Below are 140738 nucleotides of genomic sequence, written 5' to 3'. Positions count from 1 at the left end.
TCCTCGTGTCTCAGATGAGCCAACAGTTTCTCATGCAAAAGGATGTGTTAATTTTTTTGAAAAGGTAGACCAAGGGCTCTGTTGCAAGTAGATGTATCTGTGTGTTTTGTTGCTGTGTCTGAGTAATGACAGTTTAGAGCCAACAGGTAACATTTTCTCAGGCAAGCAATAGCAGCAACAAAAATAGGTTCTTATTCCATATTACCTGTAGTTATTTAAGGAGGAGGAACTGAACATGTTACCAGAGCTCTGGATCCTGTAGGACAACATCCTACCCAAAGCTGGGAGCTGTTATGCTGCCCAAGGAAGTAATTGCTGGCAAGCTCTGCTGCCAGTGCCATAACTTGAGAAGGTTGCTGCAAGGTCTCCCCAAAGACTTCTCCTCTCCAGGCTGAGCAACCCCAACTCTCTCAGCCTGTCTTCACAGGAGAGGTGTTCCAGCATCTGATCACCTTTGTGGCCTTTTTCTGGAGTCACTCTAGGAGTTAATTCTGTGCCCCTGTGCCGTGGGCAAGGCACTGATCTGGGGTTTGCATGTCCAGGAGCTTGTTAACCCTCTCCTTATGCTGTTGTGTTTGTTGGGGTAGTGGGGTGTTTTTAACATCAGGAACATGCTGCTCTGGGGGAGGATGTAGGGTTAAGCTTTAGCTGTATCTGTGGCTTCATGGTGTGACTGCTTTGAAAAATAAATACTCTTCAATAATAACCCCTCTCAGTGGTTTTCTAATAGTACGTGAATAAACAGTGTCAAGCTTACAATATAAGTTGAAAGTAAAAAGACAGCAGGAAGAGGAAATCAAAACACTCATGTGTCTCTTGACAACATAATTGCAGCCATTGATGATAAACAAGGAAAGTTTTTTTCTCTTGAAATACCATACTTTCAAATACCATTGCTCTGTCATTATGTGAGACTGATAAACATTTTCGTTTGCTATTTTCACTTCATGTGGAAAAATGTGTTTTGCTCTGTTAGTGTTTAACAAATATTACTCTAGTAAACTGAAGGGATGACAAGAGCTTATGTGTAAAATTCCACCTTCCTTACTGTTTCCTTGCTGAATTCTAGAAATCCTGGAGGACTTCAATGATCCTAGAAGCCTTTGCCAACCTTGAGGACTCTGATTGAAAGAAATGAAAACTGATTAGGATGTAAACTGTGAGGGAGCTGATGTGCATAACCCAAGCCCCAATCAAGGCTTCCCACTGGCAGCCTGGTGCCAGCCCTGTGCTTGTGAGCTCCAGCACACAGGCTCCCTGGAATGCCAAGGTGAATGCTATTCAAAGGAAGTTGCTGGCCCTATCCTAGGGTGCTTCATAAAATCTGGCTAATAGAGGGGCCCAGTAACCACAGTGAGGACAGTGGTGGGGTTCATTAATTTTAGGATTGCTGTGTCTGTAGCTATGGCTTGGCTTGGGTCATTCTTCTGATTTATGTCATTCCCTACCCCACTTTGAGATTTTGCATGGGAATGCCGTGGTTTCATAACTGTAAACATTATTTGTACACGGTGTCTTCCAGTAATTAGCTCCTCTGCCCTTCAGTGCACAGGTAGTGCTTATTAATTGCATTTAATGAGCATCTCTCTCCTGCAGCAAATTGCCCTGGTTTGTTACACACGTTAGCATGTAGCATAGCTTAGTGTGATTTATTCATATAACACGCTTGAAGGCACTTAGCATCTGTAAGAACATGCAGGAATGCTGCCCTTGGCCTTGGGTGTTTATTGGTTTTGGAGACAGCATGCAGTTTCTGGGGGAGGAATTTAAATTGATTACACATAGCCTTAATGTTATCACACCAGAAAAAGAATTCATATCAATGGGTGCAGCTCTGCTGTGTCTGAAGTGTGGCAGCAAACAGACAGATGGCAGTTTTTCCTGAGGAATGTGCACAGCCAAGTTGTGGAGTCAGGTAGGAAAGGAGTACCTCAGGACTGGGAGTCTCCAAATTAGAGCAGCCTGCTGACTTCTACCTCATGAAGTACCCCAAAAACATGTGGGATGTGAACTGTAGAAGACAATCACACTGCTCCAGTACCCTGCCCTTGTCTCAGTGCATCTTCCTGGCATCTCTCCCCTCATTTCACAGAAGTGTGTGCATGGTAAGTGGGAATGTGGCGCAGGAGTGGACATCAAGAAATTTCCAGCAGCATCAATGTCCATAATAATGTCCTAGATCTCCCTCATTCCATTAAGGTATTACATATGGGGTCCCACCTTTATGCATGGTTGATACAGCTTAGGACCGTTTTGGTCAGAATACCAAAGACCTGAGCTGTGATCTTGCTTTTTCATCCAACTGGCACCCTCTGCCCATGAATTGAAAAGCCCTGCTTGGGAATAATTCCATTTGGGGCTTAAATTAGTATTCACTTTCATGGCAGTAACTTCAGACACTACAACAGAGCCCAGAAGAGAAAGTCAGCTGAGCAAATGAGTGCAGTTTTTAGTGTGAATACAGAAAATTATTTGAATTATTTGCTGTAATGTAATGAGTATATGCTGAAGATTGGGTCCTCTGTGCTGTGGTGCTTCCTGCTGCTTCTCAAATTCATGTGTGTAAAGTCTGGCATAAGATGTACACATTGAAGTCAAGTTATGCACAAATACAGATTTGGGGTTTTGGAAGAGGCAGGATTGCAAGGTGGGGTTGTTAGCAAAAAATTGACTTAAACCAATTCATATCAATCAAGCTGTGCTGTATAATTTGCTTCACATTTCCCTGGGTGACACAGTCTTCCAGTCAGCTAAATCAAGCTTCCATTTCTCTGTTTTCATCTCCTTCCTCACTTCCTTTCTAAGTAGTAGAAAACCTTGAAAAATGTGGTTTTTTTCAGGCACTCAAAACCTTGAAGAAGGTCCCTTGGCAGGTTGATTCCCTATTGAAAAGCAGAATGACTCATAATTCATAGGCAAGAGTCATTTTATAAAAGTTTCTTTTTTTATTTCTAAAAGATCGAGAGGAAAGATCAAGATTTCTGAAACAGAGTATTTTCTGCATATGGCCTCTCTTGAAGTGATGTTCCACAAATTCCCAGTATATCCCACCTGAGCCCTTTTGTTGCTCCATGCAACAGTGAGCTTCCAGCACAAATTACAGTTTTTGTGCCTCAGTCTTGCTTAATATACATCTGCCCAGCACCACACAAGATATGCATGAAAATTTGGCAGTGGGCAATGAGAGATTTACTACATGGCATGTATTTCAAAATCACACTTCCTTTCTCTCTAGCAAGCAAGAAAGGCACTTTTGTCCACTGGTTTGTTCTCAAATTGTGCCACCTCTTTCCAAAGGGAGATTTTTCTCTAGAGTTACCATGTTCTTCCTTAGGCTGGCTTGAAATTTTCCTTTATTGGAATATTTCCTTTATATTAGAGCTGCATATGAGAAATAGCTTGATAGAAAACAAACATTTTATTTTGTTTCCCTCATCTTTCATTTCCCTTGATCACAAGTTGAGAGAGAAATGCTTTCCCTGTGTAGCATTTAAAGAGAAAATCAATTGTTTTCTGTGAAATTGCCAGTTGGTTTCTGACCTGCTACTTCACCCCCTCAGAACAAGGTGCCATGAAATGTCCTTTGGCACTTTGTCACACAGTCGTGGATCCATACAGCCGTGGCTGTGAGCCCAAAGGCTATCATCCTGCAGGCACAGCAGGCACCAGAGACTTGAGAATGTTTCAAGCCTTGTTATTTGAAGCTGTTGGACCCTTTAATGGTGTGGCTGCTCAGTCCTGCCTGTTTATGGGCTGCACTGAGGGCGCTGACCCACCCCCATCATACACACACTGTGGAAGGAGTTTCAGGGAGGCTTTGTCTTCTGATGCTGCTGAAAAGCCAATGAGTGCTTTGGAAGCCCAGTTTGCTGAATGGCTGTTAAAGCCATGAACTCACTCTGAGTTAGGAGCTGAATAACCCAAGCACCACAGTGCATAAACTGTGTGTGTACGTGCCTGTCCTCCAGCCCTTGCTGTATGTTATTTCTGATCAGCAGTCTCACTGACAGCATTTCAGACCTCACCTGTTTACAGCTCAGTGCAACTGCTCCAGCTGGTGAAACAGTCTGTTCTCTGCACTCTGAAAAAAACTCAAATGGAGTCCTGAAACTTCAGTGTAGACACAAAACAAAAGTGTTGGTCTGCTCCCCTATTGTTCATTTCCCCCTTCAGTCAGATCTACCATATTTACTGATGTCCAAAATACATGCTTTGATGTGAACACAAAGCTTGCTCTCATCTGAAATGCAGAATGTATCAGAAATACCAGGTGGTGTCATCTGAAGCCAGTGCTTGAACTGGTCATCTTCTATTAATCACTTAATAAGCTTTATTGTGGATGATTAAAAGTAACTGCATGTTTTCAAATACAGAGAGATTTTGACAAAACAATTTCATAATTATTAATCATCAGGTAAAAATAATTGCAAGTAAAGAACTGGGCACTAGTAATGCATTAGGTTTCTTACATGTGAATATACAAATGAGATATATCCACATTTTTAAAATGGCAATTATTTGTAAATTCACATGTAAGAAGCCTAATGCATTACTAGTGCCCAGTTCTTTACTTACAAAGTATTTTTCAAACCAGACTCTTACCTTTTCAAATGCTTTATGCGCATTTATATTTATACTAGTAGGTAGTGGCTTCAAGAAAGCACAAGTCTGAGATATCAGTTTACCACAAGATTCATCCCACAGAATGTGGACTTTAAATGAAACTTGACTCAGGACAAGTGTGTGTGAGGTCCTGGAGAAGCAGGGACTGCTCTGAAAGGGCTTTGAAGGAGAGGACAAACACCTTGCAGCTGAGGACTGGGCACGTTGTTAGAGCTGTGCTGCACCGAGGGCAGCACCTGAGAGCTGATGGAGAGAGAGGAAGGACGAGGGAGTGAGGAGGAAGGTGTGTGTAAGGAGTGAGAGCAGTCCAGCAGGCACTGGGGCATGGTGTGGAGATGAGCAGCTGAGGATGGAGGCACTGAGAAATTTGCAGAGAAGCAATTCTGACAGTTCTGACAGGAGAGACATGGCTTCGTGCTGCAGGTTGGTGGGAGCAAGGGAACAGGCTGCAAAACCAGGATGGATGTGGGTAGCAAACCTAGGAAATGTTTGTAGCTAAGGACTGCATTGAAAGGATCCAGCTTGGGCATCATCTGGGAGAGCAACCTGACAAAATCAAATAGATGAACTCTCAGGAGAGCAAGGCTGGAGGGAGATGGGGGAGATAAAGATGCCTCACACACTCGGTGAGCCTGCTTTAACCCTGCTGAAAAGATAAGCAACCCTTCTGAAATGAGAAATTCAGGCACATAATCTTCAGAAGAGGAATCCAGGCACTGAATTATTTCCTGAGGAAAGGGCCTGCCGGTTGCCTGCAGGAAGGCTTTCATTCCCTGATTAAGGGCAGGATTTAAACTTAAGCCACATCCTTAGCTGGCTTAAGTAATTCCCTGCTTGCTGTGCCTGCTGCTGTGCACTTTGGGTACCAAGATTATTTTGTAAGGGGCCAGCAGGATGTACAGACCTCACATTTTGAAATGCAAGGATGATCCACGCCGAGGAGTCCCCCAACCTCTGCCTCTCTGTTCTCCCTTCATCTGTCTCTGTTGCCTCCCTGTGGCCCTGGCTGCCAGTCATTTAATAACAAACTGAATTCCTGCCAGTCACTTGTTGGGTGTGTGGTGGCTGGTGAACTCAGTGCAACAGCTGGCAAGAAGCAGAGAAATGGGGTGCAGCTCATTAGAATGGTGGAGGAGGAGAAAGTTTTGTGGAAGGAGAAAATACTTCATTCTGCATCTGGTACGTACCCAAAAGCAGCTACAGTGCAATATTGGAGGTCCACTTGGAATTGAACGTGTGCCTGACAGGCTCTGTGACTGATCACATCTGTGCCTTCCTGGCAGTTCTTATCCAGCACAGGTTGTGTTAACATCTCCAGAAAGCTGTTGACAGACAAAATCCTAAAAGGTGATAATATCTTGAAAACATCTCAGCTTTCTTCTCTCTTCTTTTTTTCTGATCTTTTTTCTCTGCCTTGTTTTAGTAATTCTCGTGGGTTTTTTTTCATTCTGTTCCCTTTATTTTCTTTTCTTTTTTCCTTCAGTACCTCACTCTAGCTGCCAACCAGGTCAGTAATCCCTGATCAGCTGTTGTCAGGCACTGCAGATTTAGTGTGACAGCAGTGGTGCTTGGGCTGTGCTCTGCACATGGAATTCTAGCATTTTTTCTCCTGTGAGAAGCAGAAGATTCTTGGCTTCTTCATTGCAGAGCTGGAAAATAGATTTTATTTCACGTTAATGAAACCTGCTTGTCCTCAGCTGCCTTTTTCCCATTCTACTTTGTCCAGTTTTACTTTGTGTTTAAAACAGGAAACAGCAGGGCAGGATCTGACCATTTTTGCACCTTGAGGTATTCAAAAGCCAAATTTAAACTGATGAATCTTGGAGGGTTTTACAAACTAGAGATTGGATCTCATAAAACCTAGCTTCAGGTTCACAGACTAAGTAACCATAGTCAAAGCTGACTAAAATTTATCATTGAGATATAATTTCTAATTTCTTAGAGCATCAGTGCAAAGATACATCTTTTAAAAAATCCCGGAATATAGAAATATACATTTTTGCATGTTCTTCTGCACAGTCAGACCAATCAAACCTGCATGAAAGGATTGAATATGGATGTGCCATCCCCACATCAACAGTAATGCAAAGGAAAGTGGAGGGCAGGATTTTCCAAGGCAGCTCCTCACTGGGATAGGTGGGGGTGACTGGGAAAGCAGTGGCTGTAAGACACAGCTTGTACTGGAGGACGGCAGGACCACGTGTGTTCCAGCTCCAGGGAATGTGTGCTCCTCTCCAGCCAAACACTTTCCTGTCACCAGGAGGTGACAGCAGGGCTGTGCTTTCAACCTCAAAACTGATCCCAGTGCAACCTGGGGCGAGCCCTCCAGACAGAAATGTCTCACACCCGGGAAGGGCCTCCCTGCTGTGGCACAGGAAAGCCTTTGGGCCCAAACAGCATCAGACTGGCACCTGTCACTGGCAGGGTTCCACAGGGCTCCATGTAGGCCCTGTGCTTTTCAACATCATCAAAAATCACTTGGATGCAGGACTGGAAGAGATAGTAAGTTTGGAGATGAGACAAAATTTGGATGAGGTGACAATTGCCTTGAGGCCCTGCAGAGAAACCTCGACAAGTCAGAGATGGGCAATCACCAACTGTGTCAAGTTTAACGAGGGAAATACCAAATTCTGCACCTGCTTGGGGCAACCCTGCAAGTACAGACAGACCAGGGAATGAGAGGCTGGAGAGCAGTGCTATGGAAAGGGACCTGGGGTCCTGGTTGATGGCAAGCTGAATGGGAGTCAGCAGTGCCCGGGCAGCCAGGAGGGCCAAGCGTGTCCTGGGGGGCATCAGGGACAGCATCTCCAGCTGGCCAAGGGATGGGACTGTCCTGCTCTGCTCTGCGGGAACCTCACCTCCGAAAAGAAAAGAAAAGAAAAGAAAAGAAAAGAAAAGAAAAGAAAAGAAAAGAAAAGAAAAGAAAAGAAAAGAAAAGAAAAGAAAAGAAAAGAAAAGAAAAGAAAAGAAAAGAAAAGGAGTTTGTTTTGCTGATAATATATTGCTAAAAAAAGCATGATACCTCATGTATGTACTTTGCATGGACAGATGCAGTTCAGCTCTCCTTTGTGCACTAAGGCAATGTAGTTTTCAAATGAGTTGCAGCAGCACAGACTGCAAAGCAACAAAGCCAAGCCAGTCCTAAGGGACTTAGAATTACTATTCAGAAAGTCAGAGCAAGCTATTCTTCAGTGCCAAAAAATTTCAGGTCATCTAATTATGGGGTGTGCACCACGAGCAGTGACAGTAGGAAAACAAATGCTTATTGGAAAATTTTCCTCACCTCTGTTTTAACCTTCAAGATGAGTTGTATCTTACCCAGTGCTTCAGCATGTGATGATTCAGGTGGGATGTGCAGGAGCTGGTGTCAGCTCTGCTGCCCCAGCAGTGAAGCTGCTGCTGCCAGTTATTGACTTCATGGGGAGTGCTGACAGCCCTTTGCTGAGCTCAGAGCTGTTTCCCATTCCTCACAGCCCACAAAGGGCCCCCACTGCCCCGTGAGCTGTCTCAAGGTTTGCTGGCACCATCTCATTCCCCAGCTCCATTAAAAGGCAGGTGAGTGGCAACCAAACCAGTTAGGCTGCTCCAAGACATTTCTGTGCTGCAGGTCCAGGCCAGAATGGAGACTGGTGCTCCCTGTGAGCAGAACAGCTCATCCTGCTCTGCCTGTGTTTAGGAGGGCTGGTGCTGTCTGTATTCATGCCCTGGATCCAAATTCCTTCAGCAGCACAGGGAGTGATGCAGTCTCTTGGTAGAAGGAAAATATAATTGAATTTTGCTGATGCCATAACAGAACCATGTGACTGGGGCTACAATAGACTTAGATGAGGAGATATACTTGGGTCTTTGAAAGAGCCAGAAAGCAAAAGTTGGTTTTCTTAAAGTGAATTGTTAGCAGCTTCTCACCATCTTTCCCTTTAATTATCTCATGTTTGCACAAACACTGTGAAATCCAAACAGAATATGAAGTATCTTGTTAAATGCAACTGGTATCCAATCCTAGTGCCACAGTCTCATAAGTGTCCCAGGCAAGAGAATGAGAGTGGAGACCAGCTCTACTTGCAAGCTTCATTACCACAACAAATCTAAATAACCAATCCTTTCCTTTTCCTTGTTGTTAGAATACAGTTTTTCTTTCTTATCATCTCTGTCTAATTGAGATGCAAAACAATGTGCAGAGGCTGGACCTGGACTTACAAGTTTTCACTTTTCATACATCTCTGTTATTTAGGTTGAATGGGCTTCCCTCACTAAGGGATACCTCTGCCTTGTGAGCTTTTCAGCTAATCTCACCTGTCTGCTCATTGTTTGCTGAGGGTCTTCTCTGGAAATTCTTATTCTGAGCCTAATATTACTATTTACTCTGATCAATAATTGCTGCTGCAGCATCAATAATGACTGCAAAGTGGCCCTTTCCTTCACTGTACATCTGGGGTGTACTTTGCCTGGAATTTGGTGTAGTTCTGGGTTTATATTTGCCTGGAAATGCTACAGAAGTCTGTGAGAGAGGAGCCACAGGAGCTGTGCCTCTTTGCTGCTCAGCCCCTCTCTGTGGGGGGAACTGAGCTGAACCCCTGGTCAGTGAAGGAGGATCCCAAGGGCTGGTGGCTCCCATGGAAGAGCTGCATTCTCCAGGTCCTGATGTTAAACCCATGTGAATTTTGGGATCGATGAAGAAAACCAACAAAATTGAACTACTGAATAATGTGAAACAGAGATAATTAGGACCCTGACTGTACTTCATATTCTACTTGTAGTGAATTTGCAGAAAGCACCTAAATTTTAGTCTCCTATATTCAGTTTTGCTTATTTTCCAATAAGCTTCTCATTAGGTGTTTAAATTATTTGACTACTTACTTAGGAACATCAAATTTAGATGTAAGAAATTTGAGACAGTCTTGAAAAAATGTTCTGACCTGCTGTGTTAGATCTTTGCATTCTGCTCCTCACACTCTTGTCTGAGCTGGGATAATGTCCACAAACTGTGCCATGAGAGGTTCAGATTAGACATTGGGAAGAAATTTCTCCACACTGGAAGAGGTTACTGAGAAGTTGTAGATTAAGTGTCCAGTTGAGATCAGTGTCTGAGGGAGTCAGAGATGTGGAACTGCTGCACATTGGCACCAGTGGTGCTCAGCCAGCATTTCTGGGACTCTGAAAACTCCCCTAGACTGTCTGTATTTCAAATATAGGCAGAAAGTTGATCTTCATTGCTGTGAAATGGCCAGAAACAAACAACACAAATACTTGTTCTTCTGTGTATTCAGAAAAGAATGGAATTTATTTTGGTTTTTAATGCAATGTGCTATCAAACTCTTGCTGTGCATTGTCCATCCCCAACAAGCCAATCTTGCTGCTCCTGACTATAGCTGCAGCTTAATCACTCATTATGTTTCTTACTGGAGCAAGCCATGTAGTACCTCATGTTTTAGAAAATCAGGTTTTCAAACATAAACTCAGTCTGAAAGTTAGACTGAGTATTGTTTTTTCCAATAATCTTTAACTTTGTTTTTTCCAATAATCTTCAGCCACACTTGATGGATCTGCCTGTTTCACAGGTTCTCATAGGTCTTTCACAGGTTTTCACTGTTCTTTCCCCAGCCAGGCTTTCATTGGATGTGTGAGTGAAGGGGAGCAGTGGTGCTGCTGTGAGTTCCTGCTCTGAGCAGGAGGGATGTGTGTACAGGTTGGGGCAGCCCCTGAGGGTTTTACACCTGTAGAATTCCCAATGTGTAGGATTCTTTGCTAGATGCCATGAGATATGGCCCTGGAAAAGCTACTGATAACTTTTCATTTCCTGTGGCAGTCCCTGATAAGCTGTCACCTCTGAGCTGCCAGGTCTTGAGATGCGTTCAGACTCCAAAATTTTTGTTCCAAGACACTGCACCAGCTTCTTCCACCAGGGAAAGCAGCTGTTTGTCCCCATGTGAATAGGGCCTGACAGCCCTCACAAGCAGCCCTGCTGCATTGCACAGAGTGAGGCTGGATGGCAAAGCCTGAGCCTCTGGGAATTGTTGGGATACCCCTGTAGCCTACCAGTGCTGTCCCTGCTCCAGTAACATCTCCAAGTGTGTGTCCTGTGACAGGGCTCCCATCCCCAGACATTCACCTGTGCCTCTCACTGTGGTGTCAGCACACTGGTCCATCTTCTTTCTGTCCCTCCTCACTCCATATGTTTACTTACATATGTTTGCTCTCCTCATAAACCACTTCAGTTTAACATACAGAGGCTGGAGATTCCTTCTCTCTGATTTTCTCCCATAACTGGCTGTGAACTATTTATAGCATCAGTTGAGGTCCATTTTTCCCACCCTTTTATACTCATGACTTAAGCAGAGTTCAAATGCCTGTCTGCATGAGAGGTGTGGGAGGCTTTAAAGAGATGAAAATAACAGGAAGGCAGCTGCTGCTTGTTGGCTCCCTCGGCGCAGCTCAGCACTCCCCTGTCTGTTGGCAGACGGATCGACTCACATTAATCAAAATACAGTTAATATTAAAAAAAAAAGCAGAGAAACTCTTCTGCCTGGGTGCTAAATTTCTATTCATTCTGCAGTTTAGCTTCCTCCACAGGATCATCAGAAAACAGAAATCACCATTGTGCTGGTGATTGCTGGAATTCTTCTTAGAGGAGCAGAAGAGGGAGAATGTGATATAATTTAGGCTTTACAATGTGGAGGTGCAGAGAGAGAAGTCTCAATTGTTGCTGTGCCTATTATTGCCAAATGCATTTCCAAAGTCTCTGCAAAAGCCTTCCTTGCCATGTGGGGGCTGGGGAGGGAGCCCTGGGGGTGCTGAGATGCCCATCCCCACAGCTGGTCTGCAGAGTCCGAAGAAACTGTTCAAGGTGTGGAGCCAGATTTTGGGCTTGCAGAGCAGATTTGGGCAGCCCTGGAGGATGCTGTGGGAAAGATCCTGCAGGCTGAGTACCAAAGTGCACTCATTGCCCTGAAGCATAGCAAATTGTCATGCTCTGGTGAGAGGACACTGGTTTCCCCTTAGAAAATCTCAGCCATCTTCAGCAGACAGTTTGTGTGCTCCCACTAAAGCCATGAACACTTTGGGTGGGTGTGTTTTCATCCTTGGTTGTTTGTAAAAACCCTCTGCAGTTTGGCTGCTCTGTAAATAGTAATTACTTTTAGTTCCTGATGAGAAATGTCCATGGTACAAAGTCCTACAGGAAAATGCACTTCCTGCCAAGTGCAGATGGAGGGTTTGGAAGGGAATTGCAGCTCCCATGTGTTACACGAGGCCTAAACGAAGCTCTGAGGGAACACAAAGGATTTGTGCCAAGTGGGATTGATGCTTCAGATGAAGGTGTCAGGCAAACACCTGGTGTGGCTCTGGGGAGTGAGGCCTCTGCCTGGCTCTGCTCTGCTGACCCCTCCATCCACCATCACTCCCCAGCAGTCTGATGGGACTGGGAGGTCAGCTTGGAGGCAGCCGCCCTCCCTGGATCTTCCTGATGGCTGCGTTTGCCCCAGGGAGGAACATCCTGTGAGGCCACCCAGGGCTGGTGCTCTGATGTGTCCCTGTGCCAGGGCTGGGGTGTGCCCTGGGGACCATTTTACCCCTCACACTCCTTGGGTGAGATCATGGAGATGATGGTCCCTGCTCCTCTTCTTCCCTCCCTCAAATACTCTTGATTTGCTGTGTCCATACTGCTGTCTTTTAAGCACTGGATGAGAGGGGGACATATGACTAAATGGTCTAATTTTGCACAGCACAGAAATATTGATGAGCAAGAGGCTTAACAACACATAATAAAAACACAGATGACCTGGCGTGGTAAAACAGTGACTTCTCTATGTATTATGCAACCTTAGATTCAGCAACAGGTAATAAATTGGTAGCAAACTATGGCTATATTCAAAGCCTGATCCTAAAACATTTTTGCTGCATGTATTAGTGGGAAATGGCACTGCAAAGAATTTTCTGAAGAGCCATCTTTAATTTTCTCTGTTGCTTTTGTCATTGTTAGTATGTGCCCTGAATAATTATGAATGTTTCATGTTCTCCCAAGAATTTCGTCCTTTCCTCTTCTCCCATCAGGAACCACCTTCTTCTGAGAATGTCTCAAGATGCCTTAAAGGAAGAAATGTTCTGTGGGATCTTCGCAAGGTTTTTGCCAGGCTCCTTTAGGTGAGAGTGGGGTTTCACCCACCTATCCCAAAACAGGAAACCACCATCCTTGTGCACTGCAAATGCCTAAAAACTATCCACTGTCAGTGGATGCAGATGCACCTGGGGAAGTCAGCTGTGGGGTGTCTGCTGCAGTGGATGATTTCTTCCCAGATTTAACTGGGACTTGCTTGGATTGATTTTACCCCATCCTTTAATGGCAGTTCTGTGATCAGAGCTGAAATTGGAGCCACGTTGTGACATTTGAAAAGGCTACAGTGAAAACCCTTTAAATGGTACTGGGTCACTGGGAAAGGACAGAGTTGGTGTTGGTGCAGATGCAGCATTTTAAGGAGCTCAAGTGTTTCTGTATAGGCTTCTGCCCTCTTTTTTCCCCTTTTACAAATGGCATTTGATCCTGCTCATGTGGAGACAGCTGGGAAAGCACAGTTGAAGGAGAGCTATAAAGATGTCTTTCCAAGAGCCCTCTTGTAGGAACACACCCATTCAGGACAGAAGTTCAGAGAAACTCACTCTGCTGAAGAGGCTCATCTAGATGGGCATGAAGACAAGTCTTGGTTTGGAAAGACAGGTGTCTGCTAAGGAAGGCAGGAGCCTCCCCTGAAATGGAAAAATGTAAACCCCCTCTCTCCAAATTGCTATAAATTTCAATTTGCTATAAATTTTAAATTAAGGGGCTCTCAGGCAAAAATATGAGAGCAGGATTAACAGTTCTTTATTAGGGAAGAAAATAAAAAGATAAAATAAGCAATGAAGTAAACTAAAACAACACTGACAGAGTCAGTACACAACCTGAGACCCTGTTGGTCAGGGTGCTGCTACCATCCAATTGGAATTGTGTTTGCAGTCCTCCTGGAGTGTCAGGTGTGGGTCTGCTGGAGCAGAGATCCTGTAGAAGGGTGTAGTTTTCCTCTGAAGATCCAGTGGAAGAGGCAGCGGTTCCTCTGGGAAATCCAGTGGAGAAAAATGTGCTGGTGTTCCAGAATCTCAAGAGTATATCCGGGTAGGAATGCTTGGCTCCTCCCTCTGGGTGGAGCATGTCATAATGGGATGTTATAGTTCTTATCAGTCATCCAGTGACATTCAGTAGCCTGTTATCAGCAGATGTCTCCCTAAAGGGAGGATTGGGTGTGGAGGAGATAAGGAAAACTGCCCACTTAACAGAAGACAACTGCCATACAGATGGCAAATAGAAAACAAATTGCTTGGCAATCCAGGACAACGGGCCAATCCCCGTGGGGCTGAAGAGTTTTGTTGTATAGGACTGTGGTTCAAGGACCATAATAATCCACACAACAGCTCTGAAGATAGTAAGGTTAGTGTTTCCATCTTGTTTTTTGCATTTCATAGAATTTTTTATTGTGAGAATGTAGATTTGGAGGCTTTTGTGTGTCGCCTCCCCCATCCACCCCCTACCCTCTGCAAAAAACAGACATGATTCTATTTTTTACTAAGAGTAACAATATTTTTTCTAGGGGATTTGAGATAACTGTTTATTTCTGCTATTTCTGAACTCTCTCTGGAGACTTTTTTTCATGCATAAGTTTTTAGGGTTGTATGCAAAAAAATTGAGAATTATGTCTGTTTCATTCTCTTGGTTTTTATTCATGTCACTAATAATGGCACAGGTTCTGATCACAGTGGCTCAGCATTTAGAGTCAGCCATGTTAGATAATGTGCACATTTTCTTTCTTTAAAAAATGCTATTCTTTGTCTAAATTAATTGGATCAAATAAAAAAAGAATATTTTCTTACAGCCCTCAGTGCCTCTGCCTTCCTCTCATTAGAGTCAATAAACATTTTCCTCTGATTCCTGGAGCCTTTGCATTAGATCATTATAGAGAACGGGGCTTCTTGAAACAAAAGATATTTTTCCATTCTCATAACTTACAGTCACCAACTTTTAGGGTTTGTTCACCAGTTGTTTTGAGCCAGTTCCAAGAAGAGCAGATCCCAGATTCACACAATTGTGTTTGGTTTTGTTGTTTTTCGTGGTTTTTTATTTCATGATGATGTATTCATCAAGGTTTGTTTTCAGTCTGGAGTACGGTCATGCTCCCAACTTGAAGGCTGCCAGGATCAGCAGTGATCCTTGTAGAAGTGACCTAACTGCACAGACAGCCCATGGGCCACCTTAGAGGAAAAGAGGCTTCAGGAATAAAGATGAGTCAGAGAAGGATGTATTCATCATCTGACTGGGGTCACCAATTGCAATGGCCCACAATATGTGAAAGGGTGATTTGCACCAGCTGTTGTTAACCATGGTGAAACAAAGCCCTCCTATTTGCCTTGTTCTCCCTGGCATCCTCACACTCCCCAGATCTGTGTGCCTTCATTTGACCAAGGTTATTCACAAAATGAGATGAGTCTGAGATTCATTATGCTCATTCAGGGATTTGTCATGTTCTGGCTTGATAAAGGCAGATTAATTCAGAAGCTGCAAGGATGTTTCCCAGCAGTGTCTTGAAGACCAGAACCAGAAACATGGGACAAATGAAGGCAGAGTGGGGCAGAAATCTGCTGAGATGCTCTGCTAGGGCTGTAGGCCAGAGCAGCTCCTTTGGCAGCTCTAAGCCACAGCCAGGCTTGGCTCACTCAGGACTAGGGGGATTCATACTGTCCCCTCCCCACTGCCCTTGGCCACCCCTTGTGCTCAGCAGTCACACACAAGCACCGAGCCTGCATGAAATGACGGAGGGTTGCACTGCTCACCAGCCTGGGACAGCGTGTTAATAAACCCAGGCACGGTAAAGGAAGGGCTCAACATATTCCTGGGGAGCACTGAAATTCAAGCAACTGCTTTTTAGGTAGTCCTTTTCAGAGAGCCCAGATGGGGAGACCACCTGCCTTCCCTGGGCCATTGTGAAAAGATGGCAAACTATCTTGGAGAGCCTCCCCGCCGCGGGTGGCTGCTCAGCTGGGTCCTCCACAAGGCTTTTGATGTGTTGGGGAATCAAAGGGAGAGACACAAAGAATAGGCAGAAGTCATACATATGAATGTGCACATACATAGACAGTAACCTTTCCTGCTCTGATTACCCTGGCAATAAATGCCTGTGACATCAATACTTTGTGATTACGAGCCCGCGCTGTTACCAAGCGCTGCTTTGGAATTGCAGGTGGGGGAAGAGGAATTAATCACCTCAGTGTAAGATAGCTTAAGTGACTGCTCAACTTCTATAAAGTTACAGAAGTTGGAATGAGAAAACATCATACAGATGAGCCATTAGTTCTGCAGGACGTTTCACATAATATGTGAATTTTTTATGTGGCTGCTCTTGGCTGGACATTCTGCTTCATACAAAATAGCACCACAAACCACTTATGTATGTTCATATGTGTGTGTGTGTGTGTGTGCATGCACATGTGTGTGCACACATTTGTATGTCATATACATGTTTCACATACATTTTACATGTGTGTACATAAATATTTATAAAATATGCACCATTATGCATACATTTATACATGCACACATACAGAATGCAGAAGTGCTAGGGTGGTTTAACACTCACAGCTATTTTTAGTTGAGTAAATAGGAGCAGGAAACATTTCTAGCATATGAGTTTCTGCCAGCTGTTAAGATCTAGCCAAGAGCAAGAGGTGTGCGTAAGTTTTGAAAATAGATTCATTAATGTCATATTTTTACTCCTGAATTATGCCTGATTTGGTTGGTTTTCCACTCTTCTGCATTTCATGCCTTACAGTAAGATTTGTCTTCCAAAGCCTGGTGTATTTTCTGCAGCTCTGATTGAGGTGTTGAAGATACAGTTCAGTGAATGCAGGTGCAGAGGGTGCCACAAGAACTAACAGAGGGATAGAGACATCACTGTCGATGAGAAGAAGGGCCCTCTTGGGGTAGATATGCTTGTTCTCCAGCACTTAATGCCAGAAGGTGAGGAAATAATTACCAGGAAAGAAACATGGGTTTAAGATGGCCAGGAATACATTTTAGCCTGAAAAAAGTGTAAAGGTGTAGGCTAAAGTATTTTTCAGCTTTAACACTCAACTTCTTTAGGTATGAAGCCCACCTGACCATGTGCAACACCTGCCAGGGCCATGCAGTCACTTCCCAAAGTGCATTCACAGCTAATCAATGCAGTACAAATGACAGGAATCTAGCATATCAAAACGTTAAAAAGCTGAGAGGGAGATGGCTTCGTATAGAGAACATGATGAAATCAAAGCACAGAGCTTGGGACTCTTAGGGCTCTCCTAGGAAAGGAAAATATCATCAATTCCTGAGACCATTTTAGTTTTGACTGGCTGCCCATATGTGGAATCATACAATAATTTGGGTTGAAAAGGACCTTAAAGATCATCCAGTCCCAACCCCTCCATCATGGACAGGAACATCCTCCACTGGACCAGGTTGCTCAGACCTCATCCAACACAGCCTTGAACACTTTCAGAGATGGAGCATCCGCATGTTCTCTGTGAAGAGTCTACTTTCTTTACACTGCCAAAGAAGATGTTGTCTTTTAAAATAGTGTGGTACATAAGTTCTCCAAAGCTGGAGAGTCTCTGCAAGGGAAGATCTTATGTTTTGAAGAAGGGTATTTGATCAGTTTGAAAAGAATCAAAACTGAATAACTGATGACCATTATAAAATCTCCTCAAAGTCCTTAGAAGGGTGAAGTGACTGAAGGCTTTCTCACTGAGGCTGAAACATCCCTGGCCTTCATCAAGGCAGATCCCAGGCCAATTATCCTCTGCTATTTCTTAGAACTAGAGGGGCTCTAAAAATCTTCCGCTCCACCAGCTGCTGGGAGACCACAGGGTCCTTCCCTCACAGCCATGGTTCTGCTGGTCCAGGCTCCTCAGTTTGGGGTGGGCAGCAGCCTCTAAAGCCGGTCCCAGTCCCACATGTGGCCAGCAGAGAAGTCCCTGAGGCGTGGGAAGCTCAGACAGGATCTGCCCGTGGTGCCATCACAGGCAGCAGCTGCAGAGCACAGGGCTGCCCTGGGCACCAGGCACGCTGAGGAGGGATTTACCGTGGACCAGATTGTCCAAAGACCTTCCACTGAGGGGAAAAGAGACCCTCTGGCACCTGGGCTGTCTGCCAAACAGTGCAATGCTCCATCTAGTGAAACTGAGTCCAGCCAAAGGGTTTGGGGGAGGCGAGAGCTCTCCAAACTTTGTTTGTTATTTGGGATTGTTTGGGATTGTTGCTAGATATTGCATAAATCTATAAATGCTACATTTAAATTAAACATCACCATTATCTGCAATAGGGAAGCAATTCAGAGAGTCACTGCCTTTACAAAAAAGCCCCACCTTTAAAAATACTCATTAATAACATGATTTGTTCCAATTTTTATATAAAGCTGTTAACAGAATATTTCTTGAGTAATGTGCTGTAAAGAAGCAGATACAGAGAAACATTTGGAGCAGCAAAGACACAAGACACATCCTATAGTGCAATATTACATTTTAAATTATATTAACCCTGGGAGAGGAAAGAGAGCAAGAACTCAAAGCAATAGCAATAAAATATTAAATATTTGAAAGAGAATGTTGTGGGCAGTAGCCATTGCTATCAAAAGATAGACAGTGAGCCCTGGAAAAATAAGAATCTGTTTGGCTGTGATGAAATGCCAGGTAATTGTCTGTCAATTTTAGCTGAGGAAATTAGCAAGTGACTCATGGGCTGCAAGTGGTGGGGAGCAGGGGGAGCCTCATCCATCATCTCCAGAGCAACCTTCACTTTCACACACTCTGTGCTGTTGTTTACCTGAAGGGCCACGTGAAGGGAAATGCAAAAGGTCATAAATAAAGTGTCTCGGGAAGGTAGAGGTTTAACCTAAGCAGTTGCAGCCAAGTGTGGTGCTAATGGTTTGAGGGATTGTTGTTATGGCTGATGTTCAGAAAGAATTTCCTGAATGTCTGGTCCCTGCCACAGGGCTAGAGAGGTTTGGCAGGGAGGGGGCTGCAGCCAGTCAAGCAGAAGGAGCCTGTGCAGACAAGCATCAAACAGGACTGAACTCCAGGGAGCTCAGGGATTGTCTCTGCTTCCAGAGCAATGAGAGCTAGGTACATAATTGATGGAGATGGCACTATAATCTCAGCTGGGGGTTTCCTTGCATTTTAGGTGAAAAATTAAGGCCTAAACAGCCCAGCCAAATGCTTCTTACTAAGAAATATGTGGCGTGGGATGTGGGATGGGTTGGCTGGATTTTGGAAGAAGTGTGACCCATTGCTTTTTTTAAGATGCAAACTCCACTCTTACCCAGGCTAGTATGGGGAATATCCTGGACTGGAGGAGACCAGGGAGGGATGAAGAATGACCCTAATGACAGAATTTTATTAGCTAGAGGGACTGGAAAAAAATATTAGTTAGTACTACACTATAACAAGCCTTTATAAAACCTTTATAAAGCCTATTCTGTTGCAGCTCTGTTGACAAAAGAGAGTGTAGGCGGACTGGTGAACCAAACCTTGTATTTATTTGTAAAAACAAAAAAAAAATGATAAAATATTTTCCCTGGCAAAGTAACCAATACAGATTCAATCTCTGAAACTGTGACCATCTCTGTTTATAGGAAATATAGCAGCTAGATGAAGCAAGGACCCTTTTGAACTCTCACACTCTGTAAATGCAGAATAGAAGCAGTCAAAATAACACTTATTCACTTTCTCATAAAATAAAAAATTGGTATGAAATTAATGGTATCATTTGCTGCCAAATAATTTTCTAGGTATAAATAGACAGGCAGGTAGGTAAATGCAGTCTCAGACAACATGACAGCAACTCCTATATGAATGGTATGGTAGCTTCACAATGTTGAAAGGTGCAGTTGAAAAGAATGGTTTTTCAACTAAATTTTCTCAAGAAAAACAACCCAAAATAGGCTTCAAATTATCACCTTTTCTTATAAACCAGCAGCAGTTTTTCTGTTTCACACCAAGGCTGATACACCTGTAGACGGGATAAAAAACCTCACCAAAGCTCAGTCCAAAAAAGTGCCAGAGACAACTCCTTTGACAGCAGGCTACTTTGCCTTTTTTTTTTTTTGCTGCAAAGGATGTAAATGTTATGTTGTCTTCTGAAGTGACTGCTAAATTAACAGGACAGCGTCTGGATGCCTGTGTGTACGCTTTCCAAATAACCTACATCCATCTTTTTTATATTTTGTCTCTTGTGTTTATTATTTGTGCTCTTAAACCATGCTCAGACCTCTGAGTAAGAAGTTTATAGATCTCTGGTAGGGAAAGAAAAGTGACAATGGGAAAACCAGTACTTTCCATCATCTGTGAGAACACAGATGATACCCTTCTTGTCCTTTTCACAGAAAACAGTTTTTACAGTAGATCACATAAAGCTACCAAATCAGAGGTAAAGATGAAAGCACATTAGTACGAGAGCTAATTTCAGAAGCTCAAATGTTGCATGAATCCTGTAGATCTAGAATATCTATAATGTGTTTTCTCAGTTCTCTGCCCAGAGCACAATTCACAGTTATTTCACAAAAAACTCATTGATTTTCCTCTCTTCTCAGCACTCTTCAAGGACAGGGGAGAAAGCCAAGCTCAGAGTGGATGGTGGGAGGCCAGGGTCAGCCTGCTGCAGAGGGAGTGGCTGTGAGTGCATTGTGTGCTGCTGCCCTAAAGATGTCCTCCCTTGTTGGAAGAAGGAGACTTTCAGACAGGCAGTGTTTAATCCCCAGGTGAGAAACTTGGGATCCATTTGACATGGAGAGCAGTAGGAGGTCAGTTCATGGTACAAGGCTGGTTAAGGCAGTCTTGGGAGGAGCAGGCTGCTCCTGGTGAGGCCAGGTCCACCACCCTTGCTGGATCTGTGGCACAGGCTGGCAAGGCTGGGTTGGGCTCCCCCATCTTCTGGGACAAACATGTTTGTCAGCTGCTGTCTCCTCTCACATATGGTGTGGTGGCTGAATCAGGCTAAAACAAGACAAATAGTAAGTGGTAGCAAGATACTGAGGTGGTCAGTGATGCCAGTGTGGACACCACCCAGCAGCATTCAGAGATCTCTTGTGTCCTGTATCCTCAGCCTGCAACCAAGCAGTGCCACAACACTGAGCTGTAGAATAATTTAATTTGGTGAAGACCTCTAAGATCATCAAGTCTAACCCTTAACCCAGCACTGCCAAGTCCTCCACTAAACTGTGTCCCTAAGCACCACATCCACAGGTCTGTTAAACAGTTCCAGGGTTGGTGACTCAGCATTGACATGACCTCCCTTCCCTGTACCCCAGGTTTGCATCGCTCCCTTCCAGCCCAAACACCAGCCTGGCTTGCCACAGCTCTCAGGGCTGTCATTGCCTCTGGCCACCTGCAATAACCTCATCTCATGCCCCTTGCAGTGGTTCCTCAGATGTTGCCTAGAGATAAACAATGGGGGGAAAAGCCACGGAAAAAGTGTAGGTCAAAAAGGTAGAAGGTGAGAGTACAGCTCTCTTCAGAGAGGCTGGAAACACATTCTTTGGTGGACATAATCCTGCCAGCCTGATTTAAGGAACCTTTTCCAAGGCCAGGCTGGCTCTCAGATAGCTGCAAGCCCCAAGACATACATTGCTTAGCCAAACTCAGCTCTCTTTCCTGACCAGACAACAGTTTTCTGGAGCTACCAATAGCTCACTGTACCAGGACAGAGCACATATGGATGTGTCCAGTGGGTTGCACTCTCCTGGGATGGGCATCCTTTCTTGCAACCTGCAGGTGGTCACCTGGTGATTTTTCAAATGCACAACATGGATGTTATTTGCTAAATGGAGGCAGAACACCGCCAGCTGGAAGGAGGTGCTTGGAAATTACTGTAAACACAAAGTGATGAAGAAGTATGAAAAATGCTCAGGAGACTCTGGGAGGAGTAAGAAATTCACACCATGGTGGGGGTGAATGAGTAATTCCAGAGCAGTGGGGCATGAGTCAGGTGGCAGGACATGCATTGGGCTCTTTCTTTCCGGACTCTTCTGACTCAGGATCAGCCTGCTGCTGCCCAGGGACCACTCTTTAAAAGGCATTGCCTTTGGGCAATCACTGAGTGAAACAAGTCACAGTGTTTCTCTAACACTGCCAGAAATTCAAAGCAGGTACTGTAAGTCAACAAAATGCTAATTCCCCAAAGGTTAATTAAACTGAGCGGGACTCGTAGATGAAACGCAGCGGCTGACTGCTGCAATTAACTCTGGCGTCGTGGTTAGCATTAGGTGGCATTCCAGTGAAGGGGAGCTCCTCAGATGAGTTATTTTGGCACTTACTCCCTTGAGGGGGTGGAGGAGGGCTCCTGTATATATCAGTCATTTTGTTCTTGCCTGCTTTCAGGAGATGGAAATTAGTGACACCCAATTCAGTCAACTGAGGAAAGAAAATGTGTTGCTTCTCTTCAACCTCTCAGAACCGTCACTCTTAAACACTGAGTTATAAAGTATGAGGCTCCATTTGAAGTCAGTTTTCTAACCTAAATGCAACAAGTAAATTCTGTATTTTACTGCCTGGTCTTGCAGGTGAAGCTGGAGAGAGCAGACTGTTTTGTGGGCTTGGGGAGGCTGAAGACAAAGGAGGGCTTTGCATGCAGCAACAGGGAACACAGAGGAGGGTGGGAGTTTTACCCTTAAGATATTAAATTTTGGTTCCAACGTGACCATTCCATGTTGTCTTCCACAGCAAAGAGCTGGAGGTTGTAACTTCCTGAGCTTTGAGGTGCCTTTTGGGGCCTGTTGAGACCAGATGAATAACTATTGTCCCCAGGAGGTACCTGCTGCACAATAACATCCAAAAAACTCTTACACTTATTGCTTTTTTAATACAAATTTGAAATATAGAAATAAAATATTTTCTAGAAATATGGGGAACAATTACATAACAGCTGCATGCAATTACTACATTGGATGATGTGACATTTCAAAACAAAGACATAATATGGTTTTACAGGTATATCGGAGAAAAAAATTCTCTTAAAATACAAAATTGAAACTCATGAGTTCATAACACACTCCCCTCCCCCATTTTCTTCTTCTTCTTCTTCTTCTTCTTCTTCTTCTTCTTCTTTCTTTTTTGGCAGGATTTCCTTTTAAAATACAGGCAGTGGTTGATCTTTCAATGCAGGTCACACCAGTTTTTGGCCATCTGGGGATAAGGGGATTAAACAAAACAAAACAAAACAAAACAAAACAAAACAAAACAAAACAAAACAAAACAAACCAAACAACCAGCCAGCCAACCAGCCAACCAAACAAACAAACAAACAAACCCCTAATGAGTGATTTCATGAGCAAAACTATGAAGCCTGTACAAAACCTTGTGCTTTGAGATAAAGACCTCTTTTCTCTAGGATGACCTGAGAGTTTATCTGGCAGCCAGGAACATCCAGAGGCAAAAGTTTTTCCCTTCCTATTTCATCACCAAGCAAGCTTTTTTATGGTCTGGAGGTTTCCTTTGTCATCAGAACTTGTTCCCGTGAAAAAGATTTCTCCATTATTCTGATGTATATTTTTGTGCTCTCTTTCTGGCTTCCATTCCTTCATTCCTGGTGTACAGCCAGACTGTCCTGAGGTGGTCTTATCATGAGGGAAAGGGATGATTAGCATGGGGAAGGGAGATGCCTGGCTGGAGTGAGAATGGAATCTTTATAACCACAAATACAATAGCATCACTCTGACTCCTCTGACTTTTAACTGGGGGAAAGGAGACCCATTTCTGTGCCTTTCACAGCCCATCAGCCCATGAAAAGCTCCCAGGTCCTCAATTCTGATGCTTTTTTATATAAGCTCTGAGCTGTGGTCACCATGAGCAGCTATCATTGAGGTGATTGAATGGTAACAGTGAGCAGTCTTCATAAAAGGCTGATTCCCACAAATGTCATTCCCATGTTCAGACCCTGCCTTGCCCCTGCACCAGGCCTGCCATAGGGATCAGTGTGGAGACAGACCAAACCTCCCCAGCACCCCCTGCAGCTCTTTCCTTGGATCTTAAAAACACACCAGGTCACAGACTCAATAACCATCACTCCAGCCTCTCCTGCTCATCTCTCTCCTTCAGCATAGGCTGCAAATAAAGATGCAACCTTCACGAGAAGGTGGCCTGAGAAATCTGATCCAGACTCTCCAGCTTGTAAATTAACTCTCTACTCTGGTGCATCCAGCAGTTTGTTTTGCTCAGCCAAAGGCCTAGGAGGTCATGAGATCCCAACAAACAGCCTTCAGTAGTTTGTTTTCCGCATTTAATTTGCTTTTCAATATCATATTTCCCTTGAATCACATTTTGCTTTGGGCAGATCTTGTTTTGAAAAAAATTTGGAATTACTCACATCTTCCTAGGGGAAGCAGGGCAAGGATAGGATGTCAAAGAGATGCCATCAAACTTATTCTATGTATTTTCCCTAGTAAAAGGTAACTCAGTGTCTGCATTCCTAAATGGCTTCCCAAAGATTTCCATTTCAGCCAATTAATGTCCATGTGTCTTCCTATGGATGTGGGTCTGATGTCTTTATTAGACAAACACATTCAGGTCCTGATTAAGAAAGCTTAGTAGGTTAATAAATAATGTACTCTTTATTTTTAGATCTATTTATTAACACTCTACATAGCTCAAATGGCATGAGGATGCCCAAGAGTACAAAACATTCATAAGCCCTACTCCTCTGCTTTTTGATAATCCCATTTCCTCCTGCTGAGACCATTTTCATCCTTGTGATTGCTTTTATGTGGCCCCATTCTCTTGCACAAAAGCAAGTACCACAAACAATATTTGAGGAGGCTGAAGGACCAGTGATGTGAAAATTGCTTCAGTGTTAATTCTGTTTTCTAAATAAAGGCACATTTTTTCCTGAACACAAGGACAAGACAGCAGAAGGTGAATGGTACTGATGCTTTTATTCTTTTGCAACAGCTTCTTCAGTACATACCTGCAACTGCTGTGGGGAGACAGATTTTTATGTCATGAAGCTTCATGGATAGGCATTTTACCTATAGGCCATTTCTCCTTTCTTGATGGTTTAGAAAGAAATAATGAGTGTTTACATATATAGGGATATGAAGAGAGAGAGTAAAAGATATGTGCATATATGCACTGCAAAAGGAGGTCTTTTTAAAAAGCTCATGGCTTTAGTGCTCCTGAATATATACCTCCTGTCTTTTCAGAAGAAAGGCTTGTTTTGGGCAAGAGGCTTGATGCTTATTATCATCCTTCTGTCATGTGCTAATCCTATTTGTATCCCCAGGTGTCTTTCTCAGTTTATTCTTACAAGTTAAGTGGCACTGACTTGCTGCTGCTGTATTTCAGTGTACAGAAATGATGTCATTGCTGTCACTCATTATTATTTTTATTCATTTATTTGATACAGTATCTGTTAATATGGAAACTCTGTGTTTCTGTGCACTTGAAAAATATCTCTACTGACACCAAGTTTTCCATGCCAGGATGCAGGATGCATTTTGATAACGCCTCCTTTGCGTGCCATGGTCCTGATGGATGGAACTGCCCTCTGCATTTTGATGTGGGCAAGAAATAAATCTGCCTGGGGGAAAAGGAAACACAAATGAGAGTTCATAATGTAACACTACTGCCAAAATTCTAAAGCTATTTCCCAGTATGCATGGAGATGAATTACAGTTAAAATCAAAGGGTTGTGTTGTCACTTCCGTAGACTTTTAGCAATAATTTTTGAAACTTGAACAATGGTTTACAAAACTCTACAATGCTTTGCCATTTTCCTTTAAGAGTCTCTGGAAGAACCAGTCTGGTCCATAACACACCCAACACAGGCCTACATCTTACTAAAGGCTGGGAGGGACCAGTGTGGTGGTCCTTCTAGGCGCCAGGTAAGCATTGCATGTAACCCACTCTTTTAGGTGGCTCTGCCTCCCCTTGCCTTCTAGTTTTCTCTCTTCTGTGCTCATGTCATGACTTGGAGACACCACAGCCCTTCAGGAGCAAGATTGCATGGATACAAGGTCCCACCACCCTCATGCAAGGTCATCGAGGAGCTTCTGAAACTCATGAGTTGGGTAGTACAAAGTCCTATCAAGAAAGGCAAGAATTCCTCTGGGATCCAAAAATGGGGAAGTATCCTGGCCCTGTGAAGAAATCTTCACTGTGTGGTACATCACATGGGCTAAAATCTAGGACAGGTTTAGACTTTGAGCTTTCTCCTTGAGTCATAATGTTCCTGAAAATATTGGTTTAAGACGAAGATAACAGTTGGAGTTCATGAGATGGGAGAAGATAGTCCCTGGGTCTTGGGGAAAGGAAATTGTGAGGAGGCGTTGAGAGAAAGGTGAACCATACTGAAAAAGTAGCTGTGTGATATCTAAATGAGTATCTCTTTGGCCACTGCCTCCTGATTTCCTGTGGCATATAACTGCTTTCCTATAACTTCCTAGTAACTTTCTCCTCTGGAGAGTCAAATGTTTAAAATAGTGCCAGTAGGCTTGGATGGAAGAAGGAAGGAAAGTAAGAAGGAAATTTTGCAGTGGTTGTGTGTTTTTTCCAACTGCATTAACTGATTTACTGACAAAAGGACCTTACTTTACCCATTTTCCTGACTGTTTTCTGTCTCTTTTCATGCAACCTGTAGAAAGTTAATGTTAGACTTTCTGAACAGCTATCAAATCTGTTGGACACACTCACCCCCCCATCAAAAGTTATCAAAAGGGGCAGTCTGAGCACAATTGTGCAAGACTTCATTTGGAAGACAAATAAGAACCATTTAAATCTGTACAGAAGATGTCGGGGTTTTCTGACCCGACAGATTTAATATTACAGAAGAAGAGGTGATTCTGGCTGAAACACTCCAAAAATGCTTATATAGTGTGTCAGTTCTTAGTGCGTGTCACCTTGGCTCCCTCAAGTGGCTGGTCCCTGAGAGTGGACACTTTCCTCCTGCTCCACAGCACGACTGCGTTTGTCACAGCACATGGATTTGAGATCTCTGCCACAGGAACCACAGCACCAGGCCCTGCTGAAGGCTGGTGTGTGCTTGTATGCAGCCATGGTGTGCAAGAAATTGGTACTCACCATGGTTTTCTGGTCTAATCATCCAAGAAAAGACTGAAGGGAGCAGGACAGTTTATATGTCTTTTCATGTCCTTTTTCTCATGATATCCTCTAGAGGAATGCCTTGGGTGTTAGTGCTTTTCTCTAAATTCAAAGACAGGTCCTAATGGTTTTGCTGCTGATTGTAGTAAGCCTTCATTGGCCATACTAGCTGAGGTCTGCTCTAAAAAAGGTTGGCTGGGGACCCATGAGACCACATCCTGGCAGTAGCATCCTGAAGCTGAGCAAAAACAGAAGCAAAATCTTCTCCTTGGGACAGTCCTGAGGCTGGGGCTGATTGCGAGCAGCAGCTCTGTAGTATGGGAGCAGATGAATGCGAGGCATTAAAAAAAAAAATCAAGGCACGGGCTGTATTGGATATATTTTGGAGAGAGGAAGAAAAAAATTCACCATGGGAGAGGTCAAGTGCTAAAACGTGGATTTTACAATAACTGTCTGGACAAGTCCCTAAGTGTTCCACTCTTTGACTGACTTTAGTTACCCCTGCTATGGATTGAAATGGGACTAGATGATTCCAAGCTTTCTGACCTCTGTTATTCTATAACCCATGAAACATGGATTTTTCTGATTTTTTCTGTTGTTCACTGCGGGATTGCTTCAAAAGTAGTTACACACCTTGGTGCAGACCCTAACACCCAGCCAGCCAACAGCCAGACTGTCAAGACTTATCCTAAGTTCTTCAGCCAGGTTTTGACCCAAAACACACCCAATCTCCAGTGGCTGAGGCCACAGAGTTTTATCTTATTATCTCATCTTAATATTGAACTGCTTTTAGTCCCAAGGATCTCAGACTGCACTGACCCCTCAGCAGTGGCCCCACTGCTCAGGCTGGCTGTGCTGTCCCCATTGCATGGGAATGCTGCCACAGACAAACCACACTGGACAAACAGACAGGACCTCCAGGGGTGTTTTGTCACATGAAGAGTGGGGACACAAGGTAAATTCACAAGGGCAGGAGCCCAGGATTTTTAGCAGGAAGATCCAGGGAAAGAAGATGGAGGTGGGTCACCTCTGCCCTGGTAAGCAGGAAGGCTCTTTGTGTTCCCTGGTACACACTCTTCAGGTGAGACAGACCTCTGAATTTGTCTCCTTTTGAAAGGAAAAGTTTTGTATGTCACCTTTAATTTATTAGGTCTTTCCTCAAAGAGAGGCCTCGTCCTACAGCCCCTTGTCAGCCACAATTTATCTTCTCTGTTTTAAGTCTTCCATGTCCTTACAGGCAGAGGTTTTCTGCATTTCTTCAAGGACATATAAAGATTTCTCATCAATGCAATGTATGTTTCTTTAGTCTCATGAAATAGGAATGCCACTTCACCTGTTCAGTTTCATGATCAGATGGATGGTAACAGGAACAGGTACATAAAGCAAGGAGAAACTGTAATACAAATACTGAACCTGAACTTAATTTGCCCTTTTTTTTATCATACAGTAAGACTTTCTGAGCATTTGCTAAATAGCCATATTTTTAAGCTAAAAATCCCCTAGCACAGCTTATCCCTGCTCATGTAATGTAATGTCACAACAAGCTCCATGTAAAGTCCACAACATGGACTTTAGCATGTGATTTCACATGTGCACAATCCCCCAAGAGCATGTTAAGAAGTGGCTTCCCACTTCATTTAGAAAATGCAGGAGATGCTGCAACAGATGCTGAACAGACTTGTAAGTTTTCTCTTTTGTCACCTTTTTTTGCTGAATGAGAACTATGTATAGACTGAAAACATGTGATGTGCTTCTTTAATCAGTGTGGGAGTTGTCCTGCTTTGGTTTATATCCTAGCTCAAATCAGCAGTGAAATTTGAAAGGAAATATCCTGATCCTCTTCACTTCCTATGCATTGCTTTGCATCATGGCATGACTACAGAGTGCACAAATTGGAATTTTTCCAGATGAAAGTAAACTGGAAGATGTGGGGATGTCCTTAATGAGATCCAACCTCCATTGACTGGACCAGACTGGAACTCTTCCAAAGTAAAGTAGTCTGATGGATGGTCCTTGGTACCAGTTCCATCACTCTGCACACCTATACCAAAGACCATGGGCTTAATCTCTTTCACCCAGCCTTGAGGGCTATTCTTGGGGGACATCCCCTACCCAAGGGAGGAATCTCCACACATTCTAAGGAGGAATATGTTGGAAGAAACAAACCACTTGAGAGTGGACTGGACTTTTATAATATAAAGTGATTGACTGCCAGTCCCTTATCTCTGGTTGCCTCACTATCAAGGATGTTGATTTGGGGTTGGTGAACAAGACAGGTTTCAGCATAATTCAACATCAAAAGCAGCACATTATTTTCCCTCTCAGCCCAGCACTGGTAGCTTCCAAACCAGGGCATTTTTTAGTTGCTTGACCACAATGCAAAATCCTGCTACAATATGCTAATGGACCAGTAGGATTGGAAATGAAATAAAGTAACTCAAGTCCTGCACTTTTTAAGAAATTAAGTGATAAAAGCAGGATGTTTTCAGACATAAATGTAGGCTCTTGTACATTTTGAGACCTCTCATAGAAGTGACATGGTATTATTTCAATCCATCAGCTGTGGGGAGTTGCAGCATATTTGCTGAGGACTTGCACTATAAGTCCTGAATTTGCAATGCTCAGCCATTTGGAATACATAAAGAAATAAAATCATTTTGCCCAAACACCTGGCTTTGGACTTCTAAAGTAAGAAAGTACTGCTCAGCACCCCCTTAGCAGTCTGCCCTTGGTCTCTGTGTGCAATGCACCAAAACAGAATAATGTGTGTAAAGGCTGGGACTGGGCTCTGCCACTGTAAGAAAGGTGAGGGACATTTTATTCCCAAGCCTTGGACAAGCCTGCTTGGGACAGTGAGACCCAACAGTTCCATGTTGCAGCCTGGGCTCAGGTGTGCAGCAGATTCCTGTGTACCTGCAGTGCAGTGTGATGGTCCCATCAACCAGAGTGTCCCATGAGCCTGTGAGTGCTGAAGGGAATTTTCTCCAGGCTCTGCAGTTGCAGAGGTTGACTGGCCACCTGCCCAATCCATTGCTAATTAATCAGTTAAAAAACACTTTTCTACTCTCTAAGATGTGATCAGATTTCTGTGGGCACACGCTCCTGACTCCCTGGAAAGACCAGAGACAGACTCTGATGTTGCCAGCAGCCTTGACTTGCCTGGATGGGGGTTTAAAGTCTTTCTTGAGAAGTCAGAAGATCATCATGGACATCCTCTGACAACACTTGCCCAGCCAAAGTCATTGCAAAAGGCAGCCCTGAGGAAGAGCCTGAGCATGCAGTGCTGAGTGCTGTCATGCAGGAGGATAAAGTCAGATTACAGGTATAAAGCAGCTCAATATTACTCTTGTATTTATCATGGGATTAAATTCCTGCTATTTCTCACACCATTTGCATCTTTGTGGTGAGAACAAAGCAAAGATCAGCCCCACTCTGCCCAGTAACTCTTACAGGGTTTTGTGTGGGAATAGGTGAGTGTGTATATCTTTGCTTTGTTTGAAATGCCATCTCAGTTATTTATTTCTGAATGTCTTCTTTTTTATTACATGCTCCCTATTCCAACATGAAAAGAGCTATTTTACCTCTTCAGCTCATGCCCTATTCCCATCCCTGTGGTGAAAGGACAGCTAGTTGTTCAATTCATTGCTAACACCACCAGGCAGCCCATGCTCTGCTCCATTTTGGTGGGTCAAAAGGAATTTATTGTTTTCAAAAGTGGTCAACACATGGGCTAGCAGAAGGTCCCTCCAGACATTATTCCAATGCATAAAAAAGTGAATGCTGGAGATCCCATCAAGTCCACCCAGACCTACTGTGCAGCAGCAGCTGTTGTCAGTGAGCAGAGCACAAACCAAGCAAGACCATACGTGAGAGAAATGCCTCCATTTTTGACCTTCTGACAACTCAGTCGTGGCTTATTCCTGAAACCATTTAACTGCCTTAGACCTGAGTGATCTCCTCAGTACACATCTGCAACATCTGGAACGTTTGCTGATATCAGGAAAAACAAGGACAGCCACAAACCTGCAAATGTGCGCCCCAGATCCCGGGGGAGAGAAAGGCTGGCAGCAGTGGAGGCTGGGGGATGAGGTGGGGGCAGGCAGGATCTGTTTTGGGGTGTAAGCATAAGAACCCTCCAGTGCACAGCTTGGCTGGCAGCAAGGGGTGCATGGCTCTGCTGGGCATGCCTGTCTTGTATAAAACACTGATGGTGGGATATTGGATATGAGAGCAGAGAACTGGACACCATGATGAACTGAGAGGCAAAATCAAGGAGAAAAAAAAAAAAAAAAACTTAGTAAAGCAGCCCAATTAAAGTGGAAAGCCACAGCACTGCCACTGCAGTTACATGGTACAGTTCTGTGAAGCCCTGTGAGAATCAGGGTGCCCTGAGGGCTGGGGAATTGTCCAGTATCCCCTGTGAGACAGACACAGGGGATATAAGGGCAAGGTTAGCTCCTCACAGGATGCCAGATAGCTTTGGGTTTTATCCCCTCCATGCAGGTGGGTCCCTCTTGTCCCCATCCTTGAGAGACTGAGTGAGGGGACTGAGCAAAGAAGTTAAAATTGCAACCAGTGTTCCTGGGAGCAGGGCTGGAGAGACCAGGCCCCAGGGCCAATCAATAACAAAAAATTACTGAGAAATATCCAGAGGCTGTATAAAACCTCCTGGAAGCTGAGTCAGTCCAAATTACAAATCCTTGCTCCCCATTATAAACAAGAATACCAATATTTCTGCTGCAAATGCAAATTCCTGAGTCCAAAGCAGAAGGAAAACATCTTTGCAATGCGCCAAAACACCTTTTTCTTACATCATAAAGGTATGACTTTCTTCAGTGGAGTGTCAGATGGAAGCAGAGGCTGGCCTAGGCCTGGCACAAGGAAAGAGCCAAGTCTCATTAAAGCACACACTGGGTGCAGTGAAACAATATTGATGTTAATGAATACATATGTGGTACCTGGGCTTTCAGGCAGACTCCCTCTCCATCTGAGGAGCTTGTTCTAAATGCACATCCCTCCAGTGGTTGTGGGAGCCTGGGAGAAAGGCACATTGCCCTCCTGCAAAACAGCCCTGGGTCTGTGCCTCATGCCTTACATGCTAAAACAAGAAGGCAGTGGGATCACAAACACCCTGCTACAACCAGTCCCAACCCTCATGAAAAGCTGAACTCTGAAAATGGAACAGTTTAGTGCAACAGCATGAGTAGAGCTCAGAGATGTTAGCATCAGGGAATGAAAAAGGAGGAGGAAATGCCCTTCATCAAAAGGCTGATAAGTGGATTTTTAGGAAAAGCAGATCAAGGTTGAGATGCACATAAAAGTTACATAAACGCAGAACTAGCCAAGCTTCCATGTGCATAAGAGGGGATAAATGCACTTTATTAAGTTGTTTCTAAAATTGGAGTAGATGAGATAAGCCTTGAAGGAGGCACTCATTCATGATTGATGTGGAGTAAGTGCAGAGAGATAGCTGTTGAAAGGACTGCCATAAACCAGTTCTCCAAGTTGTCACTCACTGACACTTCCCAGTGTTTTCTAATAAAAATAATCTGTTTAAATCAGACTCTGAAGACAGCTTGTCTTTGGCTGCCAGTGTAATTTCTCACAATTGTTTCACAATTGCTTTTGGAATAAGTCAGGGATTGTTTGAAGAGACAACTTTGAGGCAGACTTTTAAGTTACTGTTATTTATATTGGCAAAGCGCTTTATACTGCTTTAAAACAGAAAAAAAAAAACCACGTGGAAATTACAACCAGCTGGTTAGCACCATTAAAGTTACTGATAAATAGTCCTTCCACAGAGGTGTTCACAGTGCCATGCAGATGTGGAGAGACAGTGCCAGTGCTTGCATGGGGTTACATCAGTTCTGGAGGCAATGAAAGGGTTGTAAGGCCACAGGATAAACCAACAACCAGGAACTGCAAAGTCCTGTGCAGCCCTGATGGCAGCACCCTGCTGAAGTCCTTGCTGACACAATGACTGTGAAGTTTACTAACTAGAGCAGAGAAGGCTGCATCGAGCAGGAGAGGGCAGAGACCATGAGCAGCCTGGCTGACACAGAAGTCATCTTTAACCCTTCTGCATTAGTCATGATTTTGACATTTTCTAAGCCCTCTTCCTGCCTTTCTTAACCTCAAAATGATTGCCAGCAAGGTTCAACTGCAGGAATACTTTCAGCTGTAGAACTGTGCAACAACCATCTTTACTAAAAATAAAGAAATGTTAATATTTTGATACGGTTAATATACACACACCTCAGCTACCTGGAAACAATTCTACTGTTTTTCATCAAAGAAAAATGTTCATCGTCTACAAAAATACTGTAGTCAATTCTAATTGAGCCTTTTGGGTACTTCCACAGTATGTTGAAGTATGAAGTATGCAGTATGTTGCCTTGTTGCTGTAGCGCAGCACTTAAAGAAGGTTTTATGTGCATTTTGCTGGGGGACTTGTTCATGATGAGCCACCCTCAGCAGCAGCAGGATGTACTGGCCAATGCAGCTCCAGCTGCTGCTGCAGGACCCGGGGGCTGCGAGGCTGCTTCAGACCAGTGTGTATACCCTAAAAGCTAAAAGGTAAAGGATAGCCTGGATACCCTTTGCTTGGGGATTCTCTTTGGACAGAGGGAGGGCCTGTGTGAGCTGGCCAGCAGGAACTCACTTCCATAAATTTCCAAGTGGTCTGCAGGCTTATGTTCCAGTTATTAAGTGGCTCTCTATGGACAAACTATGGGTACCCAGGTGTGGATGATGCATCTCTAACAGGAGACATCCATACTTCCAACCCACAGCCTCTCCAGACCTGCTTTCTCAATAATTTCTTTGTCCCAGCTCATCATGGATGTATCTTTTGTATGGCCCACGTGATGTTTGCAATGTGCTTTGTGTGGACAAAAAGGAGCTATATAAATGCAAATTTAGTGCATTCATTTATTCTGCACTGAAGGTTGTACAGAAGGCCAGGTGAATTACACCCACGGCATCCTCCCCTCAGCTCTTAATGTCATCCACTTCAGCAACAACAACTTCCCATAGAATTTGTTAAACATGATTTGCTTTTGTTAGCCCTTGCAGACTATTTTTAATCAAATTACACATCTCCAGGTGTTTTCCATCTGGCTGGACCCATTGGCTGCTGAATTCAAGGACCCTGATTCATTACTACCTGCGTCATTTGCTGACCTTGCCACGAGCCCACAGTGGCGGCGTAACGAGGTCCGTCCGTCCAGCGCAGCCCCCACTCCTCACAGCTCATTGCTGAGATCCCCAGGAGCTGGATCCTCGCCCTGAAACTTTAATGATTTGCAACAAGAGCAAATCCTTCATCACTCACTCTGGTTTTACCCAGAGTCCCTTCATTATTTCTTTTGTCCCCCCTGAAAGTGTAAGGCTGTCCCCAGCATTGCTCTCATTATCCCTCTGTGAATGCTGGAAAAAGAACGTATTTACATTTCCTGACGTGCTTAGTATTCCTGTCATCACTGTCTCCCTGAGCCTGCCCTGACCTTTGCAATGACATTTTCAATAACTCTATTCCCAACACTTTTTCTTTGCTGCTATTTCCTGTGTAATTTTGGCTTCATTTTTCCTGCTCGATTTTTGTTATTTCCTTCTTTGTTCCTTTATGCTGTCCTCTATATATTCCTGGCCATAGTCATGGCCTGGTGGCCCTTCCAGACACCACTTGCTCCCTGCCACAAGCCTCACTGTGGTCTGGAGTGCTGCTGGATACTGAGTACAGCCAAATCAGGGTCTGCCATGAGTGAGCCTCAGCACACAGAAGGAAGCCTGATCTGTGTAACTTGGGAGAGCCCAGCTATTCCACTGCTGGGATGTGTGTGCCACTGGCCTCATGCAGGGATGGGATGTCAAGGGAAAGACTAAGCTTTCAACTGCTGGCATCACTAATGCTGTTGTTTTGGCCTCAGGCTAAACTCAGCTTCGAGATTTAAGCTGTGTGCACCTGTGTCCTCTAAGCTTGTCACACCTCTGTGCTTCTGTGTCCCAGGGCCCCCAGTGCTGCACACGCTTCAGTCCCCCAGGGAGCCTGTGAGAGGCAGGAATACAGTTTCCTTTAGGCTATTTGGGAAAAATCATTTGCACTGGTAGTGAACCTCTGGGTTGTTTTTTTTTTTTTTTTGAGGCTCAATCTCTCAAACCTTGTCAGGTCCTTGTATGGATTTGTCTGTTGGGTCAGTGTGTGGTGGGGTCAGACCTTCATGTGCCACAGAGAAGTAAAGTTTCAATGGATTTCAAGGCCAATGGATTTGCAGTGATTGACATTGGCATAGCTGACAGTGCCCAAGAAGAAAGTTTATTGTATTCCTGAGAATGAAAGATACATCCTCTGGAAAGCAGACGGAAAACCTACCAGTCACGTACTAGGACATCCTTGTCACAGTGTTTCAGTCATCCCTCCTCCTTTACCAGTGTAACACAACTGATGTGGTTCAGGATGGCACTTACCCATTATTTTCATTATCTATGTTGCCCTTCCTTTCTTTTTCCCTAGCAGGCATTGTTTAACAAGCAGTGCTGCTGGAGAAAAGAGGTATTCTGGATTTGTACTCTAAGCAAGCGAGTTCCTTGTGGCTCAGACAGAACAAATGCTACTCTTGCAAAAGTCTCTCCAAATCCCTGAAAGAGACACCCTTAATCTCTGGGAGCACCTTGAGGAAGCAGCCCAAGAAAGACAGATGCAGAACAATGCAGTTAAGAGCCCCACTACAGCAAGGGGGACCCAGATAAGCACCCTGGCTAAAGCAGCACAAGGGTTACAGTGGGGAAGAGTGAGGAGAGCAGGAACAGTATGATTTCACCAGCAAAGGCTGTTCCATTGCTAAAGCTGATATTATGGTGGCACAGCTAAAGGGACAAGCCATTTCTCCCCTGAAACCAAACAAATTGCTTTTGGCTTCTGATGATTGTTGTAGCCTCACAACTTATTCTGTTTCCAGGAACAGATGGAGTGTAACAATGTTAGCAGCAGTTCATACATCTGGCTGCTGCTATGGAGGGAAAGGGGTTGAAGGGTGCAGGGAATTTGATAAACACTTCCTTGGAAAAGAGATGTGGCAAACAGATCAAATAAATCCAAGAAAGATAATGCACCCACCTAAGAGTATGGTGCCATCCTGCCCAAGCATTTTGTCTTTAGTTTTGTGACTGCTTTTAACTTCAGTGGGAACACAAATCTCCCTCTGTATTAGTAAGGGAGGTTTGTGCTGGCCACATACCAATGTCCACACATGGCTGCCGCACACAGATCAGACGCTTCACACCAGCATGGCTTTATGAGATCCCGTCAGCTTTGCATGCCAGCTCCAGTCTGGCATCACCGTTCCCTCCAAAGATTGCCTTCTCCAGAACTCCCTGAGGAGAAAAGATTGAGAAGGTGCCTGTTGACATCTGCTCAAGCAGAGGGGGATGCCTGAGAATGACCAGCAAACAGCCTTGGGACATACTTTGCCCAGGGTGGACTGGCCAAACAGAGGGGTGCTGGCAAAGAGTCAAGTTGCACAGGTCAGTACAGGTCTTGTAACTCAACAGAGTGAATCTTAATTTTTGCATCTAGATTAGTGCAAGAAAGCAGAGGGAAGCCAACCTCTGTCCTAGAAATTTCCTCACCAAAAGAAAATATAGCAAAAGTTGTTTAAACTCTAGCTCTACCTTAAGAAATAGTTGCAATGGTTACTGCTTACCTATCTTGCTACAGATTTGTTGTTCCCTTTAACAAAATATTAATTAAGATACCTGTTTTTTCTTTGCAAGTGGAGAATAAACTCACCAAGTAGTAAATCTTTTCCTGGTTTCTGGCTCATTCTGTTCAGTTTGAGCACAGCCCTTGCTGTTGCCAGTTGAATTCTGGCAGATGGGTTACCCTTGGAAAGTGAGGCTTCCAGGACTGAGCAGCAGATGAAGTAGGAGTGTGAATACTGAGATCAGGAATCAGGCAGTAAATCTTTTGTGAGATGTTACCCTAAAGATTGTTTATTTTTTTATGGAGCAATGCCAGGAGCTGCAAGTGTGCTGCTGTTTCCTGGAGACCACACACACAGCACTTCCCCTGCCCAGCTGGCCAAATCCAAGCAGAAGGTGCTACAGGCTTGCTAAAGCTTGGTTAGATGAGCTACCAAGCTTTATGGAGCTGGTTTTACAGCTGCCCTTTACAGTTCCCTGTAACTGAGCTACAAGAGAGCCCAGCAGCTTAACTACAGAAAGCAGATCAGCAATGCACTGATCTACTGTAATAAGAACATGAGAACCAGAGCATGCATTGCCATCCCAAGAAAGACGGCTGAGAGAGCTCTGAGTCCTTGAGTAGATACAGTTTTGCAAATTCTGGGTAATCTGGACAATGGGTGAGTATCACACCTCTGTGGACAAGTGAAAGTATCAGCAGTGAACTATAGCAATTTGCAGAGTTGCTCCAATATACCTGTGGCAAAAAGCTGCTGCATGTACAGTGTATTTGTGTCAGTACCTCACCAAATCCTTCCCAGGGTCTGTGACCAGTGTGGCAGTCAAGCAGTGCCACTGCTGCAGTGCTCTCAGACTTCCTATCCTATCCTATCCTATCCTATCCTATCCTATCCTATCCTATCCTATCCTATCCTATCCTATCCTATCCTATCCATCATTATTTTATCCTATCCTATCCTATCCTATCCTATCCTATCCTATCCTATCCTATCCTATCCTATCCTATCCTATCCTAATGAAGCTGTAAACTTTCTTTCCAACCCTGGCTTATACTTCTCATGAAAACAAAGGAAAAGAACAAGCAGCAGGAATTAGCACTTCCCAATTCTGCAGTCTGAGACAAGAGGGGACAGTACATAACTTGGTGGGCCATGCCCTTTCTTTCTGGAGTAATTTTGCTTTTCTCAGAGGAAGTTATAAATGTGCTGCCTCAAATCCAGATATCAGTGTGGGGAGGATGTTTGTAGTATTTACAAAGGGGTTCTTTGCTTGGGCTGCCAGAAAATAGTGCCTGTTGCCTTTTCCTGGACAAGAATGCTGGAGCTGAGAAGGGGCTGAAGTGCCCATGGTTCAAAAAGGGCAGGTGACAGGCAAGGAGCCTGCTCTGGGCTGCCTCCAGCAGCCTGATGCACATATAGAGTACAGACAACAAAGGTTTGCAATGCTTAAGGTGTAATTTCCAGGCACTGTTCACTTCCCACTTATCCCTCTTTGATCTGGCAGTCTTTATCTCTGGCTTTAGGAGATGCTCAACCTGTGCTGGGAATTAGCAACAACTTCAGCTCCCAGAACCTGGTCAGGACCTTGTCTCAAGGAATATCCATGAATTGTGGATGGACTTAGAGCTTTTCAGCTTGCCTGTGAGCAGTGGGTGTATTCTGGCAAGCTATTGTACGTATTCTGATCTCCACAGTGGATGTCATCCACTGATGAGCCAGGGACAGTCACAGACAATATCTGGTCTGAATTACTGGAACTAAGACATCAGAAGTCTTAATCTGAATAGGCTTAGTCAATATAAATAAATTTAAGCAGATAATTAAAAGAAGTAATAAGAAAGTAATAGGAGCAGTAATTCTGAATCAGGTTTGTGGTTCTGAAATGCTTTTCAAAGTCTGAGTCCTGCTCACTGTGGACATGCTAGAGATATTGTAGTTAGCAAGGGAACTCTGTCTGACAGCTTGTCAGGGGGCAGCTACTGAGAAGCCTTTCTGCATTCACCCTGCCTCTCTACTCAGTTCTGCTCAAGCTCACACACATCTCCTGCCCCAGCTGGGAGCTGCTCTTCTCCAGGGTATCTGCATCTCCATGGAATCACGCTGTCGCGTGCTGTCACCTCTGCATGCCTCCCGTTCCTGACAGGAGCTGAGGCTTGAATGCTCCTCAGCATGTGGGGCTCCCAGGGGAGGGGACCTGCATGCAGGGAGGCTGAAGGGAAGGAGAAGGAGGAAACACTTCCTTGCACCACTGTCATTTCAACTTTGAAAACTTCTTCTGAGTCTTAGTCTCTGGGGAATGGAGCCAATTAAACAGCAATCTGGAAAGCCTAGCAAGCATCTCCTTTCAATGGAAGTTCTTCTCTGAGTGACATGAGGAGAGTGAGGAAAGACTAAACAGACAGGAGCAGCAGCAAGTTATTTCTAACTGAATAACTTCAGCACTTCATATTTTGGTGCACTGTCATTGAAATGCAATCAATTTTTCAGAAGCAAATACACTGAAACAAGAGAAGACTTTGATTTCTACTTCTGCAATCAAATTTGGCAACACCTCTGAACATATTTTTCCCTGATTACCTAAAGGACGCTGTAGCAGAATTTAGAAATATAGTCAGTCTGTATCTTTTTGCTTGGAAAAGATGGGCAGCCACTTGGCTGACACTGTCAGTGGGATATTCCTTAGGAGTACACCTCTTCAATCAACTGACATTCACCCAAGCGCTTTCAAACACAGAAAAGACCCTGCTGATGAAAATAACTGCTTCTTGCTTGTGTTGCTGCATAAAAAACATACCTGCAGAGCTGCCTGGGAAGGCAGAAAGGATACTGCTACTGTGATATACAGGTTACCCGGTACAGATCCTTTTATTTCACCTACCGAGCTCTGCGTCAAGTGACTGGAACTTTGTAGCTGCCTCAATTCATACTCATACCAGTGGAGGGCTGGAGCCTGTTTGCCAAGTTTTGCTTTTCAGAGCAGCAGAGGCTCAGAATCAATGTCTTCTCTGGTCCCTGTGGACAAAAACACCAACCTGAGTATGTCTGGAGACCTTGTCAGCTGTAGGTTTTGTTAGGGGCTTTGTCTCGTGTGTAATGTGCTTCATTACCACTTCATGTTCTTGCCTTCTCTCCCTACTGATGAGAGCAGTCACGTTGGTCTGATTGTCCAGCCAGCACTTTTGACTTTCTCAGTTGCCAGCACCCCATTTCTGACTCCCCAGCCATTCAAACTTGTGCACTAATTGCTGTCATGCAATAGCAGTTCAGTGCTTCTCTGGGAGATAAGTGATGCACGTGGGCTTGCCTGTGCTGACGTGTCCTGCTGGTTTGCCCTCTTGCCACATCACTTCTTGTTCGTTATGGACATTTTACCACCTGTCATAAATTGTTTTTCAACTCCACGCCCTTTGCAGACAGCTCTGCTGCCAAACAGGTACACTGTTGGTGATACAGCCTCTGGGTAAAGCAAGGCTTATTTAATGAGAATAACATCTCAGAGCTGTTTATCCATGGTGCCTTTTTCCTAATTTTCGTTAATGAAGGAGCTCATATTTCATTGACAACCATTTGCTGAAGAATTCATGTTGAAGCTTCACCCTCACACTGGCAAACCTAAAAACAAAAGAGTCATTCAAACAGCCTTACAATCAGCCTGCTACCAGATCAGGGGCTTTATTCTGAATTCAGTTCAAATTCCTCATGCTGCTAATATAATGGAAGGCACTTGGCTTATTAAAATGAAAAGAGTCATCCCTACTTCAGTGTGTCTTATTATCCTGGGAAGGGAGTTCAGGCAGTCTGCTCCATTATGTTTGATGGCTGATATTACACTCGTCAGACCCAGCATAAACTCAGACCCGTTTAGCAATACCCAGATATTAAAGAAAGGCTGACTCTGTGAAATCTCTTATTCACATTTAATTTGTTGAGTAGGATGAGGAAAATCACTTTCTCTCCGGTGTTTTCCTGTGCCTTGGTCTGGCTGAAACTAGACGAGTTAAGGTATGGGCCTAGTGCCAACAGCTGTCAGAAACAGGAGGTCAGTCATGTCAGCCCTCTCTGAATTTAGACAGGCTGTCAGGTTTATGGTATTATTGATAATACTCAAAAGACTTGATTGCAGTTTTATTTGAAAGAGAACTTAAAACACTGTTATACACCCACAGGGATAGCAGCACTCCCCTCTCTTTTCAGAAATGTGTCTCTCAGGAGTCCTTACCTGCTCAAGGGAGGTATCCTCATTTACCAGGTTGGGTTTGAGGTCTACAATTCTCTTCAAGCATTTTGCCTCTTCCCCTCTTTATTCTCTGCACATCTGGAACTTCTGCCTCTGTCTTCATGCATTCCACTCCAAGAAGCAGTTTCCTAATACATCCCTGGAAATACAACCATCTACTGAGCCATGGGGGGGGTCTGTGTGGTCCAAGAGGAATGAAGCATTCCTGTCCATGCAACCCACCACAGACACAGATAGAGCTGTGGCATGGCCAGCAGCTGTGACTGAGAAGTCACTGCTCTATCTGGACAGCCAGTACAAAGTCACAAATCCAAGAGTGAAAGCCCTTTCTGAGAATAAAACTCACCTCACCACCAAATGAGGTTTTGTCCTGTTTTCACAATGAATGTTGAGGACAGAGGGTTTAAGTGCGTGTTTTAAAGGCCACATTGGGTGGACAATGGCACATGGCATGCTGCTTTCAAGCCTCTGTACCTGCAGCCTACTCATTGCAAGGCCAGTTCCCACTGGGAGCACACACATCTACCCAGCAAGAGTGCTGTTCTGGCCCCTGAACAATGAGCCAGGAGAGAAGCCAGTCTGCTGACACACAGAACAAAATTGGAGACCCTCAGCCTGGCTGCTCACTCCTTAATCAAGACAGATTCACAACGTGCCTGGCTCCTTCTGCCTGTGCCTGGTCTGTAATTAGCAGCTCATGCCTAGGTAGCAGCCCCAGCAAATTGCTTCCCCTCTTTGGTGACAGTAACTGAGAGAGTATCTGAGAGAAGGATATGACAAAGGGAAAAGCAAAATGGAGAAATAGGCACAATAAGGCAGAAACCATTAGCACTAAGCAACAATAGCACTTCACATCTTAGTGCTAGCTCTGTCTTTGTTTGTATGAGTCTCTGGTGCCTTGTTGGAATTATGGACAGATGTTAGTGGTGGGAATGTAGGCTCCTTTTACACCATAGCACCAACTTTGAGGCTTTCCCCTTTGGAAAAACCTGAAAACTGCTGCGATAGCTCTGGACCAGGGGCTGGGCTGCACAGACCAGATCAGGGCTGTCAGGGAGCAGTCCATCCCCTCCTCACCATCTAAAACTGCATGCTTGACTGTCCTTGCTCTGTGATCCAGCAAAACCACACCACCTGCACCCTTGGCGACATATTTCTCTTGACCATCTCCTTTCACTGACCCTGCAGTGAGACGTCCTGGCAGAAACAGGATCATGCCCTGCCTTAGGGGCACTGCCAGTGTTGCATTGCCCATGTCAGGTCCAACCACAGCACCTGCAGTTCTTACAGCTGGAGGTGGGACTGAGACTCTGCTTTTGGCCTAAGATCCTGTTGTTACACATCCTGACCAGGTTCCATCATCTTGAACGTAAGATGTGGTCCACACAAGGAGCTTTGTGACTTTTCTGGTTAGTGACCGCCCAAGGAATAATATCTTCCTGCTCTTGGGGAATTTTAAATGAGTTGGTGCTGTACTGTGGGGAAATGGAAATGTTCACTGGTGTGAGAACCACTCATTATAATTCAGGGAATTGTCATTAAATCAACACATCCTCAGGTTCTGCAATTCCCTGAATCTGATGCTGCAAAAGAAAAAGTCAGATCTGTCTAGGCTTTTTGATTGCAAATCAGTACATTGAAAGCATGCTTCCTTCTCTGAGAAATCAAAGCCTGTTTGATTGAAGCTCATTTTCACACGATCAGCTGATGCAGCTCACACTTCAGACATTTTCAAATTCTTTTTACTTTCCTAGAAAAATGCATAAATCTCGAAGAAAAGTGTTTTTCTTCAAAGTCATCTGTCCAGGCTTTTAGTCTCTTACATTTTTTGCTGCCAAACTTAGATTAGTAGGATGAAAAAAAATGTGTATTTTCTCAGCTGACAATAATGGGATGACTTTTCTCCTGTTTCTTTTGAATATAAATGTAATAATAAAAAAGTGTTTTGATGTCAAATAATTAGATTCATGTCCTGATAGTACTAAAATACTGTAGATTTTTTTTTGTAGGAATAATGCCTAAATGATGCTTCTCATTTTTTCTTATTGCCTTCCAGATATTTCATTTCATAGCAAGAATTCTGAAAACCTGTCCTTTCTTTTGGTGGCTGAAAAATCTAGGTTTTTATGACCTGTCTCTCTGATGTTTGGCTTTGCAGTCTCTTTAATCAGAAGGGTGGTTTTGTCTTGCCATGAGGTATTGCTTGATGATCATCTATTATTCCTAGGTAGAATCTTGTTTATAATTATTTCAAAAGCTCAAAACTAATTTAAAATTGAGGGAACACTGGAAAGCATAAAGGAGAAATTCAGCCCTTACAAAAGGGAAGGAAAGCAAAAAGAAGGGATGTGACTGACAGAAATATAGTTCTGGTGTCTTTTAAGAGGAGGCTGCTACTAAATACATGGAAAGTGTAACAAATGATCCAAAGCATCAGAATAATTTTACCTATAGGTTTTATGCCTGTCAGGAATTTGAAGGGAGAATTTTCTAAGATGTTACAGGGATGTAGACACACAGTATGCACTTAGAAGGAAGCATCAGAGTCAAATGCAGAGAGGAAGGGAAGGGAGGAAGGGAAGGGGGAAGGGAAGGGAAGGAAGGAAGGAAAAGGAAAGGAAAGGAAAGGAAAGGAAAGGAAAGGAAAGGAAAGGAAAGGAAAGGAAAGGAAAGGAAAGGAAAGGAAAGGAAAGGAAAAAGGAAAGGAAAAGGAAAAAGGAAAGGAAAAAGGAAAAGGGAAAGGAAAGGAAAGGAAAGGAAAGGAAAGGAAAGGAAAGGAAAGGAAAGGAAAGGAAAGGAAAGGAAAAGAAAGGAAAGGAAAGGAAAGGAAAGGAAAGGAAAGGAAAGGAAAGGAAAGGAAAGGAAAGGAAAGGAAAGGAAAGGAAAGGAAAAGGAAAGGAAAGGAAAGGAAAGGAAAGGAAAGGAAAGGAAAGGAAAGGAAAGGAAAGGAAAGGAAAGGAAAGGAAAGGAAAGGAAAGGAAAGGAAAGGAAAGGAAAGGAAAGTTTTTGTTATGAAATAATGGAGTACAAAATGTTTCACTAGAGTTACCATAAACTCCAGCAGAGGCAGAAGCCAAACAAGAGGGACCTGTCACAATAGTGCCTGGTGACAAAATGTGTGGCATGGAAAGAGAAAGAGAGAAGCAAAATGGTAGAATTAGAGACATTAACATCTGGCCAGATTTTCTGTTGGTTCAGATAAAAATACCCCACACATGCACACCCTTCAGAGCTGAAAAAGTGAAATTACGCAAGTTTCTCCTCAAAACCACATTTTCTGCCATTTAGCTCTTGTTCTAGGAACCTATTTAATCCATGTGCATTTAAATTAAATTTATCTTTTGATTATATAAATCTATATTATTATATTTCAGCTGATTGGACCACAACCAGTGTCTCAGTGGTTGGAGATCTTCACAGATTTGTGAATGCATGTAGCTTCAAAGGTGAGCTTCCAGCTCTGAAGAGCTACCTCTTTTATGAGCAAAGAGTCCCTGTGCTGCGTTTTGCTCTGTACAACAACCAGTGCTCCCTGTTTCCCTGGCAATTGTGCAGCAGTGAGGCTGGCATTCACAGCTAAGCACATGTTTAAATGCTTGATGGATTTAGGGCTCATTGGTCTACTCTCAACTGGGCCTTTCTGCTGTCTACTGCTCAAAGTAATGCACATTCTCTCAATGCAGTAGAAAATAGTCTGAGCAGACATCAGAAAGGGCACAGTGCTAAAGAGCAACCTCTGAAAAGCCCATCTGCACTGACCTGGTGATGTGGACTGGATTTTCCATGCAGTGGAAATGAACAAATATTTATTGATTTAATAAAATCCATAAGTTTAATTACATTGCTGATACCAAATAATCTATTTTTTCTGCTAAATCTTGCTGAAACCAACTTCAATTTTTAACAGCTGTGAAAATCCAAAGAGGTGGCAGGCCCACAGCAGTGCTGGTTTCTCTCATCACAATACTCTTGTGGTCTTTTGCACAAAGGACTGGGTGTCTCTTAGGTATTACTTTTTAATCATCTACCCTCATTACATGTAGTGTTTGCTCCTTTTTCATTTTCCAGCACAAAGCCAGAAAGAAGGCAATTAAAAATCAATAATGGTGCAGTGCTTAGACACTCATTAAGTAGTCATTAGGTAGTCTGGAGACTCATTGTCTTTACAAGGGTTTGCTCTCCCTGAATCTCCACTCTGCAGTATTAGCTCAAAACAGCAGCAAGCACTGAACGTGGATCCAGAGGGTTCCCGACTCTCCTGGCCCACCTGGGATGCAGCAAACCCTGGGAGCTCTTCCAGCAGCACCGGGGAGATGCTTGGGCCTGGGGCTGCTCTGCCTCCACTCCCACTGTGCTACCTGGAAGTGATTCCTGTTGTCCTCAGGCAATAGAAGGATCATTTCAACGCCCTTGCTTACACTTGTGGGAATAGCACCCCCTCCCAGAAACAGTCCCCAGCTGCCAAGACAGTTTGTAGAAGGGCATGCATGAGTAACTGGCAAAATTAGGCCTCTAGGGAGTCAGGAGCATTCACTGTCAGCCTCAGGAGCCAAGCTCCTGCCAAAAGAGCATTCAAAACAAGCAGGCTTCACTTTGAGGTGGGGAAAAAAACCAACTCACTGGCAGAGACAGGATAGCAAAAGTATGCCACTTATTGTCAGATGCCTAAATGCATCAATAAAATAATGCTCACACTCAAAAACTGTCTTACGAAACAAGAGAAGCAGCCTGTTTGGATTTAAAGGATTGCCTCTGGACATTAAATAACAGCATCTATTCTATACACTCCAAGCACCTTGAGTTCACTTTACTTTCTGTTCTTGAGGATTTGGGGAGGAAAGAGGACAAGACAAGACAACTGAGAGTTCAAGCTAGGAAGATTCCATGACAGTTCTATGGAGCATTTCCCCAGAACTCACTGAGAGCAGAGGGACAAAAACCCAATGTATTATTTAAGACCACTCTGACACTACTGACCCTTTGTAGACACAGATCAATAGAGCAGCCTCAGCCAGAAAGAGACTTCCATATGAAAAACCTGAAATAGAACTCATATTAGAGATGCTGAGAGGAAATAATACAGCCCAAGGGAATATCTGCATGCCATGGTACAATAAGGCAGTTTTTGAGGGATCAGCAGATGGCAATGGAGAGAGGAGAGCAATTCACAGATTCCCAGCTTCTTCATAGCACTCAGTCACCTCTAGGGCATAAAGGTCTGCCACAGAATCACCTCACTGACAGTCCATCACACACACACACACACACACACACACACACACACACACTTCCATGCACAGTCACAGAGTCGTATTTCATTAAATACTGGTTTTCTGTATTAAAATCCATTTCACAACACTGCATCCTCCTTCATGCCTTGCCTTACCCTGGTACCCACAAGCCACCACTGACTGCCTGGCCTGGCATCAGGAGGAGTGCTCACCTTGGCTGGCTTCCTGGTGCACTTTGCTACACGAGCTCAGGTTACTGCTCTGAACCATCTTCCCCTCACATTCCTGCTGGAAATCCAGCTGGGAGGCCTGGGAGGTTGGGATTGCCTTGGTGCTGCTCTGTACAGTGCCTGGTGCAGTACCTGATCAAAACATTCAGGATTTTTCTGCTCAAGGTGCATTCAGCTGTGTATTTACCTGCTCATAAGAACTTTTTGGAGCAGCTGGCAGATATTTTGTTTGTCAAGAGAGAAAAAATATTTTTGAAGGTTTGGTGACATGCTGTGTATCAGGATCTATACAGGCCCATATGTATATAAATATGTTTGTGTGTGCATGCCTAGATGTAGAGGGAGAAGACTGATGGATACACAGTTCATGAGAGAGTCACAACTCATTTCTCTGTGTAGGTACAGGTACATAAATATAACATTCTCAGGCTGTCCAAGAGACTGCAGCTTCCGAATGTTAAAATATATCAGTACATAGGACAGTTAACTAGTACAAAGCAATAATAATAATCTTCTCTTTCATTTGCCATTTTCCTTCAAAGGTATTTTTTCTTATTGTTTGCACACCACTGCCTTTGTACTTTGATTACAGCTACACATGTAATAATAAAAATTACAACAAAGCCAAGCCTATTTCATCTACAGGATGATAATCACAGTGTGTGTATTTCTGGCACATTGCAAAACATTGGAAATCTCTGGCCAGGTGTCATCAAGTGGAATGGAAAATATTTACCCAAGAGGTGTACTTTTAAACCAGCTGACTAAATGTCTGATTTCCTCAACTGCTCTTTCTGCTGGAAGTTTTCCTAGGACCTGTTTTCTGCTTTCTGACCTGATGGGGAAGTGACCAAGTGCACAGTGTGAGAATGCTGGAAGTCAGGGGGCTGTAGTTAACCATTCATGAGCAATTGAGGACTGAAACCTGTCTGCAGAGCTAACAGGGAAAATTATCTGTGAATACTAACTTCCCAGCTATGATGGCCATATTCCAACCCAGATAAAAGAAAACTGGACCCATAGTTCTATGGAACCAGAAGCATTTGCATGGTCTTTTCTTGCTGTGACCACTGACATCAAGGTTTCCTGCTAGGTTTTCATTCTTAATCTCATTTTAGATAATTCAGTGGCCTTCAGAAAAGGCCATTCACTGTCCCTTTATTCCCCCAACCATAAAAAAGGTGACAAAAATAAGTAGGACTGGGTGTGGTAACTAAGTATATGAGGAGAAGGAGTAAGAGGAAGGAACTTACAAACCTCTTCATCCTATTTCATCCCTTGCCCACTCTCTGTGCCTGACCAGTCTGTACATAAATACATCTGCCTTTGCTGTTAACCAGCTCTTCTTATGTGCATATGTCCAGCACATCTGGATAGTCATTATCAAGGCAGTCATATTCCTGAACAGGAATAATCATCAACCAAATCAGCATCTGGAGACTGCATTTATCATCAGACTTCTGCTTACTACCAATAATCACATGCAGAAACCTTCTGCTGGACTTCTCCCTCCTGAAAAACAAGATTATTCAGTGGAGACAAACGAAGGAGTTTTCAGGTTAGGTTGTGTTGTGTACAAATATTACAAACAAAATATCAAAGATAAATGTGCTTCCGTTCATATTGATCCTGTTTCCAAACAAATCTCCTGTTTGAGCCTTTCTTCTTTTGCCCACTAAATCCCCTCTGATAACAGTGGTTGTACCTACAGGTCAGCCTGAGCTGACTTATACCACAAATGAAAGGTCAGCTTTTGCATTATCCATATGGACATTTTGCTGTCTCCTACCCTTTTTTTCACCTGTGTATCTGCTTGATGCTCCATTGTTCTGGTTATGTGTGGAGCTGGAGATCCAGCAGCAGTCAGGGGTGAGGTCCTGCTGTGCCAGGTGCAGGTTTGTGATTTTGCTGGGAGAGCCTGGTCATCACAGGGCAACAGTCTCAAAGCCAGGTCCACGAGGGAGGAAGGTTCTTTCCTGCAGGAAGGATTTTCAGGCACTGGGAACCTCAATTTCATCTTGCAGAGAGGGGATTCTGATGCTGTCCAGAAATTATCCAGCAGAGCAATCACCTCTAAGAAAGGGTTTCCTTTTTGTTTGCTGTGAAAAATAGAATTGGTCGGCCTCCTAATCCAGCTGTCGACAAGAAACTGACAGTTATACTTCTTATCAGAAAACTCAGATGTCGTTTTTCCCTTTATAGTTCAAGCAGCTATATACAGGTTTAAGACTTCAAAACATTAAAAAAATACTCACCCCTCTTCCTTTGTTTTCAATAACTCTTCATCAAGCAATTCATCTTGTAGCATTTTTAAGAGAATCAATAAAAAAGGCAGCAAAGTTGCCTCATGCTTGCAAAGCTTTTGGTACAAATATGTAGGTTAAATGGGACTTTTTATAAAGATTTATGCCTAGCAACTTAATGCCTTTACGTTTATTTCCTCACATTTACTTCCAGCAGTTCTGTTGCTTTTTTATTACTGAAGATCTATGATATCAACAATCCTCCTCCTTCCTTTTAGATTTCTACTAATGACCACCAGCAATGGGATTTTGCAAGTCAAACAGTAATGTAAAAATTTCTGTCAAATCCATGTGCTTTTACTACAGCTCAAAGGCAAAAATTTCCTGCTGTGTTTAATGTGTGTACTACATTGTGTATCACAATTGTACACTAATTGTGATATGATTCATGTAAAAAACCCACAAAATGAAACAAAGTATGGTTTAAAGCATACAAGCAGTAAACGTCCTGATCCTCACGTGCCTTGAAGGTCATTCCCTGCAGAGAGCAGAAAGCAACTAAGTAAGTGCAAAAGGCATTGTGAGTTCTTTTCCCTGTGCAACAAATGAAAGAAAATACTGCTCATCAGAGAGTAACCATTTCCCTGAAGTCAATCTGAGTGATTAAACCATGTTTTTCAGATTTTAAAGGTTTCCCTTTAATGATCATCTGAGTTCTTGACTGCCTTAAGGAGCCTGACCCATTCTTACCCAGGTATTTTTTCTTGTAAGCTGCATGGAAAAAAGCTTGAAGAAGTCTTTGTCACTAATAAGAAAGGCATTGACTGCTTACAGAGGCTGTTTTTGAAGTTTTTGTGATAAATCACCTTGAATTGCAGCAGAGGCAAAAGAAGGAGTGAAGATTATCTTCCTCTGACATTATTCTCACCGTGTCAGTTACTCATTGTTTGCTTTTGGACTTAAAAGTCCCTGCAACATCCAAGCACTCCTCCTGTATCCTGGACTTCAGCACTTCTGTTTTTAAATGGTCCTAATTTATGTGCAGAAAATATGGAATCAGGCACACCTACACAATATTGAGAAGGAAGGGGAGTGTAAGAAGTAACAGGAAAGAGACTGAAACATGACACACAATTATGTTTACCTACCTCAGTGAACATCACAGTGGGCTTTAGTCTCTGACATGTAACACTGTGTATTCTAAATAAAAGTTGAAGTTAGAAAAAGCTGAAACATACCAGAATCTCTTATTACTTGGAGCTGGAAGTACAGTGCCACATCATCTGTAGCTGGATGTGCCTTTTGCTTCCTCAGCTTATGCTGTTGCTAAAATAGATTTAGATGACTCTACTTGCCTTTTGCATTGTTCTTAACACAAGTCATAAAGATGGATCAGTAGCACTGCTTAATTGACCATCAATACTGGTATACTTCACTGTAAATAACTCAGGTCAAATAGAAATGTTTTTTTGATATTCTTATTATGAATATCTTCTATATCTTCTAATTTATTTAGTACGGTCCCAAAGCCCTTTAAGACTTGGGACTGTACTAAATAAAAGACCTTATGGTGAAAAAGCAGGAAGCATAAGGCTTATCATAATGGCTCAATGCCTAAAATTCATTTGGTCTACAATTCATTTTAGATTCCTTTACCAATCGTAGGACTTTGTTAACCTTTAGTCTTTTACACAGATGGAGGAAGGAGCTCAAAATGCAGAATAAGGAAGGAAGAGGTAGAAGGAAAACATCAATTATATAATCAGAGCCTGATAGACAGTTGAAATCAGCAGGAGTGGGATGCATATGAAGAAGGGAGCATAAACACTAAGAAAGAATATTAACAGTAACAATGTGCAAGGCAGAAAAAAAAATCAGTTTACTGTTCCATTTTTGAAGAATGAATTTAATCCAAAACTCTTTAGACAAGTACAGTGCATGACAGACATACTTCTGCCATTATAAATATACACATCTATCTCTGTGCTTGAGAGCATGCATATATGTATATAAATATGCACATACATAAGTATGTCCACAGTTCCTTTGAAGCTCAGATTAAATGCAGACTTTTTGAACAATCAATAATAACAAGACAATTAGGGGCTGAGTGGCCATACATATACATATATGTTTAAGAGTAAATCTGCCAAATTACAAAAATTATAGGCATAAGTATAACAAGGATGAGTTAGCACAAAAATCAACAGCAGCTGGAGTCTAATCCTGCATCATTCCATCAATGGCAGCTTTGCCAGTGATGCTCTGATTGCAGGACTGGCATCCAGCCACAGCCCAGAACACCCTTCCTTTTCTTTAAGTGGCAGAAGAAGGGGACACAGGTAACTGTGAATCCTCTCTCCACTGTCACAAACATTTGTTCTTCTTCCTGCCCCTTAAATTAGTGCCATATTTACCCACATCTCACTGCATTCTGGACTCTCAAATGGAGCTTACCCACATGCTTAGGTACTACATTGCCCTCAACCGTGTCCTACAAACACCTCCTGGTGGGAATCTTTAAAATCAGAGGGGTTTGGAAAAGCTGCAAAAGGCAGGCCTCAAAGACAGCAGAACTGCAATTACAGCTAAGCAGTAGCCATAATATTGGTCAGCAGCAAAATTATATTAGAAGTAGAAAAGTAAGGACAAATAGAACAATGGCCTGTGTATTAATGCTTGTCTAGAATAACTGCCTAAGCTACAGAAAAGTATATCTAGCCAGATGTTATAAAGTTCTAAGCTTAATAATAGAGCTCTGTGCATTGTGTTTAAAGGTTTACAAGCAAGTATTGTATTCTTAATAAGCAAGCATTGTTTTAACTGAAGGTACGTGTGCTTATAGTGGTTGGAGAGAACTACTGTCAATATGTTTTTGCTTTGTGTGATTGGTTAAAAAACTTATAAAGTAAGTTGTAACATTAAGTTCTTTGTCTGCTGCCTGAGATGTGAGCTGCAGGCATCTTCCCATAGTCATAACCATGTAATGAGACTGATGCTGGAAAACAAAACAGCTTGAGATGCGTTCCTTAGCAGTCCCATCCTGTTGGTGATTTGTCCCCCAGCTGGCAATATTCCTGTACCTGCCTGCTGGCCTGAAGGAGGCCCCTTCCCCCTGGTGCCATTCCCAGCTGTTGCAGACACACTGTTACAGCTGCAGATGTGGCTCCAAAGCTTGGAGCTGCTCCTCGAAGTACAGCAGCTGATCCACTTCGAAGCAATCACTTGCTCTGGAAACCAGTTTCTCCAGACAGCTCCTGAGCTCCTCCTCGCTGGCATTCTGCTGTCTCGCTTGCTTGAGGCAGCTGTACACTGCCTCAAATGCCTCCACTCCCAGCTTCCCAATGGCAGATCTGGGGAGAAATATTATACAAAAGGTCAAGTAAAAGGTAATTCATCTTATACAGCAACACAAACATTAACTAGTGAAGATTCCTTCTAAATGTTGTAGGTTTGATTAAGCACCTTGTTTGCCTGACAGGAAAAGGAACTAAAGTTTCCTGGTGAATTTCTCCATGGTTAGTTGCTATACAGAGCCCAAGAATAAAAGCCTGGCCATAGGAAAGTCATGGGAAGCATGGCCATCTTCATTGTTACAATCCAAAAATCCTCTTCCTGCTGACTCTGACAGACTCTTTTATCTACAACAAGTCTGGTAAATGCACATGTATTACTGCCTCCGGATTTCATCAAAATCCAAAGGAGCAACCCAGTCAGCTGAACACCAACGGCATTTTATGTGAGCACACTTTGTTATTCATTGCTTTATTTTAGCTTCTATCAAATACAAGAAAACCATTGTACAAGCTCAGTATGATCTAACTTGACACTTTTTGCTTTTCTACAGTGTTCTCCTTTTATCAGAACACAAATCTGTAACTCAGCGACAAAACACACACAGCATCTTAATAGTGATTTATAAAAAAGAACCATTTGAAAACTGCAAGACAATGAACAGCATTTCTTCCTCCTAAAGGAAAAACATCTTTCAGTTCATGTGTCACAGGTAACATAGAATTTTTCACTCAGTGACGGCTTCGTATTTTGATGAAAATACCAGGGTAATTTTCCTTCAGCATTTCAGAGACTATCTGCCTGCTCTTCATGCTTCTGACAAAGGATTTGGTTTTTTTCACTATACCTTTACATGTAAGAGCTGTTGAGAGGTTTTTGTCTTTTAGACAAAAAGGAGGTACTTGGAAGGCAACCATTTGATATGCAGGAGGCTCCCCAGCCAGTGCCTGAGGCAGCAGGAGCTGGGACAGCTTGTGGCTGTACCAAGGATGATCCATACAGGGACAGAGAAGGGGATCACAGATGTCTCCTGGTGCCAGCATTAAGGCTTAGGACTTCAGTAAATGTGCACGTAGGGAGCAGGAACACTTCCCATAGTATTTAAATAGTTAAACCTACCTCCCAACAACAACTTCACAAACTGCAGTTGTAGATTTTCCTGGTTTTGTACTGATTATTTTGTTACATGTTTAACACCAGGGCAAGGTCAACTCTTCTCACACAATAGCATAATCAGCCTAATTGCATAGTTGCTTTTTATCAGTGGTCACCCTGTTATTGCTGAGGAACAACATCATCATAATAAAACGTCAGCCAGTAAGAGTTCCATATAATGTGAGTTCCTCAATTCTTAGGAAAACATTGCAAAGAATTCTACTTTATTGCTTCTCAAACTTCTTCCATCTCACTTGCTCTTTGCTTTTCTAGCACATTGATAATGCCCAGGTGTGATCCCCCTTTGGCTTCAGGTCACCCCTCTGCTGGCTCCAGACACAGAGGTAGATCAGGAACCTGGGGCAGAGAAAGCCAAGACCCAGGATCAGAATGCACAGGGCAAAGCTGGAATCTCTACAGGTCTCGACCTGATTCAGTTCTGCTTGCTAGAACTAGAAATTAATGTTGTTCAGGAGAAAATAAAAACTGTTGGAAATAATTAATTCTCAGACACTGGAAACCTAGGGATTGGATTACCACTGAAAGGTAAATGGAGATTTGTTTGACAAACAATGTACATTTCTTCACAAAACATTATCAAAAACATCACTATTTCTCCCCAACAGTTAAAAATCAATACATGAAAAGCCACCCTGATATTACTGCTACTTCCTCACTGCCTTTAATGACTCCTCTCTCCCTCTCAATAATGTTCAATTTTTGAGTAGTTCTGTCTATTTAAAGATGAAAAATTAAGCAAATATATACCTTGGGAGTATTGCTTCTGCTAATAAATGTGACCTGCAGACTTGAGTCTTCTCTGTTCATCTTGGCAGAGCATGCAAATCAGCCAATGTGTGCAATAGCTGATACAATAGAATTAAGGGGAAAATGTTCACAGGCTGAAAATTACAGGGTAGGTAACAAAAATTATAACCTGCTTTTACAAAAGAAGACATCAGGCTCTGTTTGGACTTGAGAGCTGCATTTATTTGGCTCTACTACCACATCATGCATCACAGAGGCAGAAGCGTGAGATCTCAGAGAGTAAATGTCAGAGAGGTGTCACCGAGTGAATCTATGATCCTGATGGAGGGAGAGGGGAAAGCACTTCCTGGAAAGGGGGTTTGTCCATCATGGCCCTGACCCTGTGCTAGGGGATATTTGTCCATCCACATAAAATCCTAGAGAGGCACAGTTGCAGATTGCTATTTCACATGAAATATGGGATACCTGCACTAATGTTTTAAAAAGAATTAAAGCCTTTCCACCAAATGTGCTGTGAGAATAAGTGCAGAACTCCCATTTACAGCCACATTTGGCCATCCCTGTTTTCTGATTTACTGGCATTTACTCTCCTCATGCTATCCTATAGCTCACTCACCTACAAACTCACTATGAGTCATCATCTCTTTTTCAGCCAAGGCGACACAAGCAAAGGGGATACCTGACATCTGGGATTTCATTACTGTGAAAAATTATGGGCCAGGCCTCCTTCCCACACTGGCCTAAATTGTTTTTCACTGTGCTAAAATATAAGGAATTACATCGGGCTCCACCAATCAAGGGTCTGGCTTCGGATAATACTCAGTAATGTGCTTAAATATCTTCTCTCGGATGTCTTAGATGGAGGGATTCATTGAGCTCAACTTGCCTCACTCCTGGCTGCACAGAGTGGTCCCAATGCTCTAGGCAGAGGAGACACAGGGCTTAGACACATCCTGTGACCACCAAGCCACTGGCTGCACAGCAGATATTGCCAGTCTGGGGACATTGCCATCCACGTAAGCTGTGGCCTGAAAAAAAATGATTCTTGTTGCCAGCTCTTGTGCAGCAAAGAACACATGCCTGAGAAAATCACCTGCAACAAGACCCAAAGGCCATATTGATATTTGATTTGTGGATAATGATGGAGTGTGGACATAAAATAGAGACTTGGTTTTATCAAGGATAAGGCACTTCTGAGTATGTGAGATGTAGTAAAGAATATCAGAAAAATCACAGGCACTGCTGGAGTTAGAGGGGAGCTAAATAGGAGCCTTGAGAACTGCAATTTTTAGACACAGGGTGTTTAAAACCATTCCAAGTCATTTAGTGGATCTGAATTTATCAGGCTATCTGGTGATTTGCAGTTGATTTTCTATGCATCAGTGCAAAATTACTAAAATTTGACAATATAATAATGTTGTGTTTTCAGCTGGCTGAGGAAGTTGTAAATCTTCCCCTAGGTGAACAAAGAATTCTCTGTTATTTCACTGGTCTTCATTTTTACTATTCTGGTGCTAGCTACATATTAACATCTCCTTTCTGGCTTGGAGATCAATTACAATAGACCTACCTTTATGCCACACTGACAAAAGCCACAAAACAAGATTGATGCTGAAGCTGTGCTCCTCCTCGGGCATTAGCAGCCAGGTTAATATCTCTCAACAACTTGTCATGACCTGCCTTGAAGGATAACTATGACACAAATCAACAGCTAAGAGGTTTTTCAGCTTCTCACTTCCCAGTGTCATTTAGCATGATGGCAGCAATCATTTAAAGCCATCCTGGTCTCAGTGGTGCCTGCAGGGAGCTGCGTGTGTTCTGTGCAAGGAGAGGCTCTGCACAAGCCACTACTGAACACACCAGAGTAGTAACACCATGAAAGTCCCTCCAGATCAGGCATCAGCATCTCTGCCATAACAGGCAACAAACACACTGCTCCTAAGACAAACACAGAAAATTCAGTTATTTCAAAATACCAGTTACTCATGCCTACATCAAAGCAAACCTCAATAAAGGAACTTTCTGGACATGGAATACCCATTCCACTGAGCATTTATTTATCCTTTTGAATGCAGCCAGGCCACCTGCATCCACCACCAAAGAGCACATTGTAAAGTAGAGAACAAATGTGTGTTGATTTTGGCTCATGGGGCATAAAGGCAAGTGCAGGGATCTTTGAAAGAATAATTTCAGTAGATGCTTCTAAATTCTGTTCTTCCTAACTCAAGGAGCTAACCCCATGGGGTCCAGCAGTATTACTTAGGATTCTCATGAACACATCCAAAAATTATTTGTCCCTGAATTAATGCTATTTCCAAGCATCAATTTATTAACCCCATATTTCTCTTTAAAACAGTACAACCATGCCACTTAGCAGCTAACCACCAGTGATATGAATCTCAGCAAAAAAGATAGTGACATTTATCTCCTGAGATGACTGCAGAAGATTCAGGAAATTACATACCCTTAGTCTCCTACAAAATATTGTTTTCTAACTGTACCAGAAAATCTTAAGATACCTGCTACAGAATCTCATTGTTCAGTAAACAAACAGGTTTATCTCAGTTAGAACACAGAGCATCTCTGTCCTCTCGGGTTATCTTTCTGTCATTTGGTTTGCTGGCATTACTGACTATGAATGATTAAAACTTTGACACTTGAAAGAAATGGCTCTGGGTTCAAACCTTCATTTTCAGCATTACTTCTCTGTTGCTTTTTAAAGACCCCTTGAGATCTGCTAGAAGGGCATAATAAGCTCCATGATCCAGGTTTTAGGAACTTATTTATAAAGGTAGGGCAACTCTTTCCTAGTTCTGACAGCTGTTCAATCTTGGGAATGGGAAAAAAAATAGCTAAGTCTAAGAAAAGGTCTTATAAAAAATAAAAAAAGGCAATGGAAATTATTATTATTATATAAAATCTTGTAAGAAAAAAAATACATATTACTAATATTAGCCCCCACCTTCACCTTCAAGCCTCAATGGACTTCGACTATTCTCATATTACTGCTGAATGAAAATTTCTTCACTTGAAAACACAGTGATAATTTTCCTAATTCATCCTTAATTACTTTGTAATTCCTGAATTAAAGCACCTTAATTTGATTGCAAACAAAACTCTCTGATGCCCTACTTCAAAGACCTGCAAAACCTAAAGCATATTTAAGACATGTTTTCCCATGAGTTGAGAAGGATCTTATTATTAAAACATGTAGACATACAGGTGAAGAAATATCAAGCATAATATTCTCCATGCACCTCATATTCAGAGATAAATGAATTTATATAATAGGAATTGAAGCTGACATCTGCTCTTGGAAGAAGCGTTAATTAGAATTTAGAGCTGCTAGTTGAATTCTAGCTACTATGAATTTAGAAAATGCTTTATCACAAGAGAAAACGTGTTTCTATTCATTTTTCCCACAGAAGGGAAAAAATTACAACAAAACAGTAATTTAAATCAAACCTGAACACTGCAATTGTAAAGTCTTCCTCTATTAAGAAATTTACTACCAATATTAAAAACAAGAGCAGAAATATATTTGCTTCTATGGAGCTTTTCTTCATGAGGTAGGGTGATTACACTGCTTCACTGTGGCCGTGAAGAATTATCTGAAACACACTTCCCTGAGCTTTATGCACAGTCTGAGATTTCCTAGTCTTTCTATAATTATTTTAAACAACATTCTGATTTTTAACAGTGCCATGTCATTCAAAGAATCTTTGAAAAGTCATCAGTTTAATTCCTTCAGCATCACTGATCAAGATCAAGAAGGAATTCCTGGCACACTTAACACATACCTGATGCTATTTGCTTTGTTTATCAATGCATTTGTTTTAGACAAGTGTCTCTGAAGAGCAGCACAATACTCAACTATTTCTTGAATGAGGGCATGTGAGGATACAGTAGTTATCTCTGAAAACTAAATAATTATATGTAGATCTTATAAGAATTTAAGAATATAACTGCATTCTCCTTTGTTCAGCTGTGTGGTAATACAGAGTTAATGCTGATTTCCTTTTACATGGCTTAATACTTAATACTGTGTCAGGGGGTCTCTCCTGATATAGGATTTCATACCAAAATGAAAGTTTTAAAACCAACCATTTACCTCTTAGAGAAAGGAAAAGGTACTTATGCATTTTCATGAAACAATCAGAATTCTAACTATTACTATATATATTTTTTCTCAATCTAAGCATTGTCTTTAGCCATATTCTATGAAGTGTTACTACATAAAACAATGCATTTCTGAGTTAGCAATAAGTCAGTCTCATTAAAAGGTTTGTCAATGCTTCAGAGGTGCTTCAATGGAGAGATTAATGAAATCAGTTGGTATGGAGATAGATGATTCTTTATAGAAATATCACAAACATCACAGCAGTTTACTCACAGAATTTCCAGCTGGGCTTGAGCACTGTATAGCCACAGAGGGAGGTGAAGCAGCATTCAAGCTCTGAGCTATTCTAAACACCCGTACAAGGTTACAGTAAAAGTAAAAATACTCTTAAACAATCCAATCAAAAAGACATTTTAAAAGCTAAAAAAACTCTAACCGCTGTGGAATGTGAAGTGTCCAATTATGGCAAATATTTAAGTGTATATATACATTAAAAATAGACACTAACATATACACAAAAAGACTCCCAAACTCATTTGCAAACAGTTTTTCGAACATCAACCATTTGGGCTTAGTTCACATCTATATCTTTCCAATGGGAGATTAAAAGTCCACAACTTCTTTCAGGTCTCTTCACATCTGTAGCTCTTTAAAAAGTTCCTAGCATAAAACAGGACTAAGGCAAATTCACATTTTGGCAGAGCCATAAAATTCCCTAATTACACCATTATAGAGAGAAAGAAAGAAAAGCAATTACCAGCTATGGACAGTAGATTTATGATTTTCAGAAAGGTCTAGAAAGATTTACATATTCAGTTTCTTCTGGGTCTGCATTAAAATAAAGTTTGACATCTTTAAATGCCAAAACAGCTTCACAGAGCTGTTTAGGCATTTAAAGATGGAGATAGAAGTCCAGTACCTAATTTTTTCCCTACAAAGCAAACATTTAGTATCTTTCAAAAGAGAGCTCTGGCCATTCCTGCATCAAACCTCTTGGAAAATTCCCTGCCTACATTTCTCTCAAGCAAACTTCCCACGGTTGTAATGCTACTTCTAGTAAATGCTGTCAAAATTATTCGAGTGGTTCCATATTGAAAACAGACTATATAATTAATGCTGTGTGCAAGCATTTCTGCATTTGCAAACTATTGACAAAATCAACGTGCTGGAAATCTGAACAGCTCAATCTATGCATTATGTATGCTCAGCACGAGAAACTAGGCAAGCTACGCTTTGTGTGCAAAACAAAAAGAAGTATAATGCTCTGAATGTTTTGAATGTTTGGGGCCACTTGACATTTTCAAATGAATAAGCCTATACTTAAAATTTTAGTTGTTTTGCTACTGAAATGCAATTTTCAAAGTGAATAGAGACTCTCTCTAGTGCTGAAGCAATCATAGCGTTAATGTCCACTTTAAAAAAAAAGTCCTGAAAAATTCAGAATAACAGAATGACTCATGGATCTATGACATACAGTTCAACAGAGAAGCTGAAAAAAAAATATGTTTTCTTTACATATCTAAGCAAATTCATAAAATATTACACATTGTTATGACCTGAGGTAAAAGTAATGTGAGGTGATAGTGATTCAATTAATGTGAAAAACGGGCAAAAGATGAGAGTCCCAAAAAATGCATCAAACTTTAATTGTGCCCCAATACTCACTCACTCTAACTACCGAGTTTGTTCTCACTATTCATTTCAAAGTGCACCCTTACAAATGGAAAGCTGCTGAGAACTGCTGGAACCATGGTGTTGGCAGGTGGCAGGCTCTTCCCATCCCATGCAGGATGGAGAGGAGCAGCGTAGGAGACAAAGTGCCAACAGGAGAAGCAGCCCATTTTTGTCATGGAAAGGGGAGGACAGAGGGAAGAAGCTGAAGGAAGACCATGGAAAATGCCTGAGGAATTAGACCATCAGCTCTAACTTCAGCCTTGAGGCGTTCCTGCTGTTTCTCCTACATTTCTGGGCAGCAGACACCGTCTCACTCACCTTCATTTCTTCTTTGGCAGGAGAAGCACAGGATTTGCCCATTCCCACTTTCTCTTTCAGTCATTGCCTTGGGACAGCAATGACTCCTGAGCCAGGAGCACCCACTCACTTCTCTCTGACAGAAGCCAAGAACCAATATCCCAGCTCGGCCACACACAGGCAGGGTTCAATCTTTCAGTGTTCCTGCTGAGTTCACTATACTCTCACTTGCTTGTAAAGCAAACTGCAAACCCAAAATACTTTCTTCAAATTTGGGTCTGGAAAGTATTGAAAAGTATAAATGGTGCAATTATCTTAAAATAGATTTTCAGTAAAAGGAAGAGAAACTCATGGACTAAGAGGTTTAAATTTTTTCCATAATGAACCCAGTAGATTTATTTGAGCCTAGCCTTTAAAAATGAGGTGTGAGAAACTGTGACAAGGAAAATGGATATGTAAATAAAATTTTGGCTTAGCCCATGAGATGCAGAAAACTATAGTCATGCTGTAAGATGCCTTAGGATCACCAGACAGAAATTATTACCTGAAAATGGAGTTGGACAGAACACTGGTGTGTGTAAGAGGAAATTCAATGCTCAAAAACATTTCATGATCAATATCTTCAAGAGTGCTCTATTCACCTGCAAGAAAGGGGTAGCTCAGACAGTGTCAATAAATTTCCTCACCAAATATGTCTTTTGTCTGTGAGAAGACATTCCTCAAGCTTGTTTACATCATGATACCATCGACATGACAGTCAGTGACAATCAAAAGGTCACTGATAAGTTCTTAAATCAAAATCTTAAAAAACAATTAGCTTTTCTGTATTTGTTGCTTTTGTCTTCACTAAAGCTGCCCTCAATAACATAAATAACAAAACCAGTTTCAGTTGGCTCAGAAAGGTCCACTCTGTATAAATTGAAATACTACATCAAGTAAACACTTTCTTTACTGTATTTTTTTTTAATTGCACCAATAAATGTGCAAAAAGCCTTCTGTACTTCTAGCATTTTAGGGCTACTTATCTCAAAGAACATCCAGTGCCTACTGAATGACCTCAAAATGACCTTTATTTCTGAATTTTTAAGATAAACAATGCATTTGATGGCAGCATCACAAGCACAAGAAGCATATATACATACTGCTCATGAGTCTAAACCAACAGTGTTATGAACATTCACAGGAGCAGAATAAAAATATCACCCAGTGCTTTTTCTTCATGACTTCTGAAAGACTGCTTTACTTACACTCAGCAGGGGATGATGAAGTCTTTTTCCTGATTGTGGTATGCTGCTGTGCATAACACTTTGGGGACTGACTAAGAGGTGCACACTGCTTGGCTGAAGGATTTTAATTTACTTAAAATTTAGGCCAAAAAAGCCTTTTCCTTCTACTGCCATACATTTTATTGAATTCTAAAGTGCATATTAAAGTTCATGGCTATTAAAATGACTCATTGTAGATATTCATGGATATCTCCACAAAGGAGCACAAAACAATCTGAACCAAGTTTTTTGTATGGACCTCGGGGGGCAAAAAAATTAATAGGTGCTACTGCAACTTAATCTGACAGGGGAAAAATGCTTTGACTTGAGGAATTGCTTCTGAAGAACAGTGTGGTTCTCTTCTGAGGTGCACAGTTGGAAAGTCTCTACGGGGGAACATCAGTGGAACAGTCTGAGAAGTTTGTCTTTAAGGACCTCTCCATGAAGATAACTTGGCTCTGGATAGCATGTGGCAGTAACGCTTCCCAGACTCGGCATGCGCCAAGTTACCTTATGCCTCCAAAGATGAGAACCGCCACGAGATTTTGATGGTGGCCAGGACAGAAGATACCAGGAAATCGCTCCTCCCATTTCCTGCATTCAACATGATTCCTCAGTTTCAAAACCCAATACAAGGAATAAGAGTCTCACAGTCCAATTTCTATATTTGGTTGAATTGTCACTGCTGGGACACCAGGCTGGGAAGGAGCACAACAATAACCTTGAGCTAGTTCAAAAAATGAAGATTTCTTATCAGCACTGCAGATCCCAATATCCAAATGCGTAGCACTGAAGTGGAAATTTTTGTGGAGACAATTCTGCCTTGAAAGGTAAAGTTAAACCTCTGCAGTTATAAACTTCATAATGAATTCTGATACTAAATATAACAAAGTAGAAATTGTTGTCACTGGAGTTGGTGATTTTATCATGACTTTTACTGAGAGGACAGCAATTCACATTGATGCTGGATGCTATCAACTGGGACAGACAGTGCAGTGGTAATTGGAAAGAAAAAGTCAGGGGAAATATTTAGGGGTTGTAGTGATAAAAAAGCCATTTCATTTCACTTAAAATAAGAGGAGACCAAGCACTCCTACCTACCACCTTCAAGAATATCAGTGGCTTCCTTCTATATTCCCATAAAGATTTTTAGCACACCTTTGCTCTCACATGAGTATCTTTGCCAAGTCCACCATAAGAATACAGTGGAAATCTCCTAAATTGATGCTCTGATACACAGCAAGTCAAAGAAGGCATTTAGTGAGTCATGCTGCAGTAACTCAAGCAATAAGCACATAACATCTTGTCAAGTGACTGCCTTGCTACAGCAGTTTGCTAGCCAGCATTATTCATGTGTCAATTGAAAATGGCTAAAAGGTGCTTTCACTGTTAAACGCTGTGTTATTTTAGATTAATTAACCATTTTATCAGAGCTACCGACACTTTCTGCCAGTAACATCATCTGTAATGCATGGGCACAAAGTTTCTTTATGAGCAGCTCATGACATAGGAGTCTCTCTCATCAGAACCTATTGTTCCTAACATCTGGAAATGGTACAAATCCCAGTCCTTCATAGTCCTCTTTCTAGAGTGACTTGACACCCAAACAGATTTCATTGCACCTCCACATTATTGCCCCTGCTCTGCTCTCCTCTTTCCTTTTAGGAACTCCAGCTACTCAGTTTGTCTCAGTAAGACAAGTCCCCCACATTGTTTCCTTCATCAGAAGCTGGTATCTGGAAGACCTCTCCCCCAAAAGTCTGCACCTATCCAAATAAAACTGAATAGCACAAGTCTAAATTATATTAGCCTCGCTTATGAGGCACTGTTACATGAATGACATTCAAAAACCACATCATATGAAGTTTGCTGAAGGATGAGCAGAGAAGCTGTGGCTTTATGTACTGATTCATAGCCAGATGTGCTTCCTTCTCACCACTGAAAACCCCACTGTGCCCTGTGTGTAGACTGGCCATGGGTCAGAGTTTGCAGGGATCTCCTTGACTATGCACATGCTGGGTACTGTGCTCATTGACTTGTTCCTTAACACTTAACAAGCAGTTAAGTCCTTTCTGACCTTTACATATTCAGAGAATGAAAAAGTCATGCTGTGTTTTGGAGAAAGGACAATAATGTGAGTCACAACAAACCATGAAAACCATGAAACATCACTAGAAAAAGAGAATTTGAAATAAGTGATCTAAACATACTTCAGCCCTAAAACCAATGACCACAAGGTCCAAATATTTTAATTTCTATCCAGAAACCATGAGAACACCAGGTGAAATCTCTAAGTTCAGTAGGCATTTTGACAAAAAATCTCACCTTGTAAGTAGCTGGGACAACATTATGCAGTAATTTCCAAGTAGTTTCCATGAAAAAAGAATGGAAAGCAGTACAAATGGAAGGCTGTGAGATCTTGGACTGATTGCACAGTAAGTGCTAAGCCATGAAGTGAAACCTCAGGAGCTGCTGAATCTTGAAATACTATAAAACTAAACTATCAGGAGTAAATGTGATTGGTATTTTCCTGTAGTACATGGTGATTTGTTTTAAACAGTGATTGCTATCAATTCTGCTGGAATTGTACTCATTTTCTTCAGAGAGCTCACTTAAATAACTCTTAGCATCTACTGTTCGAACTTATATGTATTCCAATAACATCCACCACATTATTGCCACTGTCCACCTACACAGGAGAAAAAATTGCCCTTTTTTAAAGAGTTTATATTCTGAGAGCAGTTGAATCTTGCAACATTGCAAGGAATATTTGATCTCAGAAATAATACACATCACTATGATTATCAGACCAGCACCTAAAAGAGGATGCAATCAATCTTGGAAGGCCAGAAATTACTGAGTCAAGATAAAGTCTCAAGATACATTAACCAGTACATTCTAGAAAGGAAGTGCAGATCTTCATTTTATTAAGACACTGAAACCTTTATAAATAAAGCTGGGATTTCAGCAATGCTGAAAATGAGTAGACAATGAGTTTCAAAGGGAACTGTCCATGTACTGCCTGCTGTCTCATTTGAAAATACCAGCCAACAGCAGCAATTTTGTTTGGTTTAGAACATCATATCACCATGGGGAACAAACCCACTTACTTTTCATTCCAGGCAAAAATGAATTGCAGGTGAGGGAGCAAACATGGTGGTAATGTGTACATTTGCAGGTGATTTGTGGGCATGGGCTGTGCTAATAAAGAAAGTGAAATTCAGAATGACACGGACAGCAGGGAAGGCAACTGGATCCTGGAAGGATGTCAGTGATTGTGCAGCTTACAAGAAAACAATCAGAAGTGAGGGTCAGTTTTCATCCTCTCTGGAGGCAAGCAGGCAAGTCTTTGAACATCTTACCATCCATTTATTTTTGTTGTTGGGATTTTTGGGTTTTATTTGCTGTGCTTTGCAGTTTTCCAAATCCATATTCCTTGCCTGCACATTGGTAACACATAAATTTGCTACTTACTCCCTCATGTGTTTCAGCTTGGTCTCAGCCATTGTGCTGTTGAGAGCTCTGAATCCCTGGGGCTCCCCTGGAGACACTCTGGTGACAGTCCTCGAGCCTACAAATCAATGCACAGACACACAACCTTATTCACCTTCATCCCCCGAGCTCTATTGCAGAATCAAGGGCGGTCAGAAGGAGGAAGACTATTCCTGTTTCTCACAAGGCAGTGCCACATTAATTAAAGATGAATTAGATTATTAAATGTACATTAAGGGCAACTCCTTTCTGAGGGACAAGGCACCAGAACTGTAATAACAAGGAATACACAAGGAATTACAACAGAAAGGACAATCACTTCAGGAAGTTCTGGGATGAATAAATATCCAAAAAAATTATATTAGTTTAGACAATATGCATTTTCTTCCACTGTTTTTTTACTTATCTTTAAGAGCAAGAACATTCTTCCTAACAGGCAGATCTCTCCTTGAGTTTGATCATTGCTGTAAACTGGAAATATTTCTCTTAAGACATCAGTTTCTCCTTCAGATAAAGGTACTCCTTTTATGTATTAAAATATATATATATATATATATAAAAACATTCCCGTATTTGTAAATACATACGTATGTGTAAGAGATATATACATGCATAAACACACATGCCCACTCTTTCTGTTTGCAGGCCTTGTGAGCTGTTGCAATATTTCAGGACCTAGGGCTCACGTACCACTGAGGCACTTGTGCACAGGAACACAGAAGTGCTGAATCACAGAGGACTGACAGGGTTATCAGCTCAAATATGCTGCAATTTCATGTAGTCATCCCATCATACAAGTCTGTGGTTTTCCTAAGAAATTTATGTACTTTTTGCCCTGACTGCTCCCATTGAAAGACAATTTCAAAGGCTCACTGGGAGCTAGTGGCTAAAATCTCTTATTTCCAGATAAAATTTCTTTGTCAAGCAGTTCATGCTCATTTTCCTCCTGTGCCAGTCCTTTCCCTTGGCTTATGCAGTTATTTCCTTCCCTTTTGCATACTCCTTTCATGTCACTGTCATATTTTCTGAAAAATCCCTTTGCCATGATTTCTTCTCCTGGGAAGCTGAGAAGCCTCAGAGAAAAATGGAAACCATAATTATCTGGTGGCTTCTCCTGTGTTTTGCTGCTTTGGAATGTGGTTTGGAGATTGTTTATCCAACATGTGACTTGTTTTGACTTAATGACTAATCACCATCTGGCCGCGTCGGGACTCTGGAGGAGGTCACGAGTTTTTAATTAGCATCTTGATAAGCCTTCTGTAAGTATCCTTTCTCTATTCTTTAGTATAGTTTTAGTATAGCATTCTTTAATGTAACATAATACATAAAATAATAAATTAGCCTTCTAGGAACATGGAGTCAGATTCATCGAGTCCTCCTTCATCCTGGAGACCCAGCAAATACCACACCTTTCATTTCTTCATAATTGGAAAAAAAGATCCAATTTCAGCTTTCAATTTGTTAAGCTGAACAAAGCAGCTATGTTAGCCCCTTCTCGCAAATTGTTTGGAACTAGGATTTCACTTCCCAAAAAAAGGAGATGTATCAGGGTGTAAATGTGTGGGCTGTGCCACACAGGACCCAAGTTCTGACCAGGCATGGGAGGGCTTTGCATAGGGTAGGAGCAAGCCAAAGGTCAAACACGTTAACACAATGTCTTGTCCAACTGAGCACACACTCCTCTCCTACCAGGGGTTTTTAGCTTGGACTCAGCTGGGGTTTGGCTTAGTTTGGATTGCATTAACAAGGATCACATGCAGCCAGAGGCAGCTTGCAGCTCCCTTCCCTCCATGAGCTGATATAGACACCCCCAGAGAACACCAAATGCTTCCCTGGAATGTGCAATCATGGCTCTCCCAACAGTTAAGCTCATATGCCTGACGTGATTCTAGACCCTGATCACATCCATCTGAATGCTGAGATTACAGCTTTCCATTGTGAATGTCCTACTGAATCACTCACAGTGACTGGATTCAGAAGCTTGGAAGCACAGAAGAAATGGATTCCTGATTCTGCTAGCAGGATGGACAAACAATTGCACATTTAAAAACATACTCCTAGCTTATCTTACACCCAATAGCTAAGAGTTATCTGGTGCCTAAGTATTACAACTCAGGTATAGTTAATGTAGTTTAAAAGATGAAAAATGACAACCCCAGTTCTTACTCGCAACCAATTATTTCACCCATTATTGCAAAAAGCATTTCCTGATCATTTACTGTAAGAGTGCACATGCATATCCATATGTTTTACATGGAGTCTGTAAGCATTCAGCTCCTTCAGCAGCACTGGAAAATTGAGTTATCCTCAGGACAGCTCTTAGGAAATCCCAGGTGCTGCACAAAGCAGTGCTTGTGACTTAGTGGGCTCCTCTCACAGTTGGCACAGTATTAAGGTCCAGATGTTGGGCTTTGGTGCTTTGAAACCAATTAAAAATTGATGCCCTGAGCACCAGTGTCCTAAGGAAAATATAAACCTTGCAGTCTCTTAAAAAGGAGTACATTTAACCACAGGCACCAGATAAATTCTGGCATTATTATTATCACAGGATAGATCACCGTAGTAAAAGCTCAGCATATTCTTTCTGTGTAGTGAATTCAGTATATTTATCACTACAATATTTCCTTCTCCTCTGACATTTCATCATTAAAAACATCCTTCTTGTTTGTTTTGGGTTTTGTTTGTGTTTTTTCTCCCCTGGAATTTCTGGCTAAATAATTCAAATTTTGTCTACTTTACACATTGGCAGTTGGCCAAGAAAAACTTAGTCTCTATATCTTGCAAACTCTATATCTTTCTCTCCATTTAATATGATTTTTTAGCTACTGCAAGGCAGCACAGACTGAATATTTTAAGATGCTGCGAAGGTGTGGTTAGTAATTAAAAAATGAGTTCTCAGTGAAGGCTGCTAACAGCTTGATACATTGGTGCTACAGCACACCTCAATAAATGTTGCTGGGGTGATTCATAGCCGTACCACTTCTACATCAAAGGTATTTTCTTAGAAGCAGTTACTTGATTAATAATGTATTTTGCACCCAGCTTCAGGCAGTTTGTGTACCCACATATCAACACACAACAAGGAACTAGGCTTCTTCAAAAAGTTACCAGATAATTATTTGCATTTTTTATCCAATGTATCATTCTTGATCCATTAAACAAAATCAAATGAAACAACAAGAGCACTGTCTTTTCAAAACCAGGTATTGTGGCTTTCTAAATGTATTTCAATGTCTCCCAATGTCTAACCCAGTATTGCAGAAACAACATAGGGCAAAGGGCAAAAGATCTTTGTCCTCTCAGGTGATAGAGCACCAGTTGGAGGTTTGCACTGAGGATCTGCAGAGAAAGGAATTTACTCACAGGTGCATTATCTGCTAGGAGTTTTCATCAATTATGGTCCAAAGGCATTCCTACAAACATTCCTGCTAATGACCAAAGAATAGGTGATACACATCTTCTGCATCTCTTCATAAGCTACGGTGAGTTGTGAAGCTGTTATCTCCACTGAACCATAAACTTCTGTTTGTATTTCAGATTTCTTTTCCTTACCTTTCACTACTACATATGAGATCCTACAATGCCTTTTTGTACAGATAGAAAAGTTTAGAAACATATGTGTTTTCCAGATTCATAAACAATACAAAGTGACCCAACTGCCCCTAACCTTCTCTCCCTTTATGCCAGGCAAATTTAGTAAATTTTAAAATCTTCTGCAGTTTTTTCTGTGATCCTCACAATTTTTCAATTTATCAGCACAGCCTATGTTATTTCAAACACTCTCCACATGGACTTTTATAGACAACAAAAAAGCAATTGTGTACCACAAAAGCTCTTGTAGTTGGAGTGATTCTGGGACCTCTTGAGGAGAAAACTCAGCTACCTCCCAAGTCCTTTTATAAACACTGAGGTTTATACTAAACAAATTCCACATGTTGAAAACAATTTATATTTACTGCATCCTTTTTATCACAGCCTTTGCTGACAAAAAAAAAGGTTAGCACTTTTCTTCTTGGTTATTCTCTAACAACCGCTTGGAATGACTCATAATCTTTAACAATGAAAGATGCTACAAGAAATTCTGTCCTGGCCAGATTCCTGCTTCCATTGCCCTATTATTGCCATGAAATCCACACTGTTTTCAGGAGTAGCCATTGCAATTCTGTTGCAGCTCTGTAGCCCAGCAATATGGTATTGCCACTGCTTGCCCCAGGCCACACACCTGGAACTGAGTCTGCAAGGCTTCAGGTTTGTCTGATCTTGGCTTGTCCTGACAGAAATTTTGATTGAAGTGCTTAAGCTATAGCAGCAGTTCTTTGAATTACTATGTAGTGGGCTGTTTTGTTTTATTTCCAGTTATTCTTGTAACATACAACCTGCATTTTTAGATGGATTAGTAGTATTCTGTGTAGAATGACATATTTATAACTAACTTAATTCAATTAATGCAGAGAAGTACAGGCCTGGTACAACAGCAGATGACTTGAAAAGTGGGAACAGAAGAGGAGATGCAAAGGATTACAGGCATGGGATGTCAAGAAGGGAGGCTCTGGCCAGCACTGGCAATGCCATGGGTAAAACTAATGTGCTATTGATTAGTTAAAGAAATGCAGACATGGAAGGGGACACAACTAGCTTTAGGGTGAAAAAGACAGCAAGTATCTAACCCATGTAAATTGCACTATATATAGAAAATTTTGATGTAATGGGAATTTGGAGCCCAGTGAAAAATATGCAAGGTATAACTGAACATTAGCACACATAAAAATGATCCCCACTGCAGGTTTATATCTTGATTTTGGAAAAACTTAAAATAATGAAAGTTTAAACTTTCTAAGTGATACTGGGCATGCAAAGATAAAAGGGAACCTGGAGATTTGTCTCTTATTATCATTACACATATTTCTTTGGAGAAAATCATACCTAATTGCTGCCTAGTTTGAAATTAGCCTCTAAGTTACATCACAGACTGGTTGAAAATTTTTTTAGTGATAAAAGTACAATTTATTATTTAATCTTACAATTTTAAAAAAGTCATCTTTTTGTCCCTAATTCTAAAGGGAAAAGATTAAGATAAGGGAGTTTCTAATACTGTTTTTAAAATATCACTGTTTGTCTTAATATTCTTGTTTGTTCTCACAACCTTCAAGGCAATTCCTCTCTTTATTAAATGAAGGGATATTGAAGCACAGAGCAAAATTTTTTTCTTATTTCAACTTCTGCAAACCCATTGCAGACAGTGATGCTGCAAATGCATAAATGAGTGCAGAATTTGGAGACAGGGGGTTCTCTGTAAGTGTGAAGAGAAACTGGATGTAAATGTTCCTTTCTTCAGTGCTGAGGGTGTCCTGGCATGGGACCCTGAAGGTGACCAGTGGCTACAAGACTATGATGGCAACAACTTTGATTACTCCTTTTCATCCTTCTTCTTTGGCTCTCTCTTCCCGTCTGTCCAGGCTCACAAGCAGGGGTGAACCAGAGCTCAGCCCTGGAAGAACCTCTGGAAGCATGACTTCCTAGGAGTCTCCTGAGTTGTGGTTTTAGACAATCCCAAATCAGGTTTATCCCAACTGAATGAGTGCAAACAAAGCAGCTAAATGAGGCTGCAGCTCCCATGGGAGCCTTTGGGAGCTCAGCTGGCCTTTTGTGCAGCTCACACTCAGACTGCTGCTGGCACAGTCCCACCCGGTGGCTCTAAGGACAGCAACTGTGACAGCCACAGTAAATAGCCCTCTTTCTCATAAGTTTTCTTTTTAGCTTTTAAGTAGACCACAATGACCCAGGTTTTCCAGCCGTAAATCCATAGACAATATTTTGCCAGAGATTTTAGGATTAAATCATAGACTTAAATTCTCACTGTTTTCTTTGTATCTGGAATGAGATACTGTTACATAAATTATTATCCAAATTTTGATCATAATTTTAAAAACATTAAATATTTTAATTCATTTTCTCTTATTGTAACCAGGATTAATAACTATAAAATAGCTTACACATCTTCAAATATTTTCCTCTGGAGAGAAAATGACAGTAGCCAAGTTTTTAGAAGTTTTTTTTATAACATTCTATACTTCTAACTATCATGCTTTATGGTTTTATTATTTTCAACAGAAGCACTTAACTATTTATGTCTTTTCTTTTGGTATAATTACAGTTCTTTGCAGTAGATTAAGGAAGTAATTTTCAACGGGATCACATTTTTTGAGTTATTTTGTTGCAAAATGGAAATAGTTGGACAGTGATGGATACAGACTGCTAATAACTGCTGCTATGTAAAGAAGATACATCATCTTACCCAATGAGCTGCTATTCAGGACACTCTCCAAATACTCAACCATTGCCTCCATATCACTGTCCTGTGAATAAAAGAAACAGGAACAGCATTTGTGTGACCACAAACCTAAACACAAACACTATGTCCCAGAGGTACCATCCAACAAATATAGAAGATATCACACCAGTAAGTGTCAAGACTAAACTATAAAGAAGTTACATTGCCCAGGACATTTTCTATACCTTCTCCTGAAACATCAGACTTTGGAATGATGCAATAACCAAACAACAATTTAAGTCAGATTCCTTGCAGACCACAAGTGTTTAGAACAACTGTGCATGGAATTTAAAGAAGATATATTTACTGTGGAGGGTGGTGTGCAGTCTCTGAAAATATACCAGCATTTTATCATCAGTTCGTTCTGGAATATCTAAAACAATATTACATTGAAAAAGGCAAGTTTATACTTTTTAACTATGCCAAAATTTTTATGCTTATGATAGCTGCCCACAGCAAATTAATACTTATATTTCATGTAATTGCATCCACTTACATGTCTAGTAACAACAACTAATTATAAAATTTTTAATTAAGAAGAGATTTTAACATTTTTTATATTTCAAGTGTTCTGCTACCAAACAGATGGCTGACAGTTTTGCCATGATATGCATATGAAATACTGTTTGTGTACACAGATGAAATTTAAAGTTCTGGCCATTAAGCAATGATTGTTGTCCAGGAAGAACATCACAATTTTATGAAAGTCCAAGAAACACTTGGACTCTGAGTGTGTAGAAGCTGCTGCCATATCACATTTAAAAATACAGCATTTCTTGATATTTAAAACTGACAGTCAAAATCTCAACCTTGCTAAAAAATATGTCAAAAATACGTATTTTTAAAAAATATGTCAAAAAGATGTATTTTTTAAAAATAGTCAGCACTCTATGCCTTTAAGATTTAAAACAATGGAATAAAAACAAACACTATCGACCTCCACTTCTGTGAGGGACAACCTGTTTTATATTCTTCTGTGATTTTACTAAAATGCCCATTCTAAATTTCTCAACTTAGGAACTGCCAGTACACCTAAGTAAGACAGCATAAATTGTTGGCAATGACTTCCAGCTGGTTAGGGACCTTCTGGTGCAAGTGGGAGCTGTTATGGATGAGCATAAACTAACTATTCTTCACCGCAAATTGTTTCATGGGCTTATATTTGAAACAGGCTCTGCTACTTTATCTGAGGTTTGCAAGGCAGGAATCAGGTTCTTGGTTGGCCATTACAAAAGGTAACCCACAAGCTCAGAGGTTCAAAGGAGTCTCTTTTCCCTTTTGGAGCAGCCTGTGGGGTCATGATTAGATCAAGTCAGCACAAGGGTTTCCAGTTCTGCAGCCAGGTAATGCCAGGGAATGCATTCATTATGTTAACATACACAGTACATACTGAATATTGAATTAAGACAGCATTACAGATATAATTTCTCTGTACTTCTAAAAAGAAAAAAGAACCATTAGGACTTCATTAAAAAGATTTCATTAAATCTTTTTCATTCAAAATGAAAAAGTTGTATTGATTTTCTGCTAATATTACTTTATAATTATGTTTATTTTCATTATCACTAACAGTTAACCACAAATCTTTAGACAGATAGGCAAAACATAGTAAACAACCATATAAAACACTATTGCTTTGATAAAACATTTTAAAATCATTTTTTTATGGGATAAAGCCTGTAATTCCCAAACCTTTGACTTCTCTCAACAGGACATCATATTTACTCCAATTATAACAACAAAGCTGGTTTCTTCTCTTTATGCTGTAAGGCAAAAGACATATTTTCACCTCTTCATCACTCCTATCTTTTCCCCACTTGGGTTTAGCATTGGAGGAGGATTTAGTTTTAGCTGTTTCATTAAATCTATTTCTTTAATCTTTCTCTCTCTCTCTTTTTCTTTTTTTCTTTTTTTTTTTTTTTTCAGAGAAAGCAAAGCCCTACAGAAGCGACAAGGGCCAGTGTGGGTGAATGCTTGCACATTCCAGATTCAGAACAGTAACCCCATTTCTAACAGCCACAAGTCTGCCAAAACATATGTTAGGAATCCAGTGGAGCATCTTAAGGGTCACAGCACACAGACCACTCAGAGCTGCTGGAGCTATGATAATTTATGTCAGCTGATTGTCTGGCTTGACAATCTCAGAAGCAGCTTGGAATTTGAAAACAGGAACCTACTGCATCACAGTAGTAGACTTTGTCATAGTGAAGAGGGTGAATTTGTTATTATGTTCATGAGAAAAACCACTAAGAGCATGGTGATGAACTGCAGCAAAGAGCATCCACCAGCATCCCAGCTAAATCAAAGCCAATGGAAGCTTCATTACACACTAACTTTTCAAGATGAAACCTCTGTTAAGCATCACAAATTAAAATGCTTTTAAAAACAGTTTGTCATTATCTTTTATGATTTTCCCCTAATTAGAAACTGGTTCTCCCATTAAAAAACATGTGGAAAAGAACCACTGGCTTGAAGAGGTGGAGGTCTGGAAAGGTAATTGGCAAATTGCTGCTTGAAATCTGTCAATGTGCATTTCTGCTCCAAAAGAAAGGAACAAAGAACACTAAACTCCAGTGCTGGAAAACGTGTCTGAAATCAGATTGGCTGTACCAACATGAGAAAAAAAAGCTGTCTCAGCTCCCACCCTAAACCTTTAAAATTAAAGTGTTTCAGTGCCTAACTCTACCTTCCTAAGCAGTCTTACATCCCACATGAGGCTGCTGCTTCTCAGTCTGTCTTGACATCTGTGAGAGCCTAATATAGCTTGAATAAATAGCTCATATCCCTTTCTATATCTTGCACCTTAATATGTTGTTCATAAAGATGACTTTTCTGACCCCATGCTACTTCATGAACATTGGAAATTTTTTTAATCCTTGTTTGAAATAATGGGGTCACCAGAGGGCACCACCAGGTGCAGCATTTCTGCTCTCTCTGCACAGAAGTAACTAGTAAAGCAATCTTGGGATTGGAAATTTAAGAGATTTGCAGAAATTACCTTAGTAGCCTTTACTGTGTTGCTGTGGAATGACTTTTTAGCACACATCTCCAAAAGCTTGGTTTAAGGTATCTTTGAAGAAAGGGTTTAAGAGTATGAATACCATCAGAGAAATAGAAGTAGGAGTTTTGGTATTAAGTAAATAACTGCAGAAGCAAACCTCTGCTATTCTGGTAGGATTTGAAGCTTATTATTAATACTGAGCATGATCCCACCTACCTCTGAGTGGAATTCATCTCACATAACCATTGATATCCAAAGAAAGATGTGGTGTGCATGTTAATAACTGTAAATCCCTTTATAATCACCAAAGAGAGACATCTCTGAGTATTGCATCCAACCTGAATTAGATGTTTACTCCCTAATAATGCTTGCTTACTTCCCCTCATGCCTTTCTGTTTGTTGAGTTCGGACAAAGGTGCTCAGATTTACACAGGTATGTTCAGTCTGCTTTCACTTCAGATTTACTGCAGAATTTTTCACTTGAGAAAACAAAAATTGCCTATTTTCACTTCCCAAAAAACAGAAAAGGTAATTGTGTCAATAGCCATAAACATACTTATTCAATATCTTAAGGTGACAGAGACAATGGGGTGTCAGTGGGATGGCTCTTCCAGCCCACCATGCTGGTTCTTATTATGGGATTTTCAGTCAGTCCAACATGAGGGACTATTACAGCTCACATCTGAATGCCAACACCTAATTTATTCTGCATTACTGAGAAATCTATTTTTGTCTTCTGCCCTTCATTAATTCTAAGCAGCAGTCTGCCTGTTCAAAACCACTACTGATTGACACTTAATGATACCATCAATGAAAGTCGAATGAAAATTTCAAAAGGCATTCTAAACAAGAAAAATTGTCTCAGAGTCTGATGAAAATGAGCAGTAATTTTGTTTTCAAGAGTACCTTGTGGTAGACTTTCTGGGCAATGGTTTCTTTGTATGTCTATGTGTTGTGGGTAAGCATAAATGCAGCAAACTTTAAAAAAGTATTGTCTAAGATAATTCGCTGTTTTGCAATTGAATAACAATTTCTTTACTATTGCACAATCTGCTCCTGAATTTTAAGGCATCCTGTGTGTTTAATCTGAAAGTTAGGGGGACATGTCTAGATTGAATGGATCTGTTTCTGAGTAAACTTCAAGTTTTACTTGTGGGACAATTTCAGGATCCCCTACTACTGTGGTAGAAGTAGAGTTCTGATTTCTCACACTTTATTTTTGCCTTAAAAACTACATCTCAAAGAAGCTATTAGTTCATTTTTTCAAAAACCACAAGTTATTTATAATTTAGTGAAGAGTATTAGTCTTCTTGGCTGGTTCCCTGGAATGCAGAAGACATCACACCCTGTTCTGCAAACTTTGCACATGATCACAGAATAAAGTTCCTGTTCCTAGGCAGAACCAGATAGTACCATTCAGAGGCACTGCAGGCCATGCTTGAAACTGGAGGCCTATGGGATAAATTGATAGTTCCTGAATGCCTTAGGAAGATCCATTTTCAGAACTGCCTCAGGCACTTAAATTTATTGATTTCACGGAAACTTGATCACTGGAGACAAGATTCCTCTCAGCTCATTCTGATCAGATCTAAATTAGATGCCTTTTGCAATAATCTTCAACCTTCACACTGCAATCCCTGACTGTCTTGTGGCAGCCTTAACTGATAAAGCTGCTTTAAGCCTTTCAGCAATAAGTTTTCTCTTCACTGACACTTTCAGTGAGGTGGAAAAGTCTACAGATTTGCTGAACAAGTCTTGCAGCTGTTTAGGCTCATCATTCATCACACTGTCCTAGAAAATATGTCTAATACAGGCAGGAAGTAGAGGTGACTATCTTTGCTTGGGAATTAGAGCTGGAACTTAGATCTTATGCTTCAAGTATACTTTCAGCTTAAATTTAAATTAAATCACAGCTGGCATTTGAGAGGATCCCACTCTGAGTGTTTTAGAGTCACAAGAATGGTTTCTGGCAATGATCTACCTTAAGGCATTCATGGGATTATTACCTTTAATCTTGAAGGAATGCAAAAATCTTTCTCATCAATATCTTACAATACACATATAATTAATTCATGGTACTGATGTATACACACACTCCTAAAAAATAAAAAATCAGCAATGCCAGTAGGACAAATTCTGGGAAGGAACTCAGTTTTCTCATGGAAAATGAGCATCAAGTGTAAACAGGGTTCTCAAAGGTCACATTTACCTGGTGATTTGTCTTAGAGACTGTCCATGACAATTCTGCATCTTCCTCCTCTTCACTGTCTTCTGAACAGGATTCAAACTCATCTTTATAATATTCTTCTGCAATTTCTGGGTCTTCAGGGATCTCTAAAGGCAATAATAAGTTTATAGCATATATAGAGAAAAAAGAATGATCTGAAAAAGATATAACTGAACTTTATAGCACCAGTGTTATGTCAACAGCAATGCATTCTGTAATTGAAAGCAAAGGATAGGTTCTCAGAGTAAAATGTTGTCTTTAGTGACATGGTAAGCAGGGATAAAGCTGTCTCTGGCAAAGTGCAAATTGTCATCATGTGTGAATTAATGAACCTAAGGGATCTATATTGATATTGCACTGAAATCTCTAAAATATATAATAAATCAGGCTGGAAGGGACCTTATGGCATCATTAATTCAAAGCAGGGCCACTATTGAATTGAATCCAGCTTTTGTGAGCTGAAATTATTACTCAGTTTTGTTTTCTCTAACACACATAACTTGGGGTGAATACAACTGCTAAGCTAAAATAGAAAATAATATATATCAGGTACATGTTTGAAATATATGAGAAATTAAATGTATATATTTTCCCAAACTTTCTTGAAGAAAAACTACAATAAAACAAAAGAAACTAGTATAAAATCAAGCAATGCCTACTTGGATGTCATGCCCTCTCAATTTATTACCATCACAAGTTTTAGTACTAGCAGTGAGTGCAATATTAATGCAGCCAATGAGCCCATGAAGTACAATAATTGGTATTAAAACTCAACACATTCATCACAGCTTGAAAGACACTCCAGCCACCCTGCACTGGGTGAAATCCTTTGGCATCCCAGACTCTGTACAAAAGAATTAGTGAAACAGCTTGAAGTCTGATTGCATCTCCTTCAGGGGGATATTACTACAAAAAATGTTAGTTAAAGACAAAAAATATTTAATATTCAGCTGCCATAAATAATCAGTCATTGTCATAATTTTAGCTAATGCTAATTTCAACCACTCTCCTCAATTAAGACTGCCCCTTTAGAGAAATAAGAACTATCTTCTATTTTACTACATTTAAATAAAGTTCAAACAATATGCCATAAAAATTATTAATCGATTTTTAAATTGTTTTACATGGATAAAAACCCAAAAGGATTCAAACAGGGAAACGCAATTAAAATCCATATAAAAGACATTTGAGTTTGGGCAGGAGCAATAATTCTAATCCTTAAGGTGAAAGAAAGAGAACTCAGAAAAAATAGTGTAGCTATCTGCAGCATTAGATGGTTAAGCTTTCCTGTGGAGATATAAGATCTACTATCTATTGTCTCCAAAGTAATTTCAAAAATACTTCCTTTCTATATAAACCTGATTTAGCTCCAAAATGGTGACCCATTTTTACTCAGGTTTCTGTTTTAAGATATTAATGGAAGCTGCATAAAAGCCCCATGCTCCACTGTCACAATTTCGAATCCTAATCCTTCCTATTTCTATTTTTCACCTTTCTTAGTTTGAAAAAAAAACCAACTAATCAATACCTGACTTTCCAGAAGAACATCCCCAATCCAAAAATATTTTCTCACAAAGAAAGCATTTATTTAATTGCCTGAGTTCTACAAAGTGTCATTTGACAGAAAGTCCAGCACTTTATTAAAAAGAGAATCTTAAATATCATCCTTTCTACATGGAAAGAACACCCCAAAATTAAGATACATCTCCTTTTCCACATGAGGTGATCAATTTTTCTTACTTGCAGAGAGGCTGTCATCCCAGTGATTAGGATAATTTTATTAGGTTCATCTGCATTCTGTCTACGTGCATTCACATACATATAAAACAGCCCATTTATTATGTTGTAATACAAACATCAGACTATGCTGGTGTTTTCTGAGTCATCTCCTCCCACATTCTGCATTTGTTTGTTGCTGTACTGAAAAATGCAAGCCTCCCCTTTCCAACCAAACAAGGTATCAAAATCAGTCTTTTTACTCATCACTGTAACTTTAAAATGTCTGTTCTGGCTGCTGTAAACTCTATTCTTTGTGAGCAGCCCACGGCCATAGAAAACTGGTGATGCCCCTGAACTATGCAGAGAGGCTGGCAGTGGCTTCATTCCACTTCCATGACAGCCTTTGCATCCTTGTTGGAATTATTCACCTCATCATTTGTGAAATTGGTTTGACAGCTGTTCATAGGCAGCCAGTTAATCTGAGCTTAGTAATACAATTTGAAACGCTAGCTCAGATGCTGGAGATGTCCCAGGGTGTACAAGTTTACTGGCCCCAATTCAGAAACCAATTCCAAGTGGCTTTTCTGAAAGAAAATAGCATGTCCAGTGCAGGGGAATTTGGCATTTACCTAATCGAAGTTCTTAAAACTTTTTGGTTTTATGACTGGCATCTTGAAAGAAGGAGCCTTCAAAGCATTTACACATTTATTTAAACTGTTCCCATATAACAAATCTTTGAATCTTAGCAAAGTAGAGCCAGCTCCCAGTCCTCCATGTATTACAGATGCACAAGACATCTCCGGTTCTCTGCAGAATTAGCTGAGTACAGAACAGCTTATTGAGCTGAGACCCAGGATCAGACCAATTTCAGGAACAGATCAGACGGATTTGGCACAGCAGACACCATAAATCAGCCTGGCAATCTGTACCTGTGCTGGCCTAGTGAGTTGCTATTTTCAGCTCAGGACAGGCACTGTCAGGGGAGTTCAGGCCCCACAGGCTTCCATTTCCATGTCTGCAGTCCATCCTCTGGAATATTTGCTATCTGAGTCTTCCCGTAATTCCACGTGATTTCACATACACCTCCAATTTCCACAAACCAGGCGACAAAAGGCTGGTTACTGCTCCCATTCCTAAACATTACTAGTGAAGTTGCACACTTAGTAATGTAATGCAGGAGAAAATTTTTTGGTTTGTGCTTTCAGAGAAGTATTTTTAATGAAAAGGTTGCTCTTTGGGCTAGGCTGTTTGACCACTGCAAAGCCTAGCATGGACGCTGGTGACAGGACCATGACCCTGCCCCTTTGTTCTGATAAATAAAATGGAAATTCAGCTTATTTGTGCCTGGGAGGTACTTGGGTAAATAAGTGGTGCTAGCGAGGGCAATGCCAAGACTATTGTGCTGAAAGAGGAAACAAAACTGCTGCTGCAGAACCCAGGGGATCCCACCTCTGTTTTGACAGCTGGACTGGCATCCAGCTGATCATCTCTGATACAGCATCCTTACATTCTCCATAGGGAGCACAGGGAAGGGTCTGTGGAGCTGCTTCTGCCCCCTCACACCCCCACATCTCTCAGCTGGTCTCTGAAAGCACCTTGTGCTTTATCCAGCTGTGAGTATTGCACCAAGGCCAGTCACAACAGCTTTTATTTGCTTACAAAGCACTGAATTCAAAACAAACTCAGCTGTGGCTTTGGTATTGCTAAATGGTTTAGGCATAGCATTGAGACACTTGATACTTGCTGTTAGATATTCAAAAGAAAACAAACTTTGAATAAAACCATTCCTCTACAGATCTCTTTCTATACAGTAACATGATGCTAATAGTGGAATGAAGGGTAAAAACCCATTATCTAAAAAAAAAACATAAAAGCCTGGCTACTTCCCAAGAAGACAAGCTAAACAGAAAACAGAGGAATGTGATACTTGTAATATTTTGCTTAAATCCACCAGAGCTTGTTTCAGGTAGCATGGTAACTCAGCAACAACAATTTTCTCCAAAGAGATGAAAATACTTTGATAAATATCTTTAATTTTCTTCTGCCTGAAACTCATACTTGTCATTGTTGCATTGATGTAGTATTCCCACATTCCAGAGCATGCAGAAGACAATAAGGGAGACGACTTTTATAAAAAGGAAAAAAAAAAACCAGTAAAAGGAAAAAAGAAAATAGAATGGTGCAACATATGTAAATTTTCACCGTTTGTATTAACAGTAACAGAGTCACACTTGACTCTTAATGACTGTTTTACTTTTTGATCCAAAGGCTTCATTGCATCTCTGGAAAAAGACAGATTTGCACAGTTGCCATATTCCTACCTTAAGGAAAAAGTTGCTACATTTTCATTTTGTTACACTCCTCAGTTTGCACAGTATCACACAGAGGAAAGCCAGGAGCAAATCACTCAACTGCTGTGACACACACTGCCATGAGACACAATGGACTCCTAAGATGGTGACATGAACCAGGACACCAGAAATTGATGTTACCACACCTCTGCTACCACAGATGGACACAGAGAACTCAGAAAATTGAGACACAGGGCCAGGACAAAGGTCCTGGCAGGACCCCTTCAGTACCACAAAGGTGCCCTTGATCCTTTCCTTTCTGTGGAAATGCATCAGCAAACTCCAGTTTGATGCCATACGAGCAGGTGTTACCTACTGGAGCAGATGCCACAGTGGCACCAAGCTGGGTGCAAGAAGGGGCTGTGGGAGCCGGGTCCCTTCAGCCCTGAGAAGGGAAGGCAAAGGGGAAACCTTGCTGCTCAGAGGTTAAAAGGAAGATCTGATGAGAGGATAAAAGGAAGACGGAGCCTGTCTCTTCACAGAGCTGAATGGCGATTGGAACATCCTAAATTCCAATTTGACATCATGAAAAAAAAAAAAAGAAAAGGAGTGTGATCAAATACTGGAACAGGGCTTAAAGAAGCTTCAAGAGGTCAATCACTGGAGGTGTTCAAAACTTGATCAGACACACCTAAATAGCCTGATCTGAAAAGAATGACTTTGAGTGGGGGGTTTGACTGGGCTGCCAGGGGTTCCTTCCAACCTAATTTATTTTATAATGCTGTGGTTGTTTGATTCCCCACAAACAGTTCAGAATCTCCCCAGATCTATTTGTCTGTGCACACATATTTAACATACACACTAAACAAGCTAAGCAGAAACTTAGGAGCTGGCAAGAGGAGCTGGTGCTCAGGACTAGGCAGCTCTCTTACAGAGAGCTGTGCATCACTTATCACAGAGGGAGAAAACAGAAAGGGATTTCTGCCTTCAAGGAAGAAAACATAAGGAGCTGAAGCATGGTCAGTAGGAGAAATGCTTGAAAGACAGAGACATGTTTCCCTGAGCTACATCATCCTGAGTGAGAAATTCTACCACAAAGGAGATGAAGGGCTCTGTGACGCTCTGCAGCTCAGGACAATATCCATATGATTAGAAAAAATAAAATAACTTCTTAATTTTAATCTAAGCTCAGTCAGATTGGTTTGGGAGTTTGAGGTGGGGTTTTTTTCCCCTGTGCAAGACAAAACCCTTCAACTTCAAAAGTTTCAAAGAAAATCACCATCCTTTGGTCAGGTATACATGATAAATGCATTTTCAAGCTCTGAAGATTCATTGTTCAGAAAGACAGTGGAATCTTTTTGTCCATCTCTTCTAAACTAGGCAGAAACAGACTCTCAGAACATACATTTAAGAAATTAACTAGGAGATGTACAGGATTTTTGTGCCCATGAAAGTTCTGTACGATCCTTCTGGAGAAGCACTAAAGGACTATGAAGTTATTAAATGAATTATCTTCTGACATGGCCATGAGCAGCTTTACATTAAGTAAAATGAGTTCTCCTAAATGAGAACTAGAAATATAACCAAATTTAAACAGTAATATTTTATAATTTTCCTCTTTGCATTTTAAAAAAAGTTAAAAATCTTCAATTATTTTATGGGTGTCACTGAATGAAGAACTACCTATTATGAAATGGCTGGAAAAAGAGATACAGAGGGGATAAATCAGAGTGGCCTCATGGAAATCATCTACTACTTGATGTTAGAAAGAAAGTAGCAAGTTTCAAATGTTTATCCAAGGAAAAATTACCTTTTTTTAACCAAAATTAAATTTCTAAGAGAAATATTTTATTTGAAGGACACAGTTTTTTCCCCTAAACATGCCACTACCTGGTATTTTTTCAGTAAGTAAAGAGAGCATGAGAGGAAAAAAGATGACCTTAAAAGGAGTGGTTAACAAAAAATGAACAGCAAGAAGGAAGAATTTAATCACTTTTCCCCCTAGTTTTCTGAATAATTTGTTTTTTCTTCTGATTTCCTAGTTGTCACATACACAGAAATGGGAGCTCTGGTAGGCAGTGACAATGAAGACAAAGCCATGCTGCCTTTCAGACATGGTATAAAGACCAGCAAAGCTAAAAATCTCACAAATATTCAGAAATCTTTTTAGCAATGATGGGTGAATAAAGAGAAAGAGCAACATAGTGATTTAGTCAATAGCAAGGAGCATTAAGTGAGGTTTGGAAGCCATTTCATTTATGCCTAAGAGTCCTTATCAGTTTAAAAGTTGCCCTACTACTTGCACTACTTCCAGCAGGAACAGACCAAGAGATGTAAATTGAAGGAAAAGTGACCCAATGACATCAACTTAAAAACTATCTTACTCCCTGAGTTATTTTAAACTTTTTTTATCAGTCAAAGCATACTTTACAATAAAAACTCAGATTTCCTCCTGAATCTGGCAGATGCTGACCTCCTGACACTTTCCCTTTCAGTCTGACAAGAGTGTTGGGAAAGAAAAAGTCCACATGTTAACACAAAATCTGCCCCTTAAGAGACTCACTTCCTTCTCCCTGAGATTTGGTTCAAGAAGGCCATAATTAAGATTTAAATTGAGGCCATTTTCACAACCAGAAGTTACAGAAAGAGAAGAAAACAAATGGAAACAACCTTGGTGTAAGCACTTGTGCACACAAGAATCTGGATGTAGTAAAGATGCAAAATGTATTTTACTTGGATATAAGCAATAATATAAGTTATATGTTGAACAAGTAAGAAAAACAAGCAAATGATTGCAACCAAGCAAAAAGGTGTTAAGCCCTTATACACCTAGATGAAATTCACTTGTGAAAGCACATATTTAAAAGATCACAGGGGCACACTTTGCTCTGTGAAGCAGAAAATACAGCAGGAGAATTCCACCAAGATCTTCACTGCTGTCACCTTCTCATTCCCTCCACCCAGTTGTCTACAGTCACATGCAGTGAAAGCTAAACTGGCAGAATAGACAAACTAAATCAGCACTTACAGTTTCTTTCACAGCAAATTCTTCCTCACTTGGAATTGCCTCCAGCTTCTTGCATCACCATATAATTTGTCTCAGCTCCCCAGAAATGCCCTCTAGCTGGTTAAATAAGCTATAAAACTCTAACTGGGGCTGGACTGGGAGTCCTTATAAAATATTTTTCAACACCATCCTATTCACTGATGCTTTGTTTGCAGCAAAAGCCTGGTGCATCTTTATTTACATCAGTTTAGCCTCATGCCTAATGTGCAGTGCAAAGCTATGTTGCTGTGCATGTAGGACAACTTGGAATAGAAACTAGCATCTTTCTAAGGAAGACTTAAAAGACTGAAATTATCTGGAAGTATCTGCTATAGAATCCAGTATGCAGTATTATTTTAGTGCATTTCCTTCTAATTGCTTCCTAAATTCACAGAGGGTTTCATAAATGTTTTTTAACATAATACTTTGGAAGGAGTTAAGGGAATTCCTGTGCCATTTTTAAAAAGAACAGGACAGAATAATTTTAACTGTAGTCATTGACCAAGGTGAATTTTGAAATAGACTCTCTTTATCAATGCCAAAATAAACCAGTCTAAAAAATAGATTAGGAAAAAAGCAGGAGCTGTACAGTAACATAATTTGCTCTCCCCACACTGAAAGTGTTTGGGTTTTTTTACATAACTGCTGTGTAAAGACTTCACTCTTGCAAGTTCCCCTCTGCGAATCTGCAAGTGCAAGTCTTCTTGTAGGAAGTAAGCTATGAATTTTTGTGAAGCTATGAAAATATTTTAGTAGCTAGGCATGTTGAAAAGTAGATAGATTTGGAAAAGATTTCCTGAGGAGCTCTGGGCTACAGTTCAACTCCTCCTCTCTAAAGGTAATACTTCAAGGGAAGAACCTCTTAAATAAAAGCAATAATGTTTTAGTCAATGATAAAAAAGAAAAAAAAAAAAGCAGTGATTAAATTTTCACTTTCTGGGTAAAACTGGCAAACTTCATTAAACCTTGATTTTGCTATAATAAAGCAGATTTAGTATTGCTTTAATTGAATCTGGGACAAGTTGGGCTCAGTGTGAAACCGAGCAATGAAAACAAGAGACAGATGAGGAGGTCAGAGGAGCACACTACACCCTCAGATCCTGCAAGAGTCTCAGAGTTTGTCACCCCATGTTCCAAGGACAAGTGTAGGACTGGGAACTGCAAATGCCAGAACTAAACCAGCGAGTTTCTCCCCACAAGCATCCCACGCTATCATTGCTGCAAGTCAGGGAATAAGCCTTAGGATCCTGGAAGTAGGGTAATCACAAGGAAGAGAAGACCAATGGTTAACCACAGCAGAACTCACAGCAATTCTGTCCTCTTAATTGAGACAAGATTTCCTGGTTAAAAACGATAATGTAAAAATGATAATGTAACAAGAATAATGCAGAAAGGTGCTCAATGTCATTTATTCTAAGCACTATTCTGCTTTGTTTTTACTTGCTAGACTGAAAAACAAGACAAGACTTGATTTTCCTTAAAGCCTTTGAGCAATGTGATCACTTGTATGGTCATCTTAAAGAGTGTTACTCAGTTACCCATGAGTATGAACAAGCACAATTTTACAGGCACCAAAAGAAAGGTGTGCGTACAAAGATGCTGGAAGATCTTCTCACAAATATTACAGGTTTTTAACCTTCCAAGATTTACAAAACTACCTTGAAAATCCTTCAACACAGTTTGTAGAAAAATCAGGCTAGGGAAAAAGAAGAGTATTTTGTAATGCGTGAACAATTCCTATTTGAGGGCCAGCTGAACTTTGCCCACTTGAAAGTCAAAGCAATATATCCATAACTTAAAACTAGCTATGGAGACACAGGAATAATGCACACAATTACAGTAACTTACTTAGCTATTTTGAAACTGTAACGAAATCAGGGGTTTGCCAGGTGTAATGTATTACAAAATATTAAGCTAATGAATTCAACAAATTATAATCTTTGCAGTATACAGAAATAAAAAAACAATATAATAGAGATCAGAGAGATCATATAATATATCCCTTTATTCATATGGCTTTAATTTGTTACTTTGTTTTTCTGCACAAAGAATTTAAATACCACAAGTATTTAACTGAAGCTATTCTCCTCTTTTAACTTGACCCCTTCCCACACAAAAACATGTTTATTAACTGCAGTAGCAGTTTATGAAGAGTTGGGAGTCTTACAAAAATGGATGTGAACACAACGGAAGCCCCAGCTGGCAATCCAAAAATGCAGGATATAATATTTTATTAGTGCCCCTTATGTCCAGTGTTGTTCTGCTTTGGCTTTCTTTCATTCCAGGCAATGAAGCAGTACAATAAAGACAAGCCCTTAAAAATACAGATACATATATAATTTCTTGAATACCTTTTAAAAAAAATAAATCCTCTCCACCTTTGTTTACCATGTCTCATCAGCTGTGAGATTGATATGACTATAAAGTGGCAATTTTAGCCACAAATGCCAGTCCATAGTTTTAAGTTTTCATGGTTGTTAGAGTGTGGCTTGTGGAATTTAACTCTCCTTATGGTTCCTGTAAAAGGTCTGGGCCTTTGGTAGCTTTGTATCCAGTTTATCTTTCAACTGTAAACGCTGATCCAAACCAGGAGGATCAAGAATGATCATAAGGACATGGCAGATTTGTTGCATCTGGAATTGCATTGAATTATCCTGAAGCACTTTTAGATACAGCTTATGATTTTGTAGCCAATTTTAAGGCAAGTTCTACTGTAGAAATTGAATCAGAAACCCTGAACCTTTAGCTATTATTGTTGTATAACAGGATTATGCCTTGCTCTTCATGCTATTTTCAGCTGCAAAGACTCAGCTCCTCAACTTAAAGGATTTTCTATCTAGTAAACTAAGAAATTTCTGATATTCCACACTACTTTCCCACATAGGTGGGTGCAATACATGGTCTGATACAGATTTCTCTGGATTCTTTACAGTAAGACCCCATAAGTAGTGTTAATTTATTCAATATCTGTACAAAGAATTGAGAGGAACTATGCTGTAAAATCTGGCTTTGTTAGAAGACATTGCAACCAAGGTGAAACTACCTACACTCAAATAATTAATGTGATGCAGTGAGAGATCTGCCATTACCTAGCCCAGTGTGTAGTAGCACACACAAAAGAAGCTGAAGTGGTCTGTCAGTGGAAAATCTAGGGCAATGATGACTTTCTGCATCCTGAAGTGTCAATATCCAGTTCTCTGGAAAAGGGGGTATCTGCTTCTCTGGTTATTCTTTTTGAATCAGAAAAGTGGATGACAATCTCAATCAGATACATTAGAAGATGAATTATAATGCTATATTAGGAAACAATGTATTATTTTTGTGATGCTTCCAGTAGCTTTCTAGAAGGAGGCCACATCATTAAACATTAAACATGTGATGAACCTGCCCAGCTGGAGCTGCCCTGTTCTAACTGGCAGAGGAAGACACTGACCATATTCATCCATAGCAGCCAGGCTGGGTTGTAGGTCATGGATGGTCCTATTATCTTGTTGGTAATATTTTGCTTATGTTTTATAAAATGAATTATTTTATTCCAGCTGCAGTCATTATCATTAATGGAAATGAGCAGTTTAATATGCAGAGTTCTTTTTCACAGCTTTGTTGGGTTTTTTTTTCTATTAGATGAACTGACCTCTGGTTGCCAGCACTACAATATAATTTGCCTCACCAGTACTTTCACAAACCCACTATTGAAACATAAGTACATGCACTGAAAATGCAATAATCTCCAGAAAAATACACATTGACCTATCTGTCCTAGTTCAAATGGAGATAGCTTCTATAAAAAATTGGTTAAGAGACAGGGGGGCGTGTGGGTGGGTGTGTGATGTTAAGCAATTTATTGCTAGGTGGCTTTTCTTTTCGATGATAACAAGAGAAGATGAATAATTTACTTTGTAGGTAACCCTCAGTAAGAACAGGAAACATAGGTACAAGTTTATCCTGACGCATTTTTCATTGTTCATTCCTGCATCATTGCCATGACCTGCAAAATATGCTTTCCAATATTCAGAAATAATTAATCAATAAAATGAACTGCAGAAATGAAGCAGAAAACAAAACATCCAAATCAAAATATAAAGGGAATTCAGTTATTAATCATTAGCTATTCCTAATGCTATTCATTAGCTATTCCATTTTACACTGCTCATTGGAAACAAATGAAGTGTACAGATGCATAAATGCATATATATTCAACACACAAATATTTGAATTCAACACTGACAGTGGCTCAGTGTTTCTGTGTACTATCTCTATACAAATCTTATTTCAGCTCCTTTGTCTCTTGCATGTACTTGGAGAAACTGAAGATGGAAGAGACACAAAGATATCTATAGTAACCCAAAACTGTTCCTAGTAGTACAATATATTCTTAACTGCACTGTCTGCCATAAAATTAAATTATTTGTATGATGAAAATTTCATAAAATCCTGGACACATAAGACAGAGATATCAACATTTTTCAACTAATATTAAACACAACTATAAAACATTTATCTTTCCATAAATATCTCATTAGCAAAAAATAATTTAAGTTTTGTTTTCAAATTAACCAATTTAAAAACCAATGCAGATTAAAACTATTAGATAAAAGACTTGCAAATGAGCAAAAATGCTTTTCGTTTTCTTCTATTTACAAAGGTTTAGTCTCCTAAAGAACATGTTAGTGGTCTAACTAGCTGAAACAATACAGTAAAAACATTTACTGTTCCAATGATACCATCAACATGCTTCAGTTATTTACTTAATATGGCTAACAGTAATCACAGAAGTAATTTTACTCTAGGTCCTTCTTAGCCACTCCATTGTCTGTCTTTTATAAGGAGAATATTTGCTTACTTTTGATAGTATGATTAAAAATGCAGAACTGTTCAGAAACTTATTATAGCACCTTCAGAGAAATAGAAGTCTAAAGGGCATTTTTAAATCTTCACTATTGCAAGTAATGTTACCCTGACCACCTCTCTGAAAATCTGGAGAAAAGTAATAGCCAAACCAAAAGAATCCTTTGTTCTAGTATGCATGCCAGCTGGAGAGACCAAGTCCCAGAACCAGGATAACATAAGAACAAACACTAGATGACCCTGAGAAGTGGAATAACGGAAAATGAGGAAACTCAAAGAACAGAGTTCCAAATTCAAAACTTAGAGCATTAAAAACCAAAAAAATCTATTATATATTCTGAGGTAAGAGCTAGGAAGCATCTTAAGGAAAGAATAAGGATGGAAGGTCCAGCTATGCTAAAAGTGACCAGTGTTAAAACATATGAACCGTATAGAAGTTTATAGAGGTTTATGCACAGGAGGAGAGAAGTAGTTAAGCTGCAAGGCAATAAGGCAACGCATCTTAAAAATTCTAAAGAAACAGCATTTACATGACCTGCAACATTTCTCTTTTGGAATAACAATCTGATAATTTCTTTTAAGATTCTCAAGAACTTGTACCAGTTGTAAACAGTATTGAGGAAGCTTTTCTGTAGTTCACTGAGTTCATCTCCACATCAAAACCACAGGGTCCACTCACATCTTTCATATTCCAGAAAATAAATATGCTTGAAGACTAACAAATTGGTCAGCTGTAGGTGATTTCAAAGAACTCTTTCAAATATCTCTCAAATGCACAAGGCTAAGAGTTAGAATAAAAAATGTTCAGAATATCATTGCTGATTACATAAAACAAACATGGAGAGAAACTTAAACTTCCCAGGGAAGTCTATAGCAGTTAAATGCTTTTGCCATTGCTAAATTTTGTCCTCTGTGAAGTCCAAAACCCCAAACTGCCATATTGGGTTTTGTTTATCTAACCACACTGCCTTGTTCGTCCTGACTTTCAGTTAAGTGTAATCACCACTACTAAATCTGACTCAAGATGCCACAGTATTCAAAACTACTCACTAAAGCTAAACCTTGAGCTTTGTATTTGACACCTTCCACAATGACATACAACTGTGATTCAATAATGGCTTAGATAATTTTCACTGAAAGAGGAGTGCAAGGTGTTTTATTCTCTATTTCTTCCCTTAATCCTTTAATAGTTTGATCTTTCAATACTCCAAATCCTGCTCTTCTCTTTAGCTCATGTTGCAAATTTTAGAAGGACTGCAGGTTAGCCACAGATACTCTGAACTTTCCTCCACACCTGCTGAGTCTGGGCTACTATCCCTAGCTGTTGTCATTAGCTTTTCTTGAGATGATATTTTAGGTCTGCCCTGGTAATTCAAAACTTGCTCCTGCCTTTTCTCTCCTTTCCAAATATTCTGAGTGATTAGTTGTAACTAGGGAGCTTGTTAGTCTGGTTCTCACGGGCTAACTTCTTCTGCTAACATAATAAGGGTCAGCAAGATTAATTAACACGTAAGACAACTTGCTAAAACCATTTTATAGCCTTCCTATAAGTTTTTTTTTTCCTTTTATTCTTGTATAGCCATTGATCAAGAACTAAATTCTGTTGGAAAATCAATAGCTGGAACAGTTTCTACATTTTCAAGTGCAAAGGTGCAATTAATAACTTAATAATTAGACATGTAGGATATGCATGGTTGCACTGAAATGCTTAAAGAAAAGAAGAGCATGAATACTGAATAGAATAAGAACAAGCTTTGACATCAGCTTCAGGAATAACAAGGTATTCAGAAAGCAAAGAAAAGAAACCATGTAATTTCTCTTGCTCATCCACAACTCTTTTTTGTCATGAACCCACCACTCCTCCATCAGAGACTCTGGCACAAGCAATTAAACATGCATTCAGCTTTCTTTGTACAATGGGCTGACCCAGCTTTTGCATCACAGATACAAATGCATCTCACTCCTGTCATTATAGTTTAAAAGCTTAATGACCTCTAAAGGCAGAAAAATCAGTTTCTTTCCTTCCAAGCATGTTGTTCTGTTTCTATTGAGGAGTCTTTGTGTGTTTCTCCCAGCCCAGCTCTCACCCACGTTTACTGCTTTCTCTCAGTCCTCCCTTTGCACGTTTCCCCACCCTCCCCCCAGGATGTATTTCTAGAAGCTGGGTTCTCTCCTACACAGGTCATCTCCCCTCATGCTGTGAAGCAGCAAGCCAACCACACAGACACAAATGAGGGTACATTGAAAGAAAAAAACAGCCATTTGCTATTAAAAAACCCCAAAACACCTCCACCACAAGCAAACTGATTCTGATGCCATTAATTTAATGACCTATACTTTCACAGATGCACATAAACCAACACTAGAAGGCAGCGCTATTAGAGAAAAGTAGTCTTCCTACTTTAAAGTATATTGATGCATATTTGCAAGATTTTAATCTGATTAAAAATCTTTCACCATAATAGTGCTCACACAGTAATTTTTAAATATATGAGTAAGACACTACTCCAGAACATTTTAGACAAAACCATATAAATGTCATCCTAAAAATATTCTCCTCATTGACCACAAGATTTCCACAATCTGACACTTTTCAAAAAGCTTGACTATTTTTTGTCTGTAACAGAAAAACACATGTTATATAGTACTTCATATTCTTTAGACAATAGCTAAGTATTTGTGGACAATATAGATAAGTACAGTTTAAAGAGTTTCCATCTGCTCCTCTCATTGTTAAAGATAAAGAAAAGGACATCAAAGTGTACCAAAGGTGCAAACACTTTGAATTATTGTACTCCTTTTTTCACTAGAAAGATGAGTTTTAGGAAATGCTTTTCTAATGCAAATAATTTCATATGTGGAAGGTTTAAGCTATTTCCTCCTAATTCAGCATCTCCTATGGAGGGAGTACATTCATCTCTATTTCTGCTCACAGGTTACTCAATCTGTGCTTTGGGAGCACAGACCTCCTGCCATGCAACCTTGCTATACATCTGCTGTACATACATTCACCCAGATTAACGTCCTTCTCTCTTTGCCATTTTTTGACAACTTTACAAATCTGACCACTTTTTATCTGCAGTTTCCCCACTGCATATGAACTACAAGGGAAAAATCTTTCTTGACAGGAATTTTCATTATAACATCAGATTTTGAATTCTTACCATGGTCTGTAAGTTCAGACATGCCAAGTTCACTTGTCCCATTCCCTCTTGGTTCATCCTGTCCTGTGGACACATGGTTGCCCATAGTGGCTGGCTGAGAATGAATGAGGTGTTTTGAAGTCTGCTCAGCAGATTCCTAAGTCAAATTATGAAAGAGCATGGAGAAACAGGAATAGAGCTTTCAGCAATATAACAACACAATGGTTGCCCTGATCTACACAATTCCTGGAACATGCATTAGGCAAATACTAAAATAAAATCCTAACATTTTTGTAAATTATTAGTAGTGACTCATCCATAAGAAAAAGCAGGTTTAATATATATTTTTTTCTAGACACAATAGAAGACAGAAACCAGAGGATACACAAAAGAAAATATAGAATACCAAGCACACAAAAAATATTTCTCTGATGTATTCACCAACTATTTCAAAACTGACCCTTTTCTTTCTACAATAGGATGTGGTGCTAGAATTGAACTGGCTCATCTTCTGTTGCAGATTGCTTAAAAGCAAAGGACAACTGATTCTGGGAGTCATTCCAAGGCTTCATTCTTACTAGAAAGTCAGTTGAAGTGTTAATATGCTTAGCCAAATGAAAAGAACTCTCAGCCACACCAAATATAAAATGTTTAAAGGATTACAACTAAACATCTTGAAAAGAAATGTATTTTGAACTGCAATGTCATACAGTCAGTAAAAACATTTCAGAGAGCAGATTTAGACTTAAGGGAAAATTAGGAAAAGGTAACTGAAAAAAATAAAACTGTGTAATGAATAGAGAGCTGGTTGAATCATATCTGAATAATTGAATGTACTTTGCCTCATCACAGATCAACTGGTTCAGCTAAGCAGTTCAGATTTTGATGCACTTCCCAGTTATTAGTCTCAGAACAGGCCTGTGTCTCTAGTGCTAAAGAAAGCATGTGGGAAACAGAAAAGTGCTATACACTGGGTGCACAAAAACAAGACCTCCAAAGCAGCAGCCCATACTTACATGTAGGACATTGACATTCAGCTGCTGAAAATTACGGGACCTGAATTCTTGCATTCGTTTGATATTTTCTTGATATTTTTCTTCTGCAAGCTGCCTGTAAATACAGAACACTTGTATTTAGAATGTGATATCAGGGCATGCACAAAGGGATCTTCTAAAAGCAGACATGGGAAAACAAATTCTGTACTGAGATTTTCATGCTGCCAAATATTCATGGCATCTACTCAGGTTTTATAATGAACACAAAAGGAGATTTCAGACCTTATTTCCAAACCCTATTATATTTTACCTTCACAACTTGCATAACATAATTAAGAAAGAGTAAATTACTAGTCCCAGTCTTTTCTAGTTCTTCCAAAGGTCTGAAATACTTTTGGCTTTATTCCACCAGGTAGTGCAGGAACCTTTCAGCTGTAGACAGGCATGCAATATTTGTGTGCTATGAACTCTTCCTCTAAGGCCCAGTTGGTAACTGTGAGTGTCTGTGTGGAACCACTTAGGACAGGTGCTACATTAAGCAGTCTTTCCAACTTCCACTAATACATTCCCTCCCCACCCATCTCTGGATTTGCACTGCTGGAAGCAGATCTCCAGCTTGAGAAGATATCATTTTTGCATTGTTTCCAATCTCTATTGCTATTAAATTTTCAGCCAGAGTCAACTGATAATGATCTAGAGCTCAATGTTGATCCATTTTAAAGATTCATGACTGAGAACAGGGTCTGAATATTAATGTTGCCTTCATATTACAAAACAAATATATTTCATTTTGGTTTTGGGGGAAAGAAAAAATATGAAAATCTCATCAGAAAACATCAAAATGCAAGAAAGCAATGAAATTGAAAACCAAACTAGAACAATCTTGCAATTAGTATTATTTTCTGATTTCCATTAATTCTTAAAAAGTGAAAGAGACAGACTTCCTATTTACAAATTTCATATTAGTACAAGAATTGGCTTTCCGTATTATTGAAAGCACCATGCAGAAGAGGTGTTAAATTTAATACTTTTTATACAGTGGTTTCAGTTCAAGGAGAGGGTTTTTTAAAATGAGAATCAATTTATGTGTGCCAGTCAGACACAAGTGTTCTTCAGGCATACTTTTCAAAAGGACATGAAGGTCTTAGTTCTTTGCTTCAAATGTGTCATCAAAGCAGTATATTCTGGTTTTTGTTTAAAAACCCCAAACAAAGTCTTCCAGTTGTTTCTCATATTTCATCAGAAACTGTACCTAGTCTCTTCCAAAACATTTTATTATGCCTCACTTAATGAAAAAAACCATCAATCATAAACACTTTACAACATGTCCATTATCCCCATTTGATCTTTTGACAAGACTATCTATCCCCTGAGCTATTAACTGCTACTGGAAAACCTCTGAGGCCAAAACAATTGACAAAAGCTGGATTGCAGCTAAATGTCTGACTCCTCAGACTGTGCAATTCATAACATCAACAGTCATTTAAAAAATGCCTCTTACTGTAACACATTTGAAAATCTCTCACATATTTATTTAACCAGAACCATGGTACTCGAAGCACCAGTTTTGGGCTAATGTTCTAAGTTTCTTCCTACATCAGTGTGATTTTTTTGTCACCCAAAATCCTCACTGCCTTTGAAGATTCATACAATTTTTATTTCTACCTTGACAATTCTAACTCTCCCATTAGACTGATGGGTGGGCAAAATTGCATGGTTAGGGCACAACTTACTTCAACTTCTTTGCCCTCTCGTCTGCAGCATTTAATTTTCTCAGCCGCATTCGTTCCCGCGGTGTCATTTTCTGAACTTCAGAAAGTTCCTGCAGAGTTTGCAAATGAACTTTCTTCTGCCTGAAATTGAATGCAAGCAAACCCATCTTCATATAAAAATGTAAATAGTCAGTATTTTGACGGGATATTGAAACACAGTGACATTTCAAATGGAATAATTAGAAAGTCTCTGGAACTATAGCAGACTAAATAGACTTTGGTTTGGAAAGCAAATGCCTCTTTAAATTGAAATATTTAAACTTGGATTTGTGAAGAGGGTGATTCATTTCAGGTGAGGATGGAAAAAGGCAGATTCATCTCCTTAAAAGAATAAATATTGAAGCACAGTGAAATATTTACCCTGTCAGGCTTCATTATTGGGCATATTCCAAGTACAAAGGCAGTCATTAAATGAGAGCCATAATATGGCTTGTACATTTTACATTGATTGTTACAAGCTGTCTGGAATAAATGAGAATATTTATGTGTCCTTAATGACAGATATAATTATAATGCTCTCCTCTTGAATTCCTGGTCCAAATCAATAATAAGAGTTCACAGGTAAAATGGTCTCCATAGACCATCTCTGAAAGCTGAGCATGAATTATTGACTTACGTATTTCAGCTGTATTTATCAACCAAGGAGAGCAATATTATTCCTTTATCAGAAAAAGGATACTAATCTCAGATTTTTATCTCACATCCTCCAGTAATTAAAACAAAAATTACACCCTAGTTTGAAATGCCTTGGCAGTCTCCCTTCACTTACACAATATATATCTATTATACCATGTATTTATAATACCAAGTATTCATTTAAAATTACTGTTTATGCTCTTATGAGATAAATTCACTTCTGATAATCTAAGAGGCCAGGTTTGTAACCATACAAATTGTAACACTCCTTCTGGACTATCATTTTGAAATCAGGATTTTAATAAATGAGCAGAGAAGATTCATTATGTTGTTCGAATAGTGCAAAGATATGAATATTAGTGTGAAATATGAAAGATTAAGGACAAAGACAAGAAGACTTCAATTATTCATAAGAAAGGAACTAACTCTTCAAGTATGAATAATGTAGACATATTTCTTGTCTCCTGTAAAAACCTCTAATTTAAATTAAAATAACCTCATGGGGAAAAAAGCAATTTTTCATGCAAGTTGAAACTGAACCTGTACAGCCTTATACTTACTTAAATATTTAAAATGTATTACTTGAGTGAGAATAGATTAAAATAAGCCATCAGAGGCCTTTACTAGAAGAAACTAGACTCAACCTTTTTGCTTTGCACAGCAAAAAGCATTCTTGGTGAGAAAAAAGTAAACATAAAGTGGCAATGGTTGAGGAGAACACCACAGCAAGCAAGTATTTATACACTCACTGGGACTAGAGTATTGCTGCAAGACAGCAGATGTGGGGAATTCACTATGTTTAATACTTTTCTCCTACCCTTTTCTGCTCTCTGTCATTTTTCATGTATTTTTAGTTCATTTTGCTTACCTGTTTATATCTGGGATTGCAGGAATTATTTGGCATTTTACTTACCAGTGACAGTACTGGCAGCTAATGCTCTCATAAGTACAATGAGAGTCATTATAAGATTATGACTTCTTGCATATTCCAAACACTTGGGCAAAAATAATCACACTGCAGTACAAGTGAGGATAAGTTACAGTAAGGCTTCTCCTGGGACTTTTTCTCTAATTGATGCTTTGAATTTTAAAACCTCAAGATAAATTGACATTCATTGTTTCATGATTTATAGAAACTCTGGACCTCTGCACAGAAGCAGACTTTCTATTTTCTTCTAGCAATAGTATAAGAGCATGATGTCTGTAGTTAGAACTACTTGCTCTTCCTCTTAGAAACTACAAACTTGCTTCTGAAAGAGTATACTTACAGATTCTGGGATTTGTATAAATGTCCTTTCCACATGCTAGCTCTGTCAGAAAATGATGTCCATTTGAAAGGCGATGAGACTCAATACATTCTAGCTAATGACAATGGATCAGGTATAGAATGCAGTACATATTTACAAGGTTTTATCAGTCTCCTCTAGAAGCATGAGGATATTTGAAGTCTGGATAGACATTCTGCAAATAACAATACTGCTTCCCCAAAGCAGATAAAATGGTTTTGGTGCATAAAGAGAATCTGAAATAGTGTTCACAAGATAAAGGCAAGAATTAAAAGTTTCTTGAAGATTTTAATAATCTATTTTTCAACAAGCATTAAATACTGACTATATCTCATAATTAATAAGGATATAATTATATTAATATGAATACAATATATTAACATGGATATAATTCATACATTCATGGCATAATATCTGGGAAACATTTCAGTGCCCCAAAACTATTTACAGTATATCTCTAAGGAGCATCTCTGTGGTTAACTATATGTAATTTGAAAAGGAAGGAATCCTCTCACAGTTAATTGAATTTACTTGGATATATATATTTATTATTTTATTTTACATCAAGGCTTGCAAAGTTCAATGAACTATTTATACCAAAGGTACCTATTTGTACCAAAATGGAAAACTTTGTCCTCACAAAAAACCAGAGACTCATCTGTCAACAAGAGACATTAGGGATAGAAGTGACAAGTAGAAACTCCAAACACAATTTGTAGAGATGAGAGCCAACACAGTGACAGCAGTTAAACTGTGTGAAATTATGTATAAAAGGTTTTGCTATGCTGATTTCAACTGTCTGTACTCTGCTCTCTTCCTACCACTGACAGCAAACTACACTTTGCTTGGAAAAGCTGAAGATGGTCACCTCTCCTGAAGGGAGGCTTGTAAGCTGCAGAATTGGCAGCATCTGCAAAGTGATCACAGCTGCAAAACTGTGGGTCCTGTACAAGAGCAGAGGTCACAAAAACGGAGGTGAAAATCCTATTGCCTCAAAGGCACTGCCAGTTCTGGATTGTTTTAATCTTTATTAAAACAATTCTTATTTTGCTGTTACCTAATAATTCAAAACAAATATCAGAGAGCTGTTAAAATCTTGAAAATTATTTAAAAGGAAACAAGAAACATGGATGTTCATTGCTTCCTCACAGGATCACAAACTTCAGGTTTTGCTCTTGCTAGCTCCCAACAGAACAAAACCTGTACAGAAAGTTCAGGAATGGGGAGCAAAGGGGAGGAGGGCGAGTTGCCATGAAACTGCAGAGCTAATTTACACAGGCAAAATGAAAATGTCCATGTTAGAATTTGCTTTAAACATTGCAGCATTGTAATTTAATGCAATTATTTAATTCAATATATATTCAATGACTAAGAGAGAGATTATGTGTGAAGACACTGCTGCTGTAACAGCCAAGAAACATCACCACTCTCGATTTCTCACTAAAGTTACAAGACAAAAATAACAGTATCCTATAGAGGCATTAGCTTAATATTAGTTTAAGTGTGCATGCTTTCAGTCTGGTGTCATTTAGGAAACACAGCTTTCACATGCAATTTTTAGTAGGTACAGAAACAGCAGCACTATAAATGATGATGACCTAACTAAAATGACAGCTTAAACTTCCAAAATTTCAGAACAAATGTTATTTACATACCAGCTGGTACTAAGTTAACATCAACATATGCACAGGCACGTGCAATTTACACAGTCACATAATAAAAATATTTCATCTGCAAATCTTTTTTTACTCCCTAAACTTTAATTATGCATCTCCTTAATGGGAGTGGTTGCTCTTGTATTTCTAGGGAATAGATTTGTCCAAGCATAAAGCACTATGAGATTGACATAAGTGATGACAGACACAAGTTAATGACATTATTTGGCAACACTGTAATTTCATATAGTACTGCCCATAAAACTGTTTAAAATACTTACACGGCACCAAAAATAGGAGCAGATTCTTTGTGACAGTTAAGTGCCTTGTCTTTCACAGTCATGTTTGTGAACTTGTACTGTATTTTCTGCGGGGAAATAAAACAGACGGGGTATCAAGATTTGATGTTAAAGTTATTCAGAATCCTCAGCTATTACCCAATACCATCCTAATATAAAAACTGACCAAGCAGTTTCCTTCCCCACCTTCTCAGAAAGCCAAATAATACAGGCACTGAAGCCTGGGCAAAAAGAGCAAAAGGCATTGCTTTTCATTAAAACTATGAGTAACCAGAACAGTTCAGAGATATGTACCCAGGCCCAAGTGATATACATTTTTTTAATGCATAAATGTCTGGTTTTCTTATTGCTCATAACATTTAAGAGGGGATACATTCAGCATATCAAGTGATAAGGGCTTCTTTCCTCAGTCATATTTGTACTATAGCTCTGAAAGTCCCCTGGATTAATGCTCCCATGAAGAGCTATCAAATTCTTTTTTTCTCACCATGTTTTCCCTGCCTCCATTTTGCTTCTGCAAAATACATACTCAAATGGCAAGTGTACAGCTACTGCTTTTTCTTACATACCTGTAGTTGTTCATCAATATAAGGGGATTTTAGGATCTCTGCTGCTGCTGGTCTCAATGAAGGATCCTTACTTAACATGCTGAAACATTAAAAACCAAATATAATAATTGATTATAATTGTCCAAACTTACTGAAAACCTGCTAAACAAGAAAATAACATACCTGCATAGCACAGCATTCAGTTTGCTTGGATATCTGTCAGGAAGAGAAGGTGTTTCACCTTCCACAATTTTTAACACAACAGACAAAAAATTCTGTCCAGTGAATGCATGGTTCATACAGCACATCTCATACAAAATGCATCCCAGAGACCTTGAAGAACAAAGAAGTGGGAATAGTATGTATTATTCACCAGTCCTAATGGCCATCATAAAAGGTCACCAAGCTGAACATTTTAAAATAAACACTCTCATAATAATTTTATACAATGACTATTCATAACAGTTTGCACTTCAGCTGAGTTCTGTCTGATGAACATTTTTTTGAAATAGGGGAGTTGAGTTTTGCAGGCCTTGGAGGATGCTCAGGTCTTTCTCCAGTCGGGATGCTGACTTGATCAATGATTGACTTGACCAACTTGATCACTTCACTGACTTGGCCTTGATTGACTTGATCAAGGTCATAGAAAATTCTGGAGAGACCAGATAAAGGCCAAGGCTCATCGAAGCAACCAGTTTAAATATCTGGTATTTGATTGTGGTGTTTATAATTTAATCTCTGATTTCAGAAGAAGTAAGACAATAAAATATAATTATAAGAAATATGTATGGGTGAATGGCTGTCAGGAAAGCAGTATAAAAATCTTTGAAAGGAAATAATGAATAAAGTTTCAATTACTCATTTTGGTTAAAGAAGAGGAGTTGTTTTGGTCCATCTGGCAATAAAAGAACAAGAGCAAACAATTTTAAAGCTGAAAGCCAGGCTCTTCATCCAGTGCAAATTGAGGGGGCTCTACTCACTGGTACTTCTCAAGCAAGTATGTGAAAACCATTAGCAGAGCATTTTTGCAAAGAACCAGCTAAAGAACAACTACTGAGGTAAATAAATGCTTGCCTAGGTTTTTTAAAGATTTAACTGTCAAAGGCTGTCAAACAGCCTTCAAACTTACAAAATCAGTAAACAGTAAGACACAGATGATAATCTGTATTTGTGATGTATGTTCAGACTCTGAAACAAGATAATTACTACATGAGAAAATACTTAAAGCAAAAAGAACAACAACCAAAAAAAAACCCAAAACCCTATGCACACAGCATCTGAAAGCATCAAATAAAAATGGAAATCAGCCAGAGAGAAGAAAAAAAGAAGGAAAATCCCAACCTGACAGACTGTACTATAACTTCTTTTTGCAGAATCAATATGTTTTGGAAGCTGCTTGATTCTGGCAGTTAGAAATTGTTTAATGAGCCATTAGGAACACAGGATTTGACACATCAGGGAAGCTGATTTATTCATCTAGTTTAGTACTCTGACTACACCTGAGGTGGAGAAAGATTAAAAGAATGTCCAGGGCATTCTGCTGCAGCCAGGGCTGTGAACAGGCTATCCAGGGAAAATCCCATCTGTTCCATGAAAGAAAAAAACTGGGGAAAAAAGTAAAGAAAAATGAAGGAAAAAGAATAAAGTTTCTTTCTGCAGAACCAAAATCCTTGAAATTAAATAAATATCTCCTAAGCTGAGAAATGCTGCCCTGGGTTCCTGAACAAGGCTATTTCTTCCCAAGAGAGCTGCTGAGCTGCAAACACCCAAAGAAATAATAGGCAAGCTTTTGGCTCAAAACTGCATTTCTCAGTTGTGTTTCTACATTTCTGCTCTAAGCACCTTGTGAGGAGCAGGAGGAAATTGCTTCCCAGTTCCCATAAGCAATCCACACATGATCCAAACATATCATTTAATTACTTTTATAATCTTAGCCTGCATAAGCGCCAATGTTATAAAATTCTAAAATGGTCATTAAACCAGCCAGCCAGCCAGCATATTTGCTTTGACAACTCCCTATATTCACAAATGGGTTTGACAAGGTTCCCGAAGAGCACATAATTTCAGCAAAATTGTGGCATGACAAGTTCATGTTGAAGCTACTTATGCTCAATTACATCACAAAATGGAGCATCTGGACAGGCTTCAATGTGTTCTCCCCAATCTCAACTGACAGACCTCCAACTCCTCCCTCTTAGGAGAAACCACCCTGAGGGTTTTTTGAGGTTTAAGTTTCATACATAAATATTGTCATCCTTTTAACATCTGATCTTTGGTAAAAACATTACAATTCTTCAAAGGTTATAAGATCCAAGTTAGCTTTAAATTCAACTTTAAAAGTCAGATAATATAAATGAATATATCTCTAAGGCTTATATATCTATTTGTCTGATCATATCAGAATGTTTTAAGAATTCATTGGCTTCAGAGTCTGTGAGAAATACGTCTGTGAATTTAATTTCCTCAATACTCACTCATCAGCCCTTAAATGAGAACTCCTTGTGCTGTCTTCTTGAGCCCCATCCCCTCAGCCTTCACATTGCTCCATTTTTTGTATGTTAACATTAAAGAAAAAGACAAAATGGGAGAATAGCATAGACAAGCAAGCACAATAAAATGAAAGCCTCAAGATCTGTGTAGGTAGCCCAATTTAACCAAACACAACAGACAAATCATCTGTCAAACTCTGACAGTACTTGATGGAAGATGGAGTACAATGGATTTACATGTGACTGTGACATCACTTTGCCTCTGCCACAGCACTGGAGGCACGGCAGTGTTGGCCAAGCCCCAACAGCACCAGTGTCACCACAGGGTGGGTGAGGGCAGGAAGGGACACCGGGACAGCGGCAGAGCAGCGCCTCGGGGTGACGCTGGGCTGGGCTACCAGTGAATGGTCTGAAAATTATTTGCAATTAATTTCTTTTATTTGTGTATCTATATAAGTATTAGATGGCTTGTAAACCTCTAAGTCAGTGACACACACAGACACAGCAGTGACTGAGCCCTGGCCCAGCCTGGCCTCTGGGGCTCTCTCTGTCTCGGCTCAGCTGCCGGCACCGCTCTGACTCTGCTCCGCCTGCCGGAGCTACGGTGGGAAGCACCAGTGGAAGCAGTGGTGGTGAACTGCCCAACTGAGATCTGCTCCCTGAAGAAACTTCTTGTCTGCAAAGGAGGAAACTCCAGACTGTGTCATCTGCAAAGATTTTATCTCATGGCCCAGCCAGTCCAGGCTCAGGGATGCTGAGGAAAACATGGGAGCCAACTTCAATTTGCCTCCTGTGAATTTAGATTTGACATAAAGCGTGGAATAACAAAGAACTACAGCCCTGACATTTCAACTGAACAAAAACATAAATGCTGCCACTTCTCTGAGACCAACTGCAGAAAAACTGTAAAACATGAAGCTTTTTCCCATCTAATGACCTTGGGCTATAAAGGACAGTACTTCTTGCACCAGCTGCTGCACTGTGAATATTCAAGCCAGTTTTGAAAAGCCAGTTGCATAACATTTCAGTGAACCTGAAAAGTACAGTGTCTCTTTAGAGCACATCAGTAATGCAGCAGAATTTAAGGTCCTTCCAATGAACTGAACAGTGAGAGGATCACAATAACAAGGTGAGATAGCACTAATTGTCTTTTCCAGAAGATATTTTACATTATCTTATGTTTAACAAGGGAACATTTGTAAGTCTGAATTTTTGTGTGCAAATTTTTGAATCCTGCTGGAGATCAGGAACAGAAGTCTGAAGAGAGAATGTCAATTCATCTACATATAAAAGACTTGGGCAAGTCTTTGAAAGTGTTCAGAGGTCAACAAACTGTGCTGTTTAACATCTCTGTCAGCAACATGGACAGAGGGACTGAGTGTATCTTCAGCAAGTTTGCTGACAGCTGTGTGGTATGGTCAGCATGCTGGAAGGAAGGGCTGTCATCCAGAGGGAGCTTGGCACACTTGAGAGGCGAGCTTGTGCCAGCCTCATGGAGTACAAGGCAAATTGCAAGTTCCTGCACTTAGGTCACAAATACAGACTGGGCAGAATGGAAAAGCAAGCCTGAGGAGAAGGATTTGGAGGATGTTGCTTGATAAAGAGCTCAACATGACTTGGCAATGTGTGCTGAGAGCCCAGAAAGCCAACCCCATCCTGGGCTGCATCAGAAGAGTGTGATCTGCAGGCTGAGGAAGGAGATTCTTCCCTCTACTCCACTATTCTGAGGCCTCACATGGAGTACTGCATCCAGCTCTGGGCCCTCAAGATGAGAAGGATGCAGACCTGTTGAGGCAAGTCCAGAGGAGGTACACAGAGATGATCTGGGGGCTGGAACACCCCTGCCAAGGATTGAGGCTGAGAGAGTTGAGGCTGTTCAGTTGGGTAAGAGAAGGCTCCAGGGAGACTTCAGAGCACCTTGCAGCACATGAAGTGATAGAGAGCCAGAGAGAGACTTTTTACAAATTTGTGTAATGACAGGACAAGGGGTAACAACTTCAAACTGAGAGAGAGTTCAAGGCCAGGCTGGATGGGGCTTTGAGCAACCTCATCTAGTGGAATGTGTCCCTGTCCATGGCAGGGGAGTTGGAATGAAATGATCTTTAAGGGCCCTTCCAACCCAAAGCATTCTATGAGTCTTTGATTCTTCATGAGCATCAGAACCTCCTGCACAGTGGCCCAAGGACTTAATCCCACCTGGAGCCTTCAGGGTGGGGTCTCCTGTGAGCTCAGTGCCCTCTTGTCTTTTGGCCCCTGTTAAATGGGGATAGGGGAGAAAAAGTCAAATAGAATCATTATTCAAAGATTAAAATATGAGAGTATCAATCAAACACAAGTTCTGATCAGAGGAGTTTCCTGGCTCAGCAAAAAAAGGGGTTTGTGGGCTGGGGAAGTACTGAGGGCACACCTCCTCCTCCTTCTTGGCTCTCACTGGCCCCACAGAGAGAGCCAAGAAGCTCCTGTTGAAGGCAGTTTCATCCTTCAGTGAGTGCTCTTGGTAATGCTTTGGAAAGATCACAGAAGGCAGAAAGTATAGCAGAAAGCTGGTAGCTACTGAGTTTGGGATGGGAGGCTTTTTTCTGTGTTTTTGTAAATTTTGAAAGTGTGATCAACACAGGACTTATAAAAGTATAGGACCAAACTCTGATTATGCTTACTCTGTACAACTTGGATGACCTATATGGATTGACACTACTAACCACAATAGAACTTCAACATGTATTTTACTTTCTATTTGCACTGCAATAAAATAAATTATTCCTTACAGCAGAAGAGCACAAAAGGCAGGCTTCCCTGTCTATTCACTTGAAATCTTCTCCCAATATATTTTTATTGACCACATGTATTACCTGATATTTGCTACAAATGAACAAGAGAGAATCTGACATCAAATCCATAGCAGTCAGCTACAAAGGCCATGAGATGAGATTCCTGACATATCCGTTGAGTGGACTGAATATGTCAACTGTGAAAAATGGTTGCTACCACTTGAAAATATAGATGACTGTTCTCTGCTTTTAGAATTATATCCTGCAGCCACAAGGATATTTTGAAAAGGCAGAACTGAGATACAGCTTGAGTAAATTATCAAGCAATCAATCAAACTATATTTCAGGGGCCAAATGTTTTATGAAGGAACTTTCCTGGTTTGAAATATTTATCAAAAAAATTAATCTTCTGATACACATACCTACACAAAAAAACCCCAAACAACGAAACAGCTCATAAAAGAAACAAAACCCCTTAAATAAATTACTATAATAAAATTTGAAAACTCAATACTTTTAACTGTAATCTTAAAGCATGAGATGCTTTAGGACACACATATAAACAAGCGAAATATTTTTGCCATTCCAAAAAAATCCTTCTTCGTCTTAGAAGAATTGGAAGAGTACCTGCACACCTAGAAGTTCCCAAAAGTCTTTCAACAGACCTCCGCTCCTAAACTTGATCCTTTAATCATCACCTCAGAAGTCCTGATCTCAAGAATTTGTGCCATCTAAACGCGGAACTAACACTATTCTTTCTACATTTGAGCCTCCTCTAAAACAGAGTGCCTCTTTGTTTTTCTTCTAACACGACAGTAACTCTCATTTTAGCTCCACTTTCTAATACTTTCTTGCTTTTAACATGAGCTAATGTTCTTAAATTTAGTTCCTAAGAAGGTCCTTCTGCTATCCTCTCAGCCAGAGTCACTCTTTGCTCATCCATCTAAAGTTTCACAGAAAGTTGCTTCTTTCAATTCATCTATCTCAATTCAAGAAAAAGAGATTTCCCCCTCCCTAGGAAAACCTGAACGTTGTCTACAACTATCCTGTATCACATCAGAGACTGGACCTGAATCTTATTCTCCTTTAAAGTCTCAGATAACCCTGAATAAAAGCCAGCTGAATGCTTCTTAACACAAAAGGCAAGGCTTCAGATTGCAACATTTGATCCCAATGTCCTGAAATAGTTTTAGTGGAGATAAATGCCTAATCCAACCAAAATAGCATTATGACTACTCACCAAATGTCAGATTTGGTATCATATCCCTGGTGCTTCAGTACTTCTGGACTCATGTAGTATGGTGTCCCAGTAAAAGTAGTTGCAAGATCACATGAACCCATCAAAAGACAAGAAACTCCAAAGTCTCCTAAAAATATCAGTAGAAACAATTATCTATTAATATAAATATATGCGTATACATATTTTTTTTGTTTATTGTCAGACATGATAAAGTGACTATACATCTAGAAAACTCTGCTAGTTTTTAAAAACAATGGGAAAAACTATTTTCTGCAATTCTTCAAAATAAAAACACTACAGAAGCATAATATCACAAACAATAAGGGTTTGAAGAGGCTTCACAAGGTCATCTGATTCAAACTCCTGGCTCAAAGTTAAATGAGGCTGCTCAGGTCCAGGTCCAGCCAAGCTTGAAGCATTCTCAAGGCTAGAGATTTCACTGCCTCTCCTGTGTCTGACTGTCAAATAAATGTTTGACTACAAATCAAAATAGTATTTCAGACATGATTTTCTTTAAATCTCCTTATTGACAAAATGTCTGCTGCACTGTTCTATCACATGAAAATATATCTTTAAAAAGTATGGAAATCTCACCAATTTTAAGAAGATCATCTTTCAAAAATATATTCTTGGCTTTCAAATCCCTGTGAAGTATCCGTCTGTAATAGAAAAGGAAATTCAACCTCACCCAACTGGAAACATTCAGAGCCATGTATTAAGTATTTCAGTATTTCATGTATTAAGTATTTCATGAAGTTAAATACTTCAGCCCTTTTTAGAAAGGCCAGCCTGCTAGAGTCTAACCCTGCCAGTGATAATCCATGGACAATGGCATTAAGGAGCTTCACAGAGGTGCATTCACAGGCACCCCCATGCAGGGTGAGAGCCTAAGCAGGATGATAAAAATACACCTGGGGATCCCAGCTGAAGCATACAGACACAGACATAGCATGAGCTGCAGAGGAAGGGAGAAAGGCAAGTCTTCCTACCTGACCTATCTTAAGAGCATTACCTCTGATTTTCTGCCAGGAGAATGAGATGCCTCACAAGAGAATAATGGATGAGAGAAACAGCAATAAGAGCTTCTCAAAGTTAAGGGAAGACTCCTACAGAGCAAACCTATTACTTCAAAGGCAAATATGTATATAGCCTAACTTAGCAGTTAAATTTTTTTACAGTAACACTGCGGAAGATGAAAAAACTTTACAAACACAAGATGAAAAGGAAAAGGAGCAGAACAATTAGCTTTTACAGACTTCTTTTTTCATCAGAGTTGGAAAAAAAAAAACATTTTAAGCTACACACCATGTAAGGATATACAGAATCTTCTTAATTTTTATAAATCTACATGTATGACAGTAATTCTGCAGCCCCTTAGGAAAACAAAGTATCTCTGTGGTATACAAAACATATTCTAAATTAATTCTTGTTAATAAAGCTTCCAAAAGCATTGCTGCCTATAACCTCACCTAAACTAGAATTCATCCACTTTTGAAATTATTACTAACACACAGAATTAGTCATCAGCTCTGCTCAGGAGGAGGTTAGAATAGCACTTGGTACATACTGGCTACAGAAACTGCATTTGCTAATGCAAATACAGTAGTCATTCAGCCATTTGGATCATGTAAAGAAAGAAACTGATGCTCTAAGATTTTTGAGGGCAGAAAAACCAAATATGGTACTCAATTTCAAATTTTTGAGCAATCCTCAAGTATTATCTCAAATTTGAATTATAAAAGTCTTGGGCATTGACATAATGAAATTATTTCCAAAATTGTTTCTATATTAAGATTAGAAAATATGCATTCTAGAGCACAATTTGAATACCCAATTTTGTCCATAACTCATATGAAAATTTTTTTTGCAAGAGGAGAAAAAAATATGCAATTTAATATACTCAGTTCCCAAATAGAAAAAAAAAACATGAAAAATAATACTAGGCCTCATTGTTCTATGTACAGAGACTGGGCATGAAAACCAAAAATTTCTATTTTATGGGTGAAGGAAAAGAGTTGTTCATGTTTCCTATAGTAAACTTTTTTCACTTCTTTTTCTTTCAATTTTTTTGTCCTGCAAGCAATACCTTTCATTAGAAAAAGGTTTGCACATTGGGAAAAATGAAATTTTTATACAATATTCCTCCACCCATATTTATAAAATATTGTTTATAAATAATTTGTTCTCTATTTGACAACTTCTGTGAACAATACACATAGACTCATACAATACATCACTAAGGAAATCAAACTAAGGTGATATTTATTAATCTTTCATAAGTATATATATATATGTGTCTGTATATACACATACACACACACTTTTACAGAAATCTTGCTGTGTTAATTGAGATTCATAAGGGCTTTCCTTACCATTCATCACACAAAGCCTTTAAAAGAATTTGCTTTCACTGAGTTAAATTATTCCTGCACATTGTTGCTGAGAATTGGTGGATTTCAACCTTCTTTTAATAGTATTTCTTTGTAGAAATATAACCATAGCCTTTTTGAAACTGAAACTTTCCTGAATATACATTATTTAATAACAGGTATATTGAAGTAAAAGAATGATCCAGAAAGCCTTCAGTAGCATATTATTTGAAAAGGAGATGAAAAAACATGTTTGAGTCACATTAGCTTGAATTATAATGTAATGCTACTCTAATCTTGCAACATATTGATGAAAATGTTATGTATTTCATTTGCATTACCAAAAATTACAAGATGCTTCCATATATTAATATGACAAAGAAATATTTGGGATTATTTTTTTTCAGCTTTCCATGATGATATCTCTCACTTCAATGTAACTTATTCTGCTATGATATGTCTGAGGATAAACAAGGTACCAGCTGAAATCTTACCTCAAAAGAATTCTTTAATACTAGAAAGAAATTAATATCAAGCCTCCACTGTAAATCCAGTTAAAGAGAGCAATGTTTTTATTGTAGGAAAAGACAGACCTATAAAGGCAACATGAATTAACTGGGCTCCAGCAAAACTTTACTTGATGGACAGTGAAGTGGTTATTGAGTAGTTATTTTGGGTAGAAATTAACACTTGACGAGAGTTCTGAATCTGGGCTGTAAATATACCCATCCCTATGTTCTGTAGAGTTCCTGCTTGCTGGCTCAAAGTCACAAAAGAACAGGGCAAGCCCTGAGCAGTGAATGAAGCTTTGCCTGCAACAAAATGAGCTGCAAGTGAAGCTGAGGGAAGCTGAAGTACATCACTGCTGTGAAATCATGCACAATTAATTTCTCTTCCTCTGTCTGAAGAGGTCTGCAGAAGAGTAAGAGGCTCTGTGTAAGTCTGAACCCTGTATTATCTACTGTTTGCATAAAGAGTAACCGTATAAAAATCTATGTTCATAAATTTTTCATAAAGGTTACCAAAATGATGGGTAACACAATGGTCAGCCTTATTCAAATTGAGGTTAAATCAATCAATGGCCTCACTGCCTGATTGCTGTGGGACTCATTTTGTGCACTGACATGCAATGGGCTATGTGTACAGACACTACAGGATAGTTTCATGCTAAAGGTCTCTATCGAGATAAGACCACTGAACTCTGTAATTTCTCTTTAACTTCTCCCTTTCTTTGTATCAAAGACAGATAAGGATTAAATCTGTTTATTTCTAGATAACTTTGTTTTCAAGTTTCAAATTTTAAAAAAAAAATTACATTAAGTTCCTAGCATAAGAGCTTTCAAAAAGTGTGGAACTAAAGTTGTGAAAGAAGGATAAGTGAATAGTCTATGTTTAAAACCATAAATAATAATTTTTGCTGCTCTGGTAAAAAAAAAACTTACATCCACAAAATCTGAGCTTTCTTAGGAATGGCATGGGGAAGGACCAACCCACAGGCTGTAAACACTTTAAGCCTCTAATTCTAAGGAAAAGCTTTTTTTGCATTAGAACATAATTCACACATATATTAGAGCTTTTTTTCCATGTCAGTAGAGAAGAAATCATGCATGACTCTTCTACACAGAAACAGAGGGCTGTTATTATGTTTTAGTATTTCAAGTTTCTGTAGGTAGTTTTAAATTATTTTAAACCTAAGCTTTTCCATTTAAGCTACTGTTTGACTCTATACTAATAAGGAAAATGTTATATACATACAGCCAAATAACACAAAATAAATATATATAAATGAAAACTGTCAAGTTTTAATTATTCTGCGCAATGCATCTTCTAAACACATCTGTTAAAGCAAGGATTTTGCCAAAAGCGGACCAAAATTTTAATGAAATTTGATAAACTGAAGTTCAAAGGAGAGAAAAAAAACTAAATCACAGTGCTAGTTCAGTTAAACTATCAGGATTTTTATGTCCATTTCCCTCTGTCCCTTTGGCCTGAGGTGAATGCTGAAGAGCACAGCATCCCAAGAGAGTTCTTTTTGTGTCCTCCCATCACTGGCATGGCAGCATTTCATGTACAAGGCCTAGGTAAATTGGCATTTAGGAACAAAAATGCTCCTGCATATTGGACAGCAATTCACTCTGCCCTTTTCCCTCTACAGTCTGACACAGGCAAAAAACTCATTGGGCATCCATCAGTTTAGGTCAAACACCTCCCACACACTTAACTTCAGCTCAACTCAGGAACAGTTGCTCTTGACAACAGGTGACCTCTCTACCTACTGCTTGGTTGCACCTAAAATTCAGGCAAGAAAATTTTTCCCAATCTTTGCAAAAGATGATGCAGAAAGGGACCAGACAGGCATTGTACATGTACCACACAGGCAATAAGGGAAATCTTTCCACCACTGCAGTCAGCCAGCCTAAATCACACTGCAGGCAAGAGCTAAACTCATGGAGATGACCAGGTGGATATTCATCTATACACACCACCCCTGCTCCAACCATGTGTGATCTCCTCATATCTGTAATTTCTGAAGTTCATCTTTGATGTTCTGTTAAAAGTGACATCTCAAAGAATGCATGTATGTAACTCCACTGATTTTACTGGGAGTCCATCAAGCTTCTATCTATTGGATGCTCCACATTAAATATGTGCAGGACGGGCTTCTTGACTTCCCTTTAAAAAGATGACTTTTTTTCAACCTTTAACCCATTTTCTTCTAAGAATATTGAACCATTTCTACTGTGCTTCATTTTCCATTTGGCTCTGAAAAGAAGTGTGTCTAAATGCTGGAAGACATTTACTATTGTCCTGCTAAAAGAGGTAATGCACAACGATCCTGCAGGGTAGATAATTAATGACACTTGAGGTATCTGACATAAATTAACAATGTTTGGTGAACAGAACTTTCATTTCTGTTTGAGTACCTCCAGCTAGTAAGTCCATTCACTCCTCTCCCAAGCCAAATGCTCTCATATCAAATGACTGTACCTTTCATGCATGTAGTTGACTCCGAGTAACAGCTGTATAAACCAGTCTATTACTTGACTTTGAGCGAACACCTTCCCAGAATCTCTGTACTCTTGAATTTTAAAGTCGAGGTCTCCACCCTGAAAAATATCACAATATATTTGTACAATTAAGGTAAGTTTTCAAAATGCTATATCCATCATAGTACAGGACTCCACTTCCTTAGGCCTTCATGCTTCCTCTCATGTAGGTCTCTAAAATCAACATATGCACGTGAATCCTGAAATCTCCCAGCTCCAAAAGCATACACAAGTGAGGATCAAAATGCTATCAACCAGTCTGGCTTTGTAATTTTCTCATAATGTTACACAAGATCACCACAGTTTCCAACTGTTCTTCCTTCATGTCACCCAACTTGAGCAGGTGACCCCAAACCTTTACAGGCAACACAAAGGAAAACACACCTGTTTAGTGTAATTATCTCTGTCATCTGGTTTTCTACCTTTGGAAGGGATGGATCATGTTGTAGGAGCACTGTTTCTCTGCAAAGATTTATGGTGAGGGCCTACATTGACTGGCTATGACATAGACACTTGGGTAGGAAAAATTAATCTGCCCCAACTGGTCTGAATAAGTTAAATTTGAGAAAAGTATTTCCACTCCAGTCAAACATTACACACTCAAGTGACACTCATTTATTATGTTATAATAATCATGTCAGCATCAACTAACCATGTTGTTCTCTTAAGAATTAAAATACAGTCTCTTTAATTATGATACTTTGCCCTCTTTCAAACTTTTGCCAGAAAAAAGCAGATTTAAAGCCTCAAGAATACATAGCGTGTGTTATTGTGATACTTCATTAAAACAACAATTGATCTTGAAGTAGCACTGGGAATGGAACAATAGGACACAACAGGGAGTGCCAATAAACCAGAAAATATATCCAGAAAAGGACTACTTGAAAACTGTAATCCAGATACTTGGAAATACCAGCTGCACAACAATACAATGAAAGAGGATTTTGAGACTTCCAGGAAACCCATTCTTTTTGCTCAAAAAAATACAAGTGGTTGTCAGCTGATTGTTTATCCAGTTTATAAAATAAATTAATTTCATCTACAAGAATGCACACACATTAATGGTAAGCAATGTATTGAGGTAGCTAACCCGAGAGCAAAGGGACTGTGACTCTGATTACATTCTAGTGACTAATTACCTTACATCAGGACAGCTTATTAGCCATAAATCATTATTTTTACATTATATATTCTACATAAAATCAGAAGCTTTCTGTGCCACATACAAGAAACTATTTTGCCTGTACAACTGTACCAGCACCATCATTTTCCATCATCATCCCTGTATTCCTCTGCACTGTTGACTCTCACCATTTTATGATGTCTTCAGCATTTCTTGTTTTTCTGTTCCCAACACCACAGTGCTTCACAGTGCTGCTACAAAATAAGCAGATTCTGTCCTTACAGATCTATATATTCGTGCGCTTCTGACATGAGTTTACAGTAATTTCTGTGGATTTCAGGTTCTAAGTTACAACATTCCAAAGTGAGTGTGTTAAAACAAAGCAAATCTGTTTTGTCATCTATCAAAAATGTGTTCCCTGACAATGTCCTGCAATTTTTTTAATTGAAATGTCTGAATCATCTCATACACTAGGGAAGGGAATATGGGTTCAGCTCTCCATCTGCCACCCTACTGCAGCCCAGAGAGAAACTCCTCTGGGAACTTGGGACTCTCAGCAGCTGCTTCCCCTTTGCAACTCCAAATGTTCAGCAGCTTCCCCCTGGTTGCTTGCAGCAGAGAAGAGGAAGGAAAGAAAAATTCTTGCTGGGCACTCCATTGCATGGCAGCCAGATGGGCTGTGGCTGAGGCTGCTCATGCACCTCAAAAACAGTGAGTCATTGTTATAAAATAAACTGTTCCAGGCAGGAGCCCCAAAACATCCAGAGCCCAGGAGCGAGGGAGTGCTCAAACATGTGTCAGCTGGCTGCTGGCCTCAGGGGACTGTGTACTACTCAGGTGAGGACAGATGAAGTGCAGCAGGCTCCAATCATCTTTTCTCCCTGTCCCAACGTGTCCCCTCTAACAATAATACGTTGCCATGAAAAACACAAAGAAAAATAAGTGCAGCACATACAGAGTTATGGCAGTGAATACTCTGAAGCTGAGGGACAATTCCTGCAAAAGGTCCAAGGAGAGCAACAGCAGTTGAATAATGCACTACCATGTGCCCTCACATAACTGCATAGCTTTTTACCTTCAAGCAGAGAAGAGTGGCCTCAATGTCCTACAATTCATTTACCCTTGATTTTTTGTCTAAAAGAGGCAAAACAAAAACACATCATAAGATTTGCTGAAGTATTGTTGCTCTGAAACTCTGAAAAAATTTGTTAACCCAATTTTGCATTTTGGAAGGTCTGTCTAACAAAGTTCATAAGGAATTCAACAATTTAACAAATTAAGTACATATGGAGTTTCCAAGCTGCAGTTTCTATTTAAATATCAGAGTATCAAACACAACAGTAAATTACCTAAAACAGCTTAGCATCTAGAGCTGATAACGTGAACAGGCATTGACTGCTTTAGTTATTCCTTTTGCTCAGATTTCCTTAGCATATGTGTACTCACATCACAGCTGAGACCACAGTCAAGAGACATAAATAATTGTCTGGGGGAAAAGTACAAGGAGTTCTGCCTTATAATACATTAAAATGATGCAATTTTAAAAAGCACTTTTACTTTAAAAGTACAGTGCTTTGTGAAAACTGTATATTATTGAAGTCAAATTTGTTCTACAAAATTAAATCCAAGGTTCATTAAGGCATTTTGTTTGAAATCAGTCTTAGCTGATAATGTTTATATTACCCATAAGATTCTGATTTGGGGAAAGTGTCTAAGAAGATCAACAAGTAAGATCAAAACAGAACAAATATACTTTTCTATAATTTTCATTGAATTGAGTTATAATAAAAGACGTCAAGCTGAGCCATGGAGACCAACATCACTGGTTTTCTTTCACAGGACAAGGTACAGCACGGGGCAGCTGCACAGGAGGCTCCCTCCATGCTACTCACGCCAGAATGAACAAAGCACCGTGGCTAATGAATAAGTCACAGTCCTTTGGAGAAAACAGAGTAGAGCTCAGGGGGGTAGTTCTGTTTCCATGCCAACTTAATGTGTGCTCTTTGTTTTGAGCCTGCCCAAGAGTAGCAATTACTGCCAATCTGGTAATTATTCTATGCATGAGAAACTGAACATACTAGACTTCCAAGCAAGGATCAGGTAGCACTACATTTTTCTCATTCTCAATTTATGGATGGTTTAAACAGGCATCTTTTAGGTCAAAACACCCAAATCCCACCACGTACAAAGGCAGGTAATAGATAAGTAAATACAAAAGTATACCTTCTGGAAATACTCCAAATAAAATAGAAAAGAAACTTTCTAGCACTGTGTACAACTTTGCTGTGTACTGAGCATTCGATGACATATATTGTAATGGCATAAATGCAATGATACCACAGAACCTGTCCTTTGGGGAAAGTTAGAAGCACATCCTATTGGGCCAGGTGTCATCCTGACCTCACCTAGCAGACTCAAAACTGAAAAGACTCAGTGCGTAGCCAACGAATCCATTTTGTCTTCCTTTACCTGCCTTGCTGCAATACATTCTCACCTGTTTGAGGATGTGACTCCCAGATCCTCAGGTATCCCTCTACCAAAACATTTTCATGCTAGGTAGTTTATACTGCCGGCATAAAAACCCCCAAAGCTCCAAGGAGTGATGCTTGTGATTACCGTGCTATCATGCTCTTTCTTATTCACCTACAACTTTATGCCAAATGGGAAAAAAAAAAAAAGAGTAAAAAGTAAAAAGCAGGGATAGAGAAAAGACACTGTTGTGCTGCTGAAATAGGTTCTTTTATTCATTCCTACATGTTTAACTGATCTGGTATTGGGTCACTTTGTACTGCTAGTAGAGAGAAAACCATGAGTGGATAGGATTGGCTGAAGAGTTAGAATAATCCTTCAGTCCTGAGCTCTGGATTTCCTCAAAGAGCTGACAATATTCTCAAACCCCAGCTGTCAGACATTCAAGGAATGGCACAAAAAGCTTCTGCAGGTGTTAAAATAGTATGTGAACAAATACTCAGATTGTATCACAGAACTGAACATTTCAGATTTAATTTTTAAATATCCCAGCAATAAATATGCATTTGACTATCATTAAAGAAAGCTTCCAAGGAAGAAATAAATGACAGGAATGGTACTTGTTTAATTATTCCCATGAAAGCTAGATTCTTGAAGAAGTGTGTTAGTTAAGTCAAATCTGATTTGTGTGCAGGTAACCTAGCAGTCTAAGTTCATTATCTTCCAAAGCTTTTTCAGCATGTCTAGCAAAGTACAACTGAAGAGATTGCTTCACAGTTTCATAAAAAAGATCACTTTATGTATGACAGATTTTTTCCTTAATTTATATTTGATACCAAGTGGGAGCTTGTTTTATATAAACTACTAAAAAACTGGCTTAAATATGCTTAAATTCTTATTTGAAAGCTTTAAGACAGATCCCAGCAAAATGTTCTTAAACCAAATGCTGCAGTCAAAAAAATTAATGGTAACTATACTGTAGAAAATCCTGCTTTAATATTTGTTGTATCCACTACACTCCGGTCTTTGACTCCCACTGTTTTTCACTTAATAAAACCAACGTTGTTGCCAAACTCATCATCCATGTGATCAAGCTTAAGCTTCTTGTAATCACCTCCAAACTACAAGTGAATTTTCCCTTCTTCATTTGTACCAGATTTTATTTCATGCCCCCACGCCCACAATTTCCTTCCCTCTCATCGATCACACACAAGTGGTACACCCCTTCTGAGTTCTCCACAGATCTGGCAGTGTGTCTGCATTTAAGCCTTTCTTGTAGCCCTTGTAAGACCAAAAGAACATGCACTTAAAATTAGCTATTTCTTCTTCTGTGCTTTATTTGTCTATGAGTCTCACATGAGCAGGTAACAATCCTTATCTGAAAGGAACACACCTAACAAGTAGCAGATGATGTCATAAGCAACAAATAAAGACTAAAATTCAAACTAAAACATTTTATAAAATGGCATCTTAGAAGACCCTATTTTAATACACACATGCTTTCAAATTTCTTCAGTCTCACCTCACAATACTCAGTGATAATGCAGAAACTATCTCGCTCCACAAAGCTTGCATAAAATTTGACAATGGCTGGATGGTCTAATTTGGAGAGTAGTTGTGCTTCCAGATTTGCTTCAACTGTTTCATTAGGCTTTAGGTTTCCAACAGAGATTTCCTTTAGGACCTTTCTAGATGAGAAAAAACAAAAAGGAAATCTTTATATTAATAAAACAAAAAATATATAAAAATATGTAACATCCAAAATCCCATCAAAATTTCCTTAAATTTAAACTAGTAACATTGACCAACTATTGGCAACAAGAAATGATGAGGCAAATATGGGTAAAGAATGAGAATGCATTAAAAATCAAACAAATATGCTAGTCACCATATAGATTAAGCAACATATTAAAAATACTATTTTGAAATATTTCTCCCACTAATTACCTGCTGCACTATTTTCTTAAGAACATGTTTTCAGTGCTATGGATTACTGCATAATAACAAACATAAACAAAAAATCAAATCTAAGTGATTTCAAACCCACTCAGAGCATATGGCCAAGATTCATATATGAAATAAGGAGTAGCAAAAAAATGCATTTGCAGCTTCTGCCCAAGTTTCTCCATGGAGGTATGAGAAAAATCACAGAGTAATATTTCTGTGGCTGTTTTTCCAGTGATAAACTCGGGCTTGTCCATTTTTTTTCTAAAGATCAGTCTGTCCCTCACCTGAGCACATAAGTGAAAAATACAAATCTAGATTTGGGGCTGGAATCTAATTATACTGTTTGAATGATTTCTAATCCTTTAGCATTAACGTTTGTTTAGGAAGACCCTAAATCCCAGGGAAAATATTGGGAAAATGTAGGGATTTTTAATTTTCTCCAGTCTTAACACATGAATGTGCCATAGGAGAATTTGTAGTTCTATACAGAAGCTAGAATAGGGCTGTTTACTGTTAACTTGACTTGGAAAAATATTAGGAAAAATATAGTGCAGGGCACATTTTGCCAAGATTTTCCTGATAAAAAGTTAAAAAAAGACAATACAACACATTCCATTTCCATTTACTTTACCAGTTAATGAAGAATAGAGGATGGGTCTTTTCTGAAGGAGATATTGAAGACTATTAGAGAATACAATGTTTCTTTACTGAAGCAAAATGGTGAATTTCCTCAAACTTTTGAATACATGAAAGGCAAGTTTCAGACTCAGGAACAGCAGCTTCCACAGTGCTTTTAGTAATTTCCCCATTCAATAGAGCATAGTTGTAAATTTACAGTAATTAAACATGACAGCAATAAAACTACAATAATTCATCTTATCTAAGGGGAAAAAAAGAAAAGCTGTGTTTCTTCACAAGAAAATTTTTTCCTAAGTCTGAACAATCAGTTTCTGACTAGCAATGTTTGAATTTTCATATAAACTTGCCTAATCCCCATCAGGAATTGTGATGAAAAAACATGCCCTTTGATCTGTTTCCATCTTTCCATCTTCTCTGCAGACAAGCTCCACGGAACACAGACAGGCAATACCTACTGCAATCTCCTCATCTTCAGCTGACATGGGCCTTTACCCCTTCCTTCATAAAAATCATGTCACAGAACTGACAAACAGGATGAGTCCTTGTTAAAGACCACTTAATACAAGTTTCTTGCATACCCAAGACAGCAATAAAAGCCTGATGTGTTGATGTGTACGGAAAGCTTGTCATCTTAGTCACTCAGTGATCTTAAAGCTGTCATCAGCTGTCACACAAGATGACAGGTGTTTTTCTTATTTAAATTAATTCCCAGAAGAAGAAATCAAGAAAACATACTTCCTGTAAATAAGGTACTGGTTCTCTGCAACACAATTCTAATTCATACCCACAGCTGGAAGGCATGTGCTTCTAGAAAGAAAACTTTTGGATGCAATCGAGATTAGGCATATCTGCATGGCTCTGGTATATGTGTGTACTGTATCTATATGTAGAGAAGGTTTGATTTTACTGCATTAAACATGAAGAAACTAACTAGACTTCACACTTTCTGCAAAGATTTTTATAATATTTCAGTAAATACACTTAAAAATTTAAGATATATGCTTAAAAAACTCTGTGTTCATTAGGTGTTGACAAAGAAGCTATGTCAGACTCAGAAGCCTCACAGAGAAAATGGAGAAGTCTCCAGATCTGAAGTGGCTCTTTTCTATTATCTCTAAAAGTAAAACAAGGAAAATAGAAGTCTGCTACCAGAAGCTCATCTATATAAACTAACTATACTTTTTAATACACATAACACCTAAAGAGTGACTACATTCACCCTACCCCATTTCAGTATTTACACAAGTAAATTCTACCTGAACAAGCAGCTAAAATGGGCGCAATCTGTTCTTTATATGGCTCCTAAGATGACTCAAATTTGGCACCCCGGTGATGTCAAATAGGCTGATAGATCCATAAATAAAAGCTTAGTAATCATGAGGAAACAACAAACCTTTCTTAGCTAAACCATCCTGACTGCATCTCCTCTCTACCAATAAAATCCATCTCTACGTTCTGAAGGAGACAAAACATTTCTGTTTCTATGATCCAACCTGCATTTTATAATTGACTAATAATAAAGAGTGAGCCATCATTGCTCATAATTCAGACATGGTGTTTCTAGATTAACTGCTGAAAATGTGCCTGCATTGTGTTACTTCACTATTTTTTCTAAATTGTTTGAAGTATTTTGAACAAACCTTTTGAAAAGTGTTACAGAAAGATTTATTTTGGATTTTGGGAATAATACACTCTCATGTTCAGACTTTATTAAGACTCCATCTGGAGCATACAGAGCCATCTGAAAGTCAAGTTTTTTCAAAATATCTGCCTTTATATCTTCTGCCACTTCAGGTCAAGTATTAAGCAGGATTTTAAAGGTGTAAAGATGTTTGCATGAACTAAGAAATCTCAGATTCACCACATGAGCAAAGAAAATGGAGATCTAGGTGGCATACATAGAAAACCAGGTAAAGCCACAAAAATGTGGATATCCTGCAAATACAATACTTAACTACCCCTTCTGATGGAATGCTAAATGAGATATGCTAATTTAATTGTAATATTATTATAGATTTGACTTAGTGTAGAATACAACACATAAGCAGATCACAGAATTGTTTAGGTTGGAAATGACCTTTAAGATCATTGAGTCCAACCACAAACCTCACACTGTCAAGTCCACCACTAGACCATGTATCTAAAGACAAGATAAAATGTCAATGAACACACAATTAGAAAACTTTATTACAGAAGGGTTAGCAGATATCTTAAATGCGGAACAACATCCTTAGGATTTTAACTGTGTGGAAAAAGCCTTATAATTCAATCAATAATGGAAACACACTTTAAACTTTATCTCAAACTGACCACAACTGAAAGAGCCTTGTTGTGAAAGCATCCATATCTGAAGAGGAAACATATCCAACTGTCACCATGTACATCCAGCCTGGAGGAAGCTGGGTCTGGTACAGGTAACAACATCCATCCCTTCAGGGTGGGAAAATAACAGGAGAGATGAGCCCACTCCCACATCCCAAAACACAGAAATCAATGTCCCAGCCTCTGCAGCGCCCATGCCTCAAAAGGCCCACACTCCTTCCCTGGGAACACCTTCTGATTTTCATCAGCAAAACCTTGCTGGCTTGCATTGTTACACTTTGAAAAGCAGCCAAACACTGGATCTGAAAGTGCAATAATGGGGAGCAAGTGAGGAAAAAAAAAATCAAATCTAAATCTAATCTGTCTAAAGAGAGCGAGACTTAGAGCAAAAGGAAAAACAAACATGAAGGCGGAACCCTCCAGGATTCAGGCACGCAGCAGGAATCCCTTTTTGAGCTTTACTAGTGACTGACAATACACCACAGCAGTGTTTATCTCAGTCTATTTCCACTGATGTTTTACAACCAATCTCGTATTTGTTTATATCAATGACATACTTTATTATTATATAATTTGGTTTATTGGATCAGATGCATGTCTTAAAAGGCAGTGTTTCTCAAAATGTACTTTGTTTATTGAGTAAACTGCAATATGAATTATTGCCTAGGTAAATTTTCTTGTTGAGAAGGAAGCAAAAGAAATATAACTCTTCTAATGTCAAGAATAAACAGGTCTGATAAAATAACAGAAAAACTGTGATCTAGGAATATATGATCAAAAGTTGAAGCTTTTAACTAAACAGCTTCATTTTACAAAGGCAGTTTTCCAGTTAACTGCAGTTAATTATAATTTTATTTAGGTTTTGAGTTGCCACTATGGAGAATTGTAACATAACCCATAACTGTGTTTTCTATTTCTATCTATGCTGACCACTGTAGGACTGCCACTTCACCCTGGTAACTCCTCAGTACAAGGACCACGTGCAATTCGGTAAAAAATGCATCACCTCTTACTGGGTCTGTAACTGGATCTGAAATTGGTCACAAACAATGAAATTAAAGGAGTGCCTGCCCAATTAATGATGCCTTCTATTCTACTTATCAAATGGCAAAGAGAGAAGGTACAGCTCTGCAAATGGGAACCAAAATGAAGAAGAGGAGACAACCCTCATGCAGAAAGCTTGCATTAAGCTTCCACACTATTAAAACTGTAAGGGAAATATGGTAACAAAGGCACCACATGCCTATAGACAGAGCAAAGTCACATACTATTACTGCTGCTTCTTTTCTGCAGTTGACCTCTTAGCAACAAAAATTCAAATAGTCATTCTTTACATTTTATCCATCATATTTGGACACCAGTGTCTGCATGGTCAGATAATTTAGAGACATGCATCTATCTGTTAGAGAAAAAGGAAGCTGGTGAAACCATGAAATACAGTTAGTCAGCATACACTAATCAGTACTACCTAGAAGAATTCTTAGCTCTAGCTAAGGAAAGAAACACAGTAAATGAAGAGCATTTGATTTCTCTGGGAAAATCAAGAGGATTACCACACTTCCAGTGAAAAGCAACCAAGCCCTGTTTGGTATTCCTCCTTACATATACACGCTTACTCGTTATCCAAAGCCTTTCAGACCCAAATATTACTACAGAACTTCTAAAATTGAATTGAAACATGGGCTTCCCATGTCCACTGTGGATTTATTAGTCAAGCCTTAACTCCTTTTCAATACCAAGTATCGCTGCATAGCTTCTTCAATCAAATGCTGCACTTTTGTCATCCCCCTGGACATTACTGACTTCCTGGTTATGCCAGAAGAGCCAGCAGCAACTTGTTTTCTCTGTTACCCAAAATATCCTATTCACTGTTCATGAACATTCACAGACACTGAGAACTAATCCCCGAGTTAACCACTATGGATTCAATCACTATATGAGCACTGTAATATCTGCAGATGGATTAAATATAATTTCATTTTCTGAATAAGCACTTTAACTAATTTAACCTTGCTTTAATATCTTTGAATGGCAATGAGATTTCTTAAATTTGCAAGTGAAATGGATGATTCACTCTCCATTTCCATCAGCAAGTCACAATTACAGCATTTACAAATATTTTTCAAGATGCCAAATTTTCAAATGCTCTAACATACGCACTAACACTGAACAGGCCAACTCATGATGAAAACAGTTTATGCTTATTTGAAAATTAACAATTCCTAATTAGTATCCCAAAAAATGTTGAATATATTTTCTAGAAAGAGAACACTGTTGAAATAAGTTAGCCTCAAGGAATAAAGTTTATATCATTTTCTTCTGCACTACGAAAATTTATTTATACAAAGGGGCATAACTTAAATTATTTTTGGTCAACCATATGTGCCAATTTTGGAAAAAAACCCCAGTAATTAAAAGGCAAAGCAGAGCAACTGTATTATCTTCCATAGAACCAAACAAGTGATTAAATTGAATTATTTATTTAGATTAAAAAATGCATTTATTGTGAATAATTCTTTGGGATACTTTGGGTAGCCATCTACATTGATTTAAAAAGGCAGAATAAAAGTAGGCATTGATTAATAAAGGATGAATTTTTCTCTAAAGCCAATTTTTGAAATTAGAACTTTTTCTTAGAGAGAAATGGAAAAATAAAATGCAAATACATTTATAGCCCATTCATATGTTTCAGCTCTAAATCAAATACTAATAGACTGTGATTAAACACAAGAAATTTATGTCTTAACAGAAAAATTACTAAAAATGATGATGAGATACTGACTAATACCTGTTAATGCACTTCTATTTAGTCATACTTTAGGGTTACATGTTGCATTACCCCCCTCTACTGTTCACCCAACCGTTTTCCTGCAGCTCAGTCTTGCTTAAGAATGCAAGTAAACATCATGCTGTCCCTAACCTAAATGGGATTTTTCAGAAATACAGCAAGGACTAAATAATTGGTTTATTTGCTGTATCTTGAAAAACTTAAATTGCACAACAAATCTTCTAAACCAGTATTGTGATTTCATTACACAGACAATATACTTTACAATTAACTGCTCTCTGCTAATTAACATTTGCTTTCAAACAAGAGGAGACACCATCACAGAACTCAAGGCTGAATGCAGAATTTTGTCTTCAAGCTTTTTAATATGATTAAACATCTCATAATTGCCATGTTATAACTCTTCACCTGGGCAGAACATCTGCCAAAAAAGAATTTTCCTTCTGTAAGAACTAATTTGAATTTTTAAATTAGTTTCAATCAGAAATTTTGAAGAAAGATCCTCATATCATGATCTATATTCATCAGTTCACAGAAAACAGACTATTTTGAACAAGAGGCATTCTGAAGGGAAACCAGATATACTAAAAATGCTGTAAGAATGCATTCCACATAATTTCAACTAAAACACTTGTTAATGCAAAATTTAACTGGTTCCCTTTTGAATTTAAATATATTTGTAAGCAGAATTATGTTCCTTTCACTGTTGCAAGGATATTTATGTCAACAGTATTGACCTTCCAGAGGAACTCATTCCCAAAAGTAATTTAAACAGTAATTGCTGCAACTTTAATGAGAAAATTCACTCTCCCTACTTGACTCTTTCCATCAGGCATCTCCTTCAATGTTTATTTTTGATATGCATTCAAGTATCTATAGTACAAAAAAAAAAAAGGAGAGGACTGTCTAAAAATATAAAAGCATGGTTTATAGATTTACAAAAGCACATTACTAAACAGTCTACAATCAAAGGCAAAGGGAATCAAGCAACGCTGAGGAAACTATTGCATATAGCATCCATTGTTAGATAAAAATCTTTCAATACTTTTAAGCCCTTCTGAGTATGGTACTCTGGTCTTAACAGCCAGTGAAACACATGCAATTCAAAACTTAAGCAACTACCCAGAAACATTAAAAAGTTTTAGAACACTTGAAGGGCACACTGTGGATGTAAGCAAAACAATGAACTAAGAATTACAGTTACTAGTAAGTCACATAAGCACAGCAACAAAACAGAAAAAAAATAGGGAAAAGTACAGTGACTGTCCAGCAAATCCAGAATTTGTTCCACTCACTGCAGCAGTTTTATCATCACAATGTACTGAATGCAACAAAAAACTGGAGACTCATTCTGCATGGAAGAATTTCAAACCACCCTGATGCAGGCTTGAGAGGAAACACCTTGCCAACAAGGGTAGCCTGTAAGACAATACAGTAAATGGACATATTCAAATATTTCAAACACCTACAGTATCTTTGAGGCAGGTGGCCACAGCTCAACCTAAATAATACAACTGTACCTCTCCCCATTTTCTTACTAAAACTAGCTTACAAATGCATGAAAATTAGTTTCAGCAAAATGAATGAGACAGAAGCAATCTCAAGGCATTTGCTTAATTACAAAATCATTAAATTCTTTCTCTGCCGTGCACCTCAAAGAAAGGTAATTCACCAATAATGCCTTAAGCACAGGTCTCCACCCAGTGTTGAAAATGTTGCTTGTAGACAACTCTCAAAACAATGAACTCATCCACCAGCTCTGCTCACTGCCTGCACATCAGACCAGAAGGTGGTGAGTGCTGCAGCACCGAGCTCCTGGGAGCTTGGCTCTGTGGGGGACAAGATCCATTGTAGACCCAAGCAGTATTTCCCTCAAGGCACGCTGCCTCCCACTTACATGTGCTAAAGACCTAGTTAGAATCCTCCCCAGTCAAATGGGCAAGTCCCACCAAAAAAGAAAAAGTAGGGTACTTACTGTTGCAGTAAGGTAGAAAAATCATAAAGACTTCATAAAGTCCTGGAATTAGTAGCCGGCCTTGTCAAAGCTAGCATTTTGAAAGTTCCCATGTGAAAGCAATCCTGTTGTGAGCAGTTCATTAACATAACAAGCTATTCCTGGGTAAAAAACAACTTGCACCTGCATAAACTGATTTTGCACCATTACATAGAAAAATGAAAACTATCTTTCACAAAAAACTTCCCTGCACATATACACCGAGTGTTTGAGTGACCAATCAATACAGAAAAACAAATTGTTACTAACAAATAAAATAATTGGCAAGAAAACTACTAACCAATTAGAGCCCCACACAGGGTCTCTAAAAGTCTATAAAAAGGAGTTATGTGAATAAAGAATGGTCTTTTTCCACCATGAAGAAAATGGAGTCCTGTGTGATTTATTCCCATACTTAGTCTAAGAAAGGTGTACTAAAAGGAAAGCAGTACAAAAAAACCCCTTAAAAATAAACACCACCAAAGCTCATAAAGGTGACTGAGCTGATGTAAAGGTTGTATCAGACAGCACTGAGGAGGATTGCACAGACACCTGTGTTACACAAGCCAAACAAAGGGTCTCAACATGTTCCAGTATGGATCTTTTGCTTCCAAAGAAGCCACAGAATGCTGGGGTTTATGGTTTTGGTTATGAGGGAACTAGAAAATTTAACACAGTAATTGCCTGTGTAAAGGACTGCAGCATGGCTGTGACTTAAACTGCCAAATCCATCACCAGCATGGGCAGGGTGAAATCTCACATCTTGTGCTTCAAAGCCAAGCTACCCTGCAGCACCCACAGAACCTTATCCAGCACAGGAGTGTCCTAAACTTTCTTCCATTGAGCTGGAGGAGCCCTACTGTGCCATGCTGAGCTGCAGGAAAAGCTGGGCACTGACAGGGATGCAGGAGGTAGGGACTAAAGCATCTTCCCACATGGATTCCAGTGAGAGCTGCTTTGGGTGAGTCCAAGGTTATCAGACTTGTCTTTGAATCAGGATTGTATTGGGCTGCACTAGATCTGAAATCATTGTGGCCACAGCTGGGACTGCCTGCTAAACTTGAAGGAAAACATTCACAGTTTCACTCCCTCCATTGCAGGTGTACTCTGAACTAAAGCATGAGGGCATCAGCTGCCCTTCCAGAGCTTCAGCAAGGAAATTACTTGGACACTTAGCTCCAGGCTTTGACTGCTGTAACACTGCTCACAGAATATGAAAGTCATGCTTGGCCACTCAAGTGGAAAGCTCACGAAGGCTCACTTCTCAAACTGCTCTAGCTAAATCCACAAGGTCAATGCTTTTATGGTCTCTTATTTGGGCCAAGCATGACTGTACCCCGTCAGCAGGCATGGCACAGCAGCTGAGCCTTACATGAAAAAGCACAGGTATACGTGACAGAACCAAGCACTTTTCACTAAGAAAAGCTTATTTAAAAATAAACCACAATCACGAAGGTCCAACAGCAAATGTACCTTTGATCAGTTTTCAAGAGGATCGTGAATATTCTTTCACAAATCCAAAATGCTCTATAAATTCCAGTTTTATTTTCTGGGGTTTTTTATTAAACAAAAGAGAAGAATAAAGGAAAGCAGTGTAATTAGATGAATATGCACACAACAAATGGCAGGGAGTAATTTGTTTCTGTTTTAATCAATTCAGCATCAAATGACCATTCCATTGGAATACCTTCAGAGAAGCAAACAGGCAGTAAACACAGGGATTTGACAACACAGCAATCTGCTGACTGTCACTTGGATATTCATAAGGAACAAATCGCTCCCACCTTTAGATTTTATATCATTTGTTATAAGAAGTCATAAATAATTGAAAGTCACATGATAAATTATTCAGCTAAGCCCACAGTTTCCAAGGAATCCTAGCATGAGTCTGGATTAAAGCTATAATGCAAATCAGATGCAGAATTTGAGCTGACACCCCACAGTTTCCACACAGTGGAGCAGTCCAGGGAGTTTGGCTCTTGTCAGCATGTCCCTTCCACCACAGGGACACATAAATACCTTGTGAATATTTATGAACTAGCAGTCCCTATTGCCTGCTGTGTGCTTCAGCTGCTTGCCCATACTTGGTTATGAATCAGTGACACTTAACCCAGAGCTTCCCTCGGCACAATTGATCAGGACGTTCATTTTCTTTAAGTGAAGGTGCTGTCCTTCAAGGCTAGTGCTGAACTTATCTCTGCTGTAAACCATTTTGTCTTTTACCTGTTTTCATTAACAGAGAAAATATTTAGGGGGACTAGCATAGAAGTGACTGCAGGAATATTACTTAGATGCAAAAATGCTGCTACAATCCTGCTGCTTTCTTTATAACCTAACCAAGTTATATGCTTTGGTTAGGTCTAGAGCCATACTGTCCAGGAACAAATAAATATCAAATAATTCACAAAGTAAGACATCCTGTCTAAACTGGAACTAAGAAGCTTGCTTTGTACAGATGTGTCTCCTGTGCTTAACTGACTTTAGGGTCTAAGATATGAATTCTGATCTAGTTGCTTCCAAAAGAAGGGGAGAAATTGATAATCTCTCTCCTGTATAGATTGTTTAGTACATGAGAGACTTTGTTCATAGTGAAGAACCTCCCAGGTTCTGACCTCTCTATGAGGGCATTCTTTTTGTTCTCTACTCTGCTGCTTTCACATAAATTGCAGGGACTCGTATCTGAGATATTTAACCCCCTGTTATACTCAATGAGAATCTTACAACAGGAACAAAAGTTCTTCCACCAGAAAATAAAATTTACCATTCAAAAAAACAACAAACAAAAAACTAAACAAAAAACCAACCAACCAACCAAAAAAAAAAACCAGATAGGAACTTAAAGCTACAGGCAAGGAATGTGTCATAGAATGCAACACTTAAGAGGGACTTGTAGTAAGGGATCTACATATGGCATTATACTTGTGGTACTTCATAACTTAATGTTTATAGATTAGACAAGTCAACCATATCATACTGATCTAGTGTGGTCTGAGGAAGGCAATAATCCTGATCCCATCCATACAAAGAACTGGAGAGCAGCATGAGGATGGCATGTACTTCTTAGAAAGGCAGGCACTGCTGGCCTGAGCAGCCTTGAAAATCTTATGTGAAATAAATCTGTTCGTTTGAGGTATGCCCCAAACAATCAACTCTCTCTTCTTCCCAGCTGAAGCAACTCTGTGCATAACACTTCACTCACCACAGATATGATCCTTGAGAGGTGACAAAATAGAAGGCACAACCTAAAACTGTTCCTAGAATCATGCAGAAGCTTTGCTGAGCATACTTGAAATCAGACAATAATCACTGTTAGTCTCTGCATTAACTCATTCTGTAGACAGTGACTAATGGAAAATCAAGATAGATATCCCTGAACAGCTCCCGTAGCAATATGTCACTTTTATTCAGAGTTAGTATTCCTATGATTTATTCCTCTATTTTTTCAGAGTGCTTTAGACTACTGTAGTTTTCAGGAAATTATCTGTGGCTGAATTTACACAGTACATAACACTCAATCTCAGCACATTCTAGATCATCTCTGAAACAATAAAAATAGAATTCTAATTCTGCAGAAATCACAGTTCTGTTGTTTGTGGGTTTATTTCTATCAAAGTGCCTTCAGAGCTGTATTAAGATCATTCTTTTTAACCACGTAGATTTTCATTCAAAAATATCTATAACATAAGCAACAACCAGTACGGTTCCATATGAGATTATCTGAAAGCAGTATTGAAATGTGACTCCAGCATATTTTAACACCTTAAAAAAACAGCATTTCTAAATCCTACACTCTATATCATTATAAATATAATGATAAATAACCTGTGCTTTCATGCTCAGCTGGGACAGTATTTTTGTCATCCACTAGCATATAAGTGGCAGAAATTTGGGGGGATTCCCTCGTCGATTCAAGCTTGAGGCAAGGAAGGAATGAACTGTGATAGGCGAGCACCCCCTCGTGATGGAAGGCTTAAACACAGCATTGTGCATCTCAGAGCACTTGGGCTGGTTAAATGCTGGTGCATTTCTATTGTACTGTGGTCACAAAAAGAGACTGATAAAAAATTAAAACTAAAACCAAAACCATTTCATTTGATATTCAGTCTCTGTCCTGAAGATAGCAGAGCACAGACTCAGGCTCATCCCTAACAAAACGCAGGCATGAAATGCTGCAGGCAGTGAATGTTTGTTCAAGGCAGTCACTCAAAATTCTTAAGAAAAAAATGAAAATAACCACTTAAAAGCTTATGGCATGTTCCTTGTTTTGAGGTTTGGCAGGTTGTGCTATAGCAGCAAATGTGTGAGACCCACATTTCATTATACTGTTAATATTGCAAGAATGAGTTTAGTAACAGTTGAATTCTGAAGTGTCCTAGAAGCTCAGGTAGTTCCTGTCATCCCATCTTTTAACATAAAAATAAAATGAAAAATACTGGTTTATTGGTTTTAATGAAATATTTCATTGAAGAACATTTTTTTTGAGAAAAGTGTAGCTAAGTCTGTGAGAGAGTCAAAACTGTTTAAGCCATGTGAAATAAAGCTAAAAGCTTAGAGGACACTAACTGTAATCCAAGGACCTGAGAAGCTGCAAACTGATGTAGAAGGAAAACAATTGACAGAATTATGTCTTGGTTACACTCTTACTGAAGCAATATTGCCAATAATGGGTAGCCATAAGTAGCAAAAGTGAGGCACAAATGAATCAGAAAAAGCCTTTTAATCATATAAGTACTCAGTAATGTGTCCATCAATAAGGACCAGTAAATCCCTCCTTTTTAAAGGAATTATATATTTCTGGCTGAGGACCAACTTGATTAGATGTTTCTGACTTTAGACAAAGAGCCTTACAAATATTTTTGAATAAAACAAAAATATTTATAGTTAAATTTCACTTGGCGTAAGTATTAAGGTAGACAAAAAGTTCTACACAACAGGAAGTCCAGCCACAAAAACCAACATCAAACCCAGACACAGGAGTGTCAACACTCTGAAAATGTTCTTTTCTCATTGTGTCTTCAGGATCCCAAAGGGTTTATCAATAAAACTGATGAGACTTCTCCAAATTCAGGCAAGCTAAAAAAATTATCAAGATTTGCTGGCAATTAAAAAGAAAAATTCAAACCTTCTACCAGTTAGGTATACAGCAAATAGAAAGGTGTTTACTGGAATTTCTGTACCTCTTCCTTCTCAGGTTGTATTCAGACAACTCAGTTATAAAATTAGGTCATTGATACTGTACAGGGTTTTTTTTGAGACCCCTCCAACAATCTGAGTCTTTACAGTAACACAGAATCAATTCCTGAAAGCATCCAATTAAGCATTATCAAAAAAATCTGCCTCTATCTTACATCCTCACTAAAGTTAGACACTTAAGGTTGCAACATAACACCAAACTGAGAGATGAGACACAAATACAAACAAAATATCTACAAAGCAAGAAATATGTTCCAAACATTTTTATTTAAAGCATGTGAAGGGTTTACTTACAATTCTTCTCCTTGTTTTGCTTTTTTGTCATTAACCAAATACACACTTCCAAAGCTTCCATTGCCAAGTTTTCTCTGAATAGTGTATCTTCTTGCAATCACATCATCTGAGCAAGCAGAATTGAATCTGGCAACAGTGATATGCTTAGCAGTTTCTTGAAATTTCAGCATTTCTCTGTGTAACAAAAACTACACAAATTTCTCAAGGATGTAGCTTTCAAATCCTTTTATTCTTCCATGGATGTTCACAGAAATCACTTGAAACAGAAAAATATTGATTTGTCAATGTATATTTCTTATTAAACTTCTCCTTTAATTCTGTGGCAGTGTGTACAGTACCCAGCTTGCAGCAAATACAAATTAAGTGGAATCATTAGGTGCTAAACTGCAGGCAGCAGACTTGATAAACAAACTCCAGATAAAGTAGATGACATAGTCAGTCTTCCTCTAAACGAACCTTAAATTAATTCACTGAACTGATAGCACAGTTCCCCTAGATATGGCACTCTTCCTCACCACCTGTCTTTATACCACCACAGTACCTGACACCAAAAATATCTGCATTTCAGGATGCTAATTTCAAGATTTTTGTACATATTGAAGCATAACCTCCACTCCTAATTTGATTCTCTCTCATCTCTGTTTTCTCTGCTCTTAAATTTACCCCTCAGATTTCACCATCTGTTCCTGCGCTGACCTCACAATTCACCATGACTCACTACTAGTATCTTCTGCAAATCAGTTTTACAGAAAATCTGCAAGACTTCCAATCAAACCCAACTCTGCCTAAAGTTCATTCCTCCTTCACTGTGCCCTTTCATAACTCCCCTTTCCAACCTTTCAAACAAGTCAGCTTTGGTTGGGAATTCTTGTCTAACTGATTCTGCAAACATAAGGACTGCAAAGGCCAAGCTCTGGCATTTCTGTGGTTTTCAACTGCTCAACACGAGCTCCGAGTAACATTGTTTATTCAGCCTTCCTCATTCCAAATGAAAAAGGGGAGGTGTTTCACTGCACATAACAAAACAATATTGTTTTCATTGCTTTACATAATGCTACATGCATCATTTTGCTGGAAGATCCTTTGGAACAAGCAAAGGTCTTGCAAGATCAGTGTCGCTATTGTTACCATCCACCAGCACTGCAGAGCAGCAAGCCCACACTGGCTTTGCTCACCACATCATTTCAAGGCCAAGGCAAGCACATAAACAGGATTTTCCTTGTCTTGGTGGTAGTTTTGGAAGAGCAAAGACAAACTGCCTAATTTTAAAAGCTGTACAACTTTAGGTTACAAGTCACTGGCTTCTCTGCCAAATGAATGAAGAGCCTAAATTAAGCTAACAGATTTGCATCTTGCAACAACAAAGTGTGTGTGTGTGTGTGTGTGTGTGTGTGTATGTACAGGCACAAGAACCTATTTACCTATTTTCACACCCATCTGCTGAGCTGCTGTCACACTGTACCAAAAAGCCTGACATTGCACTGTCACCATGTTATGAAACACAGATAAATTTTAATTACCACAGGACATCTTAATAATACAAATCCTGCATGTTTTTAAACTACAGCACTCCTAATACTGTTTCTTTGTTCTCTTTCAGCAACACTGACAAGAAATTTGAAATTCCAATGCTAAGGAAAGAATGTCAGCTAGAAAATTATTTCTCTGTAACTCCAAATCTGTCTGAAGGAGCTCAAATGGATCATGTTGAGGTGTAGAGGATGGGAGGGCAGAAAGATGAACTCCATAAAATATTATGCTGCCAATTCTAGAAAGCTTATGCAATTTTCATTTACTGTTATATTCTCATAATTACTGTGTTATGCATGCCTTCATAAATTCCTTTGGAAACAAGTGCACTTAGAAAAACTGCTGGGCTATCTATACTTTTTTTTTCTTTCTGAAGTCACTTAACACAGCTCGCCTTCAAATTTTCCTTACTTGGGCCTAGGAATGTATGACAATCCTTTACACCACAAAACCATGCTTAAGATCAGGTAGTTCTTGAAGTTTAAACTGAATTTAACTTCTGTGCTTTATTTCTAATAATGCCTCCCACCTTTCACTCTCTATGCTTCAAGTTCCTTCCCTATATAACAATAGTAATAATTATCATGTAACTTTGTGAAATGCTTTAGTGTCTACTGCTGAAGAGTGTTATGAGGCAGGGGCCAGTGACTGCCATTGTGGCATCACAGGTGCATTTTAACGGCACAGAAGAGGTGGATTGATGAGCACTGCATTGGGAAGAAATGCCTTTTAGGAGCCAACAGACCTTAAAGATTCACTCAGCCATAAGACTGATGGATTCTTCAAGAAGTACATGAATCACAGCCTCTCCTAACTCACTCAAACCTTTAGCCCAAACTTCCTTGTGTTCCTTTCCCACCAGCGCCCACCTCCCACTGAGCAGGTGTTTCTCAAGAAGCAACATCAATTGCTTCATTAAAGTTCAATAACCCAAAGCAATCAAGTCTCCAGCTCTCTTTTCCTAAAACAAATCTCAGTATGCCCTATCCAGTATCTTTGGTAAGGAGTTTCCTTTGTCCCATGCACCATTCCCAAGTCCCATCCCAGAGCCAGGCAGCCTGCTGATGCCAACCAAACCAATGCAATTACATTGTCTGGTTCACTATTTTTTAATATTTTCTTCCCTGCCTAGAGTTAAATCTTTGTTTTTGTGTTTCAAACTAAAGGAAAATTGCTGGTTAGGGTTTCATAGCTCCACCTACACATGCTGAGTGCAAACCATCTCAGCTTCTTCCCTGACCTTTCTTAGTTTCTGTAAGATTAACCTTCAGGTTTCTTTAGCAACAGCTAAAATACTCTGACATTTTCTGCTTCCAAGATAATCCCTTCTTTGCCAATCAAGGCCATTTTTCAATTTTATCAGGTTTTCTTTTTATTCCTTACAAACCATTGTTTTACATTAACATTTGCCACCCTTCATCCCCTGCAGCACAAATTCTTAAGTCTTTAGCTCTAAATATCTTCAGTATTTACCACCTTGATTTTTTTTTCCTGGTGATGACTTCCCTGGCCTGCTCCTTTAAATGTTTTGAAAATAAAAAATTAAAAAAAAAAAAAAAAAAAAAAAAAGACAAAAGAGAGATTTTCCTTGTTTTTTTCCTTAATGGAAAAAAAAGTATAAAATTAACTTTTTAACACTGGCTCCATTCTTCTTTTTAGCAACATCTTTATGAACCCAAGGCTATAGCGACATCACCTCACTTAGCTCAGTTTTTTACTCTTCCTAGAGAAATGATAACTAAATTTTACTATTAGTGCTGGTAGCAGAGGAGTTTGAGGATGACGGTAAAAGGGGGACAAATGCACTCGACTGTCAAATTTAGCATCTCTCTGGCGCACATTCGGGAAGCCGAGATTCCCTAGCACAACTTCAGGGATGTTATTACCTTGTTTCAAGACTGTATAAGACTCAAAACACCGGGTAGTACCCACATAGCGAGGAGCGAGGGCGGCGTCCCCGTTCCTCACCCCTCCGGGACAGGCGGCACTCCCTGTGCCGCAGGTCCGCGCCGCTTCCCGCCGCTCCAGCGCCCGTCCCGCCGGCGGGGCTGCGGTGCCTGGGGGTGCCCCGTGTGCCCTGGGGCTGGCCTGGGGCCGGCAGGGCGGGAGCGGCCGCCGCTCCCGGGACCCTCAGCGCTCCCAGCCCGTCCCGCGCCGTTGGCGGCCCCGTCGCCAGGAGACGGCGCCCGAGCGGGAGGAGCGGGAGGGGAGGGAGGAGCGGGAGGAAGCGGATGCAGGATGGGAGGGCCATCCCCCCTGCGCGGGTCACTGCCGGCACCGCTTCCGGCGCCATGGGCGTCCAGGGGCTCACGGGCTTCGTGGAGGAGCGCGGCGTGTTCTTCACCGAGCTGCGGGTGCGGGACACCAAGCTGGTCATCGACGGCAGCAGCCTCTACCACTGCCTCTGCTTCGCCCCCGACGCCGACTTCCGACGCGGCGGCGACTACGGCGCCTTCGCCGCGGCCGTGCGCGACTTCTTCGGCGTGCTGCGAGCCTGTGGCGTGGCGCCCTTCGTGGTGCTGGACGGCGGGCGCGGCGCCGAGGACAGGAAGCTGCCCACGCTGCGGAGCCGCGCCGCCGAGCAGCTGCGGGCGGCCCACGGGCTGTCCCGGGGCGCGGGCGGCTGCCTGGCGCCGCTGCTGACCCGCGAGGCCTTCGTGCAGGCGCTGGGCCGGCTCGGCGTGCCCTTCGTGCAGTGCTTCGCCGAGGCCGACCGGGAGATCGCCGGGCTGGCCAACCGCTGGGGCTGCCCCGTGCTCTCCCTCGACAGCGACTTCTTCGTGTTCGACCTGGCGGGCGGCTACTGCCCGCTGTCCCACTTCCAGTGGCGGAGCGTGCGCGTCCCCGCCGCCGCCGCGCCGCACGGGTGCTTCGTGCCCGCGCGCCGCTTCTCCGCCGAGCGATTCTGCGGGCACTTCGGCAGCCTGAGCAAGGCGCTGCTCCCGCTCTTCGCCGTCATGCACGGCAACGACTTCGTGGGCCTGGAGGCGCTAGAGGCCTTCTTCAGCAAGGTGCGCCTGCCGAGGGGCTGCGCGGCGGGCAGGGGCGGGAGGCACCTCCGCCTCCAGGGGCTGCTGAAATGGCTGGCGCAGTTTGCGGAGCCCGCCGAGGCCGTGGACAACGTGCTGAAATACCTCAAGAAGCACCAGAGGGAAGAAATACGGGAGCTTCTGTGCTCGTCGATGGAGGACTATGCTCCGTCCGACGTGAATCTCGAGGACTTCTTTCAGAATGGGAGCTATGAGTGCGAGGCTGCCAGGAAAGCAGACGTGCCGCAGTGGGTACTTGATGCTTTTGCGAAAGGTAAGCTGGCCCCGTTCGTCATCAATGCCCTGATCCTTAGAAGTACCTTCCTCCGCGTTCAGGTGGAGAACATGCAGAGACCCAGTGCTCATGGCACGGCTTTGCCTATCCGACAAGTTATCTATGGACTGCTTCTGAGAGTATCTCACGGTACTGAAGATGCCTCTCCAAGTAAGCAGACCAACGAGCTGCCCGTTGTATGTGAATTTGACAGATGCCAAAAGACACTTAAAAAAACATTTGTTCAAGCAGCAAGCCTACCCCCAGATTTTTGTGATGATCGTTTTCCTTTGGACAAGTTAATGGAGGTAAATGGTTGTCACAACAGATCATAGTTAACAGTGTGTCACGAGTGACACAAAAACAGTAACTACTGTAACACAGAAGTATCTGTGATATGAAGCTACATCAGGTTGTCTTCACTTCCTTTCCTTCCTGCCCCCTCCAAGTGTACTAAGACAAATTATGAGAAGTTGTAGTCTGTGTGTATATGCAATACTCCCTGCATTTTTCATTGGAAGCCCTTATTTCATCCTATGTATTGTTAAACTAATACTTGCTTTTTTGGGAAAGGATTTCAGTTTCGTGTAGTTTAGGAAAGTCTGATTTTAGCACTACAAAACCTAATTAGTATTTGATCAAGTTGTGTAATGTTTCAGAGCAGTGTTCTGAAACAAAATCTGACTCATGCCTTTTTACTAGAAGCCATTATTCCAACTGTGAATGCTGCAGCTGCCCAGCAGCTTTACCTGCCCCGAGTATGCTCCTGCTAACATGGCTCTCATGCTTCCAGACAGAGCAGAACAGCACCTGAGAAACACCTGTAAACCACAGGAAAGTTGTACTAGGTTAGTTCCAGTCACCATTGTAGCACTTCAGTGTAAATTCTAATGATTAACACTGTAACTCTTGCCATAATGGGAAGTAATCTCCCATTCTCGAGGTTGCATAACTGAGGTTTTGTATGCAGAAATTTCTGCAACGTCCAGAAGTACAATCCATGTGTTTTAATTCTGCATTTTTAAGGCACATGTGCTCTATCCATTCTGGCAGTCAGATTGACTGTTGACATATTGAATGTTGAATGTTTTTATCACTTGCTGGTGGCTCCTTTATAAAGGAACCAAGTCTGTCACTGTTACACCCATTAAATGCTACAGATAGCTATGGGTCCATAGTACAGGTTACTTTACACAGGTTATTGGCACACACCTTTTAAACAATACACAACACTTAAGAGTTTCAAAAAATCAAGTTTCATGTTGAGAGACATTAATGACACCTTACTTCAACATTGGTGTTCGTGCTGTTGGTTTAATGAATTGGAGCTTTGCTACTACAACAATTTTCCTTACTGAATATATAGGAAATCTCGATTGAACAAAAGGTTAGAAGAAGAAATATTCAGCATTTAAAGCGCTCCAGGCAAAACTGACTTCAGTTGCTCTTCTGTTGTGGGAGTGTCTGTCTAAGAGTAGGCAAAACAATCCTAATCAAGGTTTACAAAGCACTCGGATTGCAGCTGAGCAGCCTGCTGCAATTCTGCATGCATGGAGGTATGGACAAAGCTTACAACATCACTTTCTGGAAGTTAAATGGCTCAGCAAAAAGGGAACATGTGCTAGGAATGAATTACTTACCAGTTACTTTTATCTTTCTCCCTGATGTTTAACTGTGTCATTTTAAAAGTCTTAAGTAGTATTTAAAAAAATATTTCCTGTTCAGATTATCTATGAAACTGAAATAATTTTTTATCAAAAAACCTATAGCGGTAACTAATTTAACCAAGAACTTATTGGTCTTTTACAAATTGCTCACAACAGATCAAGTCTCTTACCTCCACTTTTTAAATTTATTTTCAGGTGCCTGTTTCATGCCGTCAGATGCTTTTGCTGGAGACTCTGGGAGTGAAAATGAGTTCCCTAGAACCTTTCCCAAGTCATTTACAACTCCCTGTTGCTGTAACATGTTACTGGATACGTTATTCAGAACCAAAAGTTAAGCTGAACCAATTAAAGACTCTGCTTCTAATGATAGTTTCTGGAGAACTGCAGAGGATAACTGATGATCCAGGTATGTCTCCAAAGAATACAATTTTAGGTGTTCATCTAGTACAGAAATCCAGACCAAAGCTCATTTTTCCGCACTTATAGGGAGTTGTCCAAATTTAGAAAAATTAGCCTTTGCACTATATCCTGAGGTGTCACAATATATGCATTGATATGCGCAAAGAAAAAGTGCTAACCATCAATTTAACATTTTATATAGGTAAAACAGTACTTTAACACATTGTAAAAAATTAATTTGCCTTCATAAGTACTTTCTTTAGGATCAAAATATTAATTCAGATATAAAAGTTATAAAAAATAAGCTTAACATGCTCAGGCATCAATGTCTATGAATTGCAAATTTGAAAGTATTATATAATCACAGAAATTGCTTCAGTAATGCTTATACCTGTTAGGGTTATGGACATTTCCTGCAGGAGTCCTTCTTTTGATGATAAAGATGATGCATGCCAGGGTTATACAGTTTCTTTAAGTTCTGGTTTATAGAAACCAGACTGACAAGGTTTCCAGGTGGGTTGTAGTGAGGTGGAAAGCTTGTTTGGATTTGATCACACAGAATCAATTAGGTTGGAAAAGACCTGAGATCACAGAGTCCAACCCATGACTGAGCAAAAACCACCCTGTCAACCAGACCATGGCACTGAATGCTATGTCCAGTCTTTCCTTAAACACCTCCAAGTACAGTGACTCCACCACCTCCTGGGGCAGCCCATTCCAGTGTCTAATCACCCTTTCTGGGAAGAAATTCCTCCTAATGTCCAACCTAAACCTCCCCTAATGCAACTTAAGGCCATTTCTCCTTGCCCTATCAATTGCTACCTGGGAGAAGAGACCACCCCACCTGGCTACACTCTCCTTTCAGGTAGAACCAGGGAGAAGACATTACTCTATATATTGCAGATACCTTTTGTACTGTTCACAGCAGAACATTTATTTCCAAGTTATTTTTTTATTTATAACCTAGATCCCACAGATCTACCTGCTGAAGATGACAGTGTTGCATATAACGAATTTCTAAAATGGAAGGAAGAGAAAGTGCAAAATAACGACTTTGATTTAGATGCTGCACACAGTTTTTGCCAGTGGCAGTGCTGCCTTCAGATGGGATTGTATCTCAACCAGCTACTTGGTACTCCTCTCTCTGAGCCAGACTTAAGTAGGTAAGGTTGTTCCAGAGATCTGCTTTCCACACAAGCCCCTTCCCTGATTTAATGAATGTTTCGTTTTCTCTGTCAAACTCCTTTGGTTTACTTACAGCAAAACTCCCTTCTTAAAAGGAGTTATAAAGAAAAATACATTTGGCATAGGAGTTGACTGTTGGATACTGTATGTTTTTGTCATCCAGCAACATGTTTCTGTACTTGTCCTGTTGAGGTGCAATTTTAAATGCAGATTTTATCCTTCTTTTGGGCAGGCTTTACACTGGGACCCTTGTGCACAGACTGTATCAAGAGCTTAAATCAGCACCTTCAGTGGAAAATCTGTTTCTCTTATCTCCAAAAATGGCTCAGCTTTATATGGTTTTGTTAAATACCATGGAGTCAGTGGTCTCTCCAGACTTCTTTCAGAAGATGACCAAGACCAAATCAGAGTCCTGCAAAAAAAGGAAAGCATCTCATAAGAAAAAAACAGCCACCCGACGTGCTGTGCCAGAAACTCAGCATTCATGCAATGTTAACAGGTTTGCAGCACTGGAAGTGGATGACTGAAAGCATTATTCTTGGAATAACTTCTAATGCCATGCTGATGAAAGAAGTAACATTAAAATATGTGACTGTATTGGAATTTGTTTAATTGTTTTCACACAAGTTCCTGATTCGATCTTTACCAAAAACCTTGCTTCAGGGGATTTTTATTTACCTTTTTGTAACTTGCATTTTGTAACTTTACATTTTGTAACTTATATTTGTATAAAATAAACGCTGTCTAAAAGTTGTGGTGTTTTGTTTTTCTTTAAGGATATCAGTCTAATTGAAAATGAAGCAAAGTTTTTCAGCATTTTAGAGGAGTTCTTTTCCTGAACATTTACAGTTGGCTCTGCCACATCGCTCTGAACACTTCATTTACAAACAATCCAACTTTAAAGTTTGTGTTTGAGGAACACAGTGGTCACAGTCTAACAGTTGAGATTAAAATAGAAACTGAGAGGTTTAAAAATACTGTAAAATCAGTCATTACTGGTGGAGTACTTTTACTGGCAGGGAGAGGTAGCTTTGCTCAGTGACAAATGAGTAAGTTATGCTTGTAGTATTGCAGGCTCTGACAATACTCAGGGAAAAACTTCAGATTTTATTTCTCCCCCTTCCCCCTGTGATGTGTTAAAGAAAGAGTTACATGCACACACAAAGCTGTCACATGGGAGCAAGTTTCTACAGGTTTGCTAATTCTCAATAGTTGTCACAGTAATTGTGTAAATCCTCTGCTATTAAAGCTGTTGTCACTCTTATTCTTTCTACAATGGCTATACTAAAAACCAGACCTGTTCTGACTTCCCCTATGTACACTAATTACTTCATAAACCCTTGCTATCTACATAGTAATACTGAAAACCAATTTTTTTTTAATCCTATATAATCTATTTCTCACTGCTTTGCATTAGCAAACTTTCCAGCATAATTAGTCAATTTATATAAATACTTTTCTTATTAAACTATTGGTTTTCCCTATGTAAAACATAGTTATGTTTGTGCTTTTTGTTCTCAAGAATCTGCATATATTTTCTTGCATTTAGGAAAATCATGACTTCCACTTCTAATCATCAAAGTTTTGCCCATAACTTAGCAGAATTCAAGCTTGATTCCTGCACTGTGTGCTCAAGTTTTCAGTCCTGCTTATGCTCCCTGTTACCTCTGTTCCCATGGAAATAACTCACAGTATCTTAGGATTTAGAGGAGAGATCTCCCATGCCATACAGCTGAGTGTTAATACTGCCCAAATGTAGTCAATGAGAAAATAATGGATCTGCGTTAAAGAGAGAACTAGTTTTGAAATACAACCTGTCCTGGCAAGATAGAACTTTTTTTCCAGTACAAAAGCTGCTACTTACTGAACTACCAGCAGATGGCACGAACACCCAACCACAAGCCAGAGCCTCACAACCCATTTCCTGTATAGGTTTATACATACAGCAGCCTACAGCATCACATTTCCATCAGATGACTTTTAGTTAAAAGTTGAAAGGGGTTAGTTATTGATTTTACTAACTAAAACCAAAATTTTTTATTGTCCAAATCATCCTCTTCTCCATTATGATCCCATATGCTTTATTCTACCAAGCCTGTAATTCCCTAGTTTTTAATCAGAAATAGTCACATTGAAAATAAGTCTTAAATATAAAAAGGCAGGTGTATTTGATTCCACTTTCTTAGTGCTGGTGAGAAGAGAGATCTTCATTTATTCTAAATCCCATATCAGAAAACTGCTGGAGATCATAAAAATTCTTGAGAGTTGCTAAGAAACCATATTTTCAATTAGATAATTCAGAAGATTAGAATAAGGTCAAATATTCCACTTTGGGATTTAAAACACTGCTATGGCCACATGACATTTTGAGAATGCCCTTGGGAAAGCTGACTCAGTTAAGAATTACTGTAGTGGGAATATGTTCTCAGTGCAGACTTCAGCTGTTCTTTATTGCTAATTGAATGATACAGATTCATGCAAAACCCAGTCCTGTAGGCTGAAGAAAATAATTACTGATTCTAGGGTTACCATGCAGAATTTAAAGTATTACAGTTTTCCTTTTTGACTCATTATAGGTCTTCCATCTTCTTTGAAGGAAAATTAAAAAATAAAGGGCCTTTACTTATTAAAAGCAAAATTCTTTATTCCATGCTTCAGTAGAAGCAAGTTAATTGTTGTTGCTTTTTTCTACACCATAAGAAATGCCTCTTTGTTTTTATGGAAAGTTCCCACTATTGATTCAACTGCTCTGGGAAAAAAAATCTCTCTAACCTGCTCTAAGGTGCTAATGAATCACAAGACAAGCCAGAAGAATGGCAATGGAATTCAGTCCAGGCATGTTTTATATATAATGACATTGAACTAGATTTATGACTTAATAGTATTTTGCCTTCCATTGGAAAACACAGCACCAAAACTTCTGGCAAATGTAAGTGAACTACATTCAACTAAGCCCACCCTGCAATAAGGCAAAATTGTTAAGAGACTGAAATTTTATTTGTCTAGAATAACATACCTTATTCAGAAAGTGGGACTTGTTCTGGGAGAGAGGCACTTGGTAACATTTGTTTAAAGTAGCATTTGTTTAAAGACTTTGCAATGACAATTCCAATCTAAGACAAGAATCGAGCATTCATCTGTACTTACCTAGATTGCTGGGACTCCAAAACCAAGAGCAGATCACAAAGCAGTCAAATCCCATGGAGGAGTATCAACCACGAGACTTATGTTAAAGATACAGCTGCTGTCCCTTCACAAAATCAAAGTCTGAAAGATTCTTCATCAGCATGCACTGTCAGCTTTTACTACCTGTCTTTATTAATGAATACTAAGGATTTTATTAATGAAGTGTTCTGAAATTGGAAATACTAATCACTATTGAACAGTTAGAGCCCCACTTGCCAAAGACAGCATTTGTTCAACAACTGCCCAATTTGTCCAACTTCTGAAAGGCAGAACTGCTGTAAGAAAGAAACTTCTGCTTGAAGACAAGAGCATTTCTGTAAGAGGTCATGTTGTTCAGGCCCTCCCAGCTCAATGGTAACAGCTCCAGGAAAAGAAGAGGGCCAAGTGCTGCAGGATCTTTGTCTTTACACAATCACATCTCCAGCACATTGGTAGTCCAGGTGTTATGGGCATACTGAGGGTCAGGAGGCGCCGTGGATGAACTGCATGTATAAAGCAGACCGAATGTGCATTCATGTTCTGT

At 40.0% G+C, this 140738-nt stretch overlaps 2 protein-coding genes across 3 annotated transcripts; one reads left to right on the top strand and one right to left on the bottom strand.

Moving 5' to 3' along the window:
- Positions 1-51453: 51453 nt before the first annotated feature.
- On the bottom strand, positions 51454-132434 carry NEK11 (NIMA related kinase 11). Of its 2 annotated transcripts, XM_058809995.1 has the most exons (16): positions 132362-132434; positions 128946-129201; positions 115292-115457; positions 110119-110237; positions 105356-105420; positions 104762-104888; positions 98448-98597; positions 98286-98364; positions 97699-97784; positions 93802-93921; positions 92090-92183; positions 91095-91230; positions 76009-76133; positions 70763-70823; positions 64450-64546; positions 51454-51755 (listed from the first exon to the last, which is right to left on the bottom strand). In XM_058809995.1, the coding sequence occupies exons 2-16, from the start codon at positions 129113-129115 to the stop codon at positions 51551-51553; spliced, it is 1800 nt and encodes a 599-aa protein (XP_058665978.1). In that variant the 5' UTR covers positions 129116-129201; positions 132362-132434; the 3' UTR covers positions 51454-51550. The 2 variants fall into 2 exon arrangements, with proteins under 2 accessions (XP_058665978.1, XP_058665985.1); XM_058810002.1 differs by lacking the exons at positions 128946-129201; positions 132362-132434 and adding an exon at positions 123363-123385.
- A 332-nt stretch (positions 132435-132766) lies between these two features.
- Positions 132767-137716, top strand: ASTE1 (asteroid homolog 1). The gene is made up of 4 exons (XM_058810417.1): positions 132767-134086; positions 135641-135851; positions 136812-137007; positions 137262-137716. The coding sequence occupies exons 1-4, from the start codon at positions 132767-132769 to the stop codon at positions 137554-137556; spliced, it is 2022 nt and encodes a 673-aa protein (XP_058666400.1). The 3' UTR covers positions 137557-137716.
- The last annotated feature ends 3022 nt before the right edge of the window (positions 137717-140738 follow it).

Source organism: Ammospiza caudacuta, chromosome 1 (genome assembly GCF_027887145.1).
Source record: "Ammospiza caudacuta isolate bAmmCau1 chromosome 1, bAmmCau1.pri, whole genome shotgun sequence".
In the NCBI taxonomy this organism is placed as follows: Eukaryota; Metazoa; Chordata; class Aves; order Passeriformes; family Passerellidae; genus Ammospiza; species Ammospiza caudacuta.
Note: the sequence above shows the minus strand (reverse complement) of the source record. Positions and strands in the feature narration are given on the sequence as shown.

Bases quoted from the DNA above. Each gene is read 5' to 3' on its own strand.
- NEK11 (XM_058809995.1), bottom strand. From the start codon at position 129,115: ATGCTGAAATTTCAAGAAACTGCTAAGCATATCACTGTTGCCAGATTC. The intron at 115,458-128,945 runs GTAAGTAAACCC...TTTCTCATCTAG, and splicing joins GCAAAACAAGGAGAAGAATT to AAAGGTCCTAAAGGAAATCT. The intron at 76,134-91,094 runs GTAAGAATTCAA...TATTGCCTTTAG, and splicing joins GTCTGAACTTACAGACCATG to AGATCCCTGAAGACCCAGAA.
- ASTE1 (XM_058810417.1), top strand. From the start codon at position 132,767: ATGGGCGTCCAGGGGCTCACGGGCTTCGTGGAGGAGCGCGGCGTGTTC. The intron at 135,852-136,811 runs GTATGTCTCCAA...TTTATAACCTAG, and splicing joins GAGGATAACTGATGATCCAG to ATCCCACAGATCTACCTGCT. The intron at 137,008-137,261 runs GTAAGGTTGTTC...TCTTTTGGGCAG, and splicing joins TCTGAGCCAGACTTAAGTAG to GCTTTACACTGGGACCCTTG.